Source organism: Bidens hawaiensis, unplaced genomic scaffold, assembly GCF_021521415.1.
Source record: "Bidens hawaiensis isolate Kalapana, Puna unplaced genomic scaffold, B.hawaiensis_p1.1 tig00019810_1, whole genome shotgun sequence".
Taxonomy (NCBI): Eukaryota; Viridiplantae; Streptophyta; class Magnoliopsida; order Asterales; family Asteraceae; genus Bidens; species Bidens hawaiensis.
The window spans coordinates 124,198-268,376 of NW_027493012.1; the positions used below are offsets into that span (position 1 = coordinate 124,198).

General features: G+C 36.0%; 8 protein-coding genes and 2 pseudogenes across 12 annotated transcripts; 6 read left to right on the plus strand and 4 right to left on the minus strand.

Annotated features, from left to right (window-relative positions):
* The first annotated feature begins 2,878 nt into the window (after window positions 1-2,878).
* On the plus strand, window positions 2,879-4,360 carry LOC143559332 (phospholipase A(1) DAD1, chloroplastic pseudogene; annotated as a pseudogene).
* A 31,564-nt stretch (window positions 4,361-35,924) lies between these two features.
* LOC143559346 (RGG repeats nuclear RNA binding protein A-like) lies at window positions 35,925-41,042 on the plus strand. Its single transcript, XM_077047947.1, has 7 exons — window positions 35,925-36,282; window positions 38,477-38,771; window positions 38,859-38,924; window positions 39,013-39,136; window positions 39,606-39,764; window positions 39,862-39,918; window positions 40,558-41,042. The coding sequence occupies exons 1-7, from the start codon at window positions 36,117-36,119 to the stop codon at window positions 40,750-40,752; spliced, it is 1,062 nt and encodes a 353-aa protein (XP_076904062.1). The 5' UTR covers window positions 35,925-36,116; the 3' UTR covers window positions 40,753-41,042.
* Window positions 41,043-41,779: 737 nt separating this feature from the next.
* LOC143559347 (ras-related protein RABD2c-like) lies at window positions 41,780-52,593 on the minus strand. Its single transcript, XM_077047948.1, has 8 exons — window positions 52,430-52,593; window positions 43,693-43,765; window positions 42,946-42,993; window positions 42,814-42,861; window positions 42,589-42,660; window positions 42,343-42,498; window positions 42,144-42,247; window positions 41,780-42,041 (listed from the first exon to the last, which is right to left on the minus strand). The coding sequence occupies exons 1-8, from the start codon at window positions 52,441-52,443 to the stop codon at window positions 41,948-41,950; spliced, it is 609 nt and encodes a 202-aa protein (XP_076904063.1). The 5' UTR covers window positions 52,444-52,593; the 3' UTR covers window positions 41,780-41,947.
* A 12,075-nt stretch (window positions 52,594-64,668) lies between these two features.
* On the plus strand, window positions 64,669-73,466 carry LOC143559348 (uncharacterized). The gene is made up of 12 exons (XM_077047949.1): window positions 64,669-65,001; window positions 66,431-66,582; window positions 67,080-67,171; window positions 67,298-67,411; window positions 67,504-68,014; window positions 68,114-68,194; window positions 68,758-68,976; window positions 69,052-69,194; window positions 72,369-72,535; window positions 72,622-72,839; window positions 72,927-73,019; window positions 73,235-73,466. The coding sequence occupies exons 1-12, from the start codon at window positions 64,803-64,805 to the stop codon at window positions 73,388-73,390; spliced, it is 2,145 nt and encodes a 714-aa protein (XP_076904064.1). The 5' UTR covers window positions 64,669-64,802; the 3' UTR covers window positions 73,391-73,466.
* Window positions 73,467-74,689: 1,223 nt separating this feature from the next.
* LOC143559334 (beta-galactosidase 3-like) lies at window positions 74,690-89,189 on the minus strand. 4 transcript variants are annotated; one of them, XM_077047937.1, is made up of 12 exons: window positions 88,989-89,189; window positions 88,809-88,897; window positions 88,624-88,729; window positions 88,452-88,539; window positions 87,312-87,484; window positions 87,089-87,198; window positions 86,877-86,986; window positions 86,691-86,798; window positions 76,774-76,884; window positions 76,498-76,706; window positions 75,717-76,032; window positions 74,690-74,858 (listed from the first exon to the last, which is right to left on the minus strand). In XM_077047937.1, exons 2-12 carry the CDS (start codon window positions 88,867-88,869, stop codon window positions 74,754-74,756), a joined length of 1,497 nt encoding a protein of 498 aa, XP_076904052.1. In that variant the 5' UTR covers window positions 88,870-88,897; window positions 88,989-89,189; the 3' UTR covers window positions 74,690-74,753. The 4 variants fall into 4 exon arrangements, with proteins under 4 accessions (XP_076904052.1, XP_076904054.1, XP_076904053.1 ...); XM_077047939.1 differs by lacking the exons at window positions 88,809-88,897; window positions 88,989-89,189 and adding exons at window positions 87,728-87,888; window positions 88,073-88,191 and having other exon boundaries at window positions 88,624-88,716; XM_077047938.1 differs by lacking the exons at window positions 88,809-88,897; window positions 88,989-89,189 and adding exons at window positions 87,728-87,892; window positions 88,073-88,191 and having other exon boundaries at window positions 88,624-88,716.
* Window positions 89,190-93,743: 4,554 nt separating this feature from the next.
* On the plus strand, window positions 93,744-97,991 carry LOC143559349 (F-box protein SKIP16-like). Its single transcript, XM_077047950.1, has 5 exons — window positions 93,744-93,994; window positions 95,506-96,228; window positions 96,770-96,988; window positions 97,513-97,619; window positions 97,708-97,991. Exons 1-5 carry the CDS (start codon window positions 93,773-93,775, stop codon window positions 97,784-97,786), a joined length of 1,350 nt encoding a protein of 449 aa, XP_076904065.1. The 5' UTR covers window positions 93,744-93,772; the 3' UTR covers window positions 97,787-97,991.
* Window positions 97,992-98,734: 743 nt separating this feature from the next.
* LOC143559335 (metalloendoproteinase 5-MMP-like) lies at window positions 98,735-99,830 on the plus strand. Its single transcript, XM_077047940.1, has one exon. The coding sequence runs from the start codon at window positions 98,817-98,819 to the stop codon at window positions 99,702-99,704; it is 888 nt and encodes a 295-aa protein (XP_076904055.1). The 5' UTR covers window positions 98,735-98,816; the 3' UTR covers window positions 99,705-99,830.
* A 3,625-nt stretch (window positions 99,831-103,455) lies between these two features.
* On the minus strand, window positions 103,456-105,115 carry LOC143559336 (endochitinase EP3-like; annotated as a pseudogene). Its single transcript, XR_013139920.1, has 2 exons — window positions 104,709-105,115; window positions 103,456-103,890 (listed from the first exon to the last, which is right to left on the minus strand). The product of XR_013139920.1 is annotated as an endochitinase EP3-like (transcript).
* Window positions 105,116-107,900: 2,785 nt separating this feature from the next.
* LOC143559337 (endochitinase EP3-like) lies at window positions 107,901-110,233 on the minus strand. The gene is made up of 2 exons (XM_077047941.1): window positions 109,828-110,233; window positions 107,901-108,430 (listed from the first exon to the last, which is right to left on the minus strand). The coding sequence occupies exons 1-2, from the start codon at window positions 110,231-110,233 to the stop codon at window positions 108,021-108,023; spliced, it is 816 nt and encodes a 271-aa protein (XP_076904056.1). The 3' UTR covers window positions 107,901-108,020.
* Window positions 110,234-130,605: 20,372 nt separating this feature from the next.
* On the plus strand, window positions 130,606-132,838 carry LOC143559350 (uncharacterized). The gene is made up of 2 exons (XM_077047951.1): window positions 130,606-131,170; window positions 132,069-132,838. Exons 1-2 carry the CDS (start codon window positions 130,790-130,792, stop codon window positions 132,720-132,722), a joined length of 1,035 nt encoding a protein of 344 aa, XP_076904066.1. The 5' UTR covers window positions 130,606-130,789; the 3' UTR covers window positions 132,723-132,838.
* The last annotated feature ends 11,341 nt before the right edge of the window (window positions 132,839-144,179 follow it).

Here is a 144,179-nt window from a genome sequence, read left to right on the forward strand (position 1 = left end):
GACACCATGTGAACAGAATGGATAACTGTTGATGTATTTTGTTACTCAGTAAAGTGTAACAACCCAGAGTTGACTACCTAACTCTTACTCAAATTAGTAGCGCGTTTTCAGATTAATTTACAAGTAAAACGTTATGAAAGTTGTTGGTCTCGTGGTATTAAGGTGATAGATAAAATTGTCATTATTCAAGTAATTAAGGTTGATCCAAATCAGTATAGACGGTTGACATCTCGTCTCATAAAAACTAACTTGGATATTGAGGGTGGGATCCAAACACTATTAAAAAAAACTTATGTAATACTATCTATAAATAAAAAGTATAATTGAAATCCATGCATAACAATTTATGAATTATACCTCTCAAGATTCATTTAGATACATAGTTAATCCTCATTTCCGTTAACTTATACAAGTAGCCACACAATTTTTTAATATGCTACGAACCGATACCGTAACAAATTGAATCAATACAGATCTAATTCACGTCACCGGTATAGTAACAAATTGAATTAATATAGATCCAATTCACGTCACGTCACGTCACGTCACGTCACGTCTTTGCCGCAATGCACGGATGAAGCAACAAGTTTTATATTCAAACATAAAGTTGATAAACACATCAAGTCTTTAAATGTTAACAGCTTAGAATATTGTTCACATAGTGAGTCCATTCTATTATTACCCACCCCCTCAGTTGTCTTTCACCAACAAAAATCGGCGGTCTCAAAGATCATGGCATAGACCACTTTGATTTTGACCCCCACCCCCTTTGATTTGACATCTCTTAAATTTCAACAAGTGGCAAATTCTCAACCATTTCTATTACTTTTTCAATAAAATATTAAGAGCAAAGATCATGTCATTTGTGGAAACATCATCAATTTTCTTCATTTTTCCATTCATAGAAAATATTTAATTAGAGAAACTGTTTCTGTTGAATATATAATTATTTGGCATCCTAGTTTTAATATATTATTATACATGATTAAATATAATAATCATCTTTCTTATTCTTAATCATTTTGAATCCTAATTGATCTAGTAATGTTATGAACATATATTTTTTTATTCACATCAACAATTCACGTTGGCCGTATGACCTAAGGCACAATCATACAGCCGCAATATATGAAAACACAAAAGATCAATGATTGAAACTCGTACAAGTCATAAAACCCTGAAACTCATAACTGGAGAAGGCATCATCATATCGACTATATGGTCTTATGGCCAAAATCAGTATGGGCTGTATGAGCGACTGACCAAGAGTCGTTACATGTTTGTTGAAGCATTTTAACCACGTTTAAACCCGAAGCAAGCTTGGATTTAATATAAACTTTAATGAGACCAAACATAGATGTCCATGGACTAGGAAACTAAGAAAACATAGTATTTATGATTTTTGGTCCACTTTAAAAGACGTTTCCATGTGGGAATTAAGACACCCATACATGTCATAGCTTCATACAAAACTGGTGAATTTATGCTTGAGACATGTTATGAAACTTGTATTTCACGAAATTTGATCCATAATTTGAATGTTTATTTAGGTTAGACTATTCTAGTTCACGTAATTGTATTGTGTGGTACATATTATATTCCGATGTGGTCAATGTAACCCTCCAGTAGTAAGCATACGTATAACTGGACTTCGTTTGTAAAACATAGTTACCCTGGAAGCCGAACTAGACGAACATTGTAACACGGGCGATCAGACATCTTCCTGCTTATGATATACACATGTAAACTACAAAATTACAAATAAACTATGAATTGAATGACACCTTTGTCTTATTATTTTATTAAGCGGTCTGTTAACTAAAATCACCAAATGAAAGCTAACGCATACTTTTTAAGCATGTTCTTAGACAAGCGTTAAGGATCCGAGGACCAATATCAACGATTAAACTCCTCGAATATTTTGAAGGCATTAATTAAGAGAATGTCACAACATGTATTTTTACTTTAAGACAATATCTTTTGAAACTGTATGTTTATGTTTGATGTGTAAAATTTGGTATTAGTCAATCACGTACATCTCAGGCTTTGGGCGGGGTGTGACATAAATATTTACCATTTTTTAATGGAAGCGAACAATATATCGTTTCCATTATCTACAATCATTTATAACATGCTTACAAGTTACAAACATCTAAACACAAGTATAATTCAACCTTAAAACCGTGCACGTAACATTTTAACATCACTATGCATTCAATGCATGACCTTTGCAAGTAATCAATATACTAAGCACATATTCCAGTCCAAAACTCGTCAAAAGGGCACAAAGAATATATCGCTCATATTTGAAGTCGTTGTGTTACTCATCATGACTAACCCGCTATCCCACGATGATCACAACTCACCTCAAATAATCGTCGACGAACCACCACTGATGCCACATATATACATATCAATAAAACAAATAACCCTCTTTATTAAAATTCAACAAAAGGTGCTACATGTTACAACTGAGTGAACATACATGTAACACAAGTCTATTTATTAAAAATGCCCCTAATTATACATACAATTAATATCCATATAATATCTCAACAAATGATATAAACATGTTTAAAATTACTTTTAGAAATTATAAGTCTACATTTAGTCCATCATATTCATTGTAGTTTCATTAAAGTGGATTAAAAGGTTACAAAATTTGTGATCATAAGCAAAATCTAATAATGCAGCCTATGAAAGTTACAAATTCATAGAGAAGTGACCCTTAAACATTTTACAACCACATTTTAAGAGTTGTTTGGAACAGATATCTGTTAGATATAATTAACAAAAGTTAAAACCGGTTTATGATCGATAATAATATTAAAGTTAAAAATCATTAATTTCAAATGTAAAATGTGTATATATGTAATTGTGGAGTCATTTTCAAACCCTACACTATTGTGAAGTTGTTTTCAATAACCCTACACTTTTTCTATGATGGTGTGACACCACGTGTATATATATCAACCGTATAAAGCCATCTTCTTACTTGTATCAAACTAATTTGCTCAAACACTTTAACACACAATATTCTTATATTACAATGAGGCTTACTTTCAAGTCACCATTTCCATTCAAAACAAGAGTTGCACCACCACAACCACCACCTTGCCAATGGTGTTGTGACATTTCGGATAAAACAAGTGTACCGAATATTAAAGGTGCTCGAACTCCGGTTAAATGGGAAAGATTGCTAGACGAGTTGGGTGAAAGTTGTCAAACTTTAACCTCGACTCGTCTAAGCGAAAGGTGGATGGAATATCATGGTACCAAGAACTGGGAGGGCTTGTTGGACCCTCTAGATGATGTCCTACGTGGCGAGATTATTCGGTATGGAAGCTTTGTCGAGGCGGCGTACCAATCATTCGAGTTTGATCCTTCTTCTCCTAGTTATGCTTCATGTCGCTACACAAAAAGTACAATGTTGGGACGTTCAGGGGTTCATGGATGTGGGTACCACGTGACGAAAAACTTACACGCCACGTCATCTATCCCCTTGCCACGTTGGATAGAGAGGATGCCACGTTGGATGCAAGTGCAATCCAGCTGGATAGGTTATGTGGCGGTTTGTAATGATGAAAAGGAGATTTCTAGGCTCGGAAGACGAGATATTGTCATAGCGCTACGTGGGACCGCCACTTGTCTAGAGTGGTTGGAGAATCTAAGAGCTACTCTCACTCATTGTAGTGGGGACAGTTCCACTGAACTGTCCGAAGAACCTATGGTGGAGGCCGGGGTTCTAAGTCTGTATACCACATGCACATCATCGTGCTCGAGTCTACAACAATTATTACAACAAGAAGTTTTAAGATTACTAGAATTATATAGTGACGAGCCAATAAGTCTAACAATCACCGGTCATTCTCTAGGAGCTTCTTTAGCCATTCTAGCTGCCTACGATATAAAAACCACCATCAAACACTCACCCCATCTCTCTGTCATCTCGTTTGGTGGACCAAGGGTTGGCAATAGAAGCTTTCGCCATCACCTAGAACAACAAGGAACAAAAATTCTACGAATTGTCAACTCCGATGACCTTATCACAAAAGTTCCTGGTTTTTTTGTCGAAGACCATGATGGTGTGGTACACAAGCAAAATGCTCGTGTAGCATTATTACCAAACTGGATACAAAAGCACGTAAAAGATAGCCGATGGGTTTACGCTAACATTGGACATGAGCTACGACTAAGTAGTCGAGACTCGTTGCAGTTAAACAGTATTAACGTTGCAACATGTCACGATCTACAAACTTATCTTGACCTAGTAAATGGTTTTGTGAGCTCGACTTGTCCCTTTAGAGCTGGGGCAAGAAGAATGCTCAAGAAAGCTACTACTACATCATCTGTAAAATAAATTTATTTAATTTTATTAGAGAGTTAGCAACTTTTTTAGGCTAATGGTAAGATGTATATGAAAACATTGAAAATAAAAAAAGAAAAAAAAAGTCACATTCATACAAATATTTGTATTATTTTTCTTTTTCTTCTTGACTACGACACTAAGCACAAACCTATATCAATATTTAATTTATACAAGACATTTTTCTAAAAGAAAGAAAAAAAATAAATCATATATTTTAGAAAACCTATATCAATATTTAATTTATACAAGACATTTTTCTAAAAGAAAGAAAAAAAATAAATCATATATTTTAGATTCTAAAATATATGATTTATTTTTTTTCTTTCTTTTAGAAAAATGTCTTGTATAAATTAAATATTGATATAGGTTTGTGCTTAATGTCGTAGTCAAGAAGAAAAAGAAAAATAATACAAATATTTGTATAAATTAAATATTGATATAGGTTTGTGCTTAGTGTCATATATTTTTCAATTCTAAATAAATCATGCCTACTATGACATTGAAGTTAGTAATGTTAGATGAACAAGTTAGAATGAAAGACTATAGTTAGTTTGACTTGAGAAGTCAAAACTTCAAGAATACATAAGAAATAACAACCTTGAATCTATGGAGTTTTGAGAGAGTATTTGGAGATGTAGCAAGAGTAAAATGAATAAGATGGGTGTGTATATATAGGGAATGAGTGAAGGGTTGGGTATAAAGATTCTTTTATGGTTTGCATAAAAATGGGTATGTTTAAATGGTCAAACAATGCATAATATAAAAAAACCAATATTTTATATATTTTATATATTTTAAATGACAAGATCCAATATTTTATATATTTGAAATGTTCGGGTTACAAACGGGTCGGGTTTACATAACAAAAGTGACCCGAAATTGACGAATGTCACAGTATTCCCTACTTTAGGAAATTTCGTCCCGAAATTAAGATGAAGACGACGATGCAAACAAATGTGGATACTTCTCTTTCATTGCGTCTTCTCGCTCCTAAGTAAACTCCGCGCCACGTCGTGATTCCCAACGAACTTTTACTAACCGAATACGACTACGCTTGGTTTTCTTCTCGTTGCGATCCATAATCTCAACGGGTCGTTCAACCATAATCATAGACTCATCAACATGAACTTCATCGAGGGGTATATGAAGATTACCCTCGGCTAGGCACTTTTTGAGATTCGAAACATGAAATGTCGGATGAACACCGGCAAGTTCTTGCGGTAGTTCAAGTCGATACGCTACTTTCCCAACACGCTCAAGAATTTTAAAAGGACCAACGAAACGAGGAGCTAGTTTACCCTTCTTTCCAAAACGGACTACCCCCTTCCAAGGAGATACTTTTAGAAGGACAGGATCGTCAACATTAAATTCGATCGGTTTTCGCCGTTTGTCGGCGTAACTCTTTTGACGATTTCTAGCGGTTAGGAGATTTTTACGGATTTGATCAATGACGTCGGTGGCTTCTTGGACCATTTCGGGTCCCGTGATTTGAGCTTCACCGATTTCGTTCCAACAAATCGGGGAACGACATTTACGACCGTAAAGAGCTTGAAAATGATCCTTTATATAACTATCACCCATCCGATTACACAAACACCTCTTCATGTGCTTCATTGAATAAAAACATCTCTCAAAACTTGCCGTTGTGCAAATCCTTATTTTGTTTTTGTTTTTTTATTTAATTTTTATTTAGGTATTATGTTTAAGAAATTGGGTTGGGCTTATTAACCCATTTGATTAATAATTTTGGACTTTTGTTATAATATATATATATATATATATATATATATGGGTTATTATTGGTCCATTTGTAATGCATGTTAGTAATTTTTATAGTTTAAAATCTTTTATATTTTATAAAAAAAATAATTACTAAAAAAAATTTAAGTAAATTTTTCATAATCAATGGGTTCAAATATATTTTAAAATGATATTAGGCTCGCTCGGCGAAAAAGAACGGGTTCGCTCGTTAATACGTATATAAGTTATATATAAAATGGAAAAAGACCGGTTCGGCCGAACATGATGCTAAGTATGTGGCTCAGCCACTGAATAACGTGTTCTTACGGACATGAGTGAAATGTCATATATAAGTTTGAATTTAGGTTTAGGATTTTAGAAGTGTATATTATTTATTTTTTTTAAATTAAAAATCTACACGGGTTACTAACATATTAATAGGTCTGATTCGAATGACGATCTTGACCATCTCGGCTTTAGCACTTTTAGCAATTTCTTGGTCCTCATCATCCCGATGTTGATGTTGGGAATTACCGAGTCAGTCTGTGGCTTAGTGCGTGGGATGGCTAGGATATTAACTTGGCGTGCAAGTTAATGATTAAATAATATTAATCAATTTTTGGATGATTATCTCGTTTCCTATTGTTTACATGTTAGGAAGATGATTAGTATGGAATTGATCAATTAGAATTCCGGTTATAGTATAACGATTTAGGTTAGCTATAAATACCGTGTTTATGGCATGGGACAATTTGTATCAAGTTTTTTAGTTAAATTTCTTGATCAATAAAGTTTGGGTGTTAGCCATATCGTTTGTGTCGATTACATTCTTTGATTGCCAGAGTTGATCTCCCCAAAACTTCTTTTGATCCATAGAGGTGTTATTTCGACTCTCCCGAACTAGATTACCTTTGTGACCTTGTCACCAACCATTTCCTTAGTCGTATGAACGGGCATATTCACTCATTTGGCTGTGATATTGTTCATCTAATCGAGTGGACATCAATTTTCTTTGATCATATATTGTTCTCGAATTAAAACACAAGCACATCGTTCAAACAAATTCCTTAGTCAAATCATAACTTGTTCAATCTGTATAAAAACGAACTCCAAATTGAATCGGCTCGTCCATTGTAAGAATACGAACAAATCAATTTAAACAACTTTTCAAAACCGAACCTGTTTGCTCGTAAACAACTTGTACTCCAAACAAAATTAATTGCTTAATATATTATTATTTTTCTTTCCTAAATTTTCGCAAACAAACAATATAACCCCTGTCGACTTTTGTGACTTAGTCTAATTATTTAATCACAAATCAAAGATCCACCAAATTAGGAAAACTCAAAGCGGCCAATAACCGGATGCACCTCAATCGGAAACAAACTAGTTTTTGAATTGTCGTCGCACGAACAACCTATTCACTTCTGACTGCTGCCTGTTGGTAATCACTTGCAATCCGATCGGCGACCCCTAACTCCTTACCCATGAACCTCAGTTAACCTGATTATCAATTTCTTGAACTTGGCTCTAATATTAATTGAAGTTTGGAAACTAGAACTGAAAACACAAACAATATTTTAGATCATAAGCTCGATCATTGTAATTCTCATTAGCTCGAAAAATTACAATAAAATGATATAACCCATAGGCTCGGGTATATATACTAGTTTAAACATGAAAACCTAATTAGACTAGAACTCTTTATCATACTCAACTACTAATTAGCACAAACATATTTAAACAATTAATGTGCTCGACTTGGTCCCCAAATTACTGATCTACCATAGGCTCGATGGATCGGCCCAAACCAAATTACGGGCAAGCGTATTCTGTCACACCCTCAAAATCCACTAACGGAGTTTTACCGTCAGAGGGTGTGAACTAACAGGATCGGAATCATCAGTTATAATCAAACCATAAAACAAAGTTTCAAAACCATGAAAAACGTTTACGAGTAATTTAATGCGGAAGCGTAAAACCATAGAAAACAATGTTACGTCACGCAGGACGATTTAAAACCAATGATAACAGTTAAAAGTAAGTTTGCATAGTTAAAAGTTTTTCAAGCAATGCATGTTCCTAAACCGCGCGCCCGCCTCGGCTACCTGAGAATAACATACTAAAAGTGTCAACACAAGGTTGGTGAGTTCACAAGTTATATAAAAATAAATGTTTAGCGTTTGCGTTCAGCGTTTTGCGTTACAGCGTTTTGCGTTACAGCGTTTTGCGTTACCAGATAGTGTTATGTCAATTATATATCTATAGGTAGCTAGCCTATAAAGCAAGTATTACTAAGTGTTCGACACCGAAGCTGACTGTTTATCAAGTGCCTTGTCACCAGGTCATCCAGACCATGGTACATGTTAGCCAAAATTACACCCGCTCGACTTCCAGTCGAGTTTTGCGTTGGGTGGGGTTTGTCAAACCCAGTAGTACTACTCAACAGTGACTCGCTATTCCAAATATTAACCGGTTCGATGTGTAGGACTTCAATTGTTTCGTTTGCCACTTAGCCTTTACAAGTGATATATAATTTACTAACAAAATCTTAAATGCGTTTATCGGAGTATGTTATCTCCCCCAAGTGAAAAGCGTTTAAAACAGTTTAAAAGGGGTAAGTGAAACTCACTGTTTGCGAAGAATTTCCCAAATTAAATCACCAAGATGCGCGTCACAGAAAAACTCTCTCTAGCGTTCTAAAACAACAAAGAGATTTTTCTAAGTGTCGGAATATTATCGAGTCTCTAGACCCGGCACATAATACCTATGCACATGACATGTTTCGTGTTTCGTTTGTGAATCGTGTGTGACTTTAACAAGTGTATTTGTGACACATTACATGTGTAAGCAATCATATACGTGTCATGTATTCATAAAATACATCACTAGCAATTATTCCCCGTAAGGCATTTTGGTCAAATCATGACAATTAACTAGCCATTATTCCCCATAAGGGCAATTTGGTCAAATTATGACAATCATCTTGCAATCATTCCCCTCAAGGGTAATTTGGTCAAAACACGATAATAAATTAGCAAGTATCATATTTCATGCATTTTCACAAAACTCAGCAGCTAGTTTCACCGAGACAGAAATTCTACTTAAAAGATTGTACTATTCCACCGATCATAGCATCTCAATTAATTTACCAAAAATCATCACAGAAGCATATATGTCTTAGGTTTTCAGAAAATATTTTATTATATTTTTATTCCACAAAGTTTTCTCACAATCATCAAATCATTACAGCAAACTCATAACAGTCAAATTCATGCGCAACAGAATGTTATTTGCAATTCCCGTTAAAAGAAAAATCCAATAAATGCAAGACCACTTGGGTTAGGTTCCTAACTCAATAAGTCAACTTCCAGAAGTGGAACCAACCCAATTGGTCTCGTAGATCATGAAATATAACATTTACAAAACAACCTAACAGCAGGTCTAACAGCTCAGCTTTGCACAACGTTTTTGTAAAATCATAAAAGTTAACTTCTACTTATCCAAAAATTACAAGTTTATATTCTTTAGAAACTAGACTCAACCTAGTTTACTGTAGTATCAATAATCTCAACCAATTTTCACATTTACACTTCGTTACAGTCACTTAAACATCAAATACACATTCTGTCCAGAAACTGTTTGCATCCAAACTCAACATATTAACAATCTATGAACTATCATGCATTCATATAACACTCTAGACTTCATAAACACCATCCATGCACATCAATTACCCATTATATACATTATTAGGGTTTTTGTTTGAACTCAAATCATAGACACAACAATCAACATGTAACAACATCCAATCTTGTTATCAAATCATCAATTAATCAACAACAATCATAATAACTACATATACATACAGAATCGGCAGCTAGGGTTTACAATTAACCCAACAAACATCAAAATCAAGTAATAAGGATGTATAGGATAATCAATTATACCTTCCTAGCACCTAATTCTTCAATCAAGGACTTGATTTGATGGTTGTATGTGTGTGTATAGGTGACGGCAGCCAAGGGTTCACAAGGAAGGAAGCTCCGATCGGGATTGTGTGTGTGGGGAGAGAATAAGTTAGGGTTTGTTGTTAATGATATATTTATAGAATACTATGTTACACTTTGGACCCTCCACTTCTAAGTATTACTTTTCCTAGCTTAACTAACTTAGTTCTTGTTTATTGTCTAGCATTACACACCATATAATCAAGTAACACATATGTTAACACATAATTATCACATAATTATTATGTTGACGTTTTTCGTTTATTCACCAATCGTTTGTGTCAACTCGTTTGCGTTTCGGTGCAATTCCCGAAAGACTACACATGTAGTAAGTGTTAAGCGTCATTTAAACCCTAGTTTAAATGTAATGAAGTGTGCGTTATAGATTCAATGATCTTTAAGTTTGAATTGACGGAGTTGAGTTAACGGAGTTGAGTTAACGGAGTTAACCTGAAATTGACGATTGTCACATCATTCCCATGTTAAAGAATTTTCGTCCCGAAAATTTGAGTCAAGTCGTGATGAGTGTCTGAAAGAGTAAGAAAAAAAATTTCAGTTTGTCATATCATCCCCTAGTAGAAAGAAATTTCGTCCCGAAATTTAATTCATACCTCCGGTGATGTCTGACGGTTTGCCGGGTTTCGCGGTTTTCTGTGTTTGGTTAGCCCTTCAAAAAGGTGAGGATATTTTTTCATCATTTGATCCTCGCGTTCCCACGTGAACTCCGGTCCACGTCTCGAGTTCCAACGAACCTTAACGATTGGAATTTTGCTGTGCTTGAGCGTTTTGGTTTCCAAATCCAAAACCTCGACTGGTTCCTCAATGAAACGTAACTGTTCATCGACTTGCAGTTCCTCCAAAGGGACTACATGGGTTTCATCAGATAGGCATTTCTTCAAATTGGACACGTGGAATACATTGTGTACGCCACCGAGTTCCGTTGGTAGGTCCAGTCGGTACGCCACCGGACCAATGCGCTCAGTTATCCGGTAAGGACCAACATATCGTGGGTTGAGTTTGTTTCGCTTACCAAAGCGAACCACACCTTTCCAATGTGAGACTTTGAGTAACACTCGATCGTTCACTTGAAATTCGAGAGGTTTTCGGCGCTTGTCGGCGTAACTCTTTTGGCGATCTCGTGCTGCTGCCATGCGATTTCGGATTTGAACAATCTTTTCTGAAGTTTCGAGTACCAGTTCTGGACCAGTGATTTGGCTGTCACCCACCTCTGCCCAGCAGAGTGGTGATCGACACTTCCGTCCGTACAGCGCTTCAAACGGCGCTGCTTTAATACTTGCGTGGTAGCTGTTATTATACGAAAACTCTACCAAAGGTAAGTGGGGTTCCCAACTTTTTCCGAAATCCAACACGCATGCACGCAACATGTCCTCCAGGGTCTGAATAGTTCGTTCACTTTGCCCATCCGTCTGAGGATGGTATGCTGTGCTCATATCAAGACGGGTGCCTAGTGCGCTTTGCAGCGACTTCCAAAAGTGCGAAGTGAAACGAGAATCTCGATCGGAAATGATCTAGACATGCACTCCGTGTCTAGATACCACTTCTTTCATGTAAACACGAGTTAGTCTTTCCATTTTGTCCGATTCCTTAATCGCTAAGAAGTGTGCAGACTTAGTCAACCGGTCAACGATCACCCAGATGGTATCGCATCCCGTCGGTGTCTTAGGTAAACCCGTGATAAAATCCATTGAGATGTGTTCCCATTTCCACATTGGGAGTTCCGGTTGTTGTAGTAGACCAGATGGTTTCTGGTATTCTATTTTGACTCTGGCACAAGTCAAGCATTTGCCCACATAGGTGGCAATGTCTGCTTTCATGTTCGGCCACCAGTAAAGTGCCTTTAAATCATGATACATTTTATCTGAGCCAGGGTGGATAGAATATCGGGACTTGTGGGCTTCGTCCATCACCAGAGTTCTCAACTCTCCGTACCGTGGAACCCAAATCCGGTTCTCAAAATATCGGACCCCGTCCGATCTGGTTTCAAGTTGCTTGTTCATGCCCCGCATGAGTTCCGATGGAAGATTATCATCTTTCAAAGCTACGTGTTGCGCATCGCGAATCTGATCGGGTAAGTTGGCATGAATCGTGAGTTGCAATGTTCGCACTCATCTGGGTTTATCTGTTTCTTTTCTGCTGAGGGCGTCGGCCACTACATTGGCTTTGCCAGGGTGGTACTTGATGGCACAATCGTAATCTTTAAGCAGCTCGACCCAACGACGCTAACGCATGTTCAGCTCCTTCTGATCGTAGATATGTTGGAGACTCTTGTGGTCGGTGTAAATGGTAAACCTGGTACCATACAAGTAATGCCTCCATATCTTAAGAGCAAACACCACAGCTCCAAGTTCCAAATCATGGGTCGCGTAGTTCTTCTCGTGAACCCGTAGTTGTCGAGAGGCGTAGGCTATAACCTTCTCGAGTTGCATCAGCACACAACCGAGACCTTGTATAGATGCGTCACAGTGTACCTCAAAATTTTCCGTTCCCTCGGGGAGGGCTAGAATAGGGGCGCTGCAGAGTTTGGTTTTCAACAGTTGAAAAGCGGATTCTTGTGCGTCACCCCAATTGTACTTAGTACCTTTGTGAGTCAAAGCGGTGAGGGGTTGAGCAATCTTTGAAAATCCCTCGATGAAACGCCGGTAGTAGCCAGCCAGTCCTAGGAATTGCCTCACCTCAGTCGGAGTCTTAGGTGCTTCCCAGTTTTTGATGGCCTCTACCTTACCGGGATCGACTTGGATACCATTCTCGTTGATCACATGCCCTAAAAAGTGAACCTCGCGAAGCCAAAATTCACATTTCGAGAGTTTAGCATACAGTTGTTCCTTCTTCAACAATTCCAGAATTGCCCTTAAGTGTTCTTCATGGTCAGCTTCGTTCTTGGAGTAGACGAGAATATCATCGATGAAAACAATCACAAACTTGTCGAGGTACGCCTTGCATACTCGATTCATGAGATCCATAAATACGGCTGGTGCATTGGTTAGGCCAAAAGGCATAACCGAAAACTCGTAGTGACCATACCGTGTTCTGAAAGCCGTCTTTGAAATATCCTCTTCGCGCACTCTTAGCTGATGGTAACCGGATCGCAGATCGATCTTCGAGTAGTAACTCGATCCTTGAAGCTGGTCAAACAGATCATCAATTCGGGGTAAGGGATAACGGTTCTTGACCGTCACCTTGTTCAACTCCCGGTAGTCGAAACACATGCGGAAATGTAAGGCCCCGTTACCGGTAGCCCTACTTTCGTGTTGGATTTACTCATAAACACAGTTCTAAATATCATAGTTAATTAAAACATTTACGCGGAATATAAAAATTTCATAAAACTTTACATAATTCATAACTTGTCTCAAAACATCCTTTGTATTTCAACATTAAAGCATTAAAATTAAAACATCATAAGTCTTCAGATGCCAGATTCTTGTTCAGTGCCATGTGTCTCCTTAAGCGAGCTGCCTCATCCTACTCACCTGCGTGCATACTAAAAGTCAGCTACGCTGAGTGAGTTCTAGTTAATCACATAATCATACAATACATTCTTACGCTTCATACTTAATCTCTTAACTTTCTTTCATATACACCTAAGTACTTTTACTTTCATTTTTACTTTCATATTTTCTTTACATTCATAATCATACGTTCATTTTTACCTTCATGCTTTCCTTACATACATAATCATACTTTTTAAAGAGCCTTTCGCCATATAACCTCACAGATATTATAAGGGTCTGGTCCCTAGTTTTCGAATATTAGAAGGGTTCGATTCCCTAACATCACAGATATTATAAGGGTCTGGTCCCTATCATCACAGATATTATAAGGGTCTGGTCCCTAGTTTTCGAATATTAGAAGGGTTCGATTCCCTAACATCACAGATATTATAAGGGTCTGGTCCCTATCATCACAGATATTATAAGGGTCTGGTCCCTAGTTTTCGAATATTAGAAGGGTTCGATTCCCCCTACGTTACCATACAACCATACATCATACCTCGAGTATTAGTAGGGCTCGGTACCCTTTTCGTAACCATACAACCATACATCATACCTCGAGTATTATTAGGGCTCGGTACCCTTTTCGTAACCATACAACCATACATCATACCTCGACTATTATTAGGGCTCGGTACCCTTTTCGTAACCATTCATTATCATTTCTTTCTTCTATTATCTCTATCATGTTCATACACATAAACATACATAACATACTTACCTTATACATAGCGTTACAACCTGACAGTACGTGCAATATCCGAAGATCGTTCACGTACTATCAAGCAATCATTCATACATTTCACATTATCCACATAAGGCATACACTTATCTCTTAGGATAAGTGTATTAACAAACATATTGAGTATGCACACAGCCCCGAAAACGTAACACATAAATGGGGCTAGAAACTCACCTGAACACGGTTACGTTCTCCGTTGATCGTAATCCCTTTCTTCAGTTGTGCACGGCTGACTGTATAACAAGTATACATATCAATTTAACTATCACTACTTATAACATCTTTCTAGTCTTAATTACTACCCACAACGAACGGGGGTCCGGGGGCAGCGCCCCTGGCAGCGGGGTCTAGGGGCGGCAGCCCCTAGCAGGGTCCAAGGGGCAGAGCCCCTGGCTGGGGTCGAGCTGCCAGGTCAACTTGGAAAAATTTTATTTCCATTAACTGTCTTAACACATTTTTCATTAGATTTTTAATTTATTTTCTAATCGAACTTGACTTTAGGCGAAGTTAACCTTAGGCGAACTTAGCTTTAGGCGAAGTTACCAGCTAGGCGAACTTAGCTTTACAGCGAAGTTGCCATCAGGCGAACTTGGCTTCAGGCGAAGTTGTCATCAGGCGAACTTGGCCTCAGGCAAAGTTACCAGTTAGGCGAACTTAAATTTACAGCGAAGTTGCCATCAGGCGAACTTAGCTTGCAGGCGAAGTTCATCAGGCGAACTTAGCTTGCAGGCGAAGTTCGTCGCTTTGAAGGCGAAATTGCCCAGATGAAGGCGAAGTTGCCCAGACAACCGCTGTTTTAGTTTCTGATCGGCCTTTCGAGCGATTTTAACACCCTTGCTATGGTTCAATATCACCCACTACGCTACCCGACCATTTTTGGTCGTTTATACACTAAAAAGCTTGGATCTTTAAACTTCAAAGATCAAGAATCATACCTTTTTGGGCTTGTTTGGATCTCGTTTACTTGCTTATCACCACTAGTCGCTCTCTCTCTCACTCGGGTCTGCCGGATCTGCCCGGATCTGCCTTCGGTCCGGCGGCGAAGTTAGTGTGGTATGTGTGTGTTTTTGGAGTGTTAGGGAGTTTGGTGAAAAATGAAGATATTTTGGGATTTTGGGGGTATTTATATCCCTGAAATCCCATTCTCATTTAACCCCTCTCAATTAATCCAAGTCCAAGACCCGCTCCTTACCCGATATTAATTAATTACGCGAAATCACTAAACATAACTTCCTTTACTCATCATTAAAATTTTAGGATGTTACAGGAAAGTCCCGTCTTTCTTTCGGACAAACAAGACAGGGGCTCCCCATGGCGATGAGCTAGGTCGGATAAAACCCTTATCCAACAAATCTTGCAACTGAGTGGACAGTTCCTGAAGCTCCGCTGGTGCGAGCCGATACGGGGCTCGTGCTATGGGTGCTGCACCGGGTGTCAACTCGATTTGGAATTCGACTTGACGAATAGGAGGGAGTCCAGGCAAATCCTCCGGGAAAACTTCCGGAAAATCTCGCACAACCGGTATATCTTCAATTCGTTTCTCCTCCGCGGGTTTCTCAACAATATGCGCCAAAATTGCCGGATGACCCCTTCGCAGGTACTTCTGCGCCTTCATAAGGGTAATGACGCTGGTGGTCATGCCGCTTCTCTCACCTCGGACCGAAATGATCTCGCCGGAAGGGGTAGAAATGTGAACTATCTTGTCGTGACATATAATCTCCGCTCGGTTCTCGGATAACCAGTCCATGCCGACCACGACATCGAAACTACTAAGCGTAAAAGGAATAAGGTCGATATCAAAGACATGACCTGACAGTTTTAACTTACATCCCTCAAGTACATGAGTCGTTACTATAATCTTACCGTCAGCTAATTCAACAGGAAACTTAGCATCTAACGGAGTTGGAGTTAAGTCTAAGAGTTGGCTAAAGGCTTTCGACACAAAACTCCTATCAGCTCCAGTATCAAACAATACAGAAGCAAAACAATCGTTCACAGGGAACTTACCACTCACCACGTGCGGATCATTGCGGGCTTGACCCGACCCAATTACAAACGCTCTTCCTTTGCCATTGCTTCCACCACTACTGCCACTTCCATTACCTCCGTTGTTGTCGTTCTGTTTCAGCTTGGGACAATCTTTCCTGAAATGACCTTCCTGCCCACATTCGAAACATCCCTTCGTCGTCATAGGTGGTTTAGGAGCACCCGTTGCCGCAAGGTCACCTCTACACTCCTTCGCCTGGTGACCCATCTTTCCGCATCTCTGACACTTGACACGGTTACACGGGCCAACATGATGATAGTTGCACCTATTGCACTTCGGATTTTTCCCAGCATATCCGCTCGAACCATGCCCGCTACCGTTGTTATTGTTGTTGTGACTTTGATTGTTAAAGCTCCGAGTGAATTCGGGCTTACGGTAGTGTTGTTGCGGTGGGTGGTTCGAGGACGAGGATCTGGTGTTGTCAAACTTTCTCTTTCCGCTGCTCGGGTTGCTGTTGCTGTTGTTGTCATTACTCGGGTTGTCACGGGCTTTAGTGGTTGAACCCCTAGGTGGTAACGCACCTTGGGTCACAACCTGATCCGTCAGTTTGTGAGCTAAACGGATCGCTTGTTGTATCGTGGCTGGTCTGGAAGACGTCACCATGCCCTGAATCTGCGGTGCTAACCCATCGATATACATCTCAATCCTCTTACTCGGCGGATCCACCATCCGCGGACACATCACAGCCAACTCGTGAGAACGGGTGGTGTAGGCTTCGATTTCTGAGCCCACCATCTTCAGTGACCAAAATTCCGACTCTAACTTTGAAATCTCTTCCCTCGGACAGTACTCCTCTCGCATCATGTTCTTGAACTCCTCCCAGTTCATAGCGTTAGCCAGTTCCAATCCAAGGATCTGCACGTTCGAATTCCACCAAGTGAGGGCAGAATCCTCAACTGTTCCAGCAGCGAATTTGACCCTACTGGCAGGGGGACAATTGCACATCTCAAATGCCGACTCGGCCTTCTCAGCCCAACGCAGGAAGCCTATAGCTCCCTCAGTGCCCTTAAACGCATTGGGCTTGCAGTCAAGGTAGTTCTTGAAGGTACACGTTCCGCTTGGACCTCCAGCTTGATTCTGAACGTGTGCGGCTAAAGCGGCCGCTGCATGGTCGTTCAGCAGAGTTTGGAGTTCAGCTGCAGTCAAGTTGATGCTACCACGTCCACGTCCAGCGTTTCTTCCAGCCGTTTCCTAGAATCACAGTATAAAATGTTAAACATGAATTTTTCTTTCATATACAACACACCATATATGTAATAAAAAGATAGGTAAGAAAATAATAAGAAACAACATCACATCACAACCATATATTAATCTAAATAAAAATTCATGATTAAAACCATTGTATTCGCTACAAAGTATTTCCAATCAATCCTTAAAATCATAGAAAATAATAGTTCGGATGGAGACAACCCCTCCATCTAAGTGTCATCATCACTAAAGTTGCATCTGTAAGACATCGCAACGCTCTAAAGCTATCTCGGTTCGGGTCCTTGCTACTTGGAGTTGCTCTTGCAAGTCTATCATCTCGGCTTGCATCTTTCTCATGATCTTCATCTGTTGATCACTAGCCTCTTGCATTTCCTTCATTGCCGCTGCCATGCGGGCAATCTCCTCCTTAGTCTCGGTTCCGTCTTTTAACAGTCCGGAAACGTTCGCTCTCGTATAGCGCATGTAACCCACGTCACGCTCCAAGCATGAAACAATAGCTGCGAAAACTCGCTCTACAGGTTCGGTTATGGGTGGTAGGGTGTTGGGATAAGCAGGATGGTTCGGGTGAGGTAACGGGGGAACTTGTTCGCGATAGACCATACGTCTGATCATGTTAGGGTACCAATCCCAGCTAACGTCGTTTTCGTATATGCCTCCGGATAGGCGGTACCTCTTCGGTGCGGGAGCTTCGAGTTCCGGGACTACACGGGGTGGCGATGCGGTGGGTAACTGCGGTTCCTTCCCGTGAGCATGCGTCATCGAATCGGATGATGATGAGGGTGGCGTCGACATTCCTACAGGTAAGCCGTGTATGTGCGCGCGTATGAGTGAAAGAGGTAAAGATATAGGATAACAAAGACTACACAAATCTATGCAGTGCGTATCATTATAACTAATGGGTCGTCGCGGTTATAGTCTAGTATGCATGCAGCTTCTAGTTCGCTATAACCAATGGCTCTGATACCAATCTGTCACACCCTCAAAATCCACTAACGGAGTTTTACCGTCAGAGGGTGTGAACTAACAGGATCGGAATCACCAGTTCTAATCAAACCATAAAACAAAGTTTCAAAACCATGAAAAACGTTTACGAGTAATTTAATGCGGAAGCGTAAAACCATAGAAAACAATGTTACGTCACGCAGGACGATTTAAAACCAATGATAACAGTTAAAAGTAAGTTTGCATAGTTAAAAGTTTTTCAAGCAATGCATGTTCCTAAACCGTGCGCCCGCCTCGGCTACCTGAGAATAACATACTAAAAGTGTCAACACAAGGTTGGTGAGTTCACAAGTTATATAAAAATAAATGTTTAGCGTTTGCGTTCAGCGTTTTGCGTTACAGCGTTTTGCGTTACAGCGTTTTGCGTTACCAGATAGTGTTATGTTCATTATATATCTATAGGTAGCTAGCCTATAAAGCAAGTATTACTAAGTGTTCAACACCGAAGCTGACTGTTTATCAAGTGCCTTGTCACCAGGTCATCCAGACCATGGTACGTGTTAGCCAAAATTACACCCGCTCGACTTCCAGTCGAGTTTTGCGTTGGGTGGGGTTTGTCAAACCCAGTAGTACTACTCAACAGTGACTCGCTATTCCAAATATTAACCGGTTCGATGTGTAGGACTTCAATTGTTTCGTTTGCCACTTAGCCTTTACAAGTGATATATAGTTTACTAACAAAATCTTAAATGCGTTTATCGGAGTATGTTATCTCCCCCAAGTGAAAAGCGTTTAAAACAGTTTAAAAGGGGTAAGTGAAACTCACTGTTTGCGAAGAATTTCCCAAATTAAATCACCAAGATGCGCGTCACAGAAAAACTCTCTCTAGCGTTCTAAAACAACAAAGAGATTTTTCTAAGTGTCGGAATATTATCGAGTCTCTAGACCCGGCACATAATACCTATGCACATAACATGTTTCGTGTTTCGTTTGTGAATCGTGTGTGACTTTAACAAGTGTATTTGTGACACATTACATGTGTAAGCAATCATATACGTGTCATGTATTCATAAAGTACATCACTAGCAATTATTCCCCGTAAGGGCATTTTGGTCAAATCATGACAATTAACTAGCCATTATTCCCCATAAGGGCAATTTGGTCAAATTATGACAATCATCTTGCAATCATTCCCCTCAAGGGCAATTTGGTCAAAACACGATAATAAATTAGCAAGTATCATATTTCATGCATTTTCACAAAACTCAGCAGCTAGTTTCACCGAGACAGAAATTCTACTTAAAAGATTGTACTATTCCACCGATCATAGAATCTCAATTAATTTACCAAAAATCATCACAGAAGCATATATGTCTTAGGTTTCCAAAACATATTTTAGTATATTTTTATTCCACAAAGTTTTCTCACAATCATCAAATCATTACAGCAAACTCATAACAGTCAAATTCATGCGCAACAGAATGTTATTTGCAATTCCCGTTAAACGAAAAATCCAATAAATGCAAGACCACTTGGGTTAGGTTCCTAACTCAATAATTCAACTTCCAAAAGTGGAACCAACCCAATTGGTCTCGTAGATCATGAAATATAACATTTACAAAACAACCTAACAGCAGGTCTAACAGCTTAGCTTTGCACAACGTTTTTGTAAAATCATAAAAGTTAACTTCTACTTATCCAAAAATTACAAGTTTATATTCTTTAGAAACTAGACTCAACCTAGTTTACTGTAGTATCAATAATCTCAACCAATTTTCATATTTACACTTCGTTACAGTCACTTAAACATCAAATACACATTCTGTCCAGAAACTGTTTGCATCCAAACTCAACATATTAACAATCTATGAACTATCATGCATTCATATAACACTCTAGACTTCATAAACACCATCCATGCACATCAATTACCCATTACATACATGATTAGGGTTTTTGTTTGAACTCAAATCATAGACACAACAATCAACATGTAACAACATCCAATCTAGTTATCAAATCATCAATTAATCAACAACAATCATAATAACTACATATACATATAGAATCGGCAGCTAGGGTTTACAATTAACCCAACAAACATCAAAATCAAGTAATAAGGATGTATAGGATAATCAATTATACCTTCCTAGCACCTAATTCTTCAATCAAGGACTTGATTTGATGGTTGTATGTGTGTGTATAGGTGACGGCAGCCAAGGGTTCACAAGGAAGGAAGCTCCGATCGGGATTGTGTGTATGGGGAGAGAATAAGTTAGGGTTTGTTGTTAATGATATATTTATAGAATACTATGTTACACTTTGGCCCCTCCACTTCTAAGTATTACTTTTCCTAGCTTAACTAACTTAGTTCTTGTTTATTGTCTAGCATTACACACTATATAATCAAGTAACACATATGTTAACACATAATTATCACATAATTATTATGTTGACGTTTTTCGTTTATTCACCAATCGTTTGCGTCAACTCGTTTGCGTTTCGGTGCAATTCCCGAAAGACTACACATGTAGTAAGTGTTAAGCGTCATTTAAACCCTAGTTTAAATGTAATGAAGTGTGCGTTATAGATTCAATGATCTTTAAGTTTGAATTGACGGAGTTGAGTTAACGGAGTTAACCTGAAATTGACGATTGTCACATCATTCCCATGTTAAAGAATTTTCGTCCCGAAAATTTGAGTCAAGTCGTGATGAGTGTCTAAAAGAGTAAGAAAAAAATTTCAGTTTGTCATATATTCAAACTGTTGAAACGGGCATTGGTAAGGAGTCATCGAATGAAATGTCTTCGGACTTGTATCTGCTAAGATGAACAATGTCGTTATACTTGCTATACGATAGGGACTTAGGGAGTATCATGTGGCTACCCTACAACATGAGAATAAACATGAGAATAAGTATAAAATGTCTTAATAAATGAGGAGTAAATGAATGCATAACCCGGTTGTTAAGTGTAGTATATATACTAGTCTGATCATTCAACGCGTATTCTGTTAATGCCTTATTCAATTGCCCAAAAACAATTCCACGTTAACAATTTATATAAACAAATTAAACAATTACACTTTTAGATAAAAGTAAAAGAATACCTAAACTGAACAAGTAGAATTTGAACCGTGGAAGAGGGACTAAGGGATCATCGGTCGTCGGCTACTCGGCTACGGAGTGGAAGTCCGATGACTGATGAAGGGCCGCAGGGGTCGGGGCAACGTCCTAGCATAATGGAATAGCGAACAACGATTTTATTTTGTTTGGCCTTTAAACTTTGGTTGGACTTTAATTGGTTTAAGTTTTCAATTTGGTTGGAACTTTAAACAAAGAGGGGTAAGATTATATTTTTCAAAGGTAGTGAAATACAAAAGCACCAAAAAAATAAAATAAATTTCACTACCGACGGAAAGTTGGCCACTACCCCTGATTACTAACTACATCCGCCCCTGAGTCAAATAATAAACGAATAAATGTAAGAAGATACTATAAAGTGATTCTTATCGAATAGCATAACTATGTTTACTTTTTAAAGACAAGCAAAAGTAAAATTATTTCGTTTGAATATCGTTTCGCTTAGTGTTTGTTTTTACTTGTTTGGTCGGAATGACCATATTTTGAATATGAGTCCCTATCATATGCTCGATTGCTCGGTATGTAATTAGGTCCACACCCTCTTGGTTCATGTCAACACTTTTGATGTATAATTATGTGTACAAACATATATACGTATGTGACATTTTTTTTGTTTTTATTTGCCTGTGGCCATTTTCGAACCACGTGTCCTATATACATCTCCACCTTATATATGAGTTCAAGTCTTTCTCTACGCTTTATTGTTATGTAGGGTACTAAGGTGAAAATAAGTTCTCTTTTGAGATAGTAAAGCTTGGATTCATAAAAAGTTTGAAACGAGTTAAGCTTTTTCAAGTTCTAGCTTTGTATGAAAGGCTTAACTAGGCTGGTTGATTCTTAAGGAGCCTTGTGTATTTTTAAGTTTTCTTTCTTGTGAACTTCTTTTTATTGGTTTTACAATGCACAACCGCGCTCGAGCCAAGCTTTAGCTTTTTTCTAGAACAGCAACTTTCTTGTATTTAGGCTACCGCACCCTTCAAAATTGGAAAGCCTCGACGCCCCACTCTGGCCAGACTATATTGTCTTAAGTCTTAACCGGGCCAACGTTGGCTTTAGAGTTTGACTTGGACGTTCCCCCGGGAAACCATACCGCCAACTGCCACTTGACAGCCGTTGTGCCATCACAAGAGCATAACTCTCTGACATAACACATGATGGGAAGAAAACCCGGATGGGCTCAGGGCTCGACCGGACAACCTTTGCACAAGGCCTAGATCAAATCCTTCATTGTCAATATCCACTCTGACACAAGTGGGATTCAAACTTGAGTCTCCACTGGAGAACTCAAGCCTTCTACTACTAGGCCACAAGTGAGGGGGGGGGGGGGGAGTAGTAGGCCACAAGTGAGGGGGGGGGGGGGTAGCCGAGCTTTAGCTCATATAAAGGTTTTTTTTCAAATGGTATAAAAATAATTAAAAACATATATAAATTAATTTGTAAATAATCAAAGAGCTAAGATTGAGCCAAACCCAAGCTTGAAAAAAAACTCACTTAGTCAAAGACTTATTTAATTTTTCTGAGACTAGGTTGTTTTACTGTTTAATGGCTATACATTATATTATTTATCAGCCTATTCTCTACATATCGTAAAAATAATAAATAAAAATCTAATGTCTGTAATTTTAAGTAAATATAAGAATAACACTTAATATATTATCACAAAATGAAATCATGCATGCAATTTATAGTAATAACCTTTTCTTATTATTATACAAAAGAGAGAAGATAAAAATAATAGTATATCATAACATTTCCAATAGTTTCTCGAAATTATGTGAGGGTTTTTATTTTTGAATGTGATTGTAAGTGGTTGTGAATGGTAGAAAAAGAAAATGTTATTGTACACTAGTAAATTTAAATAAACAATATTTATTTTATATAATTTTTAAATATTTTTTATAAAGTGTTTGTAAATGAAGAAGAGAAAAAATGTAATGATAAACGTATAAAAAAGTTTTATTAATTTAACTTGAGAGATAAAATATGGTCATTTTTAACATAATTGTAGAGATATAAATTAAAGAAAAAGGAAAGAGTATATGTTGAAGCCTTAAAATGCTCTCAGTAGCAATAGCAAAATAATATTACTAGCGTTATAGAAAAATAATTTTATAATTATTGCATGATAAAGAATAAATAACAGGCAATGACTAACACATTGATTAATGTTCTTAATATAATTTTGTTTTAACTATATTATATTGTTCTTAAAATAAGATATGTTTATGTTTATAATATTTTTTTGAATATAATTATTTGGAATTTAGAAAACCAGATATTATAGATAAGTGTGTACAATTTATTAAAGTGTGTATACCAATAAAATATATTGGTGATAATAAAATTGAATGTGATGCTAAAATGTTGATAGAGAGTTTTAATTGAAGCACAAAAAGTTAGCCTACCGGCCATCATAGCTACAAGCAATTTTTTATTTGAATCAACCATCATATATAATAAAATGCATTTTAGTTTTTAGGAACTACTAAAAAAAGTAATATATTATTTGAACTTAACTCATAATAAAGTCTTCTTATATTATTTTATAGAATTTGGTATTCAATCTTGGTTTTTCATATCATAACAAGAGATTAAATACAAAATAAGATCCTAAGATCAAGGAGAACAAAAAGGAAACAGATAAACTAAACAGGCAACTAAATATGACAGCTAATATATCATAATAATTTCCTTTACTCCCCCTCAAGCTGGAGTGTGGAGATCTCGAACACCTAGCTTGCCAAGAAGATCACATAAAGGCTGAGTTCCCAAGGGCTTGGTAAAAAGATCTGCAATCTGTTGTTTGCTGGACACGTGAAGGGGCAAGATCTCACAGGATTCAACACGTTCTCGGACAAAAAAACAGTCCATTTCCACGTGTTTGGTGCGCTCGTGAAAAACTGGATTGTTTGCAATATGTTTGGCAGCTAGATTATCACAATGAAGAGGTGTAGCATCATGTATGTCAACTGTAAGATCCTTAAGCAGCGAACGAATCCAAAGAATTTCACTAACTGTAGTAGCCATAGCACGGTATTCAGCTTCCGCCGAGGAACGGGAAACTACTGACTGTTTCTTTGTTTTCCAGGATACCGGAGCACCACCCAAAAGCAGCAAATAACCCGTCCGCGAGCGTCTGGTGAAAGGACAACCCAACCAATCGGCATCACAATAACCGACAAGTTGGATTCCACCATCCTTTGGTATAAATATACCTTGACCAAGACTAGATTTTATGTAACGAAGCACGCGAAGAGCTGCATTCATGTGGTTATCTCTGGGATCGGAGACAAATTGGCTTAGTACATTGACCGCATAGGCAATGTCAGGACGCGTGGCCTGAAGATATAACAGTCTCCCGATAAGACGCCTATAAAGAGAGGCATCGACCTTGTGACTTTCAAGACATTTATCAAGCTTTAGATTTTGCTCCATGGGAAAACCACTGGGTCGACATCCAAGCTGCCCACAATCAATTAGTATATCCATGGCATATTTATGCTGACTTAGAACAATCCCATCTTCAGTCCGAGCAACCTCAATACCCAAGAAATACTTCAATGGGCCAAGATCCCTAATGCTGAAATTCGTATCCAAATGAGCTTTGGTTCTTTGAATCATATCTTCGTCATTACCAGTAATAACGACATCATCAACATAAATTAAAATTGCCACAAACTTGCTTTCATTTTGATAGGTAAAAAGGGAATGATCAGCATGAGATTGTTTATAACCAATATTTAGAAGCGAGACTGTGAACTTTTGATACCAAGTACGTGAGGCTTGCTTCAATCCGTATAGGGACTTTCTGAGACGACAAACTCTAGATTCTTCTGGATTGGAAAAACCTTGCGGTATCTTCATGTATACTTCTTCCTTTAAATCACCATGAAGAAAAGCGTTATTTACGTCCAATTGGTGTAGTGACCATCCTTTCTTGACAGCAACCGTGATCAGAGTTCGAATAGTAACCAGTTTTGCAACTGGGGCAAAAGTGTCATGGTAATCAATTCCCTCTATCTGAGTAAATCCTCTTGCCACTAGACGGGCCTTATATCTCTCGATCTCGCCATTGGGTTTGTATTTTATTTTGTAAACCCACTTCGAATCGATGGCGTGTTTCCCTTCTGGCAATTGTTCTAACGTCCATGTTTCGTTTTGTTCAAGAGCTTTAATCTCTTGCTGCATGGCATCACGCCAATCTTTATCCTGCATAGCTTCTTTGAAGGATTTTGGCTCATTTGAAACAGTAATGGCCGCTAAAAAAGCTTTGTGAGATTCCGAAAATTTGTTATAAGAAACATAATTGGAAAGAGGATGTACCGTAGAAGAAGTTCGATTGTGCACGGGTTTGGCGTGGTCTATGGATGGTGGTAGTGACACGTTGTAATCTTGTAGTCGGGATGGAGGCACCTTGATCCTTGTGTCCCGTGGAGCCAGAGGGTCAACATGAAATTCTTCAATGGCAATGTTATCCTCGATTTGTGTCTCTTCAATCGGTTCAGTAGTCTCAATGGGTTCGGTTTCCTGATAGAAATCGGACATGGCATTTTCTTCACCATTGTCGTCTTCCATATGCTTGGCATAAACATCTTCATGCCACATGGGGAGCTCAAAAATATCAGAAGTTGGATCCTTGGATTTGAGATAAGCAAATGGAAAATTATTCTCAACAAACTTGACATCACGTGAGACTATCATTTTTCCGTGCTCAAGATCAAAAATTTTGACACCTTTCGTTCCCTGTGGGTAACCCATAAACACTCCCGGTCTTCCCTTGAATTCGAATTTGTCACCTCCTGTCTCTATGCTGCTATAATAGGCTAAACACCCTAAAGTCCGCATGTGTTCATAGTCGGGTTTTTGTCCGAAAATGATCTCATAAGGGGTTTGGTTGTTAATAACCTTAGACGGAAGGCGATTAATGATGTAGACAGCCGCCTCTATGCATTCTCCCCAAAATCTCTTTGGAATGCCCCCGTTGAACATGAGAGCCCGAGCCGTTTCGAGGAGATGTCGATGTTTTCGTTCAACCACTCCGTTTTGTTGGGGTGTATGAGGACAAGTAGTTTCTGACAAAATACCCTCACGCGCATAAAATTCTTTCATGCGGTTGGAAGTGAACTCACCTCCATTGTCACTTCTTATCCGTTTGATGGTTTTTGAAAACTGGGTTTTAACCATTTGGTGAAAGTTTATCAAACAATCACTAGCTTCGCTCTTGTGCCTGATTAAAAAAATCCAAAGAGCCCTACTAAAATCATCCACAATAGTTAAGAAAAAACTTGCATGGGTTGTGGATGGTTTACGATATTTACCCCAAATGTCACAATGAATCAACTCAAAACATTCGGTAGTTTTAATAAAACTCTTAGGAAAAGGAGACCGTGTGTGTTTTGCTACACGAATCACAAACATTGTTCTTAAAATTGAAAGAAAATTCTCTTAAAAAAGAAATATGCGATAACTTGGATTCAGATGCATGGCCCAGTCTTGAATGCCAAGTTTTTGCATCAACCTTCGTTGCCATAGCCTTCCTTTCTTGAGCCACCATCCCCATCCGATATAGACCTTCAACGCATTTACCCGTGCCAATCAACTTCCTCGAGTGTAAGTCCTGCATCACGCAAAAATCCGGAAAAAAACTTACAATACATTGTAATTCCTTTGATAGTCTACTAACAGAAAGCAAATTGCAATTGAAGTTAGGAATGTGTAAAACATCTTTGATTTTAATTCCACCAATTAGGGTGCAGTTCCCTTTAGCTTCTACCGGTATACTGTCGCCATTCGGTATCATAACAGGCGCCTCTCGTATGGCTCGAGTGCCATTTTCAAGAGACTCCTGTTTATGTACAATATGTTCGGTCGAACCCGAATCCCAGATCCAATAATCAGGTTCATTACGCTTACCAGCCATGTTTGCTTTACGAGTAGGTTCACCTTCTGTATGCTGCCCACTGCCACCAAGATGTTTCATGAGAGTTTGGTATTGTGCTTCTGTTAGGCCCGCTAGACTGGATTCGGTCTCAACGTGTGCAGCCTTCGGCTTCCCTTTGTCCATCTTACCTTTACTGGACCACCATTCGGGATAGCCTATCAATTTGAAACAGCCTTCCCGTTTATGACCATCTCTCCCGCAGTGAGAACAATGATCAACTTGTTTGCTTCGTTGAAAGCTGGAAGAACCTTCCCGTTGTCCTTGAGTTCTAAACGCAGCCGGCTCCACCTGTGTTTTTCTCATCATGGTGATTTGTTTCTGCTGTTCCTCTTCAGAAGCTAGACGATAGGCCTCTCCAAGTGTGGGAGTGGGCTTGATGGAAAGAACATGAGTTCTTATTGTTGAAAAATCCCTATCGAGACCCATCAAAAACTCATACAATCGTTCTTTGTCCTTGAATTCAGTGAGTCTTTTCCCAATGTTGCAAGTGCAATTTCCACAAGTGCATCGCGGGATGGGAAAGACAGATTGTATCTCATCCCATATCCCACGGAGCTTGGTATAATACGCCGAAACGGACGAATCATCTTGGTGGGTTATTGAGAGAGATTGTTTTAACTCATAGGCTCGAGGCGCACTCTCCTTCCCGAACCTTTCCTTCAAGTCATTCCATATTTCAGAGGAGGCGTTAGCATACTTCACACTCCCCCTGATGTCTTTATCCATCGCTGTCGTGAGCCATCCAATGATCATGGCGTCACAACGCATCCACAGCATGTAGTTGGCTGCCGCCTTTTCTGGTTTAGGGATCGTACCGTCCACGAATCCCATCTTGTTCTTTGCAAACAGAAAGTTTGTCATCTCCTTCGCCCAGTCACTATAGTTTCCGTCGGTTAAGGTTTCATTGACGTGCATCTGTTTGGGTAAGTCAGAAGGGGATAAATAATAGGGTGAGTTGGCGTCGATGGCTTCATTCTTGCCACTGCCGCTGGATTTATCTCCGGCCATCTTAGGTTACGAGCGGTGGTTCTTGAGAACCCGCTCTGATACCATATAGAATTTGGTATTCAATCTTGGTTTTTCATATCATAACAAGAGGTTAAATACAAAATAAGATCCTAAGATCAAGGAGAACAAAAAGGAAACATATAAACTAAACAGGCAACTAAATATGACAGCTAATATATCATAATAATTTCCTTTATATTTGTAGCGTAATAATAATTAGATATTAAACATGTATGGTTTATAAATAAACACAAATATTAATCGTCCATTAGACTAACAAGTAACAACGTATATGTGGTGCATTCTCATCGCTTCATATGAATCTTCAGCAAAACTCGCTATGTGGCACATTCTCTCACTTTGTAAGATAAAACTCTGTTGAATTGGTGAACCAAATTAAACAAGACTCATATATTTACTTGTATCAACTGCAACCCGAACAAACTTAATTTGTTTAAACCCAAACATAAGCACATAATACATTTACCTAAAGATTTAAATGAGTTGGTGAGATGAAACCGAATTTATAATGAATAGGTTAAGTCGGTCATAAGTAGATTAGCAAGTTGACTATATAAATATATATTTGTACTAGTTTGAGGCCCGTGTATTACACGGGTAATTAATGAAAATTTTAAACTTTAACCATTAAGTGAAATACTATCAAGAAAAATGATCATATATTGTTAATGCAATTGCAATTTACATTAAAATTACACAAATATATTAGAATGTGTAAAAAAGTATAAATCAAGTCATAAATAGATATGTTTATGAAGCATTTTGGTTTGTGTTATGGAAGAAATATTGAAAACTAAATATTGATCTTTTTATTGCTAAAACCCTTTATACTACACACAAAAAAAAGTCATATAAATAAATGACAGATAATTCATATAGTAAATCGTTATACATATGAATTATAATTATAATATTCAATTTCAATGATTTAATGCTAAGCACCAAGATATGTATATATAATAAGTATTCTTCATGTTTGCAATATTTATACAAAATTTTTAGAGAAAATTAAGAAAATACACATTTTTCTTTGTTCAAATGCATATGAGAAAATTTTAATACCAAATTTGAAACCAATCTTATATAAAAAGTCATATTAATGAATGAATCGGTTAGGCTTTATATTCAATTAAAATATTGAATTCATATATTAAAATAACTTAAAATATAAAGGACCATATATTGAAATTGTTTGAAAAAAATGTAAGAAAGGCTGTGTGGTTAACAAGTGGCAAAAGTGGTAGTCTTTTATTATAAGAGATAGATTCTTTTTAACGAGTTAATAGATCGGTTTTATAAGAGAGTAACTCATTGAATGTATTTCCTCAACGTAATATCTTTGACTTTGTTAACGTAAAATGTCAATATTGAACTTCTCATAATATCCCGAATTAGAAATTATGATCAAATTAGCATTAACATCCCTTTCAACCCAACTCTTTTAACACGTTTAAATTTAAAATTAGTACCATTTTCATCTGATTTAATTATAAAGTTCTACGGCTAGAAAGGCTTTTCTGAACCAGATTCGTTTACATTTGATTGGTTTCTTGAGCATACAAGTTCATTCTCTTACCTTAGTTATCTTAAGATGAACTTACTAAGAGGCTTGTAGTCTAGGTGTAACGATATCCAGGTGTACCATAAAAGTCAACCTTTTAAAGTGGTTGAGAGTGCACACTTATCATGGATATTGGTGTAAATTTAGAAGTAAGTATGTGAATTAACCATTCTAGAAATGTAAACAATAAAAAAAGAGTTATCCTAGGATGAAAGGTTTGGTACTTTGGTTAGTTAATATTAATGCTTTTTTTTCATAAATTATTAAGGTTTTCCGTGGCACACCTTCACTTAGGCTAAGGAGTATACACCTCTCAACATCATTTCTCTCATTCATCACGTCTACGTCACATCATCCTCCCTCTCATCATTCAATCGCAACCTTAAACCAGGGGTATACACCCTTCTCCATCATTCTCCATTTTTTGGTTTTTTTATTTAATAAAACTTATATATAATTCAAACATTAATAAAAATTTAAACTTAAAACACTGGAAATAAAATTGTGAAATAAACTAAAACTAAAAAAACTAACTAAATATCTTTTCTTGTGAGAGGAGACGATCTTTGGTCGTCACCAAAGAAAACATGTTCGATAGTAAACTTCATTGCATGAAGAAAATTTCGTATCGTCGGAGGAAGAAGAATCATTCATTTTGAATTTTTAGGTTGAAATTATATTGTTTGGGTTAAAATAGGGTTGAGAATGGTTGAAATGGCTTGAGAATGGTTTGTATGTATTTATTATATAAAAAACTTATTTTTTAAAAAAATTGGATCGTTGCCAACGGTTAAAAAGCAACATTCCGACCATTGTCAGTACCCTTAGGCCACGCATGACCCTTTTTTTGGTGGTGGCGGAGGGGGGGGGGTGTTCCAGAGAGACAATTAGCGTGAGGGGTGTCATGTGGGCTGTCACGTTAGACCAATAGGGGTTGGCCACAGGTGTATACCGATTAGCCTTAGTGACGCATGCCCACCGTGGCCAGGCCCAACTCTAGGGTAAGGCAACCCAAGCCCATGCTTTTGGCCACTTTAAAAAGGCCCCCCTTTTTTAAAAGAATATTACATATATTTATTTTAACCAGGCCCAAGTTTCTATTTCAATGAATAATACATATATTTACACTTTATTTTGTAGTCACATTTTGTATTAGAATACTAGGATGGCTAAACGAAAGTGATTATCACATACAAGTGGGTTGGATAATGGGTCAAAACAGATAAATTGTTTTGGTTAGAATACGTAAATTTATAGAGTTGACGACAAAAGAAAATTGAAAAAGGGCCTAATTTTCTTGTTCGTTTTAGGCCTTCGTAGAGGTTGAGCCTGCTCTGACCGTGGCACATCATTCGTAGATGTTGAGCCAGCAGCACCTCTAACGTGCAAAGCATGCCATGAAGGGCAGTCAAGTGCAACACTTGGAGGCGCCACGTGACACACTTCTCCCTCAACATTACACATGGTCTAAAGAAAAGTTAGATCTTTGTTTATTTTTCATTATCTAAATTATATATATCTAGTTCTATTGTATATTACCATGTTTTTTTAATGAATAACATGTTAGCATTGTGATGGTCTATGTTTAGTTCACTAAGAAAACACCCAATGAGGTTTAGTCTACTTGAAAAAGCCTAATCCTATAACTTGACATTTTGGGGTTTAAAACTTGTGGTACAAATTTTAGGAGTACAAGTAGATATTTAAGGATGGTGTGTCATAGGTTGTTTATTTGTTTATAGTGTATGGTTGTAAGTTTATTAATTTGATACCGAATATATATTCTTCCAAATGTTATAACATAGTAGCTATTATAAAATATTGTAATTTAAAAGTAGAGTTAAAGTGTATTTATGTTAACTATCTTTGGTTTTTTGTACCGGTATTGTTACGAATTGAACATTAATTACACACTTTTTATAGTAATACATGTTTTGATAGCATCCCAAAAAATGCACGGTACATCTGCGATATCATCCTCAGGAGGGTTCGATCATAAAACATTTGCCAAAAAAAAGTGTGTTGAGTTAATCCGTTGTTGGTTAAGTTCGAGGATTAAACAATTTTCTTACTAATAATTTAGTGACATACCAACCGATCGATAGCACGCCCCCACCAAGTTAAGTACATGTCGATGTCGTTAGCATCGACACCATAGGGTACACTAGAAGGGGTCCAGTTGGAAGTGTTTTTATTAGTGTTTGTTTTGATAAAGATGTTTATAACAGTTTAGTCACATACCAACAAGACGACAATAATAAAACTCTATTTATTACAGCTCACTATCACATTAATAATAATCACGCATGAAATGCACATCCAAACACCCCTTGTTAGTTGTTAACAAAAGATTATTAATATACATACCTTGAGAAGTGCTATAAGCATCGAGCATTCACGACTCTTAATATGGACGATTGGAATCTAGGGGTGTTAAACGGGTCATGTTTTGGGGTTGATGGGTACTACCTGACCCAAACCCCAAAATTTGACACGAACCTGGAAATCGTGTAAGACACGTGGACTTGAACACAACCTGCATATTTGTGGGTTGACCCGAACATGACACGCTTGATCCGAAATTTTATTTGTCTATTTATATATTTTTTTCACACATTAATACTTTAAATGCACATTTTTACAAAAAAAAAATACAAATTTATATAAAACAATTACAATTAGTTATAAAATATTATGTCAGTTTCCTTTTTGATTTTAAATTTTTTAATAAGATTCCCAACCAATTTAATTCACTACATAAACACATTATAAAAAAAAAATTCTTTAAACAGGTCAACCAGCGAAACAACTAGGTTGACACGAACCCGAACCGTTTATCTAAACGACCCAAAACTGACACGAACCCATTGAACAAACATGAACAAGAAATTTCGTTTGATAAGTTAAAACAAACGAACATGAGCAGAGCCCCAGTTCGTTCGATTTTGTTCGTGAACGTTCAATAACGTGTTCATGAACGCTCGTTCATGTTCGTTTGTACATGTTGTTCATGAAAGTTTTTTCTGTATATTTATTTATTTTATCCAAACATTTTATAATCTTTAAATTATTAACCTTAACGTAAAACATGAAAGTATATTTTCACATTGTTTTTGTAATGTTCTTATTTCCTTCCTCATTATTTACACTACTAAATACATCGACCTCAATCTCTAGGCTCCGTCGATTTTACATGTGTTCGTAAACACGTTCATATATACGTCTACTGGTTGGTTGTGTTTATGGTCAAGAATACTTGTTGGTTATGATAGAAGCCGATTCGAGATGGCTAATCTCACAAGATAGTGACCCTTTGAGGGGGTTAGACTCCAAAGAAATACAGAGAACAAGACATAATTTCACTTCATAATTTTCTTCTTCTTCTAATAACATAATTTAAATGCCTTTTATAGGCAACAAACCAAAACAAAAGAAACTATCCACTATCCTATTAAGTGGAACCATTACCTATAAACCGCAGTATAACTTAAATACTTAATGCAAACTAAATAAACAAAACACTAGATAATATGTTGCATGAGAACATGCATGAATTAGGAACATGGCATGGCCTACGTGGGTGACTAGTTGAGGAAGCAACACTCGGATCGTATCAGTTTACCTCATTTGTTTCATACATTGATGCTACAGAATTATAATTTTTGCAAAAAAGAAAAAAAAATTATTAATGTATGTAAAACAGTTATATCCTAGTTCTAAAATCTTGTGTCAATTTGTTGTTAGAATTTAGAACTTGGCCTAAAATATATAAGTCATATAATTTATAACATTAAGACATTATAAAAATATAAAATAAAAATAAATGGATTAAAAATGATCAACATGTAAACACACAGGGTTGACACGCACGCGACGTGTTTAGCTAAATGGTTCGTGTGTTCTTAACTGACCCTAACTAGTTTATAGTTTATACTAAAATCAAACATGTGAATTTCATGTTAGGTTCATGTCGTGTTAGAAATTCACACCTTTGGATGACATGTTGATTAACTGGAATTTAAAAAAATGTTATAATTAATGAAAGACGGGAGTTATAATTAATATGTGAAACCAATTGTAATTTTGGTTGATAAAATAGTTTTATGTAGTTTGTAATGTTTAAAGCGTAGTGAGGCGACGACAAGGTTGGCGATAGTGTTGGCAATGGCCATTGAGTGCGGGGATTGGCGAACCCATAGAGCTATCTAAGCATGTATACATCTGGCAAAGCAATGTGCCCGAGTCAACAATAACTAGAGCTCGAGATTGTAAGTTTCAGGTATTAGTTTACAAATCGTATAAGCCGACTGTCTTTTGGTAAACTTATGTGCCCTCATCTCTCCTTTCTACTTGACGGCTGGCCCCCTCCTAGTCTCCTACAAGCGCCTAATTGAGACGAATTCTCGGTAGGGCTGTCACTGATCTGGTTTTTCGCTGCTGTCCAGTCCAAGCCTTCCATTTCCATTATGTCTGCTTGCGATTCGCCCTAGTCCGTAAAGAAAGTAGGAAATGATGGAAAAAAGTCTTCCAATCTCTTAGTCTAGTGTTGCAATCCCGCTGAGGCCTAAGACTGATGAGTTTAGTGGAATCCTATCAGCCTTGGAAGCAGGGCCTAATCCCCTAACAAAAAGTTTTAAAACTATTAAAACTCGAGCCACTAAGTATGATAATTAATTGTCATTATCTAGGAGCTTCTTAGCAGTTCTTATCGCCTACAATATAAATACCCCATCAAACACTCACTACATCCTTCAGTCATCTCGTATGGCTTGGATGTTCTCCCGGGAATCATGTCGTTGTTCAATCATAAGAGCAGAACTTTCTGCCGTAACACATGGGTGGACCTGGGACTCGAATTGACAAGTGACAACATTAGAAGGCCTAACTCAAATACTCCCTCCGTCCCATTGTAAGTGACGTAGTTTGACTTTTCAAGTCTTTCTTTTGCAACATTGACCGTAAATATTTTTGTTCGTGTCATATAATACTTGATAAAAATTATATCAATGTAAAATACATTTAAAACTCAATCCATTCATATATTTTACATCAAGTATTATATAACACAAACAAAAATATTGTCGGTCAAAGTTTAACAAGAAAGACTTGAAAAATCAAACTACGACACTTATAACTGGACGGAGGGAGTAGTTCATTACCAATATCTAGTGTTGCAAAAATCCTGACTAGGCATCAATTAATCTGTAGTCCCCACCCACTAATTAATGTTGGGCTAGTCGGTCAATTAATCGGTCAATCGTTAAATCCGGCCAAAATCACGATTAATCGAACATAATTGGGGTTTTCTGGCGAGGTTCCAACCTAAATCGGCGGTTTTCGACGAGATTTCAACCAAATTTAGCTGTTTCCAATGAGATTCCGGCCAAAATGTATATGCGTATATATAAAACTGAAAATTACAAATAAAAACGTCTATGTATATATATATAAATAAAACTGAAAATTATATATTAAAATCTGGTTTAATTAATCCCGATTAATCACTAATTCTCATCACACCGCCATACTAGCATTTCTACGACACTGCCGGTATCCAACCAAAGTAAAAAATAACTATAATGATAATAATAATAATAACCCCAAGACACATTAAAGGTTTATAAGTTATATTCAATTATTATTATTATTATTATTATTATTATTATTATTATTAAAATTATTCACCTTCACCCACTCTTATCATCTTTGTCCATTGCGACTAGGGTTTCATCTTTCATCTTTCAACTCTCATCAAACCCTTCAATATTCCATCTGGGTTTTCGATTTTAATCAAATATGACACTTGAAAACTGTAATCAACCTTCTTATCCATCATAAAGATTCAAGCTTTATACTAAAAAACACACATATGGCAACTTTGAACCCATTTGATTTGCTTGGTGTTGATGATAATGATGACCCTGAGCAGCTTCTGCAGAAGATTGTGGCTCAGCCGGTCAAGAAACCTGCTGTGGCTCAGCCGGCTAAGCCGTCGGCTAAGCTGCCTTCCAAGCCGCTGCCTCCAGCTCAAGCCGGTAACTTTTTGAGTTATTGTTGTTGTTTAGTTAGTTTTGATATGCATATGTTTATTAGTTATTAGTTTCTATGTGTGTTGTAAACTCAATATGATATTAATTAATTTATTATTATTATTATTATTATTATTATTATTATTATTATTTAGGGGGGGGGGGTATAATTTAGATGTTGGTTTTGATTAATTATTGTGAGCTCGGCTCATTTCGAGCTCTATTTATAGAGGAGCTTCAGGCTTGACTGTTTATATCATTTATTATTTTATTTATATATACATTTATAATTATTTTTAAATTCATTATTTTATTATAATTTTATATGTAGCATAATGTGTAGTATCTAGTTTTTTGTATCACAATTTTATGTGTTATTATAATTATCAAATAAATACATATTAAATAAGAATGATATATGTAATAGGCTCGTGAGCTGGATTGAGCTTTTTTGAGTTACCTCCAACTCAAGCTGGTAACTTTTTGAGTTATTAGTTTTTATATGTTTTGTTAACTCAGTATATGATATTACAAATGAATTTATAGATATTTAATTGCTTATGAGTATTTTTAGATATATTTTTTACTTATGATTTTTATATATAGCATTATGTGTATTATTTAATTATTTGTATCACAATGTTATGTGTATTTATAAGTATTAGTTACATATGTATATAGGGGAAAGTTAACATACAAATAAAATTAACGTGCTAACTGTGAGAATCAAGTAGTGTAATTAACTATACTATAATTACATTATGTTGTATATATAATTACACTACTTGATTCTCACAGTTAACACGTTAATTTTATTTGTATTTGATCTGACCCCTATATTTATATATATTAAACATATCAAATAAAAATGTTATAAATAATAAGCCCGTTTAGGTTTGCGAGCTGCTCGTTTTCGTTTAAGCTCGACTCAATTCGAGCTTTTTGCAAGCCGGTCTCAAGTAGATTGTGAGCAGCTTGGCTTGTTTACATCCCTACCTATAATCTATTTGAGTGCTATTGGGACCCTAAATACTCAGATAATCATATGCGTATGTTTATTAGTTATTAGTTTATATATGTGTTGTTAACTTAATATGATATTAATGATTTTTAAAATTATTTTTTTTAGGGGGGGGGGTATAATTTAGATGTTAGTTTTAATTGATTATTGTGACTTAAAAAGTTACATCAAACTAGGGGTGTAAATGACTATGATTGAACTCGGCTTGTTTTAAGCTATGTTGCTAAAAGCTCGAGCTTGTCTCGTGAATAGTATTTTGAGCTTTGCTTGGGCTAGGCTCGTTTATGATTTGTTAAATACTTTGTAATATTTATAAGTATTTTTAGATGTATTTTTTTATTATGATTTATTTATAACATAATATGTATTATTTAGTTCTTTGTATCACAATTGATTTTATTTTCTATTAATATAAACATCAATAACATAGGCCATAAAAGGGGGGATTGTGGCGCAGCTTGTTTCCCGCTTACCTGTCTCTCTTGTAGTTGGATCCTTATATTTTCTATTTATATAAACATCAATACAATAGGCAAAATAGGGATGAGCAAATTCGGTACCTATACCGAATCAGAACCTGTACCGAATCGGTACCAAAGTTTTGAGTTTCGATATCGGTACCGGTATTTCCCGATTTTTTACCTTCAATACCGGTACTACCGGTACCGTCCCGGTACTGGTACCAAAATTTGCAATTTTTGGAACCGAGATTTTTGGTACCGGTCTCATCCCTAGGCAAAAAGTTATATATATATATTTGATACTTATTGGTAGATTTATTTTTTATTATAATTTTATATGTAGTATAACATGAATTATTACTTCTTTGTATCTCAGTCTTATGTGTAATTATAATTATTAAATAAATATATATTTAATATATTAAATAAGAATTATGTATATAATAGACTCGCGAGCCAGCTCAAACTTGATAAGTGAAGCTCGAGCTCGAGCTCGTTTGTTAAACAAGTTTACTTTTAGGCACAAATTTGGGCTCATGCTCATTTAAGCTCGTCTCGATTCGAGCTTTTTGCGAGCCGATTTCGAGTAGCTCGTGAACGGCTTGGCTCATTTACACATCTACCTAGAATCTATTTGACTCCTAAATACTTGGATAATCTTATTGAGAACACAATAACCAGGAACTTGTTTGTAAGGTTTTAACTTTGCTTTGAACAGTGAGGGAAGCTAGAAACGAAGGTGCACGTGGCGGCCGTGGTGGTGGCGGTCGAGGATACGGGCGAGGCGGCCGTGGCGGTGGTTTCAATAGAGATTCGGGCAACAATGATGCTTCGTTTGGTAACCGTGGCGTTGAGGATTCTGATGGTAAGTCTTCTGAGAGACGTGGTGGCGGTTATGGTGGTCCACGTGGCGGTTATCGTGGGGATCGTCATGTGTCTTTTGCTAATGGAGATGGTGGCGAGGATGGAGATCGTCGTAGGACACATGAACGCCGTAGCGGGACCGGACGCGGGTAAAATTTTGATCAAGTTTTTTTATTATTTATTTTATTATTATTTATAATTGTAAATGTTGTCTTGTATTTTAATTTAATGTTTAGAAATGAATTCAAGCGCGATGGAGCGGGCCGTGGGAATTGGGGAACTCAAGCTGATGAAATCAATCAGTATTTTTTTTACTTGCTATTTAGTCTATATATATTATAATTTAATATTTTTATTTGTGAAATTTTTATGAATATTTTTTTGTCACAGGGAGATTAATGAAGAGGTGGTTGAAAAAGAGAAAATCGTGGCTTCTGATAAGCCCGACACCGAAGAAGGTGCAACTGATGGGAAAAACGAGAACCCTGAACGTGCCGAGGAACCTGAGAATAAGGTGAATAATTATAATTTTAAGTTAACTTTTTGTTTAGTCGTCATCATACTCAGTAAATCCCACCAATAGCAAAGCTATGGCAGGTCTGAGGAGGGTAAGATGCAGACAACCTTACCTCTACCCTTTAGGAATAGAGAGGATGCTTCCGGTGAGACCCCCGGTTCGATAGTAGTTTTACATCAAGCCTTGGACATAAGGCACATAACACTCAACCATCGGGACACCGGCCGATTGGTGCATGTACCCTTGTCTTCCGGCTATCAACGCCACCACATGATGCATGATTAACCTTCCGCCACTTTTAACGTTATTTTCACGATATTAGTAAAATAACGTCAAATTAGTGCAAATTCACTTTTGCCCACCCGAGGGTTCACACATATATACACTATATGCGCGCACCGCAAGCAGGGCGTATTAACTTTTCGTTCGAATTCTTTATTAATGATTTTGAACTTTGACGATGCAGGAAATGACACTTGAAGAGTATCAGAAGGTTCTAGAAGAGAAGCGGAAGGCTTTGGAAGCGCTCAAGACCAAAGAAAGGAAAGTGGAAGTTGACAAGGAGCTTGCTTCTATGCAACAACTCTCAAACAAGAAAACTAATGATGATATTTTTGTCAAACTGGTGATTATTTTTATTCTTTTTTTTTGGTTAAATATTTTGTTTTAAGGGTTAGTTTAAAACTTAAAAGTTACCAACTTGATTTGGGATTTTTATGTAGGGTTTGGATAAGGATAAACGAAAAGAGATTGTTGATAAAGAAGAACGCGCTAAGAAGGTTATTTATTTTTATTTTTTTAAGGATTAATTTCATATACACCCTTACAAATATTACAAATATCATATATACCCAAGCAAAACTTAAAATATCATATATATACCCTTACAAAGTAACTAAAATATCATATATGCCCTTATAAACTCAATTAATATATCATATATACCCCTATTAATTAATATTAATTTAATAAATGATCATTTTACCGCTATTTTTCAAAAAATTTAACTTTCATAAATGCTCATTTTTTAACGAATAGATGATTCTACCCCTTCTATTAAATAATGTGTTTATACCCTATGTTATTATTCTAATTTTTACGACATTTCTCACCTTTAACTAAAACCAAATCGTCTCTCATAACTTCTTCAACATTGCAAACCATTCGAAGATTTAACGCATCGAATGGTCTACATTGTAATGCCTTTTATCGCATCTAATCAAACTAAAGTTATATGGTTGTTTTTAATTTTTTTTAATGAATTTGGTATTATGATATATTAATAACTTTGTAAGGGCATATACAATATTTTTATTTTTTGCATGGGTATATATGATATTTACAAAAAAAACGTTACTTGCATCAATCAGTCTAGAGCTGTAGTGTAGCTTTTGTTTATCGGATATTTAGTGTTGCAGTCGCTCAGCATCAATGAGTTTTTGAAACCGACCGAAGGTGAGAAATATTACACCCCTGGAGGCCGTGGGCGGGGGCGTGGCGGAGGTGGTAGTCGTTTTAACCAAGGTGGTGGTGGTGGTGGTTCGAGCTATGCATATGAAGAAGCTCCCAAGATTGAGGATCCGAGTCACTTTCCCACTTTAGGCGGCAAGTGAGGCGCACGCGTTGTATCCTGTCATTAGCATTTCATAAACAAATCTATAGAAATGGCGGGAAATAATCGTCAAGAATAATGGGAGGTTTTTTAAAGTGTAAATTTCTTGTGTTTTTCATATGCTCTTTGTACCTTTAGTTTTGGTCTTTTTGTTGGTCTGCATTGTTTAATTTTCGTTTGTGTGTGTTTCGAATTTTTTAGAGATTTGGAGCGTGTGAAAGCCGGTTAATTTGTATGTTTGACACACATGTTTATCAGTTTTGTTTTGCAATAGATGAATGGCAATATTTAGTTCCTTGTTGCTGACTTATTTTGGTCTTAAGATATATTTTATAGCTGAATCTTATTTCTTTTTACAGAAACACATCCTCGGTAATTATCTTGTCGCCATGAGCGTTTTGCATCAACTTTTAGAAAGTCGACTCGAGTTTGAGTGAAAGTTATAGCTTGTTTAATATGTTTGCAAGTATGTTGTAATTATTTGTACATATGAAAAGTAGTGTTGCAACTAGAGGTGCACAAATCGGTTAACCATTAACCGGTTAATATTCTAACCGCTTTTTTTTTTGCGGTAAATAACCGGTTAGACCGGTTTTTGGGTTCGGGTAGTAACCGTTTTGACCGGTTAGAGAAACGGTTTAGACTGGACCAGTTAATCGGTTAATAACAGGAGAAAACCCGATTTTAATAAAATAATAATGTAAAAAGTTGGTTAACCGGTTAACCAGTTAATAACCGGTTTTGAAATCAATAATATAAACCGGTTACTAACCGACGGTTAGGATCAGCCAGTAACCGGTTAGAATTGAACCGGTTAGTAACCTGTTACATAATCGGGTATGAACCGGTTAACTGGTTTCTATGTGCACCTCTAGTTGCAACTAGCAAGTATACAAACAAAAATTTGTGCTTCACGGATTGCGCAGACAACTACAGACCTCAACAAAAATCGCAGGTTCAACAAAAGTCGCACGTTCGAACCTTCTCTAGATAAACACACTGCCGTTTAAAAAGAAAACAGAGAGAAATAATAACAAATTTGTGTTCTGTTGACATTAAGAAAAGCAAAGTAAAAAAGAATTCTTGAAATTTATACAAACCAAACAGTCAGAAGCAAAGAAAGTAAAAAAGAATCCACCCCTAACACAAAGATAATACTTGTACACTGCGATTTCACCCCCTATCAAATACAACCCCTAAGAGCAGCATCCGCTGTTCTGCGACACTGGTTGACCACGGATGTTGACCGTTGGAGGCTTTGAGGCATTCAAAGATGGTTGACTAGCCATCCTACATTAACATAACATAACAGAAACATTAGCTATTTGTGACATTCAGAAAAACTGAATTAACTATTGGCCTATTATTGCTGATCGTATCATGGCGACTTACCTATCTTTGATGGAAGCTGTCATGGCCATGAAAGCCTGTTCAACATTGGTTGCATCTTTTGCACTTGTTTCCAAGAAAGGAATTCCAATTTCATCGGCAAATGCCTGCAAACATCGATAAATAAGTCTCTTAACGAACTTAACTACGATCGGTCGATCGTTGGTTGCTTATAGTAAAAATAACATCCACAAGATTTTACCTTGGCTGTTTCAGTTGAAACGACTTTGTTTGCAATAAGATCACATTTGTTTCCAACAAGAATCTTGTTGACATTCTCACTCGCATAACGGTCGATTTCACTGAGCCACTGTTTAACGTTATTAAAGCTCTCTTGGTCTGTCACATCATAAACCACCTGAATACATACAAAAATAACACGTTACAAGGGTGATAATGGACAAATAGGTCAATTTGAAGTAAGAAAAACGGCGAGTGGGACCCTTACAATGATGCCATGTGCCCCTCGATAGTAGCTGCTTGTGATTGTCCTAAAACGTTCTTGTCCAGCAGTGTCCCACTGTGCATTAGCAGAACCGAAAAAGAAACAAAATCACTTATTGGACAAAAGGATAACAATACAAACGGTTTGGCTTGTGTGATTACAAATCAAATCCAACATGAAAAAACCAGATCATTTAATTATTATGAATTAATAATAGTTTAAACTTACTATTTGAAGCTTAATAGTCTTGCCATCTTGCTCCACAGTACGAATTTTCTAACAGAAAGTACGCAGAAAAGTCAAGTCAAACTTCAATGCGTGTATTTCTAGTTAGCAATCAAGACAAATTAATTTACTTACGAAATCGACTCCAATGGTGCTTATGTAACTGTCCAAGTAAGAATCGTCCTATAACAAGTTGGAAACAGAAGCAAGAAAAACAAGGAAAATCAGTAAATAGCATACAGAGAATATATATGCATGTTATTGCATGATATTTTATGTTATCATTCAAGTTAATAATGAAAAATGATCTCTTGCGCATCGGAAGCAGCCTCTCTATCCCTATGGGATAGAGGTAAGGCTGTCTACATCTTACCCTCCTCAGACCCTACCATAGCATTGCTATTGGTGGGATGTACTGAGTACGATGATGATGATGATGATGATCTCTTGCGCATCGAGAAGTTAGCAACTTTTAATTTACCAAGATTCTTTTTATACGACAAATAAATCATAAAAGACGAGCCAACAAAACAAACTTGGATTTTTAGTTAAGCAAGTTACGTTAAATTGTATGAAAATCATGAAAATAACTACGTTTATCAACATGTAGATACTTTTAGAAAGCTGTGACAATAAGGAATAACATTAAATATCCTTTTATATGGGCAGGCCTAATTGCAGTAACTATTCAAAACTCCTATTGTGTCCGCTTTTATTAAAATTTCAGAGGTCATTCACGTGGTGTTAGTGTGCTACTCTTTACCTCACGTGCATGAATATTACATAAATAGCAAATGAGAACCGCATACAAACAAAAAAAAGTATCTCCAATATGTAAATGTACTAAAAAAGAATATTTTGTATAAGAGCCAAGGCACTTACAGCAAACCTCAGAAGTAGACATGACTTTCCTACACCCGAATCTCCAATGAGCAAAAGCTTGAACAGGTAGTCACTGCCAAAGACGATGATAGTCGTAAATAAATATAATTATGAAGCCATGCGTACAGTAATTCAATGCAAAAAAAAACGTGATAACTATAGATATATAATGATACAAATCAAATGCACTAAAAAACAGAAAAAAATAATTACTACAATATAGATTTGTAGTGCTTCTCCGAAAATGTGGAACCTTGAAACTTTTTGCATGTTAATAAAGCTACTTCACATAGAATGTAGCATCCAAAGATCCATAACTAGTAACACGAAGCACAAAAAAAATGATTACTATAACACGTCTTAACAGATCTCTAATCAATGAAGAAAAGATGACGAGGAAATTTTAAAGAAGATAAATTTTGTAAAACATTAGAACGATTTGTCGGTTCCAGGAGACTAGGGTAAGCCTTCGTACCCTCACTCGGAATAATCTTCTGAAATGCATAGTACCCTGAAATATACTCTAGCTATCATAATCTTGTAACCAATTGAAAGACTGAGACTGTTATAAACAATAAATCTATACTAAAAGCAGTATCTTTTCACGCAATAAATTCACCTATATATTGGGAGTTGCCCGTCATTGAGCAATGCCATTTTATATGAAAAATGCCAACTACTTCATCAAATCATAACCCTATCCAACCCAACATAAACCATAAACCATAAACTAAGCTGTTTGTTGTCTTTAAAAAATAATTAAATAGTATATTGGTAAAAACACACATGTGTGTATGTTTCATTTAATCATAAAGAAAATGAAACAACGTTGATTCTTTCAACAGCTGCTAGTATTATCTACAGAAAAAAAAAACTAGCCATAAAAGCAAAAAGTTTTAACTATTCCGTCCGAAAAACCAGCACATCATCTAATATAATATCCCTTTCTCAAATGATACCATGATTGTATCATGCTATATAAGCTAATTCAATTTCACATTTCCCGCACATCATCTAAATATCTATCATATTCCTTTCTTGCCCTAAAACCTATTGAACAACTCAATTTCACATTTTTCAAACATCATCTAATACGATATCCCTTTCTTGAATAGATATAATGACTGTGCCATGCTATATAAGCCATTAAACTCATAGTCACAGGATTCGTGGCAACACCCGCGATCTTCGTTCCGGATCGCTCGTACCGGATCGCTGTGGAAACGCGATCTGGATCGGTCAAACTGACCGTTCCCAGTTATTGCAGGAATCGAACAATTTTAATCAAAATCTCGTTTTCAGTTGATGAATTCGGTGCTTGGTAGCGCTTTTGTGACTCAAAACGAAGAAGAGATGAAGATCTGACAAAAATCTACAATATTTTTTTATCAAATGAGGAGGTTGAGAAGGAGATTGGAGGCTGCCGGAGAGGAGATTTGAGAATACGAAGGCGGTCTTCCAGAATTTAGGGTTACTAACTTACGACTCCTGCACTTGATGTTACTATAAGTTTAGAATTTACATTTTTTACCCTTAAAGTTCGAATTTTTTTCTAATGTTTTAACCTTCATTTTCTACATATATGTTATCAATATGTTGAAACATAAATAAAGCTTACTTAAAGTTAATTTTTTGTTAAGTCATAGACAACCTTGATGACTGCATTAAAGATTAGCCCAAAAATGATCGTGGAAAACCCCAAATTGGGGATTTGACGACAAAATTCAGAGCTCTAATCAATGGATTTCATAATAATGAATTAAGCTTCTTGCAAAAGAGCCATACACCGCGACCGTATCAACCGACACCGTCTGCGAACACCAAACCACCGCCACCAAGAGTCCAGAAATAGAACCCAGCAACAGTGATGATGGAAGTGAAGACGGTGGAAAAGCAACATGACGGTGGTGGCGAGAGTAGGTGGAAGAGGACAGGGTTTCTCCAGACTGATGAGCAGTGCATGCCTGAACAAATGTTAAAAGATGGAGAGAGATCAAGAGAAGGTGGAAGTTTGTTCTAGTAACAACAAAGTAAAGTAAAGTGAATATGAGGTCCAATGAGAACCAACCTGAGCAAAATAGTTTCAACAAAAAGTGATGCGTGATGTACAACCTGGACAGCCAAAGTTCACCCGTAATTGTATATTTATAAATAAATTAGTAATTCATAACATAGGTTAGTTAGTTAATTAGGTTGTTCATTCATAACTTCATATATATGGTTTGTCAGGCTTTGGGAAAGAATTTTGACCCGCAAATATATTAACAATTGGTGAGTTAAAAAATCACAAATGCCATAAATAAAATAAAGATTAAAACTCTCTAATTACACAAAAAATAAAATCCATCATCATAACCCATTTTCAATACCCATTTATTTGCAACTCAAAACAATGTTTCAAACTCAATATACTAACGCTTTTCAAAAAATTCAAAACCTAACTAACTCTCTAAGTCATGACATTATCATCAACCGGTGGCTCGTAATACTCTTTGATTCCTAGATCCTGACATATATGTATAATTTCCTCAATGACATGCCCTCGACGCCTCCACCGCTCTTCCATATCCTGGAAGTTCATGCGGTGTCTCGGCCGAACGGACAACTTTAGTCTAGTTGACTCTTCCACCTCCCATGCAACTATTTTTGGGTTCGGGTACCAGAAGTCACCATGGCTCGCGATGTAGCTGGAAAAAAAACATTAACATTATTAAACATACAGTCAGTTTAATCGTGTACCTTCTTATCCGCTTATTTATTTCGGCGATCTTGTCTCGAGGAGTCGATACATGTATACCAAAATCAATCGCGTCCTCCATATGTGGGCAACGGTTAAAATTGGCTATTGGCTTCATTGCCAACAGGCTGTTTTGGTATTCGACTCGTTTATCGTCAGGTCTCAGAAAGACAATCTGCAATATATGCATCTCGTCAACTGTCATTCAATTCAAATCAACATGTTTAAACAAGTTATAAAATAAACGTTTATCATTAAAAAAAATACATATGTTATTTAAAACACTGTTTACCTCGACTCCATCGATCTCGCATCGGTCACCCACATCGTACGGGTGCACCACGAATAGGAACACGACCGCATCAAACACGGTTTTGCACGTGTTCCCGAACGCAAATGAACCCAGCACGAGAAACGCTCAAATTGTAATTACAGTGTGGGGAGCAACAACCTCAAGGATGATCAAAGAGATGGGAAGTATCGGCACACCAACCAATATACTCGATATGTGGTGGAGTGTGTTTACGGCCGCGTTCGTGTTCCTCAGAGATCGTGCAAGGGCCCTCCAATAGTCTTTCATACCTTGAAGTAACTGTTTTCTCCTTTGTTTCACCGGTTCATGTCTTCAGAGATCGTGCAAGGCTTGCACGATCTCTGAGAAACACGAACGCGGCCGTAAACACACTCCACCACATATTGAGTATATTGGTTGGCGTGTCGATACTTCCCATCTCTTTGATCATCCTTGAGGTTGTTGCTCCCCACTCTGTAATTACTATTTGCGCGTTTCTCGTGCCGGCGCATTTGCGTTCGGGAACACGTGTAAAACCGTGTTTGATGCGGTCGTGTTCCTGTTCGTGGTGCACCCGTACGATGTGGGTGACCGATGCGAGATCGATGGAGTCGAGGTAAACAGTGTTTTAAATAATATATGTATTTTTTTTAATGATAAACGTTTATTTTATAACTTGTTTAAACATGTTGATTTGAATTGAATGGCAGATGACAGTCAACGAGATGCATATATTGCAGATTGTCTTTCTGAGACCTGACGATAAACGAGTCGAATACCAAAACAGCCTGTTAGCAACGAAGCCAATAGCCAATTTTAACCGTTGCCCACATATGGAGGATACGGTTGATTTTGGTATACATGTATCGACTCCTCGAGACAAGATCGCCGAAATAAAGAAGCGGATAAGAAGGTACACAATTAAACTGACTATATGTTTAATAATAATAATAATAATAATAATAATAATAATAATAATGTTAACGTTTTTTTTTCCAGCTACATTGCGAGCCACGGTGACTTCTGGTACCCGGACCCAAAAATAGTTGCACGGGAGGTGGAAGAGTCAACTAGACTAAAGTTGTCCATTCGGCCGAGACACCGCATGAACTTTAGGATATGGAAGAGCGGTGGAGGCGTCGAGGGCATGTCATTGAGGAAATTATACATATATGTCAGGATCTAGGAATCAAAGAGTATTGCGAGCCACCGGTTGATGATGATGATGTCATGACTTACAGTTAGTTAGTTAGTTGGGTTTTGAATTTTTTGAAAAGCGTTAGTATATTGAGCTTGAAACATTGTTTTAAGTTGCAAATAAATGGGTATTGAAAATGGTTTATGATGATGGATTTTATTTTTTGTGTAATTAGAGAGTTAATCTTTATTTTATTTATGGCATTTGTGATTTTTTAACTCACCAATTGCTAATATGTTTGCGGGTCAAAATTCTTTCCCAAAGTCAGGCAAACCATATATATATATATATATATATATATATATATATATATATATATATATATATATATATCAAGTTATGAACGAACAGCCTAACTAACTAACTAACCTATGTTATGAATTACTAATTTATTTATAAATATACAATTACGGGTGAACTTCGGTTGTCCAGGTTGTACATCACGCATCACTTTTTGTTGAAACTATTTTGCTCAGGTTGATTCTCATTGGACCTCATATTCACTTTACTTTACTTTGTTACCGGACCAAACTTCCACTTTCTCTTGATCTCTCTCCATCTTTTAACTTTTGTTCAGGCATGCACTGCTCATTAGTCTGGAGAAACCCTGTCCTCTTCCAACTACTCTCGCCACCACCGTCATGTTGCTTTTCCACCGTCTTCACTTCCATCATCACTGTTGTCGGGTTCTATTTCTGGACTCTTGGTGGCGGTGGTGTGGTGTTCGCAGACGGTGTCGGGTGATACGGTCGCGGTGAATGGCTCTTTTGCAAGAAGCTTAATTCATTATTATGAAATTCATTGATTTGAGCTCTGAATATTGTCGTCAAATCCCCAATTTGGAGTTTTCCACGATCATTTTTGGGCTAATCTTCAATGCAGTCATCAAGTTTATCTAGGTCAGTAGACCGATTGTAATTTGTAGTTGCTATATATTTTACATTGTCATTTAGTTAGGGTTTTCAGTTTGGGAATTAGAGTTATTTTAGCATTAATGCTACAGGTGATTGGTACTTCTTATGTTATCAATATATCTGCATCAATAAGCTCTAGTGCTAATAGCAATTTGGATTCGATATTGTTAGTTGTATTTAGTTATAATTAGGGTTTTAGCCCATATAGTTGGCTAAAGCCCATGGGCCTTTTATGGGTTGATAGCTAGGGTTTATTTGTGTATAAATAGATGTAGTTGTTTATGTATTTCTCACACCTTCAAGTAATAAACATTACTTTCACTACAACCATCTTTTTTACATGGTATCAGAGCTACGGCTCTCGATCCAAACCCTAGCCGCGATCTGACCCGAACCTGAGTCTGACCAGCCGTCACCAGCAGCCTTCAGATCTGAAACAAGCTCCTGCCTTGTTGTTCTGTCCTGTCACGAAATCTTTTTTTTTTCTTTTCGACCGTGAAACTATTGTTCACTGACGAGACTGTTCATGCGAAATCACTGTTCACCGGTACTGTTCATCGCCGGAAACACTGCTCACGCCGGAAAACACTGTTCACGCCAGAAATTAATGTTCACGCCGGAAGTCACTGTTCACTGCCGGAATTTCTGTTCACCGCCGGAAAGTTACTGTTCGCTGCCGGAATTACTGTTCGCTGCCGGAAAGTTACTGTTCGCTGCCGGAATTACTGTTCGCTGCCGGGATTAACTGTTCGCTGCCGGGATTAACTGTACACGACGGGTAATTGTTTACGCCGGAATCTGTTCCCGTCCTCCACCCGCACTTGTTACTGTTCACAGTCAATTTTCAGTTTCGTGTATCACTATGGGCGAAAATACATACATGTATACATTTACTAAAGAGGAGCATGATCTTATTCAACGGTTTCTTACCTCCCAGTTGCCTCATCCTCAAACCAGCTCGGCACATTCAGGTAAACCTTCTAGCCTTGACTTATCATGGGTGATTGATTCTGGAGCCACACATCACATGACTGTGAATCTGGGTATTTTTTCTAGTCTTCAAAATGTTTCCCATGCACCGGTACGTCTTGCCGATGGATCTTCATGTCCCGTTCTCGGCATAGGATCCATCAGTAACTCGGAAAACCTAAAACTGTCTTCTATCCTATTTGTTCCTAAATTTCCTACCAGTTTTTGTTCAGTGAGTCAGATTACCAAACAAAACAACTGTTATGTGACCTTTTACCCAACTCACTGCGTTTTTCATGAACTAGGAACAAATCGGGTAATTGGTACTGGTTTTGAATCAGGAGGTCTCTATCGTATATCCCCGTTTTCGCATCCTGTAGCAAACTTATGTGATTCCGCTGTCAGGGAGGCTCACTGTCGGTTAGGTCATCCCTCTACAGCGGTTCTGAGGCAAATGCGACCAGATTTACCACTTTCGTCTTTTAATTTTCATTGTGAGTCGTGTCAACTTGGTAAACATACCAGGCGTCCCTATCCCCCTAGGGTGCCCAATCGAGTCAGTTCTTGTTTTGAACTGTTGCATTCTGATGTATGGGGTCCTTGCCCTATCAAATCTACGTTGGGTTTTGAATATTTTATTACCTTTATTGATGACTATTCTCGCACTACTTGGGTTTATTTGTTGAAATCTCGTAGTGAGGTATTTTCCATATTTCGAGAATTTAATATTTATGTTCAAAACCAATTTAACACCACCATTAAAACTTTATGACGGTTCGATGCACCCAAATAAATAACTAGCTATTTATAATTTATATATATTATATATTTAATACTTTTTATGTATAAATATATAAGATTAAGAATCAAATGTAAACTAGTGAGAATAGAGGGGGTTAGTTATTAGAATACACAAACTAATTTTACATTTTTAATAGTTTTTATGTAAACATTTATAAACTTAAGGGACTAAATGTTAAGGATGAAAGAGTAGGGAGTTGATGTTAAATTATTTAAACTTTTAAAACCCTAGAATAACAAAGATTACAGCCGCTCTGTTCTTTCTTCTCCATCTTCCTCATCTATCTATTCTTCTTCCTCTTTCAATTCAGCATAATCGCGAATTCTTAATCAATAAGAGCGATGGACCAACATCAATTGAATCGCAATTTAGGTTGTTAGGGATCGAAACGTACCGAAATTTGAAGTCGCGAATTCTCCGGCTACCGGAACGCGGCGAATTGCGATTGGGTACACAACGTACCAATACGAAAATCGTGGGTCTGTGAGCGATTTATGTAACTATGGTAATAACCAAACGAGAAAAAAACCCTAACCCTAATTACCCTAACTAATCCACTACACAAAAATCATAACTCACACCAAATTCAGATCGATAAGTCAAGATCCAAGTAACCAAATCACCGAATTGGAAAACTAGTTACGAATAAAATCCATAGTTATTAAAAGCGTGCGTTTTTTGCGCCTGAGCGCATTTAAAGCGCCAGGCGCATTAATTGCGATTAGCATGCAGCAGATATTTAAGGCGCAGTCTTATTTTCCCAAACCTCCCCATGCGTATTAAATTCCCTTTAATAATCTGTTCCTATTCTCTAGGATTCCCTAACAGTCCACTATTTGAGGGGTTCCTATTCTCCACTATTATAGCACACAAAATCTTCAATAAACTAAGAATTTACAGGTTTGTTGCAGGTTAGTTTTGTTCTTAAAAAAACTAAATTCGGATTACTTTCTTTAAAAACCTAATGTCAAGGACTGTGAATGTATGTGTTCTTCATAAGATGTTCTATTTAAATGTGCGCTTTTTTTTCAAAATCGGGCGCTTTTTTTGCGCTTATCGTCTGGGCGCTAGACCCAGCCTCAACGCTTTCGAGCGCTTATCGCATTTGATAACTATGATAAGATCAGCCAATTAGGGTAATACAAAAAGACGAAGCAATCGCAATTGAAGCAATACAAGGAACTTACTAATTACTGCTCAGGAGCCATGACTATTGATTATGCCATGCTATATATAAGCTATTAAACTACTCAATTTCACATTTTTCACAATAATTACGCTTAATTAGATAACAATCACATAAAACGAGAAAAAAAACCCTAACCCTAATTACCGTAACTAATCCACTACACAAAAATCATAACTCAGACATCAAATTCAGATCAACAGGTCAATATCCGAGTAACCGAATCACCGAATTGATAAGCAAATTACGAATAAAATTAGCCAATTAGGGTTATACGAAAAGACGAAGCAATCGAAATTGAAGCAATAAAAGGAACTTACTAGCTACTACTCAGGAGCCATGACTGTTGATTATTATGTCATGCTATATGTAACCTATTAAACTACTCAATTTCACATTTTTCCCAGTAATTACGCTTAATTAGATAGAAACCCTAACCCAAATTACCCTAACTACTCCAGTACATAAAATTCATAACTCAAACACCAAATTCAGATCAATAAGTCAAGATCCGAGTAATCGAACCAGTGAATTGACGAATTGGATGAGTAATTAGGAATAAAATTGGGTAATTAGGGTTATACGGAAATAGGATCCGATTGAAATTGAAGGAGTGTGTATATAAAAGGAAGTACTTACTACTCGGGAGTCATGGCTGTTGATTGATGATGATCGGAGAGTAATAATAATAATAATAATAATATTAATATTGTGTGTGAACGAAAAACAACGGCCACCGGATCTTGTGGATCACCGGCGAAAGAGAACTACTGGTTGATCAACTTCAACTATTTATTTTTATATACACACACACGTGAACAAAGTGATAATATTTTACTTTTATTTTAAACGACAATTTAATGACACGTAAACATACACGTATACGAGCCGTATAGGTGTAAAATTTTGTTCTTTGTTAGGCTATGTGTAGTGGAGGGACTACAATTGGGGGCGAATTGTGACACGTGGCGCCCATTTAGCATGAAGTGAAAATTTGTTTTTGAGGTGTAACGTTGTAGGAGCTACAAGTTGGGGCCACAGTGTGTTTTTTTATTATTTTCTTTTTATAACTAAACTAATTAAATAAAACCAATTTATTTAAATAATTAAATAAAAATGTATTAAAATTAAAAAATAAATAAAAAAATACATAAACTAAAAAAAATACACGAATAATAAAAATAAATTATAATAAAAAAACACACCAAAATAAAAATACACATAAAAATTTCTATAAAAAAACTAATCTATTCGTCTTCATCTTCGTCTTCGTCCCCGTCGTCGTCATTGTCCTCCTCCTCGTCTTCGTCCTCGTACTCGTCTTCGTCCTCCTCAACGGGACGATTATCCCACACGTGTTAAACCAAATCCGATTTCAGTTGGTTATGTATATCACTTGATGTGAGCTGGTGAATGTTATACGTTCGTTGGTCTTGCGTTGGTTCAGGGAACTGTTCTGGAACGCTTCCTGGTATATAGTGTTGACATGTTGATTTTCCCTCGTCTTCTAAAATCATATTATGCAATATGATACACGTATACATGGCATCGCTCATTTTTGTCGACGTCCATACACGACAAGGGTTTTTCACATAATGCCAACGTTTTTTTAGAACCCCGAAACACCTCTCGATATCCTTTCTCGCGGACTCTTGCTTCTTCTTAAAATAATCTCTTTTTTCTTCGACAGGGTCTTGAAACGTCTTGACGATGATCGAGTACTATGGATATATCCCATCTCCCCAAATAGTATCCGTGACGATAGAAGGTCTCGTTGGCATAAAACGGTAAGACCGGTATGCTACCGGCTGATGTAATACTCTAACACGGGTGATGCGTTGAGAACGTTTATGTCGTTGTTGGACCCGACTGAGCCGAAGTAGGGTGACCAAATCCAGAGGTCGTGTGAACAAATGGCTTGAAGACTAACCGTTGGCACTCCATGGTCACCAAGAGTGTATTGACCTCTCCATGCGGTTTGACAGTTGGCCCACTCCCAATGCATGCAATCTATACTCCCGATCATGCCTGGAAAAGAAAGTTTGCTTTCGTGCACATCATATATGCGAGTTAGGTCGTTTGTGTAACACCCCGACCAAAGGCGGATTATACATCGGGGCGCCACATATTGCTTCATTACTCGCGACACTATTGGTGTCAATATTTATTAATACACATTTTATCGCGCACGCGCAGCGGGGAAAATAAAGAACATAAATCAAACATAAATCAATATATTATAAATTATAACATTCAAACAACATGAACTTGTCTTGATACATTTTAATTCTAGGTCCAAAAGTAAAAACGTCCTACGTGTCCACAAGCTCCAAAACAGCTACTGCAAACCTGAACATGTGTTAAAATAAACGTCAAACACTTGCGTGTTGGTGAGAAATCAAGTTTAATACAATACATAGATAATCATAAATCTGCGCGCAACACGTGTATGTCTAGAGTTTAACAAGGGTGTAATCAGATTGTGATCAAGCCTAAGATAGTTCATAGATCATAGTTCAATCCATGCTCCCAATTGAGCATAAAAACGAGAAAACATCTGTGCAAGTGTAAACAAAGAAAACCGTAAACGATAGGTCTCCCGTGTTCAACTAATGGTACCAACGGAACTGCGGAATAGGCCGAACAAAGCGGTTAATGATACACACATACAAATAAACAGCCAAGTAAACGTCCTCAACACATGGGATACTGCGCGACTAAAGTTCATAAACAAGTTTAAGACTCAAGTTTTGTATGAACACATGAACATCCCAAAGCATTTAAAATAAAAAGGGATTAGATACGAGATAACTCACATGATAAACGATGCGGTGATAGATAAAGCAAGAACCAACTTTAAACAAGCACAAGTTAACCTATAAATAAGATTATTGTTTTAATGATTTGTTTTAAGTCTTGATTATAAGTTAGCATAATTAATAAGTAAATTATAATATATATTACCGGAAAAGCAGGAAGAACAAGGAGGAAGACGGAGGCAGAGAGGAAGACGGCAGAGAGAGCAAGGAGCAAGAGAACAGGAGAGATTAAGTGTTTTGTGTGTGATGTGTTAAGAAAATACTACTATTATTTATAGAAAAACCCTAGGAGACATAATCCCTAGAAAAGGGGAAAAGATCTTAAAAAAGCAAAAGATATCAAAAAGCATAAGAATCCAAAAGCAAAAGATATCAAAAGATATGGCAGCTGCAGGGGCAAGATAAAGCTGTCAGGGAAACAGTAACAGGCATGGGCGGTTCAGATAAAGGTACTGGATAAAGCTTGGCAAAAGCAGATCTCAAAAGATAATGTCAGTCACTTTTTCTACCAACCAATGGGGGTTGGTACGCATGCTGCGCCGAAAGTAACTATTCAGACATAAGATAGGTTAGGTCAACAGCTCAAAAGATAAGACAACACAAAAGCAAACGGCTAGATTTAAACAGAAGATACAAGGGTTAAGCGCGGGAAGGCTGAGTGCGCGAGCGCGAAGGCTGGCACAACAATCCTTAGCGCACTGCGGGAAGAATCACAAATCCTTAGCGTGCTGCGTGAAGAACTAGAATTCTAAGCGCATCGCGGGAAGAACATACATTCTTAGCGCATTGCGGGAAGAACATGCATTCTTAGCGCGCTGCGAGAAGAGTTCTCTTCACGCATCGCAGGAACAAGATGTCTTCACGCAGGCTTCCATGTAAGGAGTCTGGCGCGTGGAGCTGCAGACATCCTTAGGCGGGAAGAACCAAAGGACAAGCAAAGAGGAGAGGGAAACAAGGCGCAAGGGCGGGACGGCGACAAGAGGGAAAAGAAGGCGGAAAGAGAGAGGGAAAGAGGCGGGAAGGAAAATATATATTATTATTAAAAGTAAAATATAAGTATAAATATTAAATAATAAAAGAGAGATCGGGTCAGAGAAACGGGTACCTGGGTCGGGTCGGATCGGGGCAGATGTCACAGTCTCCCCTACTTTAAGAAATTTCGTCCCGAAATTTATCTCGAAGTAGGTTGCGCAGAGAACAGGTGCGGGTACTTGATCTTCATTTGATCTTCCCTTTCCCATGTAAACTCGGCTCCGCGCTTGGACTCCCAGCGAACTTTCACGATAGGGATACGACTGCGCTTGGTTTGCTTAACCTCGCGATCCATAATCTCAACAGGCTTCTCAATGAAATGCATGGATTCATCAACTTGAACTTCATCAAGTGGAATGTGAAGGTTCTCGTCAGCTAAACACTTCTTGAGATTGGAAACATGGAACGTTGGATGCACATTACTGAGCGCGAGCGGCAGGTCAAGTCTGTAGGCAACTTTTCCCACACGCGCGAGAATCTTGAATGGACCAACATAACGAGGAGCAAGCTTACCCTTCTTCCCAAAGCGGACAACACCTTTCCAAGGCGACACTTTGAGGAGAACAAGATCACCAACTTGAAATTCGAGAGGCTTTCGCCTACGATCTGCGTAACTCTTCTGTCGGCTTCTGGCAGTCAGCAAATGATCACGGATCTTGGCGATTTTATCGGTTGTCTCTTGAACAAGTTCGGGTCCTGTGATTTGAGTTTCACCCACTTCGCTCCAACAAATCGGGGAGCGGCATTTACGACCGTAAAGTGCTTCAAATGGGGCCATACCGATACTGGAATGATAGCTGTTGTTATAAGAAAACTCGATCAAAGGCAGGTGTGAATCCCAATTACCTCCAAAATCAAGAACACAAGATCGGAGCATATCCTCAAGAGTTTGAATAGTTCGCTCAGACTGACCGTCAGTCTGAGGATGATATGCCGTACTCATGTCCAAGCGAGTTCCTAGCGCAGATTGGAGAGATTTCCAAAAGCGAGATATAAAACGGCCATCGCGATCGGATATGATGCTCAAAGGAGTACCATGGCGGCAGACGATTTCCTTGACATAAAGCTGCGCGAGATGCTCAACACGGTAGTTTTCACGAATGGGCAGAAAGTGAGCAGATTTAGTCAATCGATCCACTATTACCCAAATGCTATCATGTTTGCTTGCTGTCAAAGGTAACTTGGTAATAAAGTCCATCGCTATACCTTCCCATTTCCACGTAGGAATTTCTGGTTGTTCGAGCAAACCAGATGGGCGTTGGTGTTCAGCTTTAACTTTAGAACAAGTCAGGCACGTAGCTACGAACACAGCAATATCCTTTTTCATGCCAGGCCACCAATAAGTAATGCGCAAATCCTTGTACATCTTATCAGCGCCAGGATGAATAGAATATCGAGATTTGTGCGCTTCACTCAGGATATCAGCGCGAAGATTCTCATCAAAGGGAATCCAGATGCGATTAAGATAACAGAGAATTCCACTCAGATTAGGGACAAAGAGTGCTTCCGCGCCACACGCTAACTCGGCGCGAAGGTTACCATTACTGATGGATGCGCGCTGCGCGTCACGAATACGCGATTCAAGGTTGCTTTGAATCGGCGCGAAGTGAAGCTGGGTGCGCGGCAAGATACAGTTAAGTTGGCAGGGTTTTCGGCTGAGCGCATCGGCTACCACATTAGCCTTACCAGGATGATACCGGATCTCACAATCGTAATCGCTGATGAGTTCGTTCCATCGGCGTTGCCTCATGTTAAGTTCCTTTTGATCAAAGATATGCTGAAGGCTTTTATGGTCAGTGTAGAGGATACACTTAGTACCATAAAGGTAGTGTCTCCAGATCTTCAAGGCAAAAACAACTGCACCAAGCTCGAGGTCGTGAGTTGTATAATTCTTTTCATGAACCTTGAGTTGCCTTGATGCGTAAGCGATAACCTTGCCTCGTTGCATAAGAACACAACCGAGACCTTGGTTGGATGCATCGCAATACACGACAAAATCATCATTACCCTCAGGTAGCGCAAGAACAGGAGCTTCACACAACAAACGCTTGAGCGTTAGAAAGGCTTCTTCTTGCTTCGAGCCCCAAATATATGGTTTACCTTTGTGCGTAAGAGCTGTTAAAGGCAAAGCGATCTTTGAGAAGTTCGAAATGAAACGCCGGTAATAACCAGCTAAGCCCAGAAAGGAACGGATCTCAGAAGGAGAGGATGGCGTAATCCAGTTCTTGATTGCTTCAATCTTGGATGGGTCGACATGAATACCCATCTTGTTTACAACATGACCAAGAAACTGTACTTCATCAGACCAAAATTCACACTTGGACAACTTAGCATAGAGTTGCTCAGCTCTAAGCTTTTGCAACACCAACCGAAGATGTTGCTCGTGCTCGGCCTTGGTCTTAGAATACACCAGAACATCATCGATAAACACGATCACGAATTTATCCAAGAAAGGCCTACACACCCGATTCATAAGATCCATGAAAACGGCGGGTGCGTTGGTTAAACCGAAGGACATGACCAAGAATTCAAAATGGCCATAACGAGTTCGAAAAGCAGTCTTCGGAACATCTTCATCGCGGATGCGCAACTGGTGATAGCCAGAGCGGAGATCAATCTTCGAGAAACAAGAGGCACCTTGGAGTTGATCAAAGAGGTCGTCAATACGCGGTAAGGGATACCGGTTTTTAATGGTGAGTTTGTTCAACTCGCGGTAATCAATACACATGCGGAACGATCCATCTTTCTTTTTAACGAACAACACCGGAGCACCCCAGGGCGAAGAGCTAGGGCGAATGAATCCTTTAGCAGTCAACTCTTGAAGTTGGCTGGCCAATTCTTGCATCTCAGCGGGTGCAAGACGGTAAGGAGATTTAGCAACGGGGGAAGCACCAGGGACAAGATCAACACGAAACTCGACTTCACGAGCGGGAGGGATACCAGGAAGATCATCAGGAAAAACTTCAGGAAAATCACGCACAACAGGGATATCGCGAAGCTTCTTTCCTTCATCGGGTTTAACCACATGGGCTAGAAATGCAATACACTTCTTCCGCATGAGTCTTCGGGCTTCGGCGCAAGACATAAGTTTAAGACCACTGGAGGGTTTTTCGCCGTAGATATGAAGATCACCATTTTCTCGAGGTATGCGAATCAATTTCTTGGCGCAAATAACTTCGGCGCGATTCTTCGAGAGCCAGTCCATACCAATGATAACATCAAAGCTTCCAAGAGGCATAGGGATGAGGTCGATCAGAAAATCGTTTTCGTTAAGGTTAAGCGTGCAATCTTTAATTACCGAGTTTATTAAAACAGTTTCGCCATTAGCCAATTCAACTGAAAAATCTTCTTTTAAGTTATCGCGCGGTTGCGCAAGCTTCCGCTCAAAGGCGCGAGAGATAAAACTTCTATCGGCGCCAGTATCAAAAAGCATAGATGCATAAAATCCGTTAAGCAAAAATGTACCATTAACTACGTCGTTATTCGCTTGCGCTTGGTGCGCGGTTATGTTAAAAGCTCGGCCACGCGTCACTTGGTTCGAAATTTGGTTCACCGGATTCGCTTGAGTAATCTGAACTTGTAGCCTTGGGCACGCGTTCCGGAAATGACTTGGATCACCGCAGTTAAAGCACGATCTGGGTCGTGGGTTTTGGTAAGTTGGCTGTGGGTTCTGCGGGTAGGCTGGTGGTGTTGGCGCAATCGGATTGGAGGGAGGGGTTCTACAGTACTCAACGGAGTGTCCTACGCGGCCACATCGGTTACATTGTCGACACGGGACTTGAGGTGGGTGATGAAGTCTACAGGTTGGGCAAAAGGGTTGGTTTCCTGTGTAAGGTTTCTTAGTTGGCGGGGCAGGAAGTGCTGGATTGGTTAAGGCATAGTTGTGGACTACAGGAGGTGCTGGGTAGGTTGACAGTGGGTTAGGCGCGTAAACTGGTTGATAAATTGGTTGCTGGACAATGGGCGGGTTGGTAAGCGCATAGGCTTGTCTGCGCCTACGTTTCTGGTTATGGTTTGAGGGTTCTGGTTTGGTTTCTGTTGGTTCAGGGACAGTCTTGGTGGGTTTGGTCTTCTCAGTTCCCCGCAGGAACAGGGTTCCTGCTCTGACATGGTTGTCGCTGAGCACAGCGGCCAATTCGATGGCGTCAGAGAGGGTAACTGGGTTTCTGGCCCATACAGAATCTTGAATTTCCATGGGGAGACCCCCAAGGAATTTCTCTATGGCTCGGCGGGAAGGGGTAACAAGGTGAGGGACCAGTAAGCTTAGCTCGTGGAAGCGCGTCGCGTACTCGCGCGCTTCACCGCTGTATTGCTTCAAGTTCCAGAATTCTTCCTCCAGGCGCTTAACTTCGTTGGGAGGGCAGAATTCTCGCGTAAGAATTTCCTTGAATTCCTCCCATGTCATGCTAGAAGCAGCCTCTGCGCCACGCGCATGAGCTACTCCATTCCACCATGTAAGCGCTCTGGATTCCAGGACACTGGAAGCATATAGGGTTCGTCTTTCTGAGGGGCATTGGGTATGGAGGAAAGTGTTTTCAATCTTCTCAAGCCATTGGAGCATCACGGTGGCTCCTTCAAGACCTGTGAACTTCGGAGGGTTACCCGCGTTAAAGGACTTAATGTTATAACTGGTGGTGTTGGTATTGTTTTGGTTTAAGGCTTGGGCTATTGCGGCGGCCATTTCCTGGGAACGTTGCTGTCTACGCATGCGCGAGGCTTCTCTTCTCTGAAATCGGCGAGATAGCGGAGGCATTCTATAAAAGTTTTAATTTTAGTTAATATCTTGGTTTTAGCGCAAAGTTTTAATCTTATAAAGCTTGGTTTCACGGAGTTAGATACTATCAAAAGTTAAAGTAAAATAAATGATCCTAAATGCAGACTTAATAGAGGTAACAAATTCGAATCAAGAATCGACAATTCATGTATCACCATGACTTTCCGAATTCCCAATTTAAAATATACGGGCAAACGAGTATTGGAGATTGACGATTCATGTATCACCATGACTTTTCAATCTTCAATATAAAACATACAAGAAAATGAGTATTGGAGGTTGACAATTCATGTATCACCATGACTTTTCAAGTCTCCAACCTCAGAACATAATCGTAAATGGAAATTGAAAATCAACTATTCATGTATCACCATGACTTTTCGGATTTTCAAATTCAACAAACGAATATGTAAGTAAAATCAATAAAAATCGAAATTCAACAAAAATCGAAATATCGCGAAATAAAACATAAAATCATATACTGCGCAAGCGCGAGCATATTCATAAATAACGAGTAATTAACAATAAGCGCGCAAACATGAGATTTCTCTCATGCGCGAGAAGGGACTCTTAGGTATTCTAGGCCGTTACGTCTAACCACCTATCCTAAAGTCAACGAGCTCTGATACCAATCTGTAACACCCCGACCAAAGGCGGATTATACATCGGGGCGCCACATATTGCTTCATTACTCGCGACACTATTGGTGTCAATATTTATTAATACACATTTTATCGCGCACGCGCAGCGGGGAAAATAAAGAACATAAATCAAACATAAATCAATATATTATAAATTATAACATTCAAACAACATGAACTTGTCTTGATACATTTTAATTCTAGGTCCAAAAGTAAAAACGTCCTACGTGTCCACAAGCTCCAAAACAGCTACTGCAAACCTGAACATGTGTTAAAATAAACGTCAAACACTTGCGTGTTGGTGAGAAATCAAGTTTAATACAATACATAGATAATCATAAATCTGCGCGCAACACGTGTATGTCTAGAGTTTAACAAGGGTGTAATCAGATTGTGATCAAGCCTAAGATAGTTCATAGATCATAGTTCAATCCATGCTCCCAATTGAGCATAAAAACGAGAAAACATCTGTGCAAGTGTAAACAAAGAAAACCGTAAACGATAGGTCTCCCGTGTTCAACTAATGGTACCAACGGAACTGCGGAATAGGCCGAACAAAGCGGTTAATGATACACACATACAAATAAACAGCCAAGTAAACGTCCTCAACACATGGGATACTGCGCGACTAAAGTTCATAAACAAGTTTAAGACTCAAGTTTTGTATGAACACATGAACATCCCAAAGCATTTAAAATAAAAAGGGATTAGATACGAGATAACTCACATGATAAACGATGCGGTGATAGATAAAGCAAGAACCAACTTTAAACAAGCACAAGTTAACCTATAAATAAGATTATTGTTTTAATGATTTGTTTTAAGTCTTGATTATAAGTTAGCATAATTAATAAGTAAATTATAATATATATTACCGGAAAAGCAGGAAGAACAAGGAGGAAGACGGAGGCAGAGAGGAAGACGGCAGAGAGAGCAAGGAGCAAGAGAACAGGAGAGATTAAGTGTTTTGTGTGTGATGTGTTAAGAAAATACTACTATTATTTATAGAAAAACCCTAGGAGACATAATCCCTAGAAAAGGGGAAAAGATCTTAAAAAAGCAAAAGATATCAAAAAGCATAAGAATCCAAAAGCAAAAGATATCAAAAGATATGGCAGCTGCAGGGGCAAGATAAAGCTGTCAGGGAAACAGTAACAGGCATGGGCGGTTCAGATAAAGGTACTGGATAAAGCTTGGCAAAAGCAGATCTCAAAAGATAATGTCAGTCACTTTTTCTACCAACCAATGGGGGTTGGTACGCATGCTGCGCCGAAAGTAACTATTCAGACATAAGATAGGTTAGGTCAACAGCTCAAAAGATAAGACAACACAAAAGCAAACGGCTAGATTTAAACAGAAGATACAAGGGTTAAGCGCGGGAAGGCTGAGTGCGCGAGCGCGAAGGCTGGCACAACAATCCTTAGCGCACTGCGGGAAGAATCACAAATCCTTAGCGTGCTGCGTGAAGAACTAGAATTCTAAGCGCATCGCGGGAAGAACATACATTCTTAGCGCATTGCGGGAAGAACATGCATTCTTAGCGCGCTGCGAGAAGAGTTCTCTTCACGCATCGCAGGAACAAGATGTCTTCACGCAGGCTTCCATGTAAGGAGTCTGGCGCGTGGAGCTGCAGACATCCTTAGGCGGGAAGAACCAAAGGACAAGCAAAGAGGAGAGGGAAACAAGGCGCAAGGGCGGGACGGCGACAAGAGGGAAAAGAAGGCGGAAAGAGAGAGGGAAAGAGGCGGGAAGGAAAATATATATTATTATTAAAAGTAAAATATAAGTATAAATATTAAATAATAAAAGAGAGATCGGGTCAGAGAAACGGGTACCTGGGTCGGGTCGGATCGGGGCAGATGTCACAGTTTGAAGTAGGAATCCTCAGATAACGACGAGAGTATAATTGTATTATCCCTATACAAATAAATTATTAAACAATATTTATATTAAAAACAATAGTTAATACAAACAATTTAAATATTACCGATGCAAAAATTCACCAACGCATCTCTCATTGTTTTCTCAACCATCTTTAAATACTCGTCATTGATATCGGTCGTGTTGTCGTAAGTGAGGATGCGTATAGCCGAAGTACACTTTTGGATGGCGGAGAATCCTAAATATCCTCTTGCATCGGGTTTCTGTTGAAAATACTCATACTCCCGCTTCATATCTCCAACGATGCGCAAAAATACACGCTTAGACATCCGAAAACGACGTCGAAACATAGCGTCGTTAAATGTAGGTGTGTCGTCGAAGTAGTTCTTCATCAAACGAGCGTTCGCTTGCGTACGATCCCGAAGGATATATGACCGTCTACGTGGTGCCGTAGATGGAGCAGAGCCGGACACCATGTTATTGGCGACGGTGCGAACCGCGTTCGTGACCTCTAAATGCTCTTCCGCCACTTGTCGGTGAATTTGATGAATTCTTCGACTCTCGTTTATTAATTGATCCAAAAGCTCGGCAGAGTTCGTGGAATCCGGGGAACTCATTGAGTTTGAAGAAGTATGAAAATAATAAAAATGATTGGTATTTTTATGTTTGTGTTTGTGTATGATAGGGTGAAAATGGTTAGATAAAGTTTGATATATATATTAAGTTTTTAAATTAATTTTTTTTTATATTTAGCCATTACCCAACGGCATTATTATTATTATATTATTATTTCTCCATCTCGCAGGCGATAAACTAATCCCACCCCCGCCCAATTTCGCCCAGGGGGCGGTGTTCAACCCAAAAATCGCCCCAAATTCGCCCTTTTTCTCGCCCACTACGTTTGGCCTTAGAGAGTGACAAGTGTTTAAAGCCAACACGACTTGTATAGGGGCAATGCGATTTGTATAGACCGAAAAAATTGTCATTCGTATATTAGTTAGTTATTATGTGAGGGTTATACGACTCGTATAAACCTTATACGAATTGTATAGAGCTGTTAACACATCATAGGGTGATGTTTGAATATAACGACCTATTGTTTATAATTAAATGTATTATTATTATTATATTAAATTTTGGTGATATTGTTTTTTTCAACCATCTGCTGGCGAATGTCATAAAACGTTGAGGATGGTGCTTATTTGCCCACCTGTACCCGCCAATATCAAACAATCGTTTATAAAAACACTATATTCTAGGTTTATTAGATTTTAATAATCTCTATTGAATGATATTGAGCGATAATAATCCCTATTTATTTTATCGCAACTAACAGTCCCAAATTTAATAAAGCTAGCCCCCATCGGCTCCCGTTAAAAAAGACGTAATGACGTTATACTTTTTTCCCAAATTTCAAACTATTGTTTTAGGCCTTTTGGGTGGAAGAAGGATACGGATCGATTGATGTAAAACTTAGCTCGAAACAGTAACCCAAACGGCTTGATTTTCGTTAATTATGAAATATCAGAATTCACAGTTGTAAGTACACCAAAACATTAGGGACCTTATACTCTATCCTCGTAATAAAAAGACGTAACGACGTTATACTTTTTTCCCCGAATTTCAAACTATTGTTTTAGGCTATTTGAGTGGAAGAATGATACGAATCGATTAATGTAAAACTTAGCTCGAAGCAGTATTTCAAAAGGCTTGATTTTCGTTAATTATGAAATATCATATTAACAGTTGTAAGTACACCAATACATCAGGGACCTTAAATCAATTTTCTTTTTCTATTCTCAACTGCTCTCTCACTCTTTCCTCAAACCCTCATCCACCGACCGGCACCACCGTAACGGCCACCAATGACCACCGCCACAGCCGCCGCCGTATCATTTCTTCGAATTCCACGTCACTTGTCTAGTTTTCACTTCCTCCGTCGTCATACTCCACGTCATTATTCAACTGTTAGGTTTAGACGAAGCTGCAAACCACGTCTCTGCTTCAGTTTATTCCGTACGGATTCTCAACGGCATTATTCAATTGCTTCTTCAAGCTCATCAGGTGTAAATTATTATAGCTAATTGTTATTATTTTGTGTTTAGGCATTTCGTCGAACACCTGGTATGCATGTTTAAATAGTTTCTCATTTTGCTATTTATTTAGTGTGTTTATTATTATTATTATTATGTTCCATCCGTTATTATAACGCGATAGCTAGAGCTCGGCTCGTGAGTTGTTTGTTTCAAGCTCGAGCTCGACTGCTTTATTATGTGTTAGTCAAATTAAATTATATACACTTTAGTGTGATTATTATTATTATTATTATTATTATTGTTGTTGTTGTTGTTATTATCATTATTATTATTATGTTCCATCCGTTATTATAACGCGAGAGCTAGAGCTCGGCTCGTGAGTTGTGTGTTTCAAGCTCGAGCTCGACTGCCTACTATTTATTAGTCAAGTTAAATGTATATATACACTTTTAATTATTTTTAGATATTTTGAGAAAAAACTTAACTAGCCTAAGCTCAGCTCAGCTCGAGACATAGCTAAATTATATATAGGCCTTTCATCGAACACTCGTGCTGCATTATTAATAGTTTCTCATTTAGCTCTATCAGTTATTAATTATTATAACGCATCTTTCATTTTGATATCTGGTTGCAAATTTAACACTAGTCTGCATTCGGTCAAGCTCGGCTCGTTATGACTTATGACTTAGGAGAGCTAGAGCGCGGCTCGTTTCTAGCTCTAGCTCGGCTTGTGAGTTGTTTTTTTAAGCTCGAGCTTGGCTTGTTTATCATTTAATATTTATTAATTAAATTGTATACGCTTTTAATTATTTTTAAATATTTTGAAAAAAAACCTTAACGAGCTTAAATTATTAGATAAAAACCTAAGCTGAGCCAAAGCTTGGCTTGAGCTCTGGGTTAAGACATAGTTAGAACTTAAAAATACACTAGGCTCATTAAGGCTTGGCGAGCTTAAATGATCTTCCCATACAAGGTTCGAGCTCTGTCTCAATAATAAAACACGTTCTGTTTGAGGCACAGGCTTGTTAAGGCTCGGCAAGCTTAAATGATCTTCCCATACGAGGCTTGAGCTCTGGCTCAATAATAAAAACACGTTCTGTTTGAGGCACAGGCTCGATAAGGCTCGGATCATTTCGAGCTTTTTATCGATCCGGTCTCGATAATGTTCTGTTTGAGGCTTGGCTTGGCTCATTTGCACCCTTATCTGTAATTCTCAAGTTCATTTCTTGTTCTTGGAACATTTCATCAAAGTTATTCAGTTAGAGGAATTTAGACAGTAGGTATAAATGGTGTCCAATAAATATTTAGCTGGACTTCAATTTGAATATGAATCATTTAAATATCGTCTAACTGATTTTATGACATGGTGATAATAAGCCATTATTTTCACGAAGCTTCCTGCTTGCTTTTGTGGTATTTATGCTGACACAGTCTTCTTTATTGAAAATTTTTGCTAGACTGGAATAATCATGTTGCAGCAGGTGATGAAACATATGATGTAATAGTGGTAGGAGGTGGTCATGCAGGCTGTGAAGCTGCTCTTGCATCGGCTCGTTTAGGGGCCAAAACTCTTCTTCTAACACTCAATATTGATCGAATCGCATGGCAGGTAGTTGATTCTAAGATGCACTTTACAGCATATTTTTTACTATGTAATGTTGAGTCAATGTATTAACCATCATCATCATCATCATCATCGTACTCAGTATATCCCACCAATAGCAAAGCTATGGTAGGGCCTGAGGAGGGTAAGATGTAGACAGCCTTACCTCTACCCCATAGGGATAGAGAGGCTGCTTCCGGTGAGACCCCCGGCTCGATAGTAGTTTTGCATCAAGCCTTGGACATAAAGCACATAGCACTCAATCATCGGGATGCCGGCTGATTGGTGCATGTACCCTCGTCTTTCGGCTATCAACGCCACCACATGATGCCTGATTAACCTTCCGCCACTTTTAACGTTATTTTCACGAGATTAGTAAAATAACGTCAAAATTAGTGCAATTTCACTTTTGCCCACCCGAGGGTGTATTAACCATATATGTGTATCAATTGTTTACAATTTCATAAGTAAGCCCGACAATATCTAAGACAAGTTTGGTACAGCCCTGCAATCCAGCAGTTGGTGGACCTGCAAAGTCTCAACTAGTACACGAAGTGGATGCATTAGGTGGTGAAATTGGAAAGATGGCTGATAGGTAAATTTGCTCAAAATTTGCATTAGCACTGTGTATTTGACTTTAGAAGTCAATTTGAGTCCTATCTTGATTAAAACTGTATTTCTTATTTTGAAGATATTGATTATTCCTGCTTACATACTTCAGATGTTATCTGCAAAAGCGTGTTCTTAACGTCTCTAGAGGCCCAGCAGTTAGAGCATTGCGTGCTCAAACTGATAAACGAGAGTATGCAATTGAGATGAAAAAGATTGTAGAAAGGTAATCGTTGCTTAACTTTTCACTTAAAATTTTGATCGATTATCGTCTAGTCAGTACCATAATTTTATAATTTTTTGATTTTGTATTTTCAGTACTCCCAACTTGTCCATTAGAGAGGCGATGGTAACCGATCTTGTATTAGGATCAAACGATGACGTCAAAGGCGTTCACACGTTTTTTGGGATGACATTTTATTCAAATTCTGTTGTTCTTACAACTGGCACTTTCATGAGTGGAAAAGTTTGGGTAGGCAGAACATCAATGCCTGCTGGCAGAGCAGGTGAGTCAGCTTCTCACGGTCTCACAGAACATTTACAGTCACTTGGATTTGAAACTGACCGGTTAAAAACCGGGACACCTGCACGTGTTGACTCACGCACTGTTGATTATTCTCTGTTGGAGCCTCAACACGGAGATGAAGAGGTGCATTGGTTTAGTTTTGATCCAGCGTACCACATTGAACGAGATCAAATGTGTTGTTATCTCACATGTACAACACAAGTGACTCACCAGTTAATAAAAGATAACTTGCATGAGACTCCTACTTATGGAGGATGGGTGGAAGCTAAGGGGCCTCGATATTGCCCTTCAATTGAAGACAAGGTACTTTATTATTTCATTTTCACATTTTTTTTCTGAAAATTAGTCTTTATAATCCATTAACTTATCACATGAATCATGTGTTGTTGTTTGTTGTTTTAGATTGTGAGATTCCAAGATAAAGATTCTCATCAAATATTTCTTGAACCAGAAGGTCGAAGTGTACCTGATCTCTATGTGCAGGTATGCTTCTTGTAGTATAATTTGGTTACAGAAATTTTATTACGTTAATAATAATATAATTTTTGAGTAAAACGAGGTCAGCTTGTAAATGAACCGAATGAACACCAACAGAGCAATTAAACAAATGGTGTTTTCCTGTTTGTGTTCGTTCGTTAAGGAAATGAGCATGCTCGTGTTTGTACGTTAACAGTATAAATGAACGGTTCGCGAACATAAATGAACGAAAATAACTGAGCAAAAACCAGTTTAAACTAATGTGAAGAACTATGTGTTGGGCCTAAAAAGTTATTAAACTTGAACTTAAGTTTTAATGGCCCAACAGAAAGTAAATGAATATATTAACGAATGTTAACAGATATTCACAAACTCTTCACTTGACGTTCGGTTCGTTTACAGGTGTAAACCGAGGCATTGAATTTATGTAACTTTCGACTCGCTTGACCTGTTTTGTTTGACTTTATCCGGTTGAACCATTAGAGACAATGTCAAACTCATTTATAATGTGAATATCGACCCATGTTTTTCTTTTTTCCTTTTCGTGCTTAACTTTAACCACATTACAGGGTTTTTCAACCGGGTTACCTGAAAGACTACAGTTACCATTATTAAGAACATTACCTGGACTGGAGAACTGTTCAATGCTGAAACCCGCGTATGCTGTAGAGTATGATTACTTGCCAGCTCATCAGTGTTCCAGGTCACTTATGACCAAAAAAATTGAAGGACTTTTTTTCTCGGGTCAAATAAACGGTACAACAGGTTATGAAGAAGCCGCTGCTCAGGTTTGACCCAGTGTTTGTTTTTTTTGTTACTTATTTACTATTTGGTTTTATTCGGTTGATTTATTATGTTTATAGGGAATTATTTCTGGAATAAATGCTGCTAGACATGCAGATGGGAAACCGCTTATTGTTCTTGAGAGAGAAAGCAGTTATATTGGTACTTTAATTGATGATTTGGTTACCAAAGATCTTCGAGAACCATACCGCATGCTCACAAGGTACTATGATGCACTGAATTATGCTAATTTAGGGTGGCTTGCAAAAGAACCGAACAAAAACAAACGCGGCATGTTCGTGTTCAGTGCGTTTACTGACCTAAATTAGGGAGCAAAAATTAGAAATAATGCTAGAATAAATAGGTTTTTTAGATTCTTTTTTCAAAATAAAGGTAAATGATCAATTATAATATTCATAAATGGTATTTTAAGGTTTTATTGATGGAACTTGTTGGGTTCGTAGGCCTTGTTGGCCCGGTTTATTATATGAAGTCAAAAGAGGAGACGGGTGTGGGCGGTCGGGCCCAAGCCCGGCCCGGTTTAGATTTCTTGCATAATAATTTACTAACCCTAGTTCAGTCTCTATATAAACAACATTATGTACTTGTAATATTTGGTCACTCAATAAAGATATACCTAGTTGCCACCCGTGGACGTAGGTCAGTTTAGACCGAACCACGTTAAATCCTCGTGTTCGTTTATTGCTTTCGTGTCGTGTTCGGTTTCGTGTGTGCGTTTAATCCTAACAAGTGGTATCAGAGCTTAGGTTCGGATCACACGAAGAACACGGTGAACCAGTTCCGCGTGTCGCCGCCGCACCAGTGATCGGGGCCAGGGTTCCGCCGCGTTACCGCTAACTGCTGCTAGGGTTTCGCTGCCACCAGTTGCCACAGGTCAGATTCAGGTTGTCGATCTAGGTTTTCGGTGTTGGCAGCTAGCCGACGTATCCAGCGATCGACCGGAAGGTTGAAAAGAAGGCAGAAGTTTTGCGAGTCGAGATCCTACTTTGCAAAGTACGAGTCAATAACAGCGAATCAAGATCCTATTTTCGTTGAAGAACAGTTTCAAGTCAGAAGAAATTTAAAGAAACTTAGAACCAGTGCCAACCGCGTTTGTCAGGTTTATCGTTTCAGTTTAAAGTTTCGGTTTCTGATTTACAGTTCGTTATTCCGCTGCACGTTAAATAGGTTGATTGTTTAACAGAGTTCAGTAGAACAATCGTTAAGTTCAGGCTCGTGTTGCTGTGTCTGTCTCTGTTTTTTTATCCAGTTTTTCGTTTTAGTCATTGTTATGGCAGAAGACGGAAAGGTTTCGATACAGAAGTTTGACGGACAGAAGTTTGGTTGGTGGAAGATGCAGATTAAGGCACTACTTTGTCAGAAAGACTTGGATGTAGTGCTTGAGGATGAAAAACCAGAAAAGTTGTCAGAAGCAGATTGGAAGAAGTTAGACAAGAAAGCTAGGGCTTGTATCACATTGTCGTTGTCGGAAGATGTGGCGTTTAACATCATGAAAGAAACCACAGCACGTGGTATGATGGAGGCGCTATCCAACATGTATGAAAAGCCTTCGGCAGCGAATAAAGTCTATCTTATCCGAGAGCTAGTGACAACAAGAATGAAAGAGGGTGGGTCAGTTACAACTCGTATCAATAATCTTAATTCGATCTTGTCCCGCTTAGTGTCAGTTGACATTAAGTTTGATGATGAAGTTCAAGGCCTCTTGTTATTATCCTATTTGCCCGACAGTTGGTCGCAAACAGTGACTGCAGTTTGTAGTTCGTCTACAAATATTACTTTCGATGGGATTCGAGATCTGATTCTGGGAGAAGATTCAAGACGCAGAAGTTCAGGTGAATCATCAGGCAATATGCTAGTCACAGAAGGTAGAGGTAGGGGAAAACAGCGAGGCAGTGGGAGCAGGAAGAGGAGTCAGTCTAAGACTCGTAAGGATATTGAATGTTGGGGTTGTAAAGAGAAAGGACACTTCAGGAATCAGTGTCCGAATGGTAAGAAAGAGGTGAACGTTACAGAAGACGACACAGATGACGGGGTCAGTAGTGATGAGGCTTTGGTTTGTAGTGTTGAGAGTAGCGTTGATGCTTGGGTGATGGATTCTGGTGCATCGTTTCATGCCACTCACTGTAGTGAAACGATGAAGAATCTTAAATTTGGGGATTTTGGAAAGGTTCGACTAGCGAATGATGATATTTTAGAGGTTACGGGTATGGGAGACGTTGATTTGATAACTTCAGCCGGTACTTCTTGGACTTTGAAAGACGTGAGGGTTATTCCAAGTTTGAAGAAACGTTTGATTTCAGTTGGGCAGTTGGATGACCAGGGGCACGATGTTAAGTTCGGGAATTGGCAGTGGAAAGTAGTCAAAGGGAATCTCGTTGTTGCTCGTGGCAAGAAAATGGGTTCGTTGTATATGGTCGATATGTCATCGAAAGGAGTGGATCCAGTTTTGGTGAAAGACAATATCCGGTTCACAGAATCTCGTGGGCAGAAGAAGGTTCGTTTTGCAAGTAACAAACCCAGAGCCAAAGTGAAGATTCAGGATGAACGAGCTAGGAAGGTTAAATTAGTTGGGGGACATCGTGACAGTGGGAGAACAGGTCGTGTTTCAGTTACAGTTCCAGGTCGACAGTGGATTAAGAAAACCAGTATTCCAGCTGTAAAAGTCTCTCCAATGAATTACTTGCTGAATATGGAGAGTGTTTGTTCTCAGGTTATCTCAGGATCCGGTAGTTCGTTACAGTGGGAGCCGGTAGGGACAGAGAATGGGTCAGGTGCAGTTTCAGCCGTGACTGACGTGTTGGAGCTCCGGGGAGCTTCAACGGGCCTTCAGGTTAATTGATGAGAAGGCGGTGGCAACTAGAAGAAGTTTAATGTTCAGATTACAGAAGTACAATCAGGAGTGCAGACGAGAGTACTCAAGGCCTCCGAGTGAGAGATTGTTGGGTTCGTAGGCCTTGTTGGCCCGGTTTATTATATGAAGTCAAAAGAGGAGACGGGTGTGGGCGGTCGGGCCCAAGCCCGGCCCGGTTTAGATTTCTTGCATAATAATTTACTAACCCTAGTTCAGTCTCTATATAAACAACATTATGTACTTGTAATATTTGGTCACTCAATAAAGATATACCTAGTTGCCACCGGTGGACGTAGGTCAGTTTAGACCGAACCACGTTAAATCCTCGTGTTCGTTTATTGCTTTCGTGTCGTGTTCGGTTTCGTGTGTGCGTTTAATCCTAACAGAACTTTAGAATGATTAACTAGAAATTGAAAATATAAAAATATGTATGCAATTTGTGTTGGGATTTAAATCATTAAAATTTATTACAATAAACATAGTTTAAAATATCTTATTCTAATTAAAATACTTACTTCTTTTCAGCCGTTCAGAATATCGGTTAATTCTTCGATCTGATAACGCTGACAGCCGTCTCACACCGTTAGGTCGTGAAATTGGTTTAATAGATGACAAAAGATGGACCGCATACCAAGAAAAACAAGCCCGAATCTCGCAAGAGAAAAAAAGATTAAAAAGTGTTCGAGTCACAAGTAAGGCCAACAATAATATGCTTACGGTAGATCAACAATTTAACAATTTAATTGTATGAACAAAAAGCTAAAAAGTTCTTAAACAGGTGAAGAATTAGTCAATGAAGTTACTCTTCTGTCTGGTCAACCAGTTAAGAACCAGTCAACACTTGAAGGCTTACTTAAAAAACCACATATTGAATACAAACTGTTTGATAAACACGGGTTAGGAAACGATGACCTGTCAAGGACCGAAAAGGAATGCATCGAGATTGATATTAAATACGAAGGCTTGATTGCACGCCAACACAGCCAGTTGCAACAGGTTAATAATCTTAATTATCTCAAATTATCCTCATAAACACTTGTACTTAGCGTTTGAATGTGATACATTTTTTTATATTTTTTTCAGATGATTCATCGACAACATAAACCTCTTCCTGCCGACTTAGATTATCATTCTATGAAAACTTTATCGCATGAAGCGCGTGAAAAGCTATCTAAGGTAATTTAACCAAGAATTAGTTATATCATATAAATATTATTTCAAACACGAAACTTTCATATGCTAATCTCCTAATTAATTTGAATAATTACGTGGATGATTCACGTGGTTTGCATGTGAAATGACCAAAATACCCTTAACTTTAAACAAATTAAAAAAAAATAATAAATATTTTATTTTAAAATATTGTGATCTTTTGGTCGGTTCGTTTTCAGGTGAGGCCACAAACTATTGGTCAAGCCAGCAGGGTTGGCGGGGTTAGCCCTGCTGACATCACCGCACTCCTTATTGTCTTGGAGTCGAACCGTAGGAAAGCTCAAGAGCTTAAGAAACACGAAATGTTGGCTTCGGTTATTGCAGATTCTAGCTGATAACGAGCTCTTAGTATGCATTTGTGTATGGGAATAATTATTATTTTTTGTGTACATATGAGATATGATTTTGTTATCATTTAACAGAAGAGGAGTCGCTAATTTGATAGGATTATTTGGATATTGGCATTGTGAAATGAGAACATATTTATACATACATATGTATTTATAATGTGAGTTCCAAATTAGGGAATAAGTTGCTTTGGGTTGTCTCTATTTCGATAATAGTGAGAACCGAAAACCAAACTGGGTAGTAATATTATCGTGTTTCGTTTGAACCCGGATCTTGCTCAGATCTATAGATTAGCCATTACGTTAACTTAAGTATACTCAAAAGTATACAAAAGGTCAAAACGGACTACTACAAAATGAGTTAGAACCACTATGACCATTATTTGCTTCCAACACCTTCTCGTGTCACACCATTTTTCATCGCGACTCTGTTGTCACTGTCGCTACCATCATTGTATTATCTTTTAAATTTGGCCAGTAAAAAGTCACTTAATAACAAGTATGGAGGCCATTTTGTTTCCTAATAATGTACTATTTTACTAAGGACTATTTAATTGTTTATCTATAGTTCAGGGGTTGAAAAATATTATTCTAAAAATGCATTAATTGGAAAAAAAGTTTAACTTGGCTTCGCCCGGGTTCGAACCGGAGACCTTCAGTGTGTTTGAAGGACGTGATAACCAACTACACCACGAAACGATTGTTGTCTACTTTTAAAAACAAATTTTGTTATTATTATTTACAGAAACAGAATAAAGCTAGAAAAGTTTAGATTGTTAAGTGCAAATTGTCAGTTATGTATAGTTAGATTATTTCTTATTTTTAGCTTGCCAATATCATGTTATCACCATATTTAAAAGTGGGGTTGAGCACGGTTCAGTTATTAGGCGAAACTGAAGTAATCGGTTATTTGAATATACAAACCGTTTGGTTTTTCGGTTCGGTTTTTTGTGGGTTTTTTATTAATTCTGTATAGACATTGCAAAAAAAAATTAAAATTAAGAAATGAAAATGCATATTTTAACCTTGTATAAGAACGTATTAGAGTACCATAATCTCTGTGTTTTGGTTCAGGTTCCACTGTACAACATGTCTTGCTACTAATTTATGTTCATGCTTATTTTGTCTTTTGTAAGATCCCTTTGATACTTGGTAGAAAGATAAAAGGCCAATAACTCGCTCTATTTTTCAAATTTAAACCAAAAAGCTAGCATAACATAAACGTTGCATAAACTTATAATCCTAGTGTCAAAGCACTAGTTTCAAGTTTAACAATCCATGAAAATAACTCGTGGTGATACATAAAGCATAACCGTATACATTGAATTAATATCAAAATGGCAAGATTTAGCTACACGTTGCTTGCACAACAAGTTTCTGTCTTGTCGGGACAGAGTTCCGTCTTGAAATGTTCTTCGCTCAATTCCACTACGCACTCGTTCTTATTCAAGCATAGCTGCAAAAACAATGAGAAATGAAACCACATTTTACCCACTAACGACCATTAATATTTTCTACTAAGTCCAGTCATATGCCTTGCACATGGTGGTGAAATGACAAATATACCCTCATGTGCAAGGCGCGTGCCTAGACTTAACAGAAAAAAAACTAACTCCCATTAGTGGAAAGGGCGTAAACACATACAAACATGAAAGGATGATTTATGTTATTTCCTTCATTTAAGGTCGGAAAGTGAAATTTGCTATGTACCTAAAGAAAAAAACATGAAAGTTGTTCAAAAGTATTTCCAAAAAAGTAATAATAATAATAAGAGTGAATTGCGGTTTTAGTCCAATAGTTTCAAATTTGCGATTTTCGTCCCTGTGGTTTCATTTCACTTGCAATTAAACCCGAATTCATTAACCCCGTTAAGTCTGGTCATTAAAACCATCAGCGTGCCCCTCACGTGAGGGGCATTTTTCTCCCCAAATAAACCCCAGTCGTAATTCGCAAGCCCCCCTCACTTGAGGGGCTGGGGTGTATCTGGGGGGGAAAGGACAAAACTGCCCCTCACGTGCGGGACACGCTGATGGGTTTAACGACCATACTTATGGGGTTAATGAATTCGGGTTTAATTGCAAATGAAATGAAACCACATAGACGAAAATCGCAAACTTGAAACTATTGGACTAAAACTGCAGATTTGGACAAACCACAGAGACAAAAACCGCAGTTCACTCTAATAATAAAAACCGAAACCCATGAGTAACATAACCTTTTAAAAAAAGGTATGGGAGGTTTTACATGCATATCATGAATATGCATGCAAACCGACCGATAATTGTTACATATCAAAGATTAAGAAAGTGATTACCTTTTCAAGAATGGAGATGGAATCAGGATCATGACAGTCTCCAACCGCATACGATTGGCAAGTACCTGTAGGAGTTCTGTAACTAGCAAATTTAAAACCAGAAATGTGCGTATTATTTGGACATTTTAACTCCAATCTTGGTTTAATGTTTTGCATATTGTCGGTGACAAATGATGGGTGATCTTCAGACACATGAGCACAAAGAGCGGATACTTTTCGTCTTGAAAAACTAATTTGAGTCGGGTCGCCACCTTTCTCTTCAAATATTACCAACACGTTGCCTGATGGTTTGAACCAAGATCTTGGAACATGGTACCTAGAATGAAAATGATATTAGAATCACAAACATAAAACGTTGACCTGTTAAATCTATACGGTCACCTGAAACGCTCATTTTTCTGAATTTTGACCCATGTGACCCGTTACCTGAAATGCTCATTTTTTCCTGAATTTTGACCCATTGTAAAAATGACGGAAAAAATTACAAATTTTGTTTTTAAAAGTTGGACAAAAACGGTACATTTTTTACATGAGCCCATTTTGACCCGTTACCTGAAATGCTCATTTTTCTGAATTTGGCCCGTTAGCTAATGATCATATTACCAATTTAACCCGTTATATGGAAGGCTCATTTTCTGAATTTTTACCGACCCGTTTGCAAAAATGAAAAATTCTTGTGAAATGTTTATGTGACTAAAGAATGTACTTTTTTTTTTGTCTATAAATGCTATAATTACTAGTGTTTTTTATGAAAATATTGAACACAAGGAAGACTTTTTACCATCTTTGTGTCGGTTCTCCACACCCTCTATTGCATTTATCCGGGTTAAATTTGCCTCTATAATCACATGTTTTAACACACTTATCAAATGGAGCTTTTCGGGGCCAATATCTTCCAATTTGCTCCCCGTTTAACCACGCCAACCCCTTTCCCATGTGAACCATGTCAAGTCCAATGGGTTCATCGCCAGGTGGCGCATCCACGATAGCCTGCAAGATTTAATAATTAGTAAAACTATTATTGAAAGTTAAAACAGATGGAACCTAATGTGCATACCTTATACCATGTTAATGGTTGATTTTTAGGTGGCTCGGAAACCTTTGTCCACTTCACATTTTTGGCACCGTCTGCATTGTATATTCTTAGACGCTCGCCTTCTAAACCGATCTGCAAAGAGTCAGAAATGAAAAAGTTAAACCTGATACTTACAATATTCAAAATCAAATGTTGATAATATATAAAGTAGTAACCTTGTAATATAATCCTTCTAGATTTTAAAATTTTAAATTGACCAATTTGACTCTCAAAAGTCAAATGTTAATTATATATTAGTATGGGTAAAGTTAAAATACAATGAGAGACAAAAATGAGAAGTGTGAGAAGGATTTGTGACCACACAAAAAACCCCTTAAAAATAAATTCAAAAAAAAAATAATAAAAAAATCATAACTCAAAATATAATTAAAAAACGAAAAAATTTAAAAAACTAAAATGTTTCCGCCATCATTCCCGTTCAAAAAAAAATGACGAAAAGACACAACGGCGAAAATGAACAAAAGACACAATTATAACTTAAAAAAGACACATCTGTTGGGTTTCTATGGATATTTTAAACTTAGTTAACCATTTAACTAGTCACAATTAAGGCGGAAGCGTGATTATCTTTGAACTTTATGTACATATATCCAAATATATACATTACAAGTTCATATGTATGTTAATCTATGAATAACCCTTTATTCTTGTTTCAAGATTACCATTAATCTTAAGATTAGAAACCCGAGACTAAGGATCAAATAATACGGGAAAAACTAAACTATCAAAGCTTGTAAAACTTACATTCTTAAACCTTTAAGAGATGTAGTTGATGTTGAAGAAGATGATGATGTTGAAGCTAGACTTTCAAAGGAAAATCCTCAAACAGAATATACCCCGAGCCTCCAACACACACCGAGCTATGTTAGGAAACTTGAACACGAGAAACCGAGACCCGAACCTCTTCTTTCTTGACTTGGCCGAACCAAAAAAAACAAGAGAGAAAGAGAGTGGTATCTCTTACTTGAAAGTATATGCATATCTTTTAAATGAGATCATATCTCAAACAAGTCCATGGTTAGGTTTTTAGTTAAGTAAAGCACACTCAACCTCCATCCATCCTTTACCAACTTTGACCAAACTTTTGGGGTGTGGGGCCCACCCAAAACCGGCCCCAAATAAAATTATTATTTTTTTTTTTTTATTTTTTTATTTATTTTATACTTTATAAAATATATAAACACCCCATCTTTTATAAACCATTTTACAAAAGAACATATAGTTAAATAATCATTCCAATAATAATTATTTGAATAAATAAATTAACCAATTAATTTATTTAACACTTTCAAGTAAGTATTCAGAAACCCGATTTTCTGAATGTGTCGTGTTCTGTATTTGTCTTATAGATCTTATCTTAACAAATACATAATTGGTGTGTGTCTAACTCGTTATTGGGTATGACCCGACTTGGATCAAACACGGCTAGCCACATTAACCTAATTATGTGTCTCGGGCATACGGTATTCCAACAATCTCCCACTTGCACGAGACTCATAGGAAGTTAATGCTAATGGTGAATACCGCCTAACAACAGGTCACCACCCCTAGTGTGTTTGACTAAGTGCCATTCAATAACATCATCCCCTTCAAGTCCATACTTGATATGATATAGGTAAGTCTTATCATTACATCCCTTTATTACTAGATGTCCTGTCAAATCGAAGAGACACAGAGTGATCATTCTCTCAATGATTTAACTTAACAGGCCTTAGACATCTAAACTCTCAACACATAAGAGGAACAAATCCCATCTTGACTGCATACATCCTCGTTGACATCTCATATGATATCTGAGCTCTTTCTTACACGTCATCGTGTTACCGAAATAACAAAGAAGAGAGTCAAGTTATCAGACTTGATGAAAAACCAGATCCAATATGCATCTCAGGTCAAAGGACACAATGATACTCGCCTTTACTCAAGGATTACTTATGATCAGTTGCACTAACTCCATGCAGTGATCCTTGAGAGCGGATCATGTCCAATATTTGTATCCCACAAATATCTATGAACCTTGGTGGCAAACCTATGCCCTATATTCATCACATGAATATCAACCAATCTGGGTTCATAATAGTCATACCTTCATACTTGTTCCCACAAGCATGATCGACTACGGACGTTTAGAACAACATAAGTCATTCATGGATTAAACATGCAAATATAGAACATAACTCATTGAAAAATTAAAACATAATTAATTATCATAAGATACCCATTACATTTGTTCTTATACAAACACTAAACACAGATTAAATCCACTCACTAGAATACCGAAGTCCTAATGCACAAACATGACCCTCATGCTTTGGCCTATCGAGGAGCTTCGTGAGTGGGTCCGCAATATTTTGATCGGTATGAACTTTATGAATACATATCTTTCCCTTTTCAACTTCATCCCTTATGTAGTTGAATCTGCGCTCAATGTGCCTCGTTTTCTGATGAGCACGAGGCTCCTTGATCTGTGCAATAGCACCCTCATTGTCACAGAATATCTCTAGGGGCTCCTGAATGGTAGAGATAATCCCTAGATCCATGATGAACTTTTTCATCCATGCAGCCTCTTGGGCTGCCATTGAAGCGGCGATGTACTCAGATTCTGTAGTGGATAACGCGACAACATCCTGCTTCGAACTCTTCCAAGAGACAGCGCCTCCATTCAAAATGAAGACATATCCCGACTGTGACCGAGAATCATCTCGGTCAGTTTGGAAACTCGCATCCACGTAACCCTTTACGACGAGTTCCTCCTCACCAGACCCATATATTAAAAACATATCCTTAGTCCTTCTAAGGTATTTTAATATATTCTTGACAGCCATCCAATGACTGTCACCTGGGTTGTGCTGGTATCTACTCGTTATGCTCAAAGCATACGAGACGTCCGGTCTAGTGCACATCATTGCATACATAATAGATCCTATTGCCGAAGCATAAAGAACATGCTTCATCCTATCCTGCTCTTCCTTAGAGCTAGGACTTTGGGATGAGCTTAACACGGTTCCTCTAGGAATAGGTACCAAACCTTTCTTAGAGTTTTCCATCCTGAACCTTTTCAGGATTTTATCAATGTATGCACTTTGATTGAGTCCGATCAATTTCCTTTGTCTATCCCTATAGACCTTTATTCCCAAGATATATGTCGCTTCTCCAAGATCCTTAATTGAGAAACGACTACTTAACCACGCTTTAACGCTTTCCATACTTGGTATATCATTTCCAAATAAAAGTATATCATCGACATACAAAATAAGGAACATGACTATAGTCCCACTAGCCCATTTATACACACACGCCTCATCACCGTTTTGGACGAAACCAAACGCTTTGATTTCTTCATTGAAACGATGATTCCACATCCGTGATGCTTGTTTCAACCCGTAGATTGATTTCCTTAACTTACATACTTTGTCAGGATTAGATGGATCGACAAAACCTTCAGGCTGAACCATATGGACATCTTCCTCAAGATATCCATTAAGAAAAGCGGTCTTGACATCCATTTGCCATATCTCATAATCAAAATGAGCTGCAATGGCAAATAATATCCTGATCGACTTAAGCATCGCGACCGGCGAGAAGGTTTCATCATAATCAATCCCTTGAGTTTGCGTGAAACCTTTTGCTACAAGTCGTGCTTTGTAAGTATCTAAATTTCCATGCATATCGGTCTTCTTCTTGAAGACCCACTTACATCCAACCAGTTTGGAGTTAAGTGGACGATCAACCAATTCCCAAACTTGGTTATCCTGCATGGATTGCATCTCGGCGCTCATGGCTTCAAGCCACTTGTCACAATCAGGTTGTGACATAGCATCTTTGTAGGAAATCAGTTCATCCGAATCGACCAAGTAGCAATCATCCACGAGAAATCCATATTTCTTGGGAGGTCGACTAATCCTACTAGATCTGCGAGCAACGTGTGTATGATCAACCATTTGATCACCTTCAACATCCTCGTGTTGAAAACTAGTATCGACCAACTGTGTATCATCCAGTGATTCTTGAACCTCTTCAAGTTCCACTCTCTTTTCACTAGGTCCTTCCATAAGGAACTTAGTTTCTAAGAAGTATCCTTTGCGTGAAACAAACACCTTTTGTTCACTAGGATCATAGAATATATATCCTATATCATCCTTTGGGTATCCTATGAAGATACACCTGATGGATCGAGCCTCAAGCTTATTTGGGGTGTCACGTTTAACATAAACTATGCATCCCCATACCCTTAAATATGAAAAGGATGGAACCTTTCCATGCCACACTTCATAGGGTATTCGATCCACCTTTTTGGTCGGGGCCATATTCAAAATACGAGCCGCTGTAAGTAGCGCATATCCCCAAAATGATGGTGGTAGTGAGCTTCGTGCCATCATTGATCGAACCATGTCCAACAGTGTTCTATTCCTCCTCTCGGATACTCCGTTATGTTGAGGAGTTCCAAGAGGAGTGAATTGTGAAATAATTCCACAATCTCTAAGATGACATTGAAAAGCATCACTTAGGTATTCGCCTCCTCTATCGGAGCGGAGTACCTTGATTGTTCGGTCGAGCTGATTTTGTACTTCATTTTGAAATTCCTTGAACATTTCAAAGGCTTCATGTTTGTGTTTCATTAGATACACATACCCATATCGACTAAAATCGTCGGTAAAGGTAATGAAGTACCTTTCACTATTCCTACTAGTGGGCTTGAGAGGTCCGCATACATCCGTATGTATGATACCTAACAAGTCCTTAGCCCTTTCATTTGTACCTTTAAAAGGTTCTTTGGTCATCTTGCCTTGAATACAAGATTCACACTCATCAAACGAACCTAACTCATTTGTTTTCAAAAGACCATTCTTTTGGAGAGTATTTACACGATTCTTGTTTATGTGTCCAAGACGACAATGCCAAATGTAGGAATCACTCAAATCCTTTTTGAGTCTTTTAGTGGAAGTTTGATATAATGAGCTATTTGAGGTATTGTCATGAACCAATTCATAAATACCGTTGTTTGGTACACTTTAAAATAAAAGATACCATTAGATGATACATGCATTTCTGATTTTACAAATTTAAAGTCAAAGTTACATTGTCTAAAAAGGTGCACAGAAATAATGTTCCTAGTCAAACTAGGAGCATACAAAACATTTCTCAAAACAACTTCCAAACCACTTGGAAGCGATAAAGTGAAGTCTCCTCTAGCGACCACGTGCACCCTTGCACAGTTGCCCATGAAAAGACTCACTTCGCCCTTCTTTAAGTCTTCATTCCTTTTGAACCCCTGCAACCAATTGCAAATATGAGTTCCACATCCGGTATCCAATACCCATGTGTTAGAAGAAATAAGATTTAGCTCAATATTAATCATAAAGACATTACCCGAGGCATGCCCCGCATTCCTCTTGTCTCTTAGCTCTTTTAGGTAGACCGGGCAATTGCGTTTCCAATGTCCGGTCTCCCCACAACCAAAACAAGGATCATCCTTATGACCCCTCGGTTCCACAACCTTTTGTTTCTTTGCCATAACCGGTGATTTGCCCTTACCCTTAAGATGCACAGGAGGACCCTTTCTTTTTGCTACCTTAGCCTTAAAATTGGGTTGAGATCGATTCTTGGATTTACCTTCATTGATCGCAAACACGGGTAAAATTCTTTTACCCATGCTCGCCTCGGCTGTTTTAAGCATTGAGTTAAGTTCTCCAATGTTTTTGTCCCACCCATTCATTTTATAATTTAACACGAAAGTGTCGAACCTTTTCGACAGGGAGTTAAGGATCAAATCCGTTGCTAACTCTTTTGAGATGGGACAATTGAGCTTGGCGAGGCGATCAATGTAACTTTTCATCTTAAGTACATAAGTTGAAACTGGTTGATTATCATCCATTCTACATGCATGCAAGGCTCGAACCGTTTCGAACCTTTCAACCCTCGATTGCTTAAGGAACATTTCCTTAAGTTGAGTAATCATGTCGTACGCATTATGGTTTTCGAAATCCTTTTGGATTTCGGGAACCATAGTCGCCAACATGAGGCATGACACTTGAATGGAATCTTCCGTGTGTTTGACCCAATTCATGTATTCGACCTCACTTCCCTCTTCCAGTTCGTTGGGGATAGGTGTTTCCAAAACATGATATAATTTTTCTTGTTTTAGAACAATCCTTAAATTTCGGAACCAATCCGAAAAGTTATTGTGGTTAAGACGGTCTTTAGCGAGAATAGATCGGAGAGATACATTTTGGACGTTAGGGATTATGTTGTCGTCGACGTGTGCGGCCATCTGCAGAATTTTAATTAAGTTCATTTTAGTGTTTTACCTTTTAAATTATTAATACCCTTTTATATATACCAAATATAATTAATAATTAAAATCTAGAATCCAACGATAAACCCGACTCCGGTTAGGTGACCTTTTTCCCATTGTCGGTTTATCAAGGTAGTTATTCATAAAAATTGCAAACCCTTTTGCAACTTTTAGAGTTTATGGGACCGGTTCGAAATCATATTTCGTGTCGGCATGTTCATCCCATCAACACCTATTAGACCCCATGCCTGGGTGACCCTCTTCACATGGTTCTAATTTAAGTCGTCCTACTTGTATTAACTTGTAATATTAACATACAAACGGTTAGGTGACCTTTTTCCCATTTATATGCCAATATTACCTCAACATATTAATTTACTCTACGCGGTTAGGTGACCTTTTTCCCACTAAGAGCTTACTAATATGTTAAGCGTTATACAAAAGGATGGTGTTTGACTTGTTATCCTTAATTTTAAAAAGGGATTTTTGGTTTTAATAATTCTAGTTGTAAAACTTTAAATCATGTTCTAACATGCATTTAGTAACATGATATTTTGAAACCATTTTCAAAATTCTAATTTATAATAAAACCATTTTATTATGGGCGTGAGACGGCTAGTTAATAAATCCATTTTATTAAACTACGTGTCACGTAATTACCGATAATTATTAGAACCCGTTTTATGCTTTGTTAATTAATTCTATGTGACGAAGTTGATATCCTAATATCTAGCAACCACATAAACAAACAATCAATTAACAAGCATACACAATTATACTAGACACGAGCCACTAAGTTAGACCACACTTGTTAGCCGAAACAAGTGTGTGTCTTAGGTCCGATCCTAAGGAACACATGACACATGGATGTTGTAGCTCCCACTCGATCCCGCATCCAAATGCTTCGAGCATCTTCTTCAACCCCGTTGTGATCCATTGGGCTTGAACTTGGGCCTTAGCTTCCATAAGCTTCCATTTGGGCTCAATTGGTGGGCTTAGGTCCTTTTGGGCTTGAATCCCCTTAATGGACTTGTGAGACCCATTATCACCATACCCGGCCCAATAAGGCCCAAACTTCCAATTTTGCAATCTTCTTTAAATTTACAAAACAAATGTCCTAATACATTTTTTTCTATAAAATAAAGATATTACAAATAATCTATTTATTACATACCCATATGAATAAATAATTACAAAATTGCCCCTAATTAATTATTACAAACCGAAACTTTGAATAATTAATAACAATCACAACAAACATCCATTTGGTCTACGGCTCGGTCTAGTTTTAACAAACATAACCCGTTATGTTTTAGGAACCCGTTCCAAAACCCCTTGACTTTATCGGGCCTAGCCCAACCCATTTTGGGCTTGACCCAATAACTTGATTATGGGCTTCGGCCCACATGTCCAAAACACATGGGCTTCGGCCCAATGAAAAGTCTCATGGGCTTCGGCCCATTTAACCAAAAATGGGCTTCGGCCCATTTCACTTTCTCCCCTTTTTTTTTCGGTTAGCCCATTAACCAAAACAAGTGGGCTTCGGCCCAATATCACCCGAATTGGGCTTCGGCCCATTTACCCGGTTTTATATTTTTTTTTTTTTGAACAAAGCCAAAAATTATAACAAGATTAAATACAAAAAAATCATGCATGTTAATTTTTGTATAAAATCTTTCAAGGGAAAAATATAAAACCGAAAACCCGAAGCTTAGTTTCCCGTACCCGGCTCTTGATGCCATTTGTTGGGTTTCTATGGATATTTTAAACTTAGTTAACCATTTAACTAGTCACAATTAAGGCGGAAGCGTGATTATCTTTGAACTTTATGTACATATATCCAAATATATACATTACAAGTTCATATGTATGTTAATCTATGAATAACCCTTTATTCTTGTTTCAAGATTACCATTAATCTTAAGATTAGAAACCCGAGACTAAGGATCAAATAATACGGGAAAAACTAAACTATCAAAGCTTGTAAAACTTACATTCTTAAACCTTTAAGAGATGTAGTTGATGTTGAAGAAGATGATGATGTTGAAGCTAGACTTTCAAAGGAAAATCCTCAAACAGAATATACCCCGAGCCTCCAACACACACCGAGCTATGTTAGGAAACTTGAACACGAGAAACCGAGACCCGAACCTCTTCTTTCTTGACTTGGCCGAACCAAAAAAAACAAGAGAGAAAGAGAGTGGTATCTCTTACTTGAAAGTATATGCATATCTTTTAAATGAGATCATATCTCAAACAAGTCCATGGTTAGGTTTTTAGTTAAGTAAAGCACACTCAACCTCCATCCATCCTTTACCAACTTTGACCAAACTTTTGGGGTGTGGGGCCCACCCAAAACCGGCCCCAAATAAAATTATTATTTTTTTTTTTTTATTTTTTTTATTTATTTTATACTTTATAAAATATATAAACACCCCATCTTTTATAAACCATTTTACAAAAGAACATATAGTTAAATAATCATTCCAATAATAATTATTTGAATAAATAAATTAACCAATTAATTTATTTAACACTTTCAAGTAAGTATTCAGAAACCCGATTTTCTGAATGTGTCGTGTTCTGTATTTGTCTTATAGATCTTATCTTAACAAATACATAATTGGTGTGTGTCTAACTCGTTATTGGGTATGACCCGACTTGGATCAAACACGGCTAGCCACATTAACCTAATTATGTGTCTCGGGCATACGGTATTCCAACAACATCATCATCATCATCATCATCATCATCATCATCGTACTCAGTATATCCCACCAATATCAATGCTATGGTAGGGTCTGAGGAGGGTAAGATGTAGACAGTCTTACCTCTATCCCATAGGGATAGAGAGGCTGCTTCCGGTGAGACCCCCGGCTCGATAGTAGTTTTGCATCAAGCCTTGGACATAAGGCACATAGCACTCAATCATTAGGGACACCGGCTGATTGGTGCATGTGCCCTTGTCTTTCGGCTATCAACGCCACCGCATGATGCCTGATTAACCTTCCGCCACTTTTAACGTTATTTTCACGAGATTAGTAAAATAACGTCAAAATTAGTGCACTTTTACTTTTGCCCACCCGAGGGTTCACACATATATACATTATATGCGCGCACCGCAAGCAGGGCGTTTAAAAAAGACACAATAGATCGCAAAATATAACACAATGCCGAACAAAATATAGAACAATGTTGAGTTATATAACACAATATAAAGAAAAAAAGACACAATGTCAAGGAAAAAAGACAATCAATACGAAAATGAACACAAAACACAATAATAAACAAAAAGACACGACTTTTTTCACTTACCATTGTGTTTTTTTTAATGAGAACGAGAAACGGTGGAAACATTTTTGTGTTTTTATTAAATTTTGAGTTATAATTTTTTTATTATTTTTTTTTAAATTTTTCTTGAGGGGTTTTTCTTTGTGGCTAAAAATCCTTCTCATTTTTGTTCCCCTTTGTAGAATAACTTGACCCATATTAGTATACATGTAACTAGTCCTTCTAGAATTTGAAGTTCAAAGTCAACCAACTTGACTCTCAAAAGACAAATGTTAGTATAAAGTAAGTATACCTTGTAGGTCCATGCGGTGCTAGTTAAGTCCACGGTTCCATTCTTAATGCCTTCGAGTTTCGCACTCGTTAAACCAGCTCCAACCCATTCGTAAAATGATCCTGCATTCTATTAAAATGGACCCACATTCACATTCATATTTCCCATAAAAACAAAACAGTAAAATAAATAAAATTAGTAACTTACTTGGAGACCCATAGTCATGCTCAAAATGGCAATTTCGTTATATCCCGCCTTCAAAGAAACCGGGCTCTTAAACGTGAAGGGTGAAACAGTACCGTTTCCCGATCCACTAGCTGTTTAAAAACATGTAAAATGTTAAATGACTTTTAAATCAAACTAATGACATAATAAGCCAAAAACAAAAGGTCAAACTCCTTGAATAACAAAAGTCAAACCTTGAAGTATGCCATTCACAAAGGCGTGAAGAGCATGTCCCTTCGATTCAATAACGAGCGTTGGTTTGATTCCGTTCGTTAAAAATTTTTCATTTTGGTCAACTAATAATCTACAAGAAAGTTGTAAAATCCCTCAATGTTGACTTTTATGAGTCAAAGCTCTTTTAGACAGTTGACAGATAGTTAAAAAAAAGTATCTTTATATAGACACAATCACACAAACCTAGTTGTATGCCAAAAGTAATCAGCAGTATCTTTTGTGGTATTAATATGATCCACAAAACCGTTGCGTGTAAAATCCGCTTTTCCCCAAATCCCGGCTTTCTCAACAAATATTTCCCAATTATTCTTCAGTTTCTCTGGCAACATTGTAATGTTAGAAGTTTGAGATCCGACCTATTTAAAAAACATCCACAACATTAGTTGACTTTTAAGGTCAAACAAAACTACTTTTAAATCCCAAATTCCGAGCACTACAATTTTTCTTTTCCAAGTAGTTTTATATCATATATAATGTGGTCATGTATGTAGTCATTAAATCTAAAACTTAAAGTTTATAACATAAAAAATGACGTGTCGAAGTTTTCTTTTTTATATAGAAAGTTTGACTCTCAAAAGTCAACAATGAAAAAAAGTTACCTTGGCGGTGTTGAAGACGACATTTTTGCAGTCGGGAAGAATGCTAACCGACCATGCTGGCAATGTATACGAAGCATTCCGAAAAATAACTGTTTTTTCGTTTACGTCGTCTGTGTTAGCAATAAAAGCAGCACATGTTCCCGATTTATTTTCATAAACATCTGCCTAAATAATGGAAAAAAAAACTTTATGTCATCTACATCGCATGTTTTAAGAAGTCATTTAACAATTTAAAGTTTCAAAATAAAAAAAATAAAAATAAAATAAAAAAATAAAAATAAATAATAATAAAATAAAAAAAGTTTCAAAAGAATTGGAATCTTGGAAAATACACGAAGTACGAACCTCTTGTTTAGAACCAAGTTGAACCAAGGTCGGTTTATTGTTCAATAATGCGTGTTCACACAACTTAATAGCTCGATGAAGCTCCTTTAGGTGGCTTCATTTTGGATATCTTGGTAATCCTATAATGCAAGAAAATATTTAGAGATTATTCGGAAAGTCAAATGAGCTACTTTTGGTTTCAAAATTATTATGTGTGTATTTAATTGTTTAAAGATATATTTATAACTACATGAAGGAGAATAGATTATATACTTTAGAAATCGAGTTGTGCTAAAAATGTAAAGAACATGTATGTTGTTTAAAAGTTTTTAGAAATACAAGTTTGACATTCATAGTCAAAGTATGAAAATGGACACTAAATAAATAGAGTTCTTGTTACCGTATTCATCAATCGGTGCATCATAATCATAACTTGTGGTGATGAACGGGCCGCCAGACGTACGCCCGAAATTTGTCCCACCGTGATACTAAACTCAACACGAAAAACAAAGTCAAAGTCAAATGATGGAGAAGTTATGCATTTATGAAGTAAGAACTCATCAAAACAATACCATATAATAATTATGCACACTTCCTCCTTTTTGGAAAAACCGAGCAACCGAATAAGCAACATCTTCAGGCGGACGATGCGGATTTCTGCCCCCAAATGTCTTGAACCTATGCCAACATGGCAAAAATAAATTTTAAAATGAAGAGCAAATAAAATAAATATTAAAGTATCATTAACATTACATACCATCCGGGCCAATTCTCGGTCCATATTTTGGGCATTGTTGGAAAGCTCGGTTTGAACTCATCACAGTAAAATGAATTACAAGTATTGATCTGTAAAGATTATAAAATGAGCTTTTTTAGAAGTCGGGCCATGATTATTATCGAGTTACTTGTTTAAGTATAAAGCACGTTGGACCCGTACCACTGGATCGGGAGCATCCCATTGCTGACACATTATCCATGGTACACCTGTGTTTTGAGAAAGAGCCATTTTAGCTGCCCATTGAGTATATGATCTGCCACCTTTGCCATACGAAAGTTCATAGGATCCATACTCGTTTTCCACCTACAATAGTAAGGGCATTTTAGTCTTTTTACACACACTTAACTGAAAAAACTAACGCCCGTCCACTCGTTTTAGAGACTGTGGGTGGAGAAGAGAGGGGGGGGGGGATGCCTATATGTAATTTTAGAAAAGTGAGGAGCAAACATGCATTATAGGTGCATACAAGTCGAGCTCGAGCTCGGCTCGCGACTAGTATTTTCAATCTCGGGCTCGGCTCATTTACTACATTCGTTAATTTATTTTTATATATTTATAATTATTTTTTATATATTTGTTTTTAATTATAATTTTATATATAGCATAATATATATATATATATAGTTATTTTTTCATAGCATTATATATATAAATTAATAATTATTAAATATATATGTATATATACTTATATATACATAATATAAAAATTATATAAATGACAGGCTTGTTTAGGCTCGCGAGCCGGCTCGAGCTCAACAAGTGAAGCTCAGGCTTGTTTATTAAACAAGCTTACTTTTAGGCTCGAGCTCGTTTAAACTGGCTCGATCAAGCTTTTTCACTAGCCGATCTCAAGTAGCTCGCGAGCGGCTCGGCTCGTTTGCACCCCTAACTATAGGCTAAGCACAGGGAGCATCAACATTTATGCTGAATAATAATAATAATAATAATAATAATAATAATAATAATAATACTAAACCTGATCATCAACATCTAAATCTTGAGGATGAAAGCAAGGATGAATAATCCCATTCATATCTAAATAAAGATTATCAAACTCAACAACATCAGGATTCTCCACCAGACTTCCATCGTACTCCACCGCGTTCACCACCGTCTTAGGGTACCTGTTAGCAAGCCACCGGTAAAATGACGGGACACCCATGTATTATTTAATATAGATATATATATTATTTGATCTAGAGCTTAAGTAAGTAACTGTATGTGTATGTGGAGGTTAATTAATATTAATAATTAATAATATTATTATAATTTGTTATGTAAGTAGCGGTTTGAAGTGATGGGGCAGTTTCCAAAGCGACACCTCCAGATATTGAAAGAGTATATGATGATGATTGAATTGCATTTTGCACCCATATTACATTAATACAATTCATTGATTATTAATCAATGCGAAAATTAATTAATTAATCACTTGAATAATTGAATGCTTGAAAAATCTTAACTGGGATTATAACAAATGTATTATATGTATCTAGTGTTGTAAAAATTGTAGGTGTTGGTTGGATAGATACTAACAATTAATCGGGACTATTAGGGATTAGTCGAGATTAATCTAATTGGAATTTATATGTAAATTTTCAAATATACATATAGTTATTCTAAAGTATATGTATAAAATTCTTAATTGTGATTGATTTTTGATAAATGGGGATTGATCGGTAACAAGATGGTAGGATGACGATTAGGGACTAATCAAGGATTAATCGGTGCTTAGTACAGGTGCAAACGAGACTAGCTGCTCACAAGTTACTGGAGATCGATTCGTTAAAAAGCTCGATAGAGCCCGAGCCGAGCTCGAGTGTAAAAGTAAGCTCGTTTAATAATCGAGCCCGAGCTTGAGCTTCACTTATCGAGCTTAAGCCGGCTCACGAGACTAAACGAGCCTGTCAGTTATATAATTTCTTAAAATATATATTTAATAATTATTAATTAATATATATAATGTTATAAAAAAATAATCAAAAATAACTAAATAATATATATATTTTTATACATAGAATTGTAATAGAAAAAGAATATAAAAATAATTATAATTATATAAAAATAAATGACAAATTGTAAATAAGCCAAGCTTGAGCTTGACACCCTACTCACAAGGAGCTCGAGCTATATGTAAGTTAAACGAGCCGAGCTCGAGCCTAGTCGAGCTCGGGCTCGGCTGAGCTTGTTTGCACCCTTAGTGCCTTGTCAAGATTTTTATGACAATGTGACTGAATGTTCTGGGTATGCATCGATCCTTTGATCTTTTGAATTTTAAAAAGGTAATAATGGATTAATGGAGATTTGATGCGTCACTTAGTATGCTATAATTACGTGATATTTGTTTATAGAGTAATTTACGTAATTTTTGAAGATAGGTATGTTTTAAATTGGTTTATTTTTTTGACCATGGTGACTGTTGTTGGTAATTAACTGAGTCGGACATGTCGAGTTCGGGCCTAAGTATTTTATTATGGTGTATGGGATTAAAATGCTATATTGTAGTTGACATTAACTTAAATAGTTGGCCATAATTTTGGTGGTTGGACATTTATGTTGAGTAGTTTGACATAAATGAATGTAGTTGGCAAGTTGATTTATTAGTATAAATAGATTTAGCAAGTAAGGATTAGATATCACCCATCACTATCATATTTCAAAGTTTATTGTATTAAAGTTTTGAGTTAGTTTCCTTGATATAATAATAAGTGAAGTTCGATACATTTCTTTGTTCGTTTATTTGATTGACTTGGGACTTGAATCGTTTTGTAAACAATTTATTTAGCTAAAAATGGTTCTTAAATTTATTAAATGTGAAAGAAACTATTCCTAATCACATGCATACTGTTACACAACATTATCAATCTACCATAAGAACATATTGATCCTTTCGGTTTTCTCGATTTTATCGCATGTCATGTCAGCTTTTCCAGTTTATATAAGCTCTTTCTTTTCCAAGTAGCGTTTGCCGTCTCATTTTGTCCCAGTTTTATCCGTTTCGATCTAATTTTTAAAATTCATTGAAAAAAATGTACATAAACGATTAAACAACACTAATAATAAAATACATGAAAAATATTATTCCTAATTCCATCGGTTTTTAACTTTCGTTTTCACTTCCGTGCTTATCACGAGCATTAATTTGCACAAAATAGTTGAAAGCTCGTTGTCAAAAAGCCCACGAGATCCAAGTCTTTCGAAACATGGACTTAAGCCTTTGCCAACGTCACTTCTTCTTCATAGCTCCATATTCGTGGCGTCCTACTAGTTATCAGTTAGGAAACGGGAATTTGTTTCTCCAGATATTGAGTGAATTATGTGATATATATAGGGTTAATTTTTTTAATGGTCTAGTGACTGTTACCAATGACGCATTCACACATTCCCTACCCTGAGGATCGATGGTGATTCCACGAAATCTGTTGAAAAGTCGACCCAGATAGAACTTCAAGCTCAATCTTTTTAAGAAACGTTGATACAAGTTAAAAGGTGTGGAATACACGTTTTATGAACACTTTTATCATTTCACACACCAACGAACTTGGAGATTCAAGTAAGTAATGACCCCCTGGCGGAGGCTCGTTGTAAGTAGTAGGATGTGATAGTTGATCATCTAGAGTAACTATTGAGGGTTGTTCCACTTATGTAATCGAATGATTGCCAATACTTATATTTGGTGAGATTGAAATATGCATAAATTTTAGATGAAACAACATAATTAGAAATCCTAACATAATATTGCATAAGTAAATAAGAAGTTGGTGTGAATGTGATGCAACTTATGACAAGAAAAAGAAGAAGAAGACAGTGCTTGCTAAAACATCTTATTGCCACTTAGGCCAGGAGGTCGCAAATTGCGCATTGGAGAGTGTCCTAGAAACACAATAAATATAAAGAAAATCGGGTCTGAGTCGATGTTGAGCTAACACCGATAAAAACCTGAAACTTCGTTTTTTGAATTATGAAAAACGTCCGGTTTTAGTTTTTTGGAGGTTCTTAATAAATAAACAATAGACGATTATATATTTGAGCTAAAATACTTAAGTTACGTATATGTGTGTTTATTGAACGACCATGAATCATCCAAATGAGATACTGGCTAAATTCACTGCATCGGAATACACTCGCATCTCAATCCAAAATCACTGCATCGGAATACACCCGCATTTCGATCCAAGAAAGTCTGAAACGGTTTATTCGAGACAACCGTCAATCTCTCGATAACACAAGAGAAGAAGAGAAAATAGACTCAAAATAATAATTATTTCTTATTCTTTTTCTTAAACGAGACTACAATATATAATAAAGTCGGGCAAACAAACCGGTTAACCGATCCGACCCGAAAACTGAACCGAAACCGAACCGATTTTAAACCGATTATGTAGAAACCGGTTTGGAACCGATTGAAACCGTACGTTTGGAACCGGTATGTAATTTTCTCCACTAAAACCGGTTAACCGAACCGGACCCGGTCAAAACCGGGCAAAAACTGGCCAAAACCAGAACCGAAACCGATCGTCACCGTTCATGAAACCGGTTTCAACCCGAACCAAAACAGATCATAAACTGGTTTCGACTTTTATTGACGAAGCCGAACCGGTTTCAACCCTAACCGGTTATAAAATTTAAACCAGTTTGTGCACCTCTAATATATAAGAAAACAAAGACATAAAAAAACAAAGAAACATAATTTGATTTTAATGAGAAAATTGAATAAAATATAAACTTAAATAATAATAATACAAAATAATAAACTTATTAATATAATAAGATCGTATCAAAACCACACCTGCTAACGCCAATAAACATTTGCCCGAAAACGACAACAGTTCAGTTAAAGGATACCGGACACAACTCCACCAAACACAACAACAATAATATTATTAATAATAACAATAATAACAAACCACCTTTCATTTTCATGATCAATAATAACAATACCAATGGCGACACCACCATCAATCGAGTTAGAAGCCATAGGCGGATTAGCACTCCACACCATAATATCAAAGCTCTCACCATCCGAAGCAGCTGCAGTCGCATGCGCCAACAAACGCTTCAACGATTGTGCGTCAGATGACTCACTCTGGTCACTATACTGTTCTAATGAACTCGGTCTCAATTCGCCAGTTGATCCAATTGGAAACCCGTGCCCTAATTTCAAGGTCTAATTCGATTCAATTCTTAATCTTTTTATGTTTAATCGAATACCCACTTCGTCTAATTGAATAATCATGTGTGGTTTGTTAATAATTGGTATGATTTAATGAAAAAAGTTGAAAACTTTGTTGTTATGTGGGTAGGGTTTGAATAACTGGTTTGAGCCCTAGATGGGTTTCTGTTGAATTTGCCCGAGCCGAACCCGAGCTCGATAAAAGCACGAATAAAACTAGCTAAAAATACTTGATTTGAAATAACATGAGATGAATTGGTTTATATTTGTAACCGAGACAAACTCGGTTCGGGTCATGGCTCGATTTTAGGCTAGTTTAACTTCAAAATTAAGCTCGAGTCTAGCTGAGCTGCCCAAGCTCGAACCCACCATGGCTCGACTCGAGCTCGACTTGTTAACAGCCCTTGGCTCGAGCTTGGCTCGTTTCAAAATCTTTTTTCTACAACTCGAGTTCGGCTCGTTTCAAGCTCTTTTTTCTAAGGCTCGAGCTCGGCTCGTTTCAAGCTCTTTTTTCTAAAGCTCGAGTTTGGCTCGGGAGTTGTGTTTTCAAGTTTGGGATCCGCTTGTTTATTACTCCGTATTTATTAATTACTTTGTATATATTTTTAATTATTATTTTTATATATATAAAAAATTGAAGTAATTTGTTGCTGTTATGAACTCATGTAGTTAGGGTTTCAATAATTGGTTCGAGTCCTAGAGGGGTTTCTGTTTAATCTGGCCGTAGGGGTGTAAACGAGCCGAATTTAGCGGAACTCAAGCCTTGTTTTGACTTACGAGAGCTCAGGCTCGTTTATTATTTAATAGTTACTTTGTATATATTTTTAATTATTTTTTTAATATTTTGGAAAAGCCTTTAACGAGCCTAAGCTCGGCTCGAGCTCGTATGGTACCTTAAAGGAGCTAGAGTTCAGTTGTGCAATGCAAAAGTTAATACTTATGTGGTTAGGGTTTTAATAACTGTTTTGAGCCTTAGCTTGTCTTCTGTTCAATTTGGCTAGGGCCGTAGGGGTATAAACGAGCCGAACCCACGCTCGAGCTCGGTTTGTTTTAAGCTCTTTTTTCTAAAGTTCGAGTCTGGCTCATGAGTCGTTTTTTCAAGCTCGGGATCGGCTTGTTTATTCTTTATTAATTACTTTGTATATATTTTTAATTATTTTTGTATATTTTGGAAAAGCCTTTAACGAGCCTAAGCTTAAAAATTAATACATAAAAGTCTAAAAGAAGAAAAACTTAAATATACACAAGGCTGCTTAAGGCTCGACAAGCCTAAACGAGCTTCCCAGTTCCCATACAAGGCTCGAGCTCGGGGCTCGATAACTAAACGAGCTTTATTTGAGGCTCGAGCTCAGGGTTCGATAACTAAACGAGCTTTATTTGAGGCTCAAGCTCGAAAAAACTCGGCTTGTTTCATGTTATTGTTATTATTATTATTATTATTGTTATTATTATTATTATTATTCATGCAAAAATCACAAATTGATGCGTATCATAACATTCCAGGCAGCTTATGGAGCATGGAGGCAAGCTTATGGTATGTATCCATGGCCGTTAGTTAAACGAGTGAAAAACGTATGGGACCGAATTAGAGCATGGTTAACTGCTAATTTCCCAGAGGTTTTACCCACCCTTCGTAAAGGTGCATCAGAGGCCGAACTAAACGAGTTAGAGAAGTCTTTGAAAGTCAAACTACCTCTTCCGACTCGAGTCCTCTATCGGTTCTGTGACGGTCAAAACCCGTGCTGTGATATAGATGAATCAAGTGAAACAATAGCAGGAAATCTATGCGGGTTGATTGGCGGTTACTCTTACTACCACTTTCTTGTAAACGTTTACTTGTTACCATTAAGTGTCATAATCAACGAGACGAGAGATATCACACGGCGAGTGAAGTTTACCAGACCGAAGTATATTGTAATGGCGGCTTCTTATTACACCGAGAAGATGTTTTTTCTTGACTGTGAGGTTGGTCAACTCTATGTCGGGACCAAGAATCTGTTACGTACTCGTGAAATGATGCCGTGTGTACCGAATGAATTAATAACCTCGGTGCATGATTCAAGAAACGCTCTCCAGAAAGATGCGATGTTGTTATGGTTAGAAGAACATGTTCGCCGCCTTGAAAATGGGATTATCAAATTACGCGAGGAAGAAAATATACGAAGCATTAGTTTGTTTCACGAACAACCGCCAGTGTGTTCCGAGGCTACAACATGTGGTGTTCAGGTGTTGTTAAATTATAAAAAAATACAATTTCTAGTTCTAATAATTTAACTTTAATGTTAGAGTTGAACTGCGGTTTTCGTCTCTGTGGTTCGTCCAAATCTGCGGTTTTAGTCCAATAGTTTTAAATTTGCGAGTCGTCCCTGTGGTTTCATTTCACTTGCAATTAAACCCTACCCAACTAACCTCGTTAAGTCTGGTCGTTAAACCCATTAGCGTGCTCTTCACATGAGGGGTAGTTTTGTCCTTTTTCCGCCAAATACACCCAACCCCTCGCGTGAGGGTGCTTGTGAATTAGGACAGGGTTTTATGTGGGGAGAAAAAGGACAAAACTGCCCCTCACGTGAGGGGCACGCTGACGAGTTTAACGACCAGACTTAACGAGGTTAGTAAGATCGGGTTTAATTGCAAGTGAAATGAAACCACAAGGACAAAAATCGCGAATTTGAAACTATTGGACTAAAGCTGCAGATTTGGACAAACCATAAGGACGAAAACCGCAGTTTACTCTTAAAGTTATCATAATTCGCTTATATTGTTGCAGGTGCGTGCTTCGGCTGTGTTTATACCCGAGTTTAGTGACCTTATGGATGAAGCTAGGAAATATATGTTTGCTTACTCGATCCGTATGTCGCTTAAACCCGAGGGGTGTTTTGTCCACGGTATGAAGTTCGATTCATGCCAACTGTACTGGAGACATTGGATTATTAAATCCGGTGATGATGTTGTGGCAGATCCTAATGGTGAAGGTGTGATAGGCCAGGTAACATCATTGTATCTCAATTCAATCAATCTTGATAAAGCTATGTAATTTTTAGGGGTGGCAAATGGATTGGGTTGGGTCGGAAGACTCATGTCGAAACGGGTTATGGTCAGAATGGGTCAACTAAAAAATGGGTTGTTTTGGTTCGGGTCGGAACGGGTTAGTGTCAACAGGTTCGGGTCGGAATGGGTCCAGGTCAAAACGGGTTTCAGGTCGGTATTTTTTTTGTTGAGCGAGGACAACGGACGAAACGTTTTTGAATTTTTACATTTTTTGTTTTTGTTTTATATTATTAGTTATGATTTTTTTATTAATTTTTTTTCGAGGGTTTTTATTAAGATCAAAAACCCCTAAAAAAATATAAAAAAAACAATAAAAAAGTCATAACTCAATATATAAATAAAAAATGAAAAACATAAAAAAACTAAAATGTTTTCTCCGTTGTCCTCGTTCATCAAAAAACAAAATCTTGATAAAGCTATGTAATTTAAAAAAAATAAAGTTTTTTTTAATATTATCTACAGTATCCGTTGTTACGGCCGGGGCAGAAAGAGTTTGTGTATGAAAGCTGCACAACTTGTCCTGCTTCACCAGGATCGATCGAGGGTTATTTCACGTTTATACCGGGCAGGTATGTTGCGTTATCTTTTTTTTCAACGTTTGTTTTGGTTAAGATTCGTTACGGTGGAAAGTAAGATGTTTGCATAATATGTTTGTAGCTTGACAGAGTCAAAAGGAGCCCCCTTTGAGGTTGAAGTTCCTAGGTTTCCTCTGGTGTTACCAGACTACATCTTCTGATGAAACTGTTCTGTTCTTCATGGTCAACTATCTTAGCTTAAAACCATTTGTTTGTTTGTTTGCTGTTTGTTCTGTTTGAGTTTATAATAATAAAGATGATGATAAATATGGTGCGATGACATATATCACTTGGTGCTTGTGTGCTAAGTAACATCTTAAGACTTTTTGAAATATATATATATATAGAATGGTTGTTTAGTTTTAATTTTACATGGGTTGATTTAGAGTTGTTTAAAAATAGGACTGTAAATGGACTGGACATTCGGTGAGAAGTTTGTTTATGTTTGTCTGTTTAATAAACAAACCGGACACGAACAAAAAAAAGTTTGTTCGGTAAGCTTAACGAACGGACACGGACAGGGGCCATGTTCGGTGGATTCGTGAACATCCGGTAATGATTATGCTTTTTGAAATTACTATGTAATTGTTTATGTTCATTTGTTCATTAGAGTTGTTTTTGTATGTTTGTCCATTAATTTCGTTAGTGTCTGTTAGTGTTCGTTTGTCCATGAGTGTCCATTAATACCCGTGTGTTCGTTTGTCCACTAGGGTCCGTTAGTGTTCGTTTTTGTCTGTTAACGTCAGTTTACAATATTAACGAACATACACAAATGGACACGGGCAAACTCAATTCCTTAATGGACGGACACGAACATGAATATTTGTTCGGTAGAGCGTCTGTGAACCGTTCGTTTATCCGATAAAAGTTTAACGGACGAACACGGACAACGTCTCGTCCGGTTCGGTTTGGTCCATTTACAACCCTAGTTATAACGTAAAAGAGAACTGTGGATTGAGGAAAAGTGGAAACCCTAAAAAACGAAAACCGAAACAAAGACAGACCGAAAACATAAAAACTGAAACCGAATGGTATTCAATAATTCGAAAATTGAATGGAAAAGAATTACACGTTTTCACTAGTAAGATTTTAGATGGACATAAGGAACTCAATACCTTTAATGTTAAATGTTATAAATAAACCTCATAAAGCTTTAAAACTTGTTCCAACATTTGAAGATTAGTCTTTGAAATGGTATCAAAACTCTCTTCATATTCATGTATTTTGTTTCTTTTCTTCTTCTTTCTTCTACCTGTAATATCATGTTTTCAATACTCTCATGTTCAACAAAACAAGTTATCGGATAACAACACATACACATCGCCTTTCGGGTTTCTTAAAACCTTGAAAGGGTGTCGAAAAGGTAAGAACACTAAAGGCTTAAGCGGTCTCAAACTCTATCTTAGTCGTTTCGGATACCTAAACTATCAAACCAATGTCACAAACCCGAAAGAAGATTATTTTGACGAGGAGCTTGAGTCGGCTATCAAATCGTACCAAGTCTATTACCATCTCAACGTCACCGGAAGACTTGACACACCAACAACGTCCATGATGGTCAAGCCTCGTTGTGGCTTTCCCGATAATTATCGATTATCTACAAGTAGAACAAAATGGCCTAAAGGAAAACGTCATCTAACTTACGATTTTGGTTCACGTTTCCCTACGCAATTCATGCCTCCTGTCGCACGAGCTTTCACCCGATGGGCTACTACTTTTCAATATTTCACATTTTCAAGAGCCAGAACCCGTCAAACTGCTGACTTAAAGATTAGTTTTGCACGTCGAGCCCATGGAGATGTGGCCTCATTTGACGGTTTTGGTGGAGTTATGGCCCATGCGTTTGCCCCCACGGATGGAAGGCTCCACTTTGACGTGGACGAACGTTGGTCGATTGGAACAGTTTCTAACGCTTATGATATTGAGACCGTGGCATTACACGAAATAGGGCACTTACTTGGCCTTGGTCATAGCCAATATCGAAACGCGATAATGTGGGCTACTATTAGCACGGGAGTATCGAAAGAGTTGACGTTAGACGACATCCGAGGGCTTCGAGCTCTTTATGGTAGTTACTAGTTAGCTTGTTCTGAGAGTGGAATAATAAAAAGGTGATTTCTTGCTATTAGTTTGCTTATAACTATAAGTGGAACTATGTAATAATGTTTGTTTTCTATCTTTGTAACTTCATAAAATAAAACAACATGACATGTTTGATGTTTGTGATTTGTTGTGTGGTGCTCTTAATATACATTTGTTTGTGTTAAAACACATGAACCATATATATTATTACGTGATTACCAGGGTCTATGTTGTTGACTGTCGTATCACATGAACACCCGTCTAGTATCATATAATACAGTGGTTTATATGTAGCAATGTGTGTAACATATATTATCTTGTATTATACAACTGATAAATCAACTTTGACAAATATTATCATGTATTAAACATCATTAGCGAAATCCAAAATGAAGACAAATATTCATAACTTAGACAAATGTCATAATACCAAAATAAAAAGAAAACTAGCTTATGATAAGTTCTTCAATAATCAATTATGGTTGGAAATGTTCCAACATAAAAAAACAAAATATATGCAAATTTCCATTTCCATATTTACCCCTAAAACCCGAGTCGTGTTAGAACCCTATGATATCATACCCCGGAGAGGTGTTGTCAAAAAGCATATTTAGCAAATCACTACACGAGTCGGATTTAGACATCCCAACATTCTCATTCATCCCAACATTCTCATTATGGGGTGTCGGGTTACACCCAGGGGTAAAACTGTCATTTCCACCAAGCCATTCCTCGATGGACTCGAAAGATGGAGGCTGATAATTTAGAAAATCACTAAACGAGTTGGCCTTCGACATCCCAACATTCTCATTTCCTAGCGTCGGGTTACACCCAGGGGTAAAATCGTCATTTCCATTAACCCATTCTTGCCCGTGAAAGAATGGGTTAATGGAAATGACGATTTTACCCCTATAATAAATATATAAATAAATCCAATGGAAGAAGGTGAATACCACAATAGACAAGGTGCCAGGCCCATTAACTGTAAAGTGGGCCTTGAGGCTCACGATATCTTCCCATTTGAATTCAATTTTTTTCTTAAGCCCGTCAAAAAGAATTTCCCATACAATCTTCTGTTGTCCAAAGTAAAATTTTGCAACTAAATCGTCCGCTTTATTTGACTTATACTGCCACAAACAACACGTTAAAAGTTAAAAAGTTTTAACTGGTTATTTATAGTTCCAGATTCGGTAACAGGTTTTGACCCAAACCAATTTAATATATTTTTTAATGACCCGTTAATTGGCCCGACTCGGCCCACCTAAACTTTTATGTCCAAAGTCTCAACATCTTTTTCATAATTTCGAATTTGATCATAGCTAGTTTCTACCCTAACATATTTGACATATTTTTTAAAAATGACATGTTCTGACCCGAACCCATTCTGACCCGCTACTTTCCTAAACCAGCCCGCCCAAAATTTTTTGTCCAAATTTTCAACTTTTTTTAATATTTATATAATTTCAAATTTGGTCACAAGATTTGACCCGAACCCATTCTGACCCGCTACTTTCCTAAACCAGCCCGCCCAAACATTTTTGTCCAAATTTTCAACTTTTTTTAATATTTATATAATTTCAAATTTGGTCACAAGATTTGACCCGAACCCATTCTGACCCGCTAGTTTCCTGAAACAGCCCGCCCAAACTTTTCTATCCAAAGTTTCAACTTTTTGTTATATTTATATAATTTCAAATTTGGTCACAATATCTGACCCGAACCCATTCTGACCCGCTCAACTACACAAAACAGTATGCAAAGTATAAAAGAACGTGTACCTCCCACTTCCCAATTTTTAAAAGTAGAGGTCGAAAATGGGATGCCTTTTTATCACTAGGGTCCGAGGCTCGGGCTCTTGGCTTTCGTTTCTTCTTACTTTGCTCAGTACTGGCTGCACAAAGATGTGCTTTATATATCTCCAATTCTGATGGAGTCTTCTTTAGCTTTAAGCCCAAAGGACCTGGCTCGTTAAGCGAGCTATATTCGAAGTGTGAGACTGAGGACTCATTGATCCACTGCAAATATTAAACTACAAATTATTACAATTAAATTAAAAGATATAACTACACCTATAGCATTTATAACGGGTCAGTTTGGGTCAACTCAAGTTATACAACGGGTCAAATTGGGTCACTATTATAAAATTCACCAACACAATTTTGATACCTTTTTCTTGAACTAAAATAAAGATCTTTTTCTAAGGTGAACCCATTATGACCCGAACCAAATTCATCAAAGTGATTATTCTTGAAATAGCCGGTTTTAACCCAACCCCGTTTTGGACAAAACCCAACCCCGTAAGATACCAGTAAATAAATAAATAAATCCAAATTGTTGGATGTTAAGTACTGCATAAAAACCTAATTAATGATACAAAAAATAATAAAAAAAAATCCAAGTTGTTAGATTTAAGCACTGCATCAGAAACCTATACAATAATAATGATAATAATAATAAAAATAATAATAATAATAATATATTTCCAAATCGTTGGTTTTGAATTGAAAATCAAAGAAACATTAGTTCGATATAATAATAATAATAATAGTAATAATAATCAAAACACAAGTTACAAAATTTCAAGATTACAAATCTTTACGTACACCTCAAAATCTTATTCCCAGAAACAATATTGCTAAACAAAAACCTCATTAGTTGTTTCTAAAACCGATTTTTCTGACGTTTACGAAGCGGTGAATATGGCAAGATTGTATGCATATGGAACATAATGATATAAGATATTAAACTCTTTGAATAGTAAATTAGTAATGAAGAAGAAGAAAGAACAAGCTAGCTGGCCTTCTTAAATAAAAACAGAAAATTGAAAGAAAAACAAGCAAGCAGAAAGATGACATAAATATAAGCTGGTATAAAGAAATTACGAAAGTGCCCTTGTCTTTTTTTTGAAAATCTAGCGTTGTAATGTTTATTTTTTGTAAAGGAGACAAGGGTGTATCATTTCCTATTTTGTAAATATTTTGTAACCCTATTCATAATATTTTAGAACAGTTTCCTAGAATGTAATTTAATTAATTTCTTAACCTTTTAAACCCTTGGATTTCCTGAAATTACACAAAGAACCTTATAATGCGGACATGTATCCAAACAAACTGAACTAATACCAACTGAGATTCCGTTGCAGTGCACGTGTTTAAAGCAATATATTCCACCACGAGAACACTTATGACCTACTCTATACATTTAATTTAAATTTAATTATTAAATCATACACGTTATAAATTTGTTTAACTTATTATTATATACATTATTAAGTTAAACCCTCTTGAATAGTTGAATAATATTATTTACCGTCTCGACTTAATTATTTTTTTATGTGTTACATTCTTTAATGATTTTGACTTATTTATTTTTTACTATGTTTTACTAACTAGTCTAATTTTCACGACTTAACACGTGTGCATGGTTCAAAGTTTTTATGTCTATTTGTTTGGTTTGATAGACCCGTTGCAACGGGCGGACAAGTTATATAAACTAGTGTATATAACTATATATATTAAAAACTTATATTTTGGAATCCTTGTAAATAATATTTACATATTATTTCTACGAACCCCACAAGTTTCAGTTTGTTACACAATATATTAACTTCACAATTTAACCTTTTAATTTGGCAACATTCAAGTTCCTTTAAGTTACATAATACGAACTAAACTGATACCGATCGAGTTTGAAGCAATTGCTATTACACCATGAGAACACTTATTCCATACAAAACATATTACACATGACACGATACAAGATATTACATAAGTTTAGCACACAAGATTATTTCCTGTCGCGACACCGAACTGCCTACAATAATCCGTACAGTACCTAACCCGAGAGTTCACAGCGCCTCGGTTCCCACCATCACATTCTATTCTATTAACGGCTCGGATTGTGTCACCAAACCCGGTACCAGAAGCAAAGTCCCAATGAGCATTTTCCATCCAAAACCACAACGCGGTCTTAAATGAAACAATTGAGTCTGTGGCCACAATATCCGGGTTGTTAAGCCCGTCGAACCCTAGGCTCTCACCCGCTGAACCATAGTTGTAGTTCCACGAGAGTTGAATCGGGCCTCTACCGTGGTAACTCTTCCTCGGGTTGCATGGATAGTCGGTTTTCGACTCCTCACAATAGTCTTTTGAGTGACCATTTATCTCTTCTATGTAACACAAGTCTATGCATGCATAAAACATTCAAAATCATAAGCAAAATGTTATTGTATGTATTCATTTTAATAAATGTGTAGATAGGACCATAGAAGTATTTTGGTCCTTTGGATTAGGGATGTAAATTGTAAATTAGTCGAGCCACTTTTGAGCTACTCGAGTTCAGTTAGTTAAAAAAAATTGAATAAGTCGCGTTTAAACAAGTTTGTGGCTTTTATTAATGCTTGTTTAATAAACGAGCTCAAGCCCGCGCTGCATATAACAAGCTCGAACCGGCTCTCGGGCCTAAAAGAGCTTTTTATTTGTATAATTTTTATTTAATGTATTTGTGTAATAACTATTATTATGTATATAAATATGATAAAAATGAATAACTAGTATATATTATATTATATTATATTATATACAAAATATATAACTATGAATAATTAGAAAATAGTAATAAAATACATAAATCAAAAAATTTAAATAACTAGTAATTAATAAATGAGTCGAGCTTAAGCTTTAAAATTGCAAATTTAAACGAGCCAATCTTAAGCTCGAGCCTTCTTAAATTCTAGCGAGTTGAGCTCAAGCCCAGACGAGCTCGATGAGTCGTTTGTGGGTTTTTAGGCTTTTGGAAAGCTTACCTATTTGTATTGGACCCAAGTTATATATAACTGGTTCGGGCTTATTAGGCCCATTTGTTAGGCCCAATGATAGACTTCTTTTAGGGGATTAGTCCATAAGTTACTATTTTTATTGATAAAATTTGACACAAATTAAATGTAAATCATGTTGCATAACAACAAGCATGTTAAGATAAATAAATGACTCAATAACTTACGTCCAGTCTCATGTGTAACATGAGCAAAGAAAGCCGCAATTTCACGCTTTGAATCCGCAACCGAACCAGATCTACCAAAATGTTGGTAGTCTCTAATGACTTTAAGAAACACCTCTCGTGTGTAAAAACCTCTTCCAGGACAATTGCTTGCAGCCCCGGCAAAAATTCGGTTAAAAAACGCTTGTCACAATACCAGAGACATCAATATTATTTTGAGGGGCTGGTAGAGAACATGGGCCGCCTCGACAATCTCTTCCACAATGAGCATCATCAGTGCCACAATAACCGTACTTGCTACAACACAAGCCCCTAGCACAGTTACATTTCTGAGATGTAACTGGCTCGGAAAGGAGTGTTCCCGTCAGGAACACTCCAAGGAATAGAAGGGTTGAAAGTTTTGTTTTCATTTTTTTTGTGTGTTAATTAAAGGGTAAAAAGGGAATATTTATAAGGTGAAAGTCTCCTACAAAGTCTCCCACTATATACATTTAAAAGGTGGTGCAAAGCATGAATATAGAGTTACATTGGTTGGTATTTGTTTGCTAATTTGTAAAGAGTAAAAATTAAGCCCATTATGATTTCACTGCCTCACAAACAAAAAGTACCATGTGTATATCATGCTAATAGATCAAATAGAAACTTTTTTAATTTTTTTTTAATTTTTTTTTAAATTACTTATATTCTCCAATTTTAGAAACATAGATATTACATCAACATAGCAGGTAGGCAGGCAACAAGCTGCGCCGCCACCCCTTTCTGAATTGCAAACCCTAACCTGCTAAAGATATACCCATGCCCTTTTGGAGTCGACACATTGCTATGCACTACCCGTTGGACCCTGGTTAGGAAACGGATAGCTTCCGGTGCCAAGGAGCCAAAGGTATCAAAAGCCAGAGGGACAAAAACATGTTGGTTCTCTTCGCAGGCTTTAGCATGTTTCTCCACCTTCTTCGTTTCAGCCCTTTTCATTGCTAATAGATTAAACTAACATATGGACCCTTTGATTAAAACCATAACTTTCCTCCACCTTAATTGGTCATACTTTTTTTCAGTGTTTGGAAATACCCTCGAGTTTTAATACTCTCGAGAGTTTTTCATAAATGAGATTTTAAATTGTTTATAATGATTTTGACACTCTCGACATGACTCACTCAGGAACATCATCCATGAGATAACCCACCACTGTAGGGGAAACACTTTTGAGTCAGATTTCAAACATGAGACCATAAAAATTTCAAACCTCAACCATCACACCCAAACCTTAGTTGGTCCTAGCTATAAATATAGTTTTTATCCATGGGTTTGTTAAGTAACTTGTTAAACTTATTACTTGAGAGTTCAGATAAATAGTACATATGTGTTTAACCTTCGAAGTGTAGGACGTCATCAGGATATCGCATATGACATATGCAATATGACAAGGGGTATATGGCTTTATTCGTCCTTATAATTCGCATTGTAACTACATACAATAGTTACACACTTAGTAGATATATAAATTGAATTTGTTAGAAGTTGTGACGTATAATTTCTTGTTTACTTTAGGTTGAATCAACTCAAAACCGTCTATTTTTTACAAATTGTTACAATTTTTTTGTCAAATTAATAACAAAAATATATAGCTATTTTACTAGCCACAGGAAACAACCTTATGCACAAAGAGTAGGGTAAGGTGACGTACATCAGATCGCGAAACAATCTGACTCCTTCCTAGATATTGCGCAAATATTATTAACGCACTTCAAAAATAAATTATTAACTACACTAGTCTTATACATGTTTTACCACCGACTTAGACTTTAATGACCATGTTAATGCTATCACTTGAAATTTGAATTTGTCAAAATTCACCACCAATTGGTGGTAGAAGAAGTCTATATCTTTAAACTAGTCAAAAGACTATTAATCTTAAACTAGTGAAAAGGCTATTTTACAAACGATATTCTAAAGTGTATTTTAATGACACTTAAGTCATCCACTCAATAATTTAACTTTTTAAGTCTACATATTGTTTTAAGTCATCCACCCAATAATTTGACTTTAAGTCAATATATTTGTCTATTATAGAACTTGATGTGTATGTAGTTTGATGAACTACATTAATCTTAATTTAGTTTACATGTACTTTTGTTCTTTGTATACTTTTTAAGTGAATAACAATATAGATGCATAAAATTCATACAAGCTAACGGTAACCTCTAAATCCCCCATAAGAATACATGCCCGTCACTTATAACTTGACGACGATCGAAAACATAAAATAAACTAAAATGCAATTCTTCAGAAAAAAGTGATAGCGTATTTTAATATTTAAACCATTTACATGAGGTACCACCCTGCACCGGTGTATATATAATCCTAAATTAGACATGTAAGGCCAGATTCATGAATTTAAATGTTAATTAAATATTGAAATTAAAGACTTAAATAGACGTGTAAATTAAGGTTACATGTGATTTACGCATGTCACACTTATAAGAAAATAATTCAAAACGAGGGAAATCTTTATTGACGAATTTGGTGCTCCTAGAAAGGGATTTTATGTATGATAGCTGGGTCAAGCTGCCTATAACGTTTATCACATGATGGGCTTGTGGAGACCCTTATCTATGCTTGTGGACCACGTAACTTCAGTCGTATACCAAGTAATACTTGTTAAAAGTTTTAGTCATTTGTATCATGTTTCTCTCTGTCCAGCTTGTCCTATGCTAATTCTTAAATTAACTTTTAAATAGACATCGATTGCACGACACCAAACCGCTAAATCATAACTTTGAATATATAGTTTCACCAGTGAATTTTATCATTACTAAAAAATTCGTATTTAGATAGTGATATTTGTGTTTCATTAAGTAATACTTCTATAGCGTACATGTCACAATGAGATGCATAGCAAACTATTTTCAAGCATAGTTATATGATATAAGATATAATACATTTTTATATCATAATCAAACTTAGCAAGTACCGTGACGAATCGAATGTATATCAATCAAACAATGTCAAAACTGGTGTCAGTATTATCGATTCCGGTATCAGTATTCATTTTTATAATTCTCAATCAATGTACATAAAATAAATGTCAGTATCCTTTCGGGTATATTATGACTTTATTTTCTTGGATAAGCAAGACAAGTTCTGTCTTTTTAGTTATGTAATACACATAGGTATTTTCCCTTACCTGTGTTGAATCTATAACTTACAACGTTATGTTTATAACTTTTATTTGATTAGGTTAACTGATACTCTTGTCACCATTATTTTATGCCAATACCGAATTCTCATTGTAACTAAAAGTCTTAAAAACCAACATTAACACCTAAGGTTCATCCCAGCCAGAACACCAAACTGCTTACAATAACCCGTGTAGTATGCGACACGAGAGCTTACAGCGCCTTGGTTCTTACCGTTGCATTCATTTCCATTAACAACCTTAATCGTAGCTCCAAACCCTTTACCCGAAGCAAAATCCCAATGAACATTCTCCATCCAAAACCACAACGCGGTCTTGAACGAAACCACTGGGTCTCTAGCCACAATATCCGGGTTGTTAAGCCCATTGAACCCTAGGCTCTTTCCGGTGTCACCATAGTTGTAGTTCCACGCGAGTTGAATCGGGCCTCTCCCGTAGTAACACTTCTTAGGGTTGCATGGATATTGAGTCTTGGTCTTGTCACAATAGTTTCTTGAATGACCATTTTTCTCTTCTATGTAACATAAGTCTGTGTATGCATAGATAAAATAATATAATGTCAAAAAATAAAACAAGTAGTAATGCAAATTTATTAACTTATATATGCTAATAAAAATTGTTATTAATTGTTAAGGACTTCTGGTTGTTAGAAATAGCACATCTAAAACATACAAATATTTATTTTACTATATCCATTAGATTTACGATAAATTTTAGGAAAATTGGTTTTTATTGGTCCCAATTATCGTCTTTTGGTCACTGTCGGTCCCAATTAGCGAATTCGCTGCTGACGGTCCCAACTTTTAACGTATTTGTTCATAACGGTCCGTGACTAACAGAATTCTAACGTCGTTAGTTTCAGGTCGCCGAAAAAATGTTTCTGGCCAGAAAACACACATTTATTTCCCGGAAACTCAACAATTTTGTCCCAAACATCATTGTAACTTTGTATCGTACATTTAGGAACCTTTTTCTAGTAAAAGTCTTAATTATTGAGGTCGCCAGAACTCTGAAACCGTCGTCAGAATCAGTTGATGGTGCTTAAGTGATGGTGGTTGGTTGGCGGTGAGTCAATTGGTGGTGGTGGCGGTGTTCAGGTAGTGTTTTCCGGCAAAAAAAAATTGACTTTCCCGGGCAAAAATGTTTTCCGACGACCTGAAACTAACGGCGTTAGGATTCTGTTAGCCACGGACCGTTAGAAACAAATACATTAAAAGTTTGGACCATCAGTGACCAATTCATTAGTTGGGACCGGCAATGACTAAAAGACAATAGTTTAGACCAACAAAAACCAATTTTTCTAAATTTTATTACAAAATACTAAATTATTGTAAGAAAATGTAAAATGAAACTAAACTATTTAATTTTTTTTCCATTAATAATTTATATCTTTTACTTACATATAAATGTGTATATTTGTGAAAATAAAGAAACCTAGCTTTACAGTTATATTTTTCGGACTTCATGTAAGTATGTAAATTTGAGAGAACAATATTGACAAGTGAGTCATAGTTGGTTATGTTTCCTAATTACAATATGTTTCCTGATTGCAATGTAAGTAAAAAAATATATAGCTAATATCTTAGCTAACAAGGTAGGTTATTATGTATAAATCGAGTTATAGTTAGATACTAAAGAACAAATTAGATGCAATCGAGTTAGCCGGTTAGTGTTCATAAGGAGAAACACAAGTTGTGTGATAGGGTTTTTAAGTCATATTTTCTCTATAATATATTGAGAGTCATTCGATATTAATTTTGTGTGCGTTCATGTTTCGGTTGTGTACATAAACAAAATTTGCCCTTTTTTTGTTATTTTTATGAAATAAGAATACAAATTGCTAACCTATCATTTCTATATTAAATTTAATTATAACAATGAAAAATTGAATAATTTCAAAGGTAAGAAATTAAGTTCATTACTTACGTCCTGTCTCATGAGTAACATGAGCAAAGAAAGCAGCGATTTCAGGCTTCGAGTCCGCAATCGAACCGGATCTACCAAAATGAGGGTAGTTCTTGATACCTCTAAGAAACGCATCTCGTGTGTAAAAGCGTCTTCCGGGACAATTTCTAGCAGTCCTGCCAATAATCGCGTTAAAAAAGGAAACGGTCACTATACAAGCGACGTTGGCATTATTATTTGGAGCGGGCAAAGAACATGGGCCACCTCGACAGTCTTTTCCGCAATAAGCACTAGAAGTGCCACAATAACCGTACTTGCTACAACAAATGTTTGGAGCACATTTACACTTTTGGAATTTAACTGGCTCAAGAAAGAGTCCCACAAGTAACATACCACTAAATAGAAGAGTTGATAGGTTTGGTTTCATTTTTGTTATGTGGGTTTGAAGGTAGACATTTGGACATTAAGAGGTGTATTATTTATAAGGTGAAAGTCTACCCAATATGCTTTTTTTCTTTTTTGGGTTGGAAATGATATATATAATTAAGAAACATGTATATATATCATGTGTTTTATTAAGTTTTAAAAAACAATTCCTTTACGGTAACGTCATGCTTGTTGTGTGTGTATACTATATATATGTTTGGGCCTTGTGTGTGGGGGGAATGAAATTGCACTAACTTTGACGTTATTTTACTAATTTCGTGAAATCATCGTTAAAAGTGGCGGAAAGTTAATCATGCATCATGTGGGGGCGTTGATGGCCGAAAGACAAGGGCACGTGCACCTATCGGTCAGTGTCCAGATGGTTGAGTGCTATGTGCATTATGTCCAAGACTTGATGCAAAACTAGTAAACTACTATCGAGTCGGGATGGTCTAACCAGAAGCAGTTTTTTTGTTCATACAGGGTAGAGGTAAGATTGTCTACATCTTACCATCCTTAAACCCTATCATACTTTGCAATTGATGGGATTACGAAGTATGATGATGATAAATTCCTCTAAGGTCATTTTAGTGCCAGGTGTTTTCGTGTTGTGATTTTTTATTTTAAATGTGAACTTCAGTCAAGGACCTAAATGTAACATACATTTATAGCAGTTAATATTTAGTGATTTATTTGCTCAATATTTAGCTTAAAATGAATAGTTATAAAACTTAGTTATTATACTTGTTGAATTTGCATGTTTTATTCATTATTATCTTTTACTTCAAATTAATTTTAAACAGTATAATCAAATAGTAACTAGGATTCGTATGTTTTATTCAGCTTACTTTATTTTGAATAGGTAACATTTTAAAAACAGAATCATAGCACATCTAATGAAAATAGAGTGATTTTAAAAGTAAAAGAAGGTTAAAATAACTTTAGTAAAACACTTGAAAAACTTGGTTACGTATTTATAAAATCAAAACAAAATTACGTATTCTTATATGATGTTATTACTGACTGTATTGTTTGGCCAAAACCCACCTAGTAATCTCCTGTATATATTGTTTGAAAGATTTGACTTATTTGTAAGTCTACTTCTCGTGGGACATGTTGTGACAAAAGTAATGCAATGTTGTAATGGGTTTCAATACCGCATCGGGACGTTAAGGCCCGGGCGGTAAAGAGGTATTTGAAATGTGATATCAGGGCTTTGACAAAGAAATTGTGGGGTCCAAATGTTTTTACAATGAAATAGTGTGGCTTTAAATCATTACGCAATATTAAAGATATGTGTTAGTTAAAGCCCCCACTGTTTACATGCAGCAACGTGACGCTTTAACTTGACATTTAAAGCCCGACTACAACGAATTATATTTTCTTGAATCAACATTCTAATAAGTCATTATTAACTCCACCAATATTATGTTTTTTTCACAACCTACTAATGTCACAAATAAATGACCACTAAGTGGTGGACGACTTTTAAATAGTCTTTAAATTAGCTAGCCAACAGTCTATTTAACAAACCAAATTAACTTACATGTAGCAAATCTAAAGATTGTTAAGTGATTAATTAGAATGTTTCATGTAACTATACATGATCAAAATGAAATAAATATTAGTGAAATATTAAGTATGCTTGGTTAGTAATTCCATTAAAGTCCAGTTTAGAAGTCTTTGAGACAAATGTCTATATCAAGTATATTAAATGAGGCACACCTAAGAATATTATTTGTAAAGAAATGTGCCATGCGGATTAATCTATAATGGTGGTAACATATTGGATGATATGGTTGACGAGGAATGATGTTATTTTTAGTAACGCTCATTTAGTGATGACGAAATTAGTGAATGGCATTGAGTCAACCTCCTTATGGGTAAAACAAAGAAGCAACAGATTCGGTCTAGATTGGGAGAAGTGGTGCATGTTCATGTTAATTTTCCACTATAAGCGATTGCATGTTTTGTTGATATTTATTTTCCTTTGTATTGTTTGGGCTGCTTAACTCTTGTAAGTGATTTCTCGTCTCACTTTAATAATATTGGCCTTTCAAGAAAAAATGAGGCACGCCTTTTACTTATGAATTGTATTTCTAGTTTATTTATATTAAGGCCCTTGAAGCCCGCCCCATCAAACGGATAGGTATTTCAATTTTGGTTTTTCTAGCTTTGATATTTCGGTTGAAAGTTTCTAACAAACAGGTTAAACCGGTCTTAGTTTCAATTATTCGAAAGAACAAGTAAAATCAATTTTTGTTTCTTGATTAGAATGAGCAAGTAAACCAACTTAGCTTCCGCAATTTAAACAAGCGTATTTTTAGCCGAAATCGCATTGACTCGATCCGTTATTTCCACTCACTCACTAGAACTCCTGGATCCGTCACTGATATCGAGTCTTTTGTTTTAATTTCATAAGTCTTTTTTTTTTTAGTTTATCTTTATGAATACAGTGTGTGGAACCCGGGCTTGAACTGTTGGATGAACGCTTTTTAGTTTTTGGTAATATTCATGTCAGCCCATTTGTTATTTTCATTGGTGAACAGGTTAGCCCATTTGTCCTTTGTGGTCTTAAGAAAATGGGCTGGACTCTATACAATTAAATTTTGGAAACCAGCAAAGCCTAACTAAGGGTACGTTTGGTTGACAACTTTTAAGAGTTTTAAGGGAGTTCTAGTTTTAAGCTTTTTAAAAAAAAAACTCATACTCAATTAAAAGTCTTATTTGGTTGTAAGAGTTTGAAGCTTTTGATCATAAGAAAAACTTAAAGCTTGAAGCTCCTACAGGTAGCGTTTAGAAAAAACTACAAGCTTTTAGCTATCAGCTACCAGCTTCAAGCCATCAGCTTCCAGCTACAGCTACCAGTTTGTTTTGGCAAACATACCCTAAGTGGTTATAAGTTATAACTTCTTTTTTTCTTTTAAGGTGATTTTTCTTTTAATTTTTGTCATCGTCGTTGTTGTTGTTATTATTATTATTATTAATAATAAATTTAAAATATATAACAGTTGCTATACTACACTTAAATGAAGTCAATATAAATTAATTACATCATGTCTATATTAGCTATTTTTCAAAAAATTAGTCAAACATTCCATTTCATCTCATTTATCAACAATAAATGAGATGTAAAATAAATTCAAAATTTTGTCTCTTATATATATATTGTATCCCATGCAATTTAATTTCATATTTGCATTCATTCTCTTTCTCACTATTGTTTATCTGGCATTCTCTATATCAAACATTTGTAAGTTTTTTTTATTTCTTACCATTCATTTCATTATTTTTTTTATTATTACATTAACTACTTACTTCTTTAATTTGTGATTTTTTCTTTGAGGATGTTTTCTTTTATTTTATTTTTTTGCTGTATATATATTATGTACCAACAAATTATTCTTGGTACATTATATTTTCATTACCATAAATTATGATTCTTATATAGAATCATTGATAAACTTCAAGAATAAAATATTTGACAAAACATGATCTTAAATTTCTTAATTTTATTCCGGTAGTTATATTTCATATTCTATTTGTTACTCTTATCATATTATTCCAGTAAGGTTTTATATCAGTTATAATTATTTTTGTTTTCCGTTTTTGTTTGTGTTTGTATTAATAATTATATGATTTTTTTTCTTATAATCTGTTTAGGTTATATATCAAAATCGAAGATTCAATGGAGATCTTCACTATTTCGTTTTTCCGATAACGTGATTCAATTTTTCCGGTTGTAAATCATAACATGAATTTTACATTTTTTCACATAATTCAAATCTTCCATAATTTGTAATTTATTTATTATGTGATATTAATATTAATATTTAATTTTATCATTTCAGGTTATTGTCCCAACTTGATATAGCTAATTTCATGGATTGAGGATTGTTTGATAAGATGTCTTTTATTTTTTTTTAATATAAATGTATATTTATGTTAGTAGAGGTGGCAAATGGTTGGGTTGGGTCGAAACGGGTTAGGGTCGAAACGAGTCACTTAAAAAAGGGTTGTTTTGGTTCGGGTCAGAATGGGTTAGGGTCAATAGGTTCGGGTTAGAACGGGTCAATGTTGGAACGGGTAAAAACGGGTTTGGGTCAAAACTCGTTTAAGTGATTTTCATTTCGTTTCAGCACGTAACAGATCGTTTAAGCGATTTTTCATTTCCTTTCAGCACGTAACAGATCGTTTAAGCGATTTTTCATTTCCTTTCAGCACGTAACAATTCGTTTAAGCGATTTTTCAGTTCGTTACAGCGCGTAACAGCTCGTTTAAGCGAATTTTCAGTTTGTTTCAGCGCGTAACAGCTCGTTTAAGCGATTTTTCAGTCGTTTCAGCGCGTAACAGCTCGTTTAAGCGATTTTTCAGTTCGTTTCAGCGCGTAACACCTCGTTTAAGCGATTTTTCTGTTCGTTTCAGCGCGTAACAGCTCGTTTAAGCGATTTTTCGGTTCGTTTCAGCGCGTAACAGCTCGTTTAAGCGATTTTTCAGTTCGTTTCATCGCGTAACAGCTCCTTTAAGCGATTTTTCAGTTCGTTTCAGCACGTAACAGCTCGTTTAAGCGAATTTTCAGTTCGTTTCAGCACGTAACAGCTCGTTTAAGCGATTTTTCAGTTCGTTTCAGCACGTAACAGCTCGTTTAAGCGATTTTTCATTTCGTTTCAGCACGTAACAGCTCGTTTAAGCGATTTTTCAGTTCGTTTCAGCACGTAACCTCTCGTTTAAGCGATTTTTCAGTTCGTTTCAGCACGTAACAACTTGTTTAAGCGATTTTTCAGTTCGTTTCAGCACGTAACAGCTCGTTTAAGCGATTTTTCAGTTTGTTATAGCATCTAATAGCTCGTTTAAGCGATTTTTCAGTTCGTTTCAGCGCTTAACAGCTTGCTTTAGCGATTTTTCAGTTCCTCTCATCACTTAACAGCTTGTTTCAGCATGTTTTTGTTCCGTTGTTGTCGACTTTTCAGTTTCAGTTAATTTGTTGATTTTTTGTTGAACGAGGACAACGGACGAAACGTTTTAGTTTTTTTACATTTTTTGTTTTTGTTTTATTTTTTGAGTTATGATTTCTTATTAATTTTTTTGAATATTTTTTGATGGTTTCTATTAAGATCAAAATCCCTAAAAAAAAATTCAAAAAAAAACAAATAAAAAATCATAACTCAAAATATAAACTTATAACGAAAAAAATAAAAAAACTAAAATATTTTCGCCGTTATCCCCGTTCATCAAAAAAAAAACACGACAAATTAACCGAAACCGAAATGTCGACGAAAACGAATCAAAAACCTTAATCGACCCGTCTAGTGCGAAAACTCAATAGAAACCGAAACCCAACCCGTCCAGTGCTAAAACTCGTGTCGGCACGAAAGCTGATCCGAGCCGAAACCTAAACCGATATCGTTCCAATCTAAAACCCGTTTCAACCCAAACATGTCACTTTTCTTTAAGACACTACCCACATCGACCCATGTAGTTAAATTTGTCAACCAATTTTGACCCAAAAATAAGAATGTGAAATTTCAAGTGACCCATTTAATTAAAACCTATGACCAAAATCAACCCATTTGAATTTTAAAACAACCCAAATTGACCCATTTGGAATTGTTTGGGTCAAGGTTGCCACCTCTATCTGTTAGTATTCATGTATTTATTTATTTTTCACAATTTATGTAATTCAATTGATTATTATATAATCCGTAAATGAAATTTAGTTGATTATTCTATTAGACATTAAATTATCTACAGTAAGATAATCAATCTTATATTGTTGTTGGTCAAAGTTCAATTAAATCATCAATGTCAACGCAATTTAAAACATTATTATACTTTCCAATATTATCTTACTTTCCATTTTTAGATTTATACAGATTTAACATAGCATTTTAGAAACCGATTTTCCCCATTCAAATGTCATATACATATATACATATATACATATATACATATATATATATATATATATAAACGAATATCAAAATTCAATTCTCACCATTTATTTGAAATTTACAAAAATGTGTTATAGAATTTTACTTTCACCATTTGTTAAAAAACCGAATTTGAATAAATTAACTATTTGACCATTTATATTGAATAGGTTTAAATAACATTTACATATTTAAACATAATTCTCATTCCTAATTTGACTAATTTTTTTCAACCCTTTTTAATTTTTTGAATACCATCTATAATTATAAACTCATTTCCTAATTATTTAATATTCATGTCTTAAATAAAAAAATAGTTTCTTCTAAATATTTCAAGTTATCATAAATTTAATGTCAATTTCAACTAAATCCCTTAAGTGAATAGTAAAAAATATTAATTTAAACCATTTTAAAATTCGAATTCTTGACCATATTTTCACAAACCGAATTTTAAGAGGTTAATCATTTGACTGAATTTGACTATTTTTTTAATATGATTTGACTCTAATTTTGGTAAATTTGAACATTATTATAGTTTTAATAATAATAATTTATTCTCATTTCTATTTATATAAATTTTTACAAAAAAAAAGTTAAATAATTTATGCTATATAATCAATACATGTGTTCTCATTGTTCTCATTAATTTATATATCGATGTAAAGTTATATGTATCTAAACGATTTTCAAATTCGAATTCTCAACATTCATATGAGGTTTACAAAGATATGTTATACAGTTGGACTTTGACTATATTTTAAAAAACCGAATTTGAATAAATTAATCATTTGACTCAGTTTGACTATTTGTATTAATATAATTTCACTCAAATTTTGATAAATTTGGACATTATTATAATTTTATTAATTTATTCTCATTTCTATTTATATTGTCTATTTATAAAAGTTTGTGACCGATTTCATTCAATCTTATATTGTTTATTTATTATTTCCAAAACAGTTATGAAATTAACTGATTTGACTATATTAATGTTTTCCAAGTCAGTTATGAAATTAATTCATTTGGCTGTATTAATGTTTTCCAACAATTATAAAAAATTAATTGATTTGACTATATTAATGTTTTTCAAAATAGTTTTAAATTTAAATGATTGACTATTAATGTTTTCTACAACACCCATGTTATTTGAACTATGGAATAATAAAAGTCACATTTAATCATGCATTATGAATTATGTTTAATGTTTAATATTATTTCTTTAGTGTTTAATATGATATGATATTAGTATTCATGTAATGTGAGATATAATTTATCAGGTTACAACCAACTATTTTGAAGAGCATGAGATTTTCAAATGCATCAATGTCATATGTAGTTCACATGTTGTATTGGTAATGTCAAAGTAAACAATATCAAAGTATATATGAAAACTTTGAATGATTATATTGTAGTATTATTTAAAAATGTTTGTCAGAACAGGCTCGGGTCACATATCGAAACATGTTAGGGAAAATGCGAGTTATGAGTAAAATGATTTTAGTTCAAGCGCGCATTTAATTTAACAAATATTTATTTATTATAATTTTTTAATTGCCTTGTTTTAATTAAGGTAACCAATAAATATTCTTATTAATTAATTAATGTTTTTATGTTTTTCTAAAATTTCTTACAATACGTGTTTTAGTTAGGTTAACCAAGAATTAGTTTTTGAATAATGTATTTCTGTTTCTATTGAAATTTCTATAATTTTCATGTTTTTATTAATGTAAACAAAAACTAATTATTAGTTAATGTATTTTCGTTTTTTATACAATCCTATAAATTCGTACTTTAAACTTTTAATTAAGGTCGCCAAAACATATTTAAAGTTAATAAACAAGAAGTATGATCTATAAGTTTATGAGGTTAAGAGTGAATATGTAGCTATAAGGAAAGCAAATAACATTTTGTCTTTTTAAATTTTGATGATTGTCTACAGATTAAATAATTGGCAAAGACACATGGTATCAATGATCCCAAAGCCAGACACTTTAAATCTTATTCACTAAGAGGTTATTTTAAATGTTTGTTTTTTAGTTTTAGTTTAACACTTTTTGACGTTTGTATCTTAACTTTTTCTTAATATTCATAAGACATTTAAACCTGATTAAATACGGAAATTGACCAATTAGCAACAAACTTTTAAAGCTTTCTATACTCTTCAATCTCAACAAACCTTTTCATTTTCTTATATTTGACCTAAATTAATGTTTAAAATAAATACACCATTTATTATTTCAAAAATAATAAAACTTTTCATATTTTATGGAAGTTGACTAATTAATCTATTTGATTTTAAAATTTTTATAATTATGTCGAAATTATCTATTACAATACAACTGTACTAAATAATTTTTTGAACGCATAAATGTCAAGATTATTGTATACAATTAAAAAAAAGTTATATAATAAAATTAATTTTAAATAAGATAATGATGTTAAAGAGTTTGAAATATAATTTACTGCAGATTGCAGCTACTTTAATAAAAGTTTAATTAGGGAATGCCTTCTATATAATAACATATAACAACTTATGTTAAACTTTCAAATGACGTGTGTTTGTTTGAAAATTTCAATATTTCCACCCGTGTCGTACACGGGTTAATAACCTAATACTTTATTATACAAACATTAACTACCTATACAACTATTTAACAACCATATTATATTACAACGTAATAATTAAAATTTTTTGATAGATTTTTTTTCTTTTTTTTCTTTTTTTTCTTTATATTTTGCATTACCTTTATAATTTTCAAATTGGTATCACAAATTTTTAAAAGATTATTCTAAATTATTTCATAATATTTTAATATAGTCCCAATTCAACCCACATCCTTGAAACCAAATAATTGGATGAAAGCTTCAGTGTCTTTGGCAATCATCTTGGCTTGGTCAAGTCCTTTTGGCGTGCTTGGATTTTAGTGAAAGAATTTATCCTCAATAAAATCTTATAAATTTCATCATTAATTAAATCATAACCTAGCTTTCAAATTTTATTAACCTTACTTTGTTTAAGTGTTTTATGTTAAAGTCAATTTAGTTAATATTTAGAGTTAATTATGATTATTCATAAGCTTCAAAGAAACGACAAAACTCTCGTTTTCAGTCTATATACTACGTTTTGTTTATGACATTATAAGGTATTCGTTTCTTGTCATTTCAGTTTTTCTGAGATTAACTTAGCTTTTTTCTATGGTTAACAATTTTATATGAATTGACAAAAGTAAAGTTTTGTTTTGAAAATAAAAGCAACCACCAAGAACCTAGTACATTAAGAGCTTGTACTTAAAAAAATAAATGATATTTATACTCTATGATTTAACAACAGAAATAAACAATGTTAATGTTAAAACTTATGAAAAGAAATTAGGGGGGGGGGGGGGGAGGGGGGTACTAATAGTCTAAGAGGGACTAAAACTGAAATTTTCATCGAATCATAAGGTTAATAATTGTAATTAACTCTAATATTTATTATCATTATTATAATTGCATTTTTTTATCAAGATCAACAAAATCCATCAGAAGCAAACAATGAACAACCATTATTGATGATGCAAGAAGACATGCAAGTTGCATATAAAGACATCTAATAGTCTATATTTTAGTGTGTAATACTTATGGGACTATCAAATATATATTAGGGTAATATTATATTTTTCTACTTGTAATAGTTTACACACTTAAAAGAACCTATTAGTTCATGTTTATAAAAGCACTTGCTTTAGAATCCATATAATAGACATGATGATCTAAATAATAAAAACGCAAATAAATTTAAGCGATAATCACAAAATGTATGTATAAAAATGTATTACATCTAAACTTTTATTAGCGTGTTTCGCTAAATTATGTGGTATAAATAATATAAGCTGTATTAGCGATCACGCTTCACACTTAAAAGAAAATGAAGTGCCACTTTCATCTATTCTTTTCAGTTTTCACCAAGGACTTATCTATATGTTATGTCACGTAAATAATAAATAAAATAAAATAAATAATAATGTTATCATTTTAAAAGTTGTGGGCACAATATATGTGTTGTCTATCATCAAATAGTTTGGCTAAATATATATTTTTATCATAGCCTTTAAAATATCAAATAAAAATCACAAATGTCATAATCGCCCTTGGTTGTTTACTTGTTTTAGGTGCAATTAAAAAACCCAATAATTAAATTATAATCAAACAAATAATAAAATAATGTCACATATTAAGAAGTTGATGTTCCGGTTATGATACGGTTCGTATATGATCATACATATATGAATAACCAAATTAACCTAAACTACATTAAAACCAACATTTATATAATTTATTGCTATAAATAATATGTTATGCTTGAAAACTGTGTAACTTTTTAAATTTAACTATATAGTAGGTGTGTTTATAAACTAAAACAATGGTATGTTTATATAAATACATATAAACCATATAATTAGTTTTAATAAATAAAGTAGTTGCGGTAAATTTGAAAAAAAAGGTTATTGAAGGGCAATGACATAATATCGTCCCCACTTAACCACTCCAATGGTCCCAAAACTTTACAAACCTCAAGATGAAATTGAAAATATTAATTAGTAATAATTTTGATGGGCTTTATGCATCATTGATATTGAGATATTGCCTATAATCATGCCATGTTGGTCCTAGAGGTGCACAAATCGGGTTCAAATGGAAAACCCGAACCGGTTCCAAACCGGTTTTTTCACACCGGGTTGTAAAATGGCACCGGTTCCAATCAAGAACCGGTTCGGTTCCCGACCCGAACCGATGCCCAGATATGCGAACTTTTAAGAACCGGGTAGGGTATGAACCGGAACCGGTTTTTACGTAAAAACCGGTTCCACCGGTTTTTTTTGAAATTTAAATATTAGAGCCGTTAGGAACCGGTTCCAACGGCTATATAGCCGTTTTTGACCGTTGGAACCGGTTTTTTAACTATAAATAGGTTATTTTCTTACCATAAATAGCAAGGTTTGTTTGTTTACTTGTTAAACCACTTCCAAAACTATAAAACACACTCCAAACCACAATTAACCTTAAACCGACAACAAATGGCAACCAATGATGACGTTGTTATGGTGATCGAAACAACAAGATGCCCCGATGTTTGGGTTCATTACGATTTGTGTCTCATGACCGACTCACATGAGTTGGCACGTTGCAAATATTGCTCGAAGTTTCTTAAAGCAGGGTCCAACTCGACATTACGAAAACATACGAATAAGTATTGTCGAGAGAAAAGAAGATTGGAAGCTAAAAAAACGGAAGTGGAAGAGTCGTCCGGCTCTACAACCCAAAAATAAGTATTCCCGGATTAAAACGACGGACTTTGTTTTTTATGTTTTAGTTGTTATGTTTAGTATCGTTTATGTTTTAATAATGTTTGTAATAGTTAGTTTTTAAATAAATAAAATATTCGTCGTTATTAAAAAAGTAACAAAAATTAATCATGATTAACAACAGTAATTATAATAAAACAAATCAAAACTAAATATTAGTTGAACAAGTTACAAATAATTTTACCAAAACAAATAATTACAACTCTTCTTCGTCTTCATTCTCGTCTTCACCCTCGTCTTCGTTATCGGAAGAAACCCCGTCCTCCGCCTCCTCATCATGAATATGACGCTCTATTGGTATTTCGTCTTCAAAGTTCGCCTTGTGTTGTACACGATCCACCGCATCCAAATGGTCCTTTAGGCAAATGCAAACCTCTAGAGACTCGGGAGTTAGTTTTGTTCTTCGCATAGATAACACCCTCCCACTAAGAGAAAAAACCGATTCGGAAGCAACCGTTGAGGCTTGTACGGCAAGCAAATCACGAGCCATGGCGGATAGAATGGGAAATTCGTTTTGTTTACCTTTCCACCAAGCCAACAAATCAATATTGCGAATTTCGTCGACCGTTGCGCCCTCAACATAGTTTGCTCCACTATATCGACCAAGTTCGCTACTTGGTGTGTTTCCTCTTTGCCTCTTAGATGCCGATTCACGAATCCCATTCATCAAGTTTATAAGTGGGTCATTGCACGGCCTACCAGTTGTTTTTTTCACAAAAGACGATCTCGTGCTTGGACCATACATTTGAAAATAATGGTCATAAAGGTCTTGAAGGTTTTTGTTGAACTTGTCCTTCGCTTCCGTCGACAACTTCGGGTCAATCTCGTGCATACCTAAGTTGTCGAATATTTCCTCAATCGTTGTTTCAACCCCATTAACATTCCAATAGGGGTTTAATGCGGCGGCACAAGTAAAGACCGGCGGTATGATTTCAAAATATTTTATGAACTTTTCTTTCATCACCGCAACAATATTTTCGAAAAGTTTTTGTTGAACTTGAGTCGTGTTGTAACGAAATAGTGTACCATCTTTACCCAAGTCAATTTGATCGGTCGCGCCAATCCCTTTCAACGCCTTGCAATATGGCTTCTCGTTGTGCTTTCTCAAAGTAGAGTTGGAATCGTGCTTTAATATTGAACCATATAGTTTGCAACGAGCCTTTTGATAACCTTCGTCATCCACAATCAAATCCCAATTCTTCCATATGTCTTGGTTGCGGTTATGGTTGACTACCGTAACAACCCCTGGGTCCTCCGTAACAGGAACGGGGGTAACAAAAACACTCTTCTTAGCCTTGTTGTTAGTTTTTTTGATGGGTGCCATAATAATATTTAGTTGGATGGTCGGGTAAAGGAACGGGTTTGCTAAAGGAGTAGTATTTTAGTTTGTTTTTGAGTTTGGTGGTGAAACAAGTAATGGAAACAAGTTATATATAGGTTTGGGCATCAAAAACCGGTTCCAACGGCTATACTACCGTTGGAACCGGTTCCAACGGATCTATTGTCTCAAAAACCGGTTCCAACGGCTATATTACCGTTGGAACCGGTTCCAACGGCTAATTGGTGTCTAAAAAATCGGTTCCAACGGCTATATTACCGTTGGAACCGGTTCCAACGGCTAGTTTGACTTTTGTTTGACCCTTCAAAAAAAACCCGTCGGAACCGGTTTTTCCGGGTACGAACCGAACCGGTTCCAATTAAGAACCGGGTTGGAACTGGTACTGACATACAAATAGGAGAACCGGGTACGATTTTCGGGTACAAAAATACCCAAACCGGGTATTGTTCCAACCGGGTTGGAACTGGAACCGGTTCCGGTTCGGTTCCACCAGTTAGGTTCCGGAACCGGTTTTTTTGTGCACCTCTAGTTGGTCCTACACAACGGCCCACAAGTTTCAACAAATAATTCAAAGTTTAAACAAGTGGTAAGGGTGTAGGTTGTATAACACAAGGCTATGCTTAGTGGGCAAGTATTAGAGGCGATGAGGGGCGAGAAAGGGCTAGAACACCGCGCTGGGGGGGAGATAAAATGGGCGACAAGGGGTGGGGCGACGAGAATTTATCGCCTAGTGGGTTTATGGGGCTACAACATCATTATACCCATAAAACAAAAACTCTCCCTTTGTGATTAGGCGACATATGTCACAAGTCGCCCCCATTTTCTGACTCATCTACTACACATAGCCTAAGGAAACCCAAATTACCGTAAGTCTCAATCAATCTTAAACTTTCATCTCACTTTTATCCTAAACTACCCTAAAGAATTTTAATTTTTAACAATGTAAACACAATAAATTTAAAACTTTCATTAAGATTATAAATTATATAATTCAAACTAAAAAAACAAGGATAAACATAAAAAAACTAATTTAAAAATCATAAAGCAAAGCGTACTTTTCCGCTATTTCACATTTACACTTAAGAATTAATTCCAATAATATACCATTTAAACCTTCGTGTGACTCCCTATACGCCTTCATGCCGTTGTCAAACTCTTGTCGCGCCATCGTCTCGTGTTGCTTCTCAATTAGGAGCAAAGTTTCTTCTCCTTGTTTCCTTCTCATTTCCATGGCCTTGTTGTGTTCTTCGCTCTTCAATGATGTGTAGGAATCAAGTGTGTCAATGAAAACAGTTTTTCTTGATGAATCGGATTTTTTCTTTGTTTTTAGGGCTGGTCTTGAAGGCGAGGGATCATCATTGAGGTCCGTCATATGAGCAGTGAATCCTTGTTGGATGAACTCGGGGTGTAGTTTCCAGCTTTCGATGACCGTCTTCTTTTATCGGAGTGAGTATCGGATGATTCACCTATCAATGAGACTTGAAGCCATTTAGGATCCTTTCTTATAACCTAACATGCTTCGACGTGTTTAAAGCCACCTTATATTTTTATTTTTATTTTTTTAATTCATTCATAGCATTTTGCATCACTTGAAGATAATTACACACTTTTTCGCACAAGATCCTATATAGTTAATAAGTAAGAATTATTACAAGAATAATAAACAAATAAACATAACTAGTATACAAAAGAAAATTAACTTGTTGCCATAATCCGTTAAAATATGTAACCTTTATAAGCATTGGAGTCCACATTGAATACGAGTCTTGACATTTGTCAACCTACATTTGGTTATACCATTTGAATTCGATAGTTCTAGTTTTCTCACACATGAAGTTGTGGAGTTAATTAGTTGAGTCCAACGAGTCATGCTTGGTAATTTTATGATTACAAGACCAATTAATGTAGCTTTTAAAATACTTGGTTTTACAAATTAAAAAGAGCCAGGGATGCTTAAGTATATAAATCAATCATGTAACTAGTGAACAACCGTAGAAAATAATATATTTTGATGTTATTACAAACTATTTTGTTCTCTAACTAATTTAAAATTTTAATCATTTTTTCCTGAACAAAAAGTTTTTTCTCTTTTTTTAAACTATCAATATTCAAACCCTCTTAGCTCAAAATGTTTAAACTTTAAAGTTTACACTTCAAAGACTATCAAATATCAATGGACCACTTAGCTCAAGTTGTTAAAGTTTAAACTTCAAAGACTTATCAAATACCAATGGACCACTTAGTAAGGGTATATTGTACTAATGTACTTTAGAAGGACTATGCCAATTTAACGAGAATAAAGTAAATATGTTAAATTATTCATGTATTTTTTATTATATAGACTAGTTACATGATATAAAGTAATATTTGTATTAAAGTTTTGACGTTTTCAATGAAGTTTAAGACTATGATAGCTTGTACAGTATTCTTTTCCGTTTTTAATGGAAAAGAAGCTTTCCCTAAAATAACATATTGGCAAAAGTTTTATTATGCAAAAAGGATTACATTTTTTTTCTCTTTAATTAAAATTCTCATACTTTATGTTAATTTTAAAAATTCACATTTTAGTCCTTTCAGGCTCCATCATATCTTACAACTTTTTATCAACTTATTGTTTCAACGTAAATCATTTAACAAAAATATATATATAGATGTATACAGTAAAATCTCATTTATAACATAACTATTAGTAGGGTCTGCATGTATGAGAATGTGAAACGAGAGCAAATCTTTCCACTATGGCTCTATCTAGTGTGATGGAGATGTTGTTGTGGCATGTGCTCGTTAGTTTGTGAATGTATCAATTTGATGAAATTATACCCTTTGAATGATTAATAGCTTAAGCATATATGTAAGAACACCTTCGATATTATATTTTTTGGTCATTGTGAACTAGTTGGCATCTAGATAGAGGAAAGAGGGAAGAGAGCGTGAAATTTGATTGGAAATTTGGGCATTGGCTGATGTAGAATATCATCGGGAGAGAAAAGAGAGAGAAAGATCGACCAATCGCTCATTAAAATCCAAAGTATTTAAATTAAACAAGGGATATCACATTTGTCTCCTACACCCTAAATTGTATATCAACTATCTCTTGAATCAAATTACATTGTTTATATTTATGCCATTAAATCATATTGAATTAACCATTATTTGAACCCAAAATTTTATTGTTATTTGTAGTATGTAAAGGATAGTTGCAAAATAGAAAAGGGGACCCAAGTAGTAAATTACAATGACTAAAGTTTTGGTGTGGTGTGGGGAAAGAGTGAGACAAAGACAAAACCCATCATATATCACAAACTTTATGTCATCATCATCAACTCTTTATTTGAAAACTCATCCAAACTAAAACTATATAATAATAATAATAATAATATACATCTTTTACGGCGTAAGTTGGTATATGCTAGACTTGATTAATCTAGTGAATTTTAAATGGGGCGGATTATTGTCATCGACTTATTAATCTAATGACATGAGGATAACGGTTAAGATTTGAAATGTCTCATGTTCAAAAGCTGACTTATGGGGGTTTTTCTATAGTGATGGGTTTCCTTGATTATATTCTTGGGAGACTCAGACCTAGAACATCATAATCTATATGGATAACTGATATCCTGTATTTGAAAGACTTACTTATGTATTGATGATGGTTCAAACATTGTTAAATAAAGACTGGATTATTATTAATTAGTATTCTTGACCCTATGATAAGTCAATTCAAGGGGTCCAAAAATTGTTTCACCATAGTGTGGTCATCAAAACAGTTTTGTTTGTTATAAAATGTTGGGTATTTAGAGAAAAAGGTACTGATTGGTTAATTAATTCAAAAGGGTATCCACTAGCACAACTTTATTTTTAATAAAGGTTGCATTGGTAGTCTATTGTCAAGAAGAGAATATCCTTATATTCCATGGATAACTATATAGATATTAGGTTTAAATTGATAAAAACATATTGTGTAGTTTAAGAGTACGTATGACATGATATTATTATTAAGTGTATAAGCTTATCGAACCCTATTTGAATAACTTAATGGTGCTAATGTTTATGTAATTTTCTTTTACAATAGTTGATAGCTCGTCTTGGATGTTGAATGTACCCTATATAGTTATCATATATCTCATAGGTGATTAACACACTTAAGACTATTATGCATAGATTTCAATGTTTTACGTTTTGTGTAGTTCACATGTATAATATAGACGTCGTGTCAGCAATTTGTAGATGGACATACATGTTTCTTCCTTTTGCTCCAACATTTGATACCAACAAATTTCTAGGGTATGTAATGGCATTTAGAGAAAGCCTATGGGTATATAGATATTTTCATTTCAACATGTCATATCTTTTGGAAAGGTATTGCTCATGTATTTATTTCCATAGGCCCAAATATGAACATGTCTAGCTACTATGATGAAAAGGAGCTCCAACTACATCAATTATCTTGACCCTTGGTTCTCTTACCTCCATAAGTTTTAGTTCCAATTTTTAATTGCAATAGGTGGTCTAGGATGTGTGGGGTAGTGGGGGTGGGGGTGGGGGGTGTTAACACCAAAAAATTATGTTAAAAACAAGATTATGTTAAAGCACTAGTCATTATCTAAAAGGACATGGTACATATGGGTTGTCAATTTGAAGGTTATATTATATATGATGTATCATACCATATGGTAATTTCAATCAAGTGGGATCATCAATATTTACTTGTTTTTGATACTAATTGGCTAATTGCCATTGCAATAATAGATGTATATACCTTTAAACGGAAAAGGACATTAATTAAACTCACCACGTTAAAAATGAAGTAACTGCAATAGTTACTATTATGTTCGAAAAACAAGCAAATATTGATGATCCCACTTGATTCAAATTAATGGATTTTAAAATTAGGTTCTTACCGGATCTCGAACATAATAGTTACTTCATTCAAATTAATGGATTTTAAAAAAGGACATTAAACAAACATCAAATCAAATTGAATTGGTGAGAGAAAGAAATTTGTAATGTTGAAATTTGAAATAACTCAATTAGACATTTAAAATTGAATACATAGGTGTGTACATATGTCATAATATAAGTAGGTAGGTGTGTATATATGTAGGTAGATATGTTCGAGATCCGGTAAGAACCTAATTTTAAAATCCATTAATTTGAATTCGACTCGTATAAGTCAAAACATTCACAAAGTTTACGTGTAATATATCTTATTGAAGCGTGCTGGTGTATATAAACATAAGCATAAGTATATGTTACTTATTTTAATAATGTTAAATGTATAAACAGATAGATCAAATGCTATAATAAGATAACTATATGCTCATAAAATATGCTTTCCATGAATGACTAAAACCAAATGGATGATAAAAAATTATATGAAAGAGTGTTAGCCTAATAAAACTCTTAAAAAAGTATAGATAAAGTCATTATAAAAGGTTTCTTAACCGTTAAACAAGACATGAGAGTTGTCTATGAAGCCATTTTCATTACTAAAATATATATAATAGAGAATAATTAAGAGTTGAAGTTAGGTGATTTAGTTGAATTACTTGCTTACATACAATTGCTTTTTAGTTGGTCAAAACTACACGAAAATAAGATATTAATGGCAGGAGATACTTTCTTTTTGTTTTTTCAAAATAAATAGTCACAATAGTTAATTATTTATTCTTTTTATGACGTCTCTGGTTTTTGTTTTCTTGTGTGAAAAAAAAATATCTATTATAAAAACAAGAACATGGTACACATTCCATTATTATATTAGTGGCCATATATTTAAGAAACTATGAAATAAGTTGAAAATTGGGAAAATTAATAATTTTATGATACTCAACTTACTCTGTCTTTTTGTTTGAAATGGTTTTGTTTAACTAGTACATGTATATAAAATTAGCAACAACTACTCTATTTAGATGATCAAATTAACACTATATGATGGGGAACTCATATAGGATTTAATCCACCATTCTCTCCCATACCTAACCCATATCTCTTTTAAGAGTATAATGTTGGGTCTTCCATGAAGTGGTTGGGTTCCATCCTTCATGATGACGGAATAACGTTAAGTCTTCGGATAAAAATATTTACTTTTAGACCGAGATGATGTGACAACACTAAGAGGATTGTCACTAGCTCAATAACGATTGGAATCACAACATTTAAGGAGAGCATAGGAAGATTATAAGTCATACCATCTTTTCTTACCTTTGTTGGTTTTGGGTTATATTATAAATAACGGATTATGTATAGTCGTGAAACAATTGTAGTTTACTACTTATTACTTCAAGGGTAGTGATCCTTGTCTTCCAATGTGCATAGAGTGTTGTGGCGAATTGCTAGTTAAGTTAAAAATGAAGTAACGTATGTAGAATCCCTTAACACGATTGCTTAACAACATGGTGTGCAAAAGAAAATGAGTGAAATATATTTAAATTTAACGTAAATTTTATCAAATAATTTAACTAATATGGCTAACTTAACATCATAATTAGGCGAATGATACTATTCAAATCACTATAAAGCAAATGGTGAATGGGGGACTTGCATATCATATTTAAGATATTGTTGAATCAAAAAAGAATACTGTAAGCGTTAAAACAGAGAAGAGTATTGAGTTTGTTGGTAATCTACCATCGTGAAAACTTAAGTTTCATAAGAACACACATTAGAGTCTCGCCACATGCAATCAACATTCATGACGAGTCTCATCACATGTGTCTCACGCCATTCAAAGGCACTATTGGCTTTAAAAACACACATTTAATTTCACATGTGAACTCATAACAAATCCCGTTTACTAAGTTTTGTGTACATAAACACTAGACATTTCAATAGTCATAAAGGAAAAACGAGAGAAAAGTTAAACCAAACAACACAAAAACTTGCTAACCAATCTTATTATCGCATACTCGCATATTCAACTCGAGACTTTGCCCTACGTTGCAAAAAGGCAGTGGAGGTGGTTGTTTTATTATTATTTATTATTTTTTGAACGGCCAACGAATCCTTCAAATGAGCTACTGTCTAAAATAACCACATCATAATACACTCGTCTTTTGATCCGGGCCCCTGAACACTCACCCGAAGACACGACAGTGTAGTGAAATAAAACTCGTTCAATTCAAGTATCCAACTAGTAAACGCCACATACTCATCTAATCTATCATAATCATCCTAGTATCGCTGAAACTAAGTGCTGGGGACATGCCACGTCTCTAATCAAAATTAGTTTTTTTTAATGGGTAAAACCTGACAATCTGTTAAAACTTCAGGGAGTAATGTGTAACTTAAACCAAGAAAATTATACCTTCATCATCCTATAAAAACAATCCACGTGTCCAATCCTACTGACACTAAAACCCACACATCCCAAATGCCTATGTAGCACGTGACCCAGCCTCAAATTATTGGATAACCCATGCCACGTCATCATTCATTTGTCTTATTATCCACGTCACCACACTACTCTTGTATATATAACCACTCAACTTATTCCATTATTTTCACTCACCCCATAATTAAAAAATTTTTAAAAAATATTAACCAACATCTTATATCAGTTATTATCATTTATCAGTTTATCACCACCATTAAACACTACCGGAAAATGAATATTCCGGCAACAAAGTTTTACTCCTCCAACCGCCTTCCGAATACCCGAGTCTCCGTTCATCGCCGTCACATTCTCCACGAAAAACACTGATCGGGTTTGTTGTCCAAAAGGGGTTTTGACTCGTGACTTGTGACTCGTGACGCAGTTTGTTAAACAGAGTTTATTAATCCAAAAAAGAAAAAAAAATTTGTGAATTTTTGTACGCAATTTGTTGCCTATTTACCAAAAGTTTTGATATTATTATTGACTGCGTTGCGCAGTTTGTTGTCTGTTTACCAAAAGTTTTGATATTAATATTGACTAGGAATTAGGATTAAGAAACAAAGTTATGCATTTCCAGATGAAGATTCAACCGATCGATATCGATAATACGAGTAATGAAGAATCGGTTAACCTCGAGTCAACGGTGAAGCCGGTTGTGAAGTCACGATTTAAGAGGCTTTTCGACAGGCAGTTTCCAAGTGTTTTGAAGAATAATTCGGACAAGGTGAGTGTGAATGTTGGAGGAGAACTTAAGGATGTCGAATTCGAGCCGAGCTCGGTTTGTTTGGCGAAAATGGTGCAGAATTTTATTGAAGATGCTCCTGAGAAGCCGAAATGTGGTCGGAATAGATGTAATTGTTTCAATGGAAATGTTAATGATATTTCTGATGACGAATTCGATCACTCGGCTGCTGGATTCTTTGGAGATTCTTCCGAATCACTCAAGGTAAATTGTTTGTGATTGAAGTTTTCGTTTAATTAATCGAAAGTCGGTTTGAATTTGTAGATCTTGACCGCTTCCGCGAGTATTGATAAGATAAATCTGTTTGTAAAACTGAACACTGTTAGTCTCGGGAAACTGATTCTCACACAGGAGGTTGGTCACACATGTGACGAGACTAACAGTGTTCAGTTTTACTGACAAGAAGTTACTTGCCGTTGACATAGCATATTATCTAAAACTGAACACCGTTAGTCTCGCAAAACAGATTCTCACACAGGAGATTGGTCACACATGTGACGAGACTAACAGTGTTCAGTTTTAGTTTAACTGACCAGAAGTTACTTGCCTTTAGCATAGCAGATTATCTAAAACTGAACACTGTTAGTCTCACAAAACTACTAGTAACTTCTATTAATCAAAATGAACATCATTAATCTCGCAAACATGTGAGATTCCTCAAGAAAGAGATTAGTCACACGTGTGACGACACTAACAGTGTTCAGTTTTGCATATCAGAAGTTACTAGCCGTTGACCAAGCATATCATCTAAAACCAAACATTGTTAGTCTCACAAAACTGCTAGTAACTTTTAATATGTAAAATCGAACATCGTTAGCCTCACAAAACTAACGGTGTTCAGTTTTGCATATCACAAGTTACTTGAAGTTGACCGAACATCGTATCTAAAACCAAATAATGTTAATTTTGCAAAACTGCTAGTAACTTCTGATCCTTAAAACTGAACATCGTTGGCCTCACAAAACTAATTCTCATGCAAGAGGTCGGTCACTACCTCTTGCATGAGATTAAAAGTGTTCAGTTTTACAGATCAGAAGTTACTCATTCATCGAGCTAGTTTGATTTTCATCTAACTAAACGAAAATTCGTTAATAATTCGCAGAACTTAACCGCTTGCGCGAGTATCACTCAACGAAACCTCTTAGCCGAGACATCAAAAATCGTCGAAACTCACAAAGCCTGTAAACGTAAAGACGAACTAATCAAAACCGTTGCGGAACAACTACAATCACTAGGCTATAATTCATCAATCTGCAAATCACACTGGGAGAAATCACCATTATATCCAGCAGGCGAATACGAGTACATCGACGTGATAACCGTAAGCAATGAACGAGCACTAGTCGACGTTGACTTCCGATCCGAATTCGAGATCGCAAGACCTACCGCAAACTACAAAGCAATCCTTCACTCGTTACCGTACATCTTCGTCGGTGAGTCCGATCGATTGCAGCAGATATTATTAATCGTAACCGAAGCAGCGAAACTTAGCTTGAAGAAGAGAGGTATGCATGTGCCTCCATGGAGGAAGTACGAGTACATGAGATCTAAATGGATGTCGTCACACGTCAGGATGACGTCATCTCCGCCGCCAACGCCAACGCCGCCGCCGACGCCGGAGGTAACGGAGTCGCCGGAGAGAAAGTCCGATGACGGTTGTGAAACGCCGGTGGCCGGAAAGTGGGAGCCGCCGGCGGTGAAACCGAGGAGTAAGTTAGTGGTGACTGGATTGGCTTCTTTGTTTAGAGAGAGATAAAAAAAAAATTTGGATTTTTTTTTACTTTTCTTTTTTACTGATTTACTGAGTGAGAAAGAAAAGTTTTATATAATTTATATAATATATAAAAATCAATGCATATATTATAAAGAAAATTTTGTGTTTTTGGTATTTGTTTTTATGTCTATGAGATATTTAGTAACCGTCTATGGGTTGTATAGTGTGTATACGAGTGAAGGTGAAAAAACCAAATAATAATGAGAAATTGTGGTCTACATGAGGTGTTTAAGGCATATATAAGACATATAGTTCATCTACGATTTCATGAAGTGTTGTATGAGTCGTATAGAGATTATACGCCATATAGTTCTTTTATGATGAATTATATGCCTCTCATACAATACGAGATGCTAGAGCTAATATGAGTTAAATAGGATTATTTAATTACAACTCTTGACACTTTCGTATCATTGTCGTGCATGCATGTATATTTGGCTTGTATAATATCAAACCCTATGGGTTGCTGTCGAAATATAAGATCCCTTAATTTATTGGTTAGAATTATCTGTAATTTTTTTTAATGATTAGTAAACAGACAGTTTTGTAGGTATTTCGTACGGGATGATCTAATGACAAAAGGTCACCGTCAACTATCATAACCCAACCGTATAGAGACCTTACACGTCTTCAAGTTATCTCTAATACTGGTGGCAAAACTCAAACGCCTTCCTTTAATAGTTATTTTAAATACTTGGTGATAAACATGACTTGATTTGCAAAATGGGCCCTTGCACAATATATTAAAGTATATAATTAATGTGGTTTTGTGAGAAGTTGATAGATTGTTTAAAAGAATATATATTTTTTTGAAATAAGTTGAAGAGAAATCCAATGTAGTCACTATTTAGTGGACCGAGTTGTGTTGTGCTCAGAAACCAAATAGTAATGTGAAAGTTATCAGGTGAATGGATCGAATAAGGCAGTGTCAGTATTTTTTTATTTTTTTCTATAAAGATTCCAAAAACCAAATATTTGGAGGTTATAAAGGTACAAACCGTTTAAAAGGAAGCTAGTCATCAATTTAGCCGTGTTTAGATTTAAAAGTTTCGGTTTCAAGAGCACCTACAACGTGTATCAAAACCTAACTAATGCTCGTGTTTATGTGGCATCGGCAGACTTAAGGGAAACAGACGTTGTTGGCCTGAAGTCCTGCTCGGAGGTATGGGACTACAAACGGGCAAGCGGATGGCTAACTTGGGACCATTTCTTACAAATAATATTATATGTTTATGTTTTTAATATTATTTAATATGGTTTGTGGTGATTTGCAATGATGGATGAATATATTATCTTTTAAGTTTGTTTAAAATATGAAGTGATCGGATTTTAAAGGCTTATTGTTGTGGATGTTTTAAGTTTATAACGATTCGGCTACACTTCAGTTATGATTGGAATTTGAAACCATCCATGTGAAATTTTGAACAGAACCATCCTTTTAACATAATTATTTATATTCATTTTGTGAATTATTGTTGTAACTTCTAATACAAATTAACGATAAGAAAACGTAAAAAAGTTTATAGAAATTATTAAAACCGATCGGTTCAATTTGTCATTTCCCAAACTGTAATTAGAGGTTCGACTTAGAACTTGTATCATATCATGTCGAAGCGAAGCGGATCGTAAACATGCGAAGTTTCATATTAGTGTTGAACATCGGGTTAAATACCTATACAAAATAAAATAGAACACTATAATATAATGTTACATGGGACGTTGACACAACACAGAAACATTGTCATTTTATTGCATGTAACGACAGTTGTTTGAATATTAATCCTTTTACTATATTTTTTTAAGAAACTTTGTAGTTAGTTCTGAAAAACCTAACTGCCATATACTAAATTTCACTAAAATACAGAAACATACAAATGTAGTTGTTCTTGATAAACATTGTTTATTCTGACTAGGATCATTATTGGTGAAGCCTTATATATCCATCGTAACAAATAAACTATAAAAGTTGATCTTATCGCCACTTCTCATGACTCATCACATAGTATTATTAATATGCAATAGTTCATTAAATATTATAGAATTTATAAAATCACACGTACTTGTTTATATAAGTTTTATATACTTGTCTATTTAATACTTAGTAATAATTTAGTAGTGTTTTACTCTAGCTAGTAACCCTTCCTATAAATTAAATTAAATTAAATTAAATTAAATTAGGACGGTAAATGAGTCATGTTGAGTATTTGGGGCTGAAGGCCCTTAAACAAGCTGATCGGCTCATTTATCAGTACAAGTCAAAATGTTTAACTTGAGCTCGGCTCATAAAAGCTCAACTTAACTTGTTTATTTTTAATATATTTTTTAATTTTGTATATGTATATATAAATTACACATATTGAATATATAAAACAAAAAAAAATATATTCTTAACATACACAAAAAACAAAAATAGTTATAAACTTTCAAATATATATAATTGTACAAATATAAAATAAATTAAACTTAAAATATTATCTCAGTGAGTTCTAATTTATAGCATTTTCTCTCTCACATGTGTCAAGTAGGGATCAAAGGAAAATGAGTATAGAGGTAATTGTACACATTTTCTCTCTTCACATGCGGAAAATGAGTGTAGAGGTAATTGTACACATTTTCTCTCTTCACATGCAAGACACATGTTAATACTCCCATCATTTTATAACTTTTATATGTATATATAAATTACACATATTGAATATATAAAACAAAAAAAAATATATTCTTAACATACACAAAAAACAAAAATAGTTATAAACTTTCAAATATATATAATTGTACAAATATAAAATAAATTAAACTTAAAATATTATCTCAGTGAGTTCTAATTTATAGCATTTTCTCTCTCACATGTGTCAAGTAGGGATCAAAGGAAAATGAGTATAGAGGTAATTGTACACATTTTCTCTCTTCACATGCAAGACACATGTTAATACCCCCATCATTTTATAACTTTTATAATTTTTTCATATGATATTTTTTAAAATAAAATTCACCATAATAACAAGCGTTTTTTTACCTTTAATATGAGTATAATTTTGTTATATAAGACTAAAAAATAATTTATGTCATTGTGTCTTTTTGCTTACCATTGTGTCTTTTTTCGTCATTGTGTCTTTCTGTTTATTATTGTGTTTTTTCGCCATTGTGTCTTTCAACTGATCATTGTGTTTTTTTAAATACTAATAACACCGTTGTGTAATACTAATATGTAAATGTAATGAAAAATACCAACAAATTATCTAATACTAAACACAATGATGAATACATATTACACATTAACATGAAACGTAAAACACAATAATGGATACATATAACACAATGACCTGAAAGTAAGACACAATGGTAAAATACATATAACAAAATGACTTGAAACGTAAGACACAATGGTAAAATACATATAACACAATGACCTTAAACGTAAGAAACAATGGTAAATACATGTAACACAATGACCTTAAACGTAAGACACAATGGCAAATACATGTAACACAATGACCTTAAACGTAAGACACAATGGTAAATACATATAACACAATGACCTTAAATGTAAGACAAAATGGTAGATACATATAACACAATGACCTTAAACGTAAGACACAATGGTAAATACATATAGCACAATGACTTGAAACGTAAGACACAATGGTAAATACATATAACACAATGACCTGAAACGTAAGACACAATGGTAAATACATATAACACAATGACCTTAAACGTAAGACACAATGGTAAATATATATAACACAATGACCATAAACGTAAAATACAATGGAATCTACATATCACACAATGGCTTGAACGTAATACACAATCAACATAAAGCAAATGTTGAGCACAAAGACACAGTGACAAACGAAAGACACAGTGACGTAATCTTTATTTTAATTTTTATCTTTAATATGAGTATCAGTTGAAAAACACAATGACCAAAATATATAACACAGTGCATAGAAAAACCTAATTAAAAAACACAATGGACAACCAAATAACACAATACAAAAAAAACCCACAAACTTTTTTTTATTTTTATATAACAATATGATATTCATATTAAAGATAAAAAAACGTTCATTATTTTGGTAAAAAAATTTTCTAAAAAAAACGTTGTATGAAAAAGTGAATGCTCTTATGGGCATAGGGAATTAGCGTGAAGTGAATGCTCTTATGTATATCAATATCTGGCATTAACATAAACACGTCAAACAAACGACACAACAAGCCAACAAGCGTGCAAGCCTCGATCTTTTTATCCGCCCTAAGTTAGATATTCCTTGCAAAAATATTTTTTTTTCTTAAAACTAATTTTTATTAGTTCATATATAATGTTCATATCTTATGTTAAATGATTTAATAATTCACGGACTTTACTATTTGTCTAAAAAGAACAAAGAAAACCAACCGATCATAGGTCACTTTCAAACCAATATAATTTGTTTGTCGATTGTTTCATTTGATTACTAAATTTTTATCGACAAGATATTTACCTTACCATATGTCGGGTTATCGAATTCCTAAACTTTTATATTAAATTATGGAACCGTCTTAGAATATGATTCGTGGCACATACATTTATATTGTATGCACGTATGTATAATCTCAAAACAAAATATTAAGATTCTAAAATAGTTGTTTTATGGAATATTGGATTATAATAATCCAAACTTTCCACTGGATTATAATAATCTAAACTTTGTCACGTTGGCCGGCGTTAAGCCGGACTTTAAAAATATACTATAACAGTCCCAACTTTTATGAACTTCCGGCATCACTCTAGTCACCTCTCATGTGTTTTCTGGCGAGAAACAAACACCCAAATCATGACGGAAACTGATAATTAATAACAAAAATTTGACTCGTAATCTCAAACACAATTGTTCTGAACTTCCGACGTCACTCTACGCATTTTCCGGCGATAACGAAACACCCAAATCATGACCGAAACCGACAACTGACGCAACAGTTAAACTCATAGCCTCAAACTGATTCCCCTGACTCAGTAGATCCCCATCTCTCTCTGTTATGCCGTCATCTTCGTTGTTGTGTGTTCTCCGGCCAAAAGACGGTATCGAAACAAGCATCAATAAAGGTATTTAATCACACCAATTGATTCCAATCACGTTTCGTTTCTACTATCGAAATCGAACATGACTTTTTAAAATCAAAGATTGGGGCGGATTCTAGGGTTCTTGTGCAGATTAACCAGATCAGGTGACAGTGGTTGTAACTTGCATCTTCCAATTGATATGAATTAGGGTTAGGGTTCGGTTTGGTTTCTGATAGATGGTGATGAAGATGACGATGCTGCAGGTGGTTGTGGTTGTGGTGGTGCCATGGTGTTGTTGTATAAAGTATATATTATATGTTCAATCTTTCAATTCGCCCCTGAACTTGTGAGAATTTAATAAAAAGAACTTTTTTTCCCACCTAAGCATTTAACTCAGCAAATACTAACGGAGTCTAACTCCGTTAGTGAAAAACTTGTTATTGGCAAATAGTTTGAAAGTTGAGACTGTTGTAGTATATTTTTAAAGTTTGGTTTAATATCGGCCAATGAGACAAAGTTTGAATTATTATAATCCAATATTCCTTGTTTTATTGCCTTTTATTGGGCGGTGGCTCTCGTGTAGTCTCGACTGCCATGCACGGTGGTCAACGGTGGTATCGGATCACTTGGATAATGTAATATTCTCTGTCTTTGGGTTTATGTAAATTTAACTTTACTTTGTTCTACTTGTTTGCCTTGCCCCATGCATGATTATTGTTATTATTATTTAACTACTCAAACGTGTGGTTAATTTGTATATATAAGTAGGATATTTTAATGTGTAAATGTAGGATGCCCACGTCCCTCGCAAGCTACTAAAGATCAGATCAATAGAAAACTCAAAATGAATTGAGTCTTTTCAAACTCTAGCCGAGCTGAGCCGAGCCGAGCCGAGCCCCAAACCACTAGTATATATAGCTCGTTTAGTTGAGCTAAGCTCGAGCATTGTTTTACCTCTTTTTCTAAATTTCATGTATTAGTTTACTTTACAACCAAACTTAATTAGGCTAGTTCAAGGTTTTCTCAAAATATATAACATAATAAAAAGATGTATATAAATTAAATAATAAATAATAAATTAGCCAAGTCCAAGTTTGAAAAAAACAACTCACGAGCCAACTTCAAGCTTTTGTAAGTCAAAACGAGCCGAGTTCATGTTGAGCCCGTTTACACCCCATAAAAATAATAAAATGGATATAATAAACCAGATAATGAGAAGGGTATTATAGTCATTCAACCATATTGAGCGAGTCACGTCACATATAGCTTTGAAAAAAATTATCAGGCCTAGTAAATTACAATTTACATATATTATAATGATATTTTAAAACTTCTCACGTCTTAAATTTTCTTTTTTAAAATGCCAATATTATTAAAAACAAAAAAGGGACAATAAGTAAAAAATCAAGAAGCCAAAACATACTATAGAATACAACAAACCCGATTACAAAACGTCATATAAGGGAAGATTGTTGAAGCTAAACTCGCACCATTCTCTCAGTCAAGGCTCGAAACCTTGTCACGATGTTTCACCCACAAGAAAGAATGGGACTTGATGCCGTTGACCACTTTAGACATATGAAAATGCACATTATTGAAAATTACATCGTTTCTAGCTTTCCATATTATCTAACAAGTTGCTGCTGAGTTGGATTCCACCGCATTACATTCAGATTTTACATTAGTCACATTACTGGTATAACAAGTCGAGTGTCGTAAGAATTAACAAAATAAGTCATCAACATTACCAAAAACCAATAAATTTATTATTATATTTTCTTTTTCAAACGGAGGCTTACAAATGTTTATTATTACATGATTTGAAACTATTTGCACATCGTATCAAGAATTAAGATTTCTTTTATTTACTTTGAAATTTTAAGTTTTATCAATATATTTTTTGTTATTTAAATCCTTCTTTGTATGATAGAAATAGAAATAGAAATAGAACTATACAACTAGGGTCAACTAAAATGAAAATGACACGTATGGGGTTGTTTGCTTTAAATTTATTTCTGTATTTATTTATTATAATTATAATATAATATAATTTTAAGCTTCCCCAATTAAAAAATAGTGAGAGTGGGTCCACTTCTTTCACAATGCAAATAATAAAAGCAATTCTCAAAAGTATTGACAATAATAATGCCTTTGAAAGTAACCTGCTACCAACTCTTATATATTATAAGGCTATGCGTAGTGAAGGAGCTACAAAAGGGGCGTTTTGCACCGTGTGACGTCCAGTCAGCAAGGGGTGAGAATTTATTTTTGGGGTGTAATGGTGTAAGGGCTACAATAGTAATATAATAATAATATATATATGTATATGTATATATAACACACACATACTAATATAATAATATAATCAAAGCTAAGCAAGGCGACATGTAGAATTCGCCCAACCCACAAATCGCCCACAATTCGCCCACGGGGGCGGTGATCGCGCCCCAAATCGCCCCAATTCACCCATTCCTTTCGCCCACTACAGATGGCCTAATACTTACCTATATATTTGATGACATAACCTACCAAATTAATAAATTATAGGAGATTATATATAATAAAAAATAAATTTCAATAATGCTAAGGGCTAATTAAGTGTTATTGTTGTTTATTAAATAACTTATCTTATTATTTTATAGAAATTGCTTATATTTCAATTTTATTTTGTTACAAAATTCTTCATAGTTATAAACATATAATAAAAAGTAAATAATTTTAAAACTGAATTATAAAAAATTTTCCACTTTAGAATTACTTTTTTACCTCTTTTTCAAATCCCCTTTAACCTAATTCTCTTACTTTTTATTTTTTAGAAATTAAATAAATTTCATTTAGAAATACTACTTAAATACATTTTTAAAATTTTCATAAATCTATCAACCAAACTCTTTTTCTATGTGACTTTTATTATGTGATGTTTTTCTCTTTATATAAATTATAAAATGAGAAATTGTTCTATAAAAAATTACCCTGATACGTGTCTCTCTGTTACCAATTTTCCATCTATCATCACTAATGTCTACACCATTATCTATAAGATTAAGATAAGAAGATATGTCAATATGTCATCACCTTTTTATTTAACTTATCAACTAAGACTTCGAAACAACCTTTTAAACAATTATTTATTGACAAAGTAAAGTACCTTATAGTTGGTTCTGACTTTTAAACCTAGTCTAGTCCTTGAATACTTGAAGCTTGACTTGAATAATAGGTTGAACATGTTAATGTTAACATATGACTTATAAATGAAGCTTGACTTAATAGGTTGAACATGTTAATAGTTGCAAGAGGTTTCTTTTGGCTTTCATTGAACTCACATAGAGTTGAGGAGGGCAAATTTTGGCTTGTTCGAGAACTAGAACCGGGTAAGAACTTATTCCAAGTTTGCTTAACAAAAGTCAAGAGCCGGACTGCCGGGTCATGTAGGAACCGACCCTGTATATGGTCAGGTTTTTAACTGGTTTTGCTAGGTTTTTATCAGGTTTTGGCCGGATTGGGTCCGAGTTTTGATTGGGTAGAGGTGGAACTAGGTACAGTTTGTGGACAAACTGGAACCTAGTTCGTATACACGGGTCGGAAAGAAGCGGTCTGGTTTTGGTTCCGGGCTTTATGATCTAATTATAACTAACAGAAATTTAAGGAGAAAGTTTATTATTTAACTAGATTATTGACCCATGCACGACACGAGTGGAAATACGGAAATATAAAAATCATCAATTAAACACAAATAATTTCAAACGATAACATATTTTTTTAATATGTTTTTTGAGACGGTAACATGATTCATAATTGCAAGTCATCATCAAACGGAAACATAACTTTTATAGTCGTATTTGTGATTTTACCATCCTTGTCCAAGATTAAAAGTTTAAGTATGTGTCTACTTTTTACTTGTGATAAAACTACATACAATAGTATTTATACAAATAAAGAGACACATCTAATGAATGATTAGTATGAAAACTATATATTTAAGTTTGTTCACTTGACTATTGAAAACTTGTAAACCATCACTTTTTGTTATATTATTAAGCAATTTTATATTTTTTATGTTACTTTTGTGGACTGCAATTACAGCCCACTAGATTGTAGCCCATCAAACAATCAAAGTACAAGTATTGACAAATTACAAATTGTAGCCCAAAAGTTTTGGTTTCGGTCCAACCCGTTTACCAAATACCCGAATACCGGTGACGAAAGACTGTTTGCAACACCTGGTCCAATCGGCCCAAGGCCAACAAACAGAAGAGATTTTAAGAGTTTGAGACGAATCTGAGCCTCAAATAAAGCTCATTTAGTTATCAAGAACGAGCTCAGGCATTGTATTGGAAGCTCGTTGTGGCTCGTCTTGCCTTAAAAGCCTTGTGTATTTATAAATTTACCTCTTTTGGACTTCTATGTATTAATTTCACACCACAGCCAAGTTAACGAGCTTTTGCTCGTTTAAGGTACTACACGAGCATAATGTCGAATAATTATATATACACGTAGAGTAATTATGTAATTACATCATATATTAATTACATAATTACTCTACATGTATAAATAATTATTCTACTTAATTCTCATAATTAACATGTTAATTTCATTTGTATTTGATCCAAACCCTTATTATATAACCCAACTAATATCAATGCAGCTTTTTCCACATTAATATTGTTTTTAATGATGAGCTAACTACATTTTAAAAATTCTCTTAAATATACACGTTCCATGATAGTTTCATTTCATGAAACTTTACTTCATAAATCATATACGTTTTCACAAATAATATTAATCAAGCTAGTAATTATTATTTTGTTTAATCATATATGAACTATTTTCTGTAAGAACCGGCTCCGGAGATGGTTGGGATTTTGACCGATTGTGCCAAGTTTCTACCGGGCCGGGTCCGAGATTTGACCGGGTAGAGGTGAAACCAGTACTGACAAGTTCGAAAAACCGAAACCTGGTTCATACGAGCAGGTCAGGTCTGGAACCGGGTTTAATGCCAACCTCCAACATAGAGGAGAGAGAATAGACGTGATGAGAGGATGAAAAGGCTTTTCTGTAGCGCCTTTTGCAAAAGGTGTATAGAGTGGGGGAAGCGTTTCTAAAGCCGGTTTGTTTTAAGAGCATCAATTTCCGATGCTCAAATAATAACTAATAAAAATTTCATACTAACGAAGTAGCGGTGGCGGGGTGGCGATTCAAAGAAGCCGATTCCTATATAAAACTATATCGATTATGAAGGCGGTACCCGGAATATGGAAAACATAGAAGGTATTGAAAAATATTTTCTCAATTATGGTATTGAAGAAACACTAATCGGACCCCGGGGCAGATTACGGATAATCTGGGGGTTAGATAGATGTTTCCCACGAGGGGTTAGACCCGGCAAAGATGGTTCTTCTGATAACCTGCAAAACAGACACCGTGAGCTCGTCACTGAGAAGGGGGGGGGTTCCTCCTTGTGACCACCCTCCGGCGTGAGAATCAGACTAGATTGCTCTTGAATATAAATGTATATTAAGAGATTGCTAGAGCAGATATCAGGTATAATATGTAATACGAGATAGTATATGATGATAAGATGATCATACCATTTGGGGTATTTATAGCCGAAGGTAGGTTTCCAAGAAGGTATAGCCGGCTGAATAGTATTCCTGTTCTACCAACTGTGGCCTACGCACGTGCCATGCTGGTAGTTGGTGGGTAGGCAGCGGCTGACAGTGACCAGGCCTGCTGTATACTATTCCTTTTCCACCAACTGCCGGCTATGCACATGGTATGACAGGAGTTGGTGAGTAGGCAGCGGCTAATAGTGACATACAGTACAAGAGCATGCTGCTCGCCATACTGTTGTCAATGAGCTGTCGTATCTTTGGTAAGATCTTTTGCCCATACCTCGTCAGGTACAGTACAGAAGATCTTCCCGTATCGTACGGACTGGCTTATTTGGGCGGGAGTATTCCCCCTCCCGCCTTTGTGCGGGATTGTTCCCGGCTTTGCTCATTCCTTCAGGTGACAACTGAATTATTGAGAGCTAAGTGCCTTGTGCGTGTAGCCTTGCTGCGCGGGTGGCCTTCCCTGAAGGCTTGTATCCGCAGCTGCGGGAACAGGCAGAGTACTTCACCATTGGGAGGCATTTCCTGCGGGAACAGCTTGCGTACTGCGCGTAAGGACGTCACTTCTCTGAGCATGGTGGGTCCTGCGGATCCAGTTGGTTTCTGCGCAGACGTCTCTTTTCAAGGTGAGTCTTGCGGGTCCAACTGGGCTCTGCTGGGACCTACCTCTTCAAGTCCCCCAGTCCAATGTTCTTCTCATGAATGTTTAATAAAGTGAGGTGAACTTTTGGACTTAAGCAAAGGGTTTTGAAAAGGGTTTAGTTTTAAGGTTTTCCATGG

Coding starts and splice junctions, on each gene's coding strand:
- LOC143559337 (XM_077047941.1), bottom strand. CDS start 110,233: ATGAAACCAAACCTATCAACTCTTCTATTTAGTGGTATGTTACTTGTG. Junction 108,431..109,827: donor TGTTACTCATGAGACAGGAC/GTAAGTAATGAA, acceptor ATGCATACACAG/ACTTATGTTACATAGAAGAG.
- LOC143559348 (XM_077047949.1), top strand. CDS start 64,803: ATGACCACCGCCACAGCCGCCGCCGTATCATTTCTTCGAATTCCACGT. Junction 72,536..72,621: donor AAAAAGTGTTCGAGTCACAA/GTAAGGCCAACA, acceptor GTTCTTAAACAG/GTGAAGAATTAGTCAATGAA. Junction 73,020..73,234: donor CGCGTGAAAAGCTATCTAAG/GTAATTTAACCA, acceptor GTTCGTTTTCAG/GTGAGGCCACAAACTATTGG.
- LOC143559346 (XM_077047947.1), top strand. CDS start 36,117: ATGGCAACTTTGAACCCATTTGATTTGCTTGGTGTTGATGATAATGAT. Junction 38,772..38,858: donor CGTAGCGGGACCGGACGCGG/GTAAAATTTTGA, acceptor TTTAATGTTTAG/AAATGAATTCAAGCGCGATG. Junction 39,137..39,605: donor CCGAGGAACCTGAGAATAAG/GTGAATAATTAT, acceptor TTGACGATGCAG/GAAATGACACTTGAAGAGTA.
- LOC143559335 (XM_077047940.1), top strand. CDS start 98,817: ATGGTATCAAAACTCTCTTCATATTCATGTATTTTGTTTCTTTTCTTC.
- LOC143559334 (XM_077047936.1), bottom strand. CDS start 88,869: ATGAGTTCAAACCGAGCTTTCCAACAATGCCCAAAATATGGACCGAGA. Junction 88,730..88,808: donor ACCGAGAATTGGCCCGGATG/GTATGTAATGTT, acceptor ATGTTGGCATAG/GTTCAAGACATTTGGGGGCA. Junction 86,799..86,876: donor GCATGACTATGGGTCTCCAA/GTAAGTTACTAA, acceptor CCATTTTAATAG/AATGCAGGATCATTTTACGA.
- LOC143559347 (XM_077047948.1), bottom strand. Junction 42,994..43,692: donor GTCTACTTCTGAGGTTTGCT/GTAAGTGCCTTG, acceptor AACTTGTTATAG/GACGATTCTTACTTGGACAG. Junction 42,862..42,945: donor GCACCATTGGAGTCGATTTC/GTAAGTAAATTA, acceptor ACTTTCTGTTAG/AAAATTCGTACTGTGGAGCA.
- LOC143559349 (XM_077047950.1), top strand. CDS start 93,773: ATGGCGACACCACCATCAATCGAGTTAGAAGCCATAGGCGGATTAGCA. Junction 93,995..95,505: donor ACCCGTGCCCTAATTTCAAG/GTCTAATTCGAT, acceptor ATAACATTCCAG/GCAGCTTATGGAGCATGGAG. Junction 97,620..97,707: donor TTCACGTTTATACCGGGCAG/GTATGTTGCGTT, acceptor ATATGTTTGTAG/CTTGACAGAGTCAAAAGGAG.
- LOC143559350 (XM_077047951.1), top strand. CDS start 130,790: ATGCATTTCCAGATGAAGATTCAACCGATCGATATCGATAATACGAGT. Junction 131,171..132,068: donor ATTCTTCCGAATCACTCAAG/GTAAATTGTTTG, acceptor AATAATTCGCAG/AACTTAACCGCTTGCGCGAG.